Source organism: Stenella coeruleoalba, assembly GCF_951394435.1.
Source record: "Stenella coeruleoalba genome assembly, chromosome: 6".
In the NCBI taxonomy this organism is placed as follows: Eukaryota; Metazoa; Chordata; class Mammalia; order Artiodactyla; family Delphinidae; genus Stenella; species Stenella coeruleoalba.
In genome coordinates, this window is record NC_137151.1 from 40,842,057 (window position 1) to 40,984,138 (window position 142,082).

The 142,082-nt window shown below is 36.2% G+C and overlaps 1 protein-coding gene and 1 long non-coding RNA gene across 10 annotated transcripts in view; both read right to left on the reverse strand.

Annotated features, from left to right (window-relative positions):
• Window positions 1–27,355, reverse strand: part of LRP1B (LDL receptor related protein 1B) — a 1,831,517-nt gene extending 1,804,162 nt beyond the window's left edge. The window contains exon 1 of the mRNA XM_079925113.1: window positions 27,307–27,355. The gene's annotated coding sequence lies outside the window, so the exon portion shown is untranslated. The remainder of the gene's footprint in view (window positions 1–27,306) is intronic.
• Window positions 27,356–57,566: 30,211 nt separating this feature from the next.
• Window positions 57,567–121,279, reverse strand: LOC307188246. Of its 9 annotated transcripts, XR_013828861.1 has the most exons (10): window positions 121,097–121,279; window positions 119,591–119,700; window positions 118,963–119,063; window positions 95,972–96,053; window positions 95,119–95,175; window positions 94,799–94,965; window positions 86,998–87,129; window positions 81,184–81,257; window positions 80,838–80,915; window positions 57,572–57,640 (listed from the first exon to the last, which is right to left on the reverse strand). It is a non-coding gene; the product is annotated as an uncharacterized lncRNA (long non-coding RNA). The 9 variants fall into 9 exon arrangements; XR_013828859.1 differs by lacking the exon at window positions 95,972–96,053; XR_013828860.1 differs by lacking the exon at window positions 94,799–94,965.
• Between the last annotated feature and the right edge of the window lie 20,803 nt (window positions 121,280–142,082).

Here is a 142,082-nt window from a genome sequence, read left to right on the forward strand (position 1 = left end):
ATACGTACTTACATTTTCAGATCACAAAACTATTTGTTTTAGAACTATCTTTAAGGTCAGTGTGTCTCCTGTTTTACTTGAAGTACACAATTTGAAATAATTCTAAGAAGGTTTGAAAGCCCATCAAAATTTGTAAGACTCTTGAATAATTTTAAAAAGCTTTACTTGTTCAAGTACTAACAGTCACTCCCACAGAAGATCCATTAGTGAAGATGCCACTGAATGTAGGAAACACCTTCAATTACATCCAACTTAATATGTGATCTGGAGATAAAACATAAACGATTTTTAATTTAAAAAATAAAAGGAAGGGGGCTTCCCTGGTGGCACAGTGGTTGAGAGTCCGCCTGCCAATGCAGGGGACATGGGTTCATGCCCAGGTCCGGGAAGATCCCACATGCTGTGGAACAGCTAGGCCCGAGAGCCATGGCCGCTAAGCCTGCGCATCCGGATCCTGTTGTCCGCAATGGGAGAGGCCACAACAGTGGGAGGCCCGTGTACCATAAAAAAAAAAAAAAAAAAAAAAAAAAAAAATCCATAAAAAAAAGAGTGGCCCCTGCTTGCCACAACTAGAGAAAGCCCTCGCACAGAAACAAAGACTCAACACAGCCAAAAATAAATAAACAAATGTGGGGTTTAAAAATAATAAATAAATAAATAAATAAAAGGAAGGAAGACTATAGCAAACACGTCCCTGACTCAAAGTCTAAGTCAATATTATGGGATTTTCAAATGGAAAATAATAGGGCTGATTATCTGTTTTCCCTCAGCAAACGAGGTTAGATAATATCTTGCAAATAAGAAGCTTATGTTTTTTTAACATCCTTATTGGAGTATAATTGCTTTACATTGTTGTGTTAGTTGCTGCTGTATAAAAAAGTTAATCAACTATACATATACATATATCCCCATATCCCCTTCCTCTTGCGTTTCCCTCCCACCCTCCCTATCCCACCCCTTTAGGGGGTCACAAAGCACCGAGCTGATCTATGTGGCTGCTTCCCATTAGCTATCAGTTTTACATTTGGTAGTGTATATATATCAATGCCACTCTCTCACTTGGTCTCGGCTTACCCTTCCCCCTCCCCGTGTCCTCAACTCCATTCTCTACGACTGCGTCTTTACTCCTGTCCTACCTCTGGGCTCCTCAGAACCATTTTTTTTTTCTTTATTAGACTCCATATACATGTGTTAGCATATGGTATTTGTTTTTCTCTTACTGACTTACTTCACTCTGTATGACAGTCTCTAGGTCCATCCACCTCACTACAAATAACTCAATTTTGTTTCTTTTTATGGCTAATATTCCATTGTATATATGTGCCACATCGTCTCTATCCATTGATCTGTCAATGGACACTTAGGTTGCTTCCATGTCCTGGCTATTGTAAATAGAGCTTCAATGAACATTTTGGTACATGATTCTTTTTGAATTATGTTTTTCTCAGGGTATATGCCCAGTAGTGAGAGTGCTGGGTCGTATGGTAGTTCTATTTTTAGTTTTTTAAGAAACCTCCATACTGTTCTCCATAGTGGCTGTATCAATTTACATTCCCACCAACAGTGCAAGAGGGTTCCCTTTTCTCCTCACCCTCTCCAACATTTATTGTTTGTAGATTTTTTGATTATGGCCATTCTGACCCGTGTGAGGTGATACCTCATTGCAGTTTTGATTTGCATTTCTCTAATGATTAGTGGTGTTGAGCATCCCCTCATGTGTTTGTTGGCAATCTGTATATCTTCTTTGGAGAAATGTCTATTTAGGTCTTCTGCCCATTTTTGGATTGAGTTGTTTTTTTGTTATTGAGCTGCATGAGCTGCTGGTATATTTTGGAGATTAATCCTTTGTCAGTTGCTTCCTTACCAAATATTTTCTCCCACTCTGAGGGTTGTCTTTTCATCTTGTTTATAGTTTCTTTGCTGTGCAAAAGCTTTTAAGTTTCATTAGGTCCCATTTGTTTATTTTTGTTTTTATTTCCATTTCTCTAGGAGGTGGGTCAAAAAGGACCTTGCTGTGATTTATGTCATAGAGTGTTCTGCCTATGTTTTCCTCTAAGAGTTTTATAGCGTCTGGCCTTACATTTAATCCATTTTGAGTTTCTTTTTGTGTATGGTGTTAGGGAGTGCTCTAATTTCATTCTTCTACATGTAGCTGTCAGGTCTTCCCAGCACCACTTATTGAAGAGGCTGTCTTTTCTCCATTGTATACTCTTGTCTCCTTTATCAAAGAAAAGGTGACCATATGTGCATGGGTTTATCTCTTGGCTTTCTATCCTGTTCCATTGATCTATATTTTTGTTTTTGTACCAGTACCATACTGTCTTGATTACTGTAGCTTTGTAGTTAAGTCTGAAAACAGGGAGCCTGATGCCTCCAGCTCCGTTTTTCTTTAACAAGATTGCTTTGGGGGCTTCCCTGGTGGCGCAGTGGTTGAGAGTCTGCCTGCTGATGCAGGGGACATGGGTTCGTGCCCCAGTCCGGGAAGATCCCACATGCCACAGAGCAGCTAGGCCTGTGAGCCGTAGCCGCTGAGCCTGTGCGTCCAGAGCCTGTGCTCTACAGCGGGAGAGGCCACAACAGTGAGAGGCCCGCATACTGCAAAAAATAAAAATAAAAAAATAATAAAGCTTGTGTTTCCTTATTTATTAAAAAAAAAAAAAAGATTGCTTTGGCTATTCGGGGTCTTTTGTGTTTCCATACAAATTGTGAAAATTTTTGTTCTAGTTCTGTGAAAAATGCCATTGATGTTTGATAGGGATTGCACTGAATCTGTAGATTGCTTTGGGTAGTAGAGTCATGTTCACAATGTTGATTCTTTCAATACAAGAACATGGAATATCTCTCCATCTGTTTGTATCATCTTTAATTTCTTTCACCAGTATCTTATAGTTTTCTGAGCACAGGTCTTTTACCTCATTAGGTAGGATTATTCTTGGTATTTTATTCTTTTTGTTGCAATGGTAAATGGGAGTGTTTCCTTAATTTCTCTTTCAGATTTTTCATCATTAGTGTATAGGAATGCAAGAGATTTCTGTGCATTAATTTTGTATCCTGCTACTTTACCAAATTCATTGATTAGCTCTAGTAGTTTTCTGAGGCATCTTTAGGATTCTCTATGTATAGTATCATGTCATCTGCAAACAGTGAGTTTTACTTCTTTTCCGATTTGGATCCTTTATCTTTTATTCTTCTCCGATTGCTGTGGCTAGGACTTCAAAAACTATGTTGAATAACAGTGGTGAGAATGGGCAACCTTGTCTTATTCCTGATCTTAGTGGAAATGGTTTCAGTTTTTCACCATTGAGAATGATGTTGGCTGTGGGTTTGTCATATGTGGCCTTTATTATGTTGAGGTAAGTTCCCTCTATGCCTACTTTCTGGAGAGTTTTTATCATAAATGGGTGTTGAATTTTGTCGAAAGATTTTTCTGCATCTGTTGAGATGATCATATGGTTTTTCTCCTTCAGTTTGTTAATATGGTGTATCACATTGATTGATTTGCATATATTGAAGAATCCTTCCATTCCTGGGATAAACCCCACTTGGTCATGGTATATGATCCTTTTAATGTGCTGCTGGATTCTGTTTCCTAGTATTTTTTGAGGATTTCTGCATCTATGTTTGTTGATGATATCGGTCTGAAGTTTGTTTTTGTAACATCTTTGGTTTTGGTATCAGGGTGATGGTGGCCTCGTACAATGAGTTTGGGAGTGTTCTACCCTCTGCTATGTTTTGGAAGAGTTCGAGAAGGATCGCTGTTAGCTCTTTTCTAAATGTTTGATAGAATTCACCTGTGAAGCCATCTGGTCCTGGGCTTTTTTTTGATGCAAAATTTTAAATCACAGTCTCATTTTCCATGCTTGTGATTGGTCTGTTTATATTTGCTATTTCTTCCTGGTTCAGTCTCAGAAGGTTGTGCTTTTCTAAGAATTTGTCCATTTCTTCCAGGCTGTCCATTTTATTGGCATATAGTTTCTTGTAGTATTCTCTCATGATCCTTTGTACTTCTGCAGTGTCAGTTGTTACTTCTCCTTTTTCATTTCTAATTCTATTGAGTCTTCTCCCTTTTTTATTGATGAGTCTGGCTAATGGTTTATCAATTTTGTTTATCTTCTCAAAGAACCATTTTTTGTTTTATTGATATTTGCTATTTTTCCCTTCATTTCTTTTTCATTTATTTCTGATCTAATCTTTATGATTTCTTTCCTTCTGCTAACTTTGGGATTTCTTTCTTCTTCTTTCTCTAATCGCTTTAGGTGTAAGGTTAGGTTGTTTATTTGAGATGTTTCTTGTTTCTTGAGGTAGGATTGTATTGCTCTAAACTTCCTTCTTAGAACTGCTTTTGCTGCATCCCATAGGTTTTGGGTTGTCGTGTTTTGTCATTTGTTTCTAGATATGTTTTGATTTCCTCTTTGATTTCTTCAGTGATCTCTTGGTTATTTAGTAGCGTATTGTTTAGCCTCCATGTGTTTGTATTTTTTACAATTTTTTTACTGTAATTGATATCCAGTCTCATGGCATTGTGGTCGGAAAGGATACTTGATATGATTTCAATTTTCTTATATTTACCAAGGCTTGATTTGTGACCCAAGATGTGCTCTATCCTGGAGAATGTTCCATGAGCACTTGAGAAGAAAGTGTATCCTGTTGTTTTTGGATGGAATGTATTATAAATGTCATTTAAGACCATCTTTTTTAATGTATCACTTAAAGCTTGTGTTTCCTTATTTATTTTCATTTTGGATGCTCTGTCCATTGGTGAAAGTGGGGTGTTAAAACCCCCTACTATGATTGTGCTACTGTCGATTTCCCCTTTTATGGCTGTTAGCATTTGCCTTATGTGTTGAGTTGCTCCTATGTTGGGTGCATAAATATTTACAAATGTTATATCTTCTTCCTGGATTGATCCCTTGATCATTATGTAATGTCCTCTTTGTCTCTTGTAGTAGTCTTTATTTTAAAGTCTATTTTGTCTGATATGAGAATTGCTACTCCAGCTCCTTTTGATTTCCATTTGCATGGAATATCTTTTTCCATCTTCTCACTTTCAGTCTGTAGGTGTCCCTAGGTCTGAAGTGGGTGTCCTCTAGACAGCATATATACGGGTCTTGTTTTTGTATCTGTTCAGCCAGTCTATGTCTTTTGGTTGGAGCATTTAATCCATTTACATTTAAGGTAATTATTGATATGTATGTTCCTATTACCATTTTCTTAATTCTTTTTGGTTTGTTATTGTAGATCTCTTACTACTCTTGTGTTTCCTACCTAGATAAGATCCTTTAGCATTTCTTGTAAAGCTGGTTTGGTGCTGCTGAATTCTCTTAACTTTTGCTTGTCTGTAAAGGTTTTAACTTCTCCCTCGAATCTGAATGAGATCCTTGCTGGGTAGAGTAATCTTTGTTGTAGGTTTTTCCCTTTCGTCACTTTAAATATGTCCTGCCACTCCCATTTGGCTTGCAGGGCTTGCAGAGTTTCTGCTGAAAGATCAGCTATTAACCTTATGGTGATTCCCTTGTATGCTATTTGTTGCTTTTCCCTTGCTGCTTTTAATATTTTTTCTTCGTATTTAATTTTTGATACTTTGATTAGTATGTGTCTTGGCATGTCTCTCCTTGGGTTTATGCTGTATGGGACTCTCTTAGCTTCCTGGACTTGATTGACTATTTCCTTTCACATACTAGGTAAGTTTTCAACTATAATCTCTTCAAATATTTTCTCAGTCCCTTTCTTTTTCTCTTCTTTTCTGCGACCCCTATTATTCGAGTGTTGGTGTGTTTAATGTTGTCCCAGAGGTCTCTGAAACTGTCCTCAATTCTTTTCATTCTTTTTTTCTTTATTCTGTTCTGCAGTAGTTATTTCCACTATTTTATCTTCCAGGTCACCTACCTGTTCTTTTGCCTCTGTTATTCTGCTATTGATCCCTTCTAGAGAATTTTTAATTTCATTTATTGTGTTGTTCATCATTTTTTGTTTGATCTTTAGTTCTTCTTGGTCCTTGTTAAACGTTTCTTGTATTTTCTCCATTCTATTTCCAAGATTTTGGATCATCTTTACTATCATTACTCTGAATTGTTTTTCAGGTAGACTGCTTATTTCCTGTTCATTTATTTGGTCTGGTGGGTTTTTACTTTGCTCCTTCATCTGCTGTCTATTTCTCTGTCTTCTCATTTTCCTTAACTTACTGGGTTTGGAGTCTCCTTTTCGCAGTCTGCAGGTTCGTACTTCCCATTGTTTTTGGTGTCTTCCCCCAGTGGGTAAGGTTGGTTCAATGGCTTGTTTAGGCTTCCTGGTGGAGAGGACTGGTACCTGTCTTCTGGTGGATGAGCCTGGATCTTGTATTTCTCGTGGGTAGGACCGTGTCTGTTGGTGTGTTTTGGGGTGTCTATGAACTTAGTATGATTTTTGGCATCCTCTCTGCTAATGAGTGGGGTTGTATTCCTGTCTTGCTAGTTGTTTGGCGGGGGTGTCCAGCACTGGAGCTTGCTGGTCGTTGAGTGGAGCTGGGTCTTAGCATTGAGACAGAGATCTCTGGGAGAGGTCTCACTGATTGATATTATGTGGGGCTGGGAGGTCTCTGGTGGTCCAATGTCCTGAACTCTGCTCTCCCACCTCAGAGGCTCAGGCCTGACACCTGGCCAGAGCACCAAGACTCTGTCAGCCACATGGCTGCGCTGTGTTCCATCACTTCTTTCTGACACATGTCTTGAACGTTCACCATGCAATTCATGATGAATTCGGGGTGGAAGCAGTCATTATTCAGTTGGAATTCTTCACACTGGTAGCATTGGATTTGCAACGCAAAGCCTTGAGTACTCCCGGAATGCCACCATACTACATTTGCCTTCTTGGCTGCCGAGCCCTAAAGCTTATTTTTAACACAAATCCAGATACAGAGTGCACACAACTCATTCTTCACAGGAATAATCAGAAAGTTGCCTGTTGAAGGTCAAGTCTGTCACCCTGTGTAGATAATATCTCAGAAGTATCGCTCATTTCTAAAATAAATGTTTCAACCAATGATCAAGTTAAGTAGCCAAATAAACATTTCTGTATTTATAGCCATCATTGCAATCTTCTATTAAATGCATACTGATGTCTGTATCTTGTATTTATATAGCATCTATCATCTGAAGATCTGAAAATACTTGCTGTCTCTTATCTAACTTGGCCTCACAAATGCTTTGATTACAAGCATTTTACAGTTAGAAAAATAAAATGCACAGAAAGGGGCAGCTATTGCCTAGTAATCTTACAACAAGAAAATGGGAGATCCAGGCTTGCATTACAGTTAGCTCTCTGAGCACCACCCAGTCCACATCTGCAAATAACCCTGCAACATGTACATATAAAAAAAGTGCCATTGAAAAGAGTTTCACATATAAATTTTCCAAATAAGTTTAAATCACAATACGGGTTATGTCTTAATCCAGATGGCAGTTTTGCTTTATTATATCAATATAATAATACTGAGTTCACAGGTTGCCATGAAGTCAGCCCTTTTGTCTCCTCTCAAAATGTGACCACATAATCTTATATAAAGAAAAAACGTTAAAGAATAATTTCATTTAAATGGTTTCTGTTTTTCCCTTACATTTATCTGATGTATATTATTTTTGAAAAAGTCTGAGGTATATTTAAGTACTATGAATATTTAGCAAAATCATCCTATCAGAAATTTGAGTTGTTAATCAATCAAAACTACTCCTATTTTTAGAAAAATTATAAGTCAAGCTTCTCTTAAAGACATGATCTAAAAGAGCTTCCCAACTGACCCGATCTTCATTGTTACCAAGCAATACAAAAGAATGTGTAATAGTAGAATAGACTATGACTGTCAGTTGACTCCATTTGACTTTGACAACTGAGAATGTTTGTGGAAAAGTCACGATAGCCCTTTGCCACCAATTTAATCTCATTTTGGCCACTCAGCAGAATACAACCATTCAAAGAGTGAAAGTGATAGCAAGGAGTATTTCAGAATCATGATGTCAGTGGGGATGTATCACCAGTAACTGCACTTAGTTACCAATTTATCACCAGGCTGTATCAGTGACACAATGGGCATACTGCCCAGCATGGCTGGCTATTCTAGAATGAAACTAGCTCCTACTTGTGGAGGAAAGGTGTGATTCAACTGTTTCCAGCAGTGTCATTTACTTAGAATTTTTAAATATCTAGGTTTTTGTTTCTCATCACGTAAACACCCCATTTAAGCTACATGTTTTCCCTTACGTTTCTAAGGCTAACATCTTAATTATGCCCATATATTAATAAACTCTACTTTTCTTATTTATCTTTAAAAATATCCCCTTTGCTCTGTAAAGTGGTTAGACACAAGGAGTTTGGTAATAACTAGCCAGGCAACCTCACACTTACTTCCCTGGACCTTAGATTTCTCATTGATAAAATGATCCTCCATTTTACTTCTAACCTCCTTTTGCCTGAAAGGAGGCAAAAGGAAGCTAGAAGTTCTGTGATCTCTTTAGTTCTGTGATCTGACTCTCTGCCCTGCCCTTCTGTCCACCCATGGCACATACAAGAATATTTTCATTCTCAGTTTTTTCTATTCTAGGAATAAACTGAATCTGTGAATAGACCACTGGTCCTCATTCTCAGAGTAGCCAAGCAATATATACCTTTGGACACAAAGATAGTAAAAATCTTCTTTTGCTCTCAACCAACTTCCTCCACTACTGTGTTTCTGATAATGAATCTTTATCCTTCAATCTCATTTACAAATATGAATTTAATACACATACTATATAAAAAGCAATGGGCTGGATCCTGAGAGGGATTAAAGACAATGAAGTATAAAATATGTGTTTAAAACATATTTCCTGCTTTCAAGAATTTTACAACCTACTTGGGAAAATGAGGGAGAATAATTAGTGTTCCGCATCCTCATCAGCACTTGATAGTATCCAATTTTTAAACTGGAAGAAAATTCAATAGGTAAAAAAATGGCATCTATTATAGCTTCTATTCACATTTATCTGATTATTAAGAGGCTGAACTCATCATTCTGTTTATGGGCACATAAAAAAACCTCTATTTATTTTGAGGTTTTTAATATTTTTCTATCATTGATCATATAATACTTATTTTAGTACTTTTATGTTATCACAAAGTTGGGGTAGTCTCTCATGGTGGATGTACTCATAGGGTATTGCAAGTGCAGTGAATCATCTTCCCTTGCAATTAGCTGTACAGTCAACATTGTTAAGGTGTGAAAAAGTTCTCTCATAGATCCTTTGGCTTGAACATTAAACGCATTAATATTATATTTCAGTGCTACTTAAAATGCCGGTCCCCAACAAGATCAGTAACTAGTGCCAGTATGTAAATCAAGTCACTGCTTTCTTCATCAGGAATGTCTTTCTATTAAAAAAAAAGTCAGCTCAACTAAATATTGTGCTTCATTCTATATCTGATTTATTTTTCGGCTCAAGTACTTTATCTCACTTCAGACCCGTAACTAACAGTTTGAGAACTGGCAGCCAGTCCATGGGCCAAACTTTGCATAGTACGTTGTACAGGCTTCTGCATTTTATATGCATATTTCATGTCCTATAATAGATATCTGTGTATATATGTATGTATGCACATATATATATAAAATATGTGCATAGATGTATACATCATATGCTTATATATGTCTACATTGTTAATTTTATGATTCCAAATATAAATGACTGGGAAGAAATAAAAGCTGTTTCACTTGCTTTGTATGACAGCTAATATTCCTCCACATACCCTAAAAGCTTTAGACATAATGGGCATTTAATAGTTGCATTTGTGGATACACAATTTAATGACAATAATTATAATGACAGATAGATTTGAGTTAATTCTGAAGATTTTTAAGGTTCAGCAAATAACCAGCAGTATTTATTTAGTGCTTATGAGATGTTCAGTGCTGTGATATGTACCATGGATAGTCAAATATGATGCCTGCCCTGGATGCAAGGAGTTAGATATGTAAAAAAATCAGTGCAATAATGTGTTGCATGTACCCAGAAATATTGATTTATAGTAAACACTAGGGGTTTAGAAAAAAAAGATTGCTACTAGACAGGGGAATTGGAGAGGATGAAGAAAATCTTCCTAGAAGCAAAGACTCTTGAATCTATTGACTCCAGTTATATTTCTTGATGAAGTTTACTTCCTTAGCCATGGTAATATTGTAACTTCTACCTAAAAAATGTATCCCAGGTTTTTTATACATTGTACTATTAGCAGTAAAGAGAAGACTGCTTTCTGGGGATATTTACCTGTCTCTTGGATGCACTGTAGAGTGTGTTATCCTCCTAATAACAAATAACTAAAGTAGGTATCATAGACCCTAACTGGAACATATGCTCTAATTTGTACCCACAAAGAAGTTTTCAAATTAAATAATGAAAATTCAAAATCCAGCAGGATATAAGAATAAATTGATCCTAAACTATTTTAATCCTCTAAGTGTTCTTGTTTTGTATCTGTTCACCTACTAAGTAGCTCACTGGTATTCAAAGGAAGCCATCTGTATTTGCTCCTTTTGTTTTTCTGTCTATATAATAGGACTGGTCTTGAGGTTTTATCTTATCATGTCACTGAAGAATAATGAAGTACAATGTTCACATATATCTTCACAAACATGGAGAGCTCTATAATGCTGAATAATAATTTTATACCTTTGAACATGTTTTTTGTTCCTTTCCCTATGATTGTCTGTTTCTTTCCAGTTCCTCTTCTGACTGCTGGAATATCAGTGTTTTTAATCTCTAATCAATTTCACTCTTCTTTCTGTCACTGTTGTGAAGTACAAGTAAAATTCTTCAGTACATTTTACCTTTTATTCCTAACCCCTCCCCAAAATATTGATTACAGCAGCCACCTTATTCAAAATGGTTCTTTTGGGAGAAACCTAATAAAATGCTAAGCCCATTCCAGGCTTGCAGACATATCATGTTTACTTCAGGTAAACAACTCTATTTAACCAGAAAATCCAAAGCTTTATAACAGAAGCACTACTTTCACAGAAAAGTTGTTCCTAACATTTTAGCCTTGAAGGAAAACTTCTGGTACTTTGGAAACTGAATTTCGAAATAGAAGTAGGTCAAAGTGGAAATTTTAGGTCTGTGATCTGAAATGTCACATTCTAATAGATAATACCAGGACCTCAAGGGCATTGCTAAACGTTTGCTCTCCGATAATGAAAAGAAATTATATTTATGCTCTAAAGCTTTTTTGTTCATAATTTATTTTGAAATGTTTTAAAAGTTGTTTTCTATGGTTAGAAGCATGTATCTTTAGTTGAGGCAGGCTATATAAAAATTTTTTGAGGGTAACCCAAAATACTGAATTTAAATGTATACCATATTTGAAAAAAAATTAAAAGTTGGATTATTTTGGAGTAAATTTTCTCTTAAAATAACATTAGTGTGAAAAATTATTCTCCTTGGTTTAAAAAGTTAATCATAACAATAATTCAGTTTTAGAAAGGTTTCAGACATTGTTGATTACTTTTTCCAAATATAAATTATAGATGTATTACTATTACTGTGAAATATTCTTATATTTAACTTTTTTAAATAGTTGGTTTAATTAAAAAAATTTGAAAACTTGAACACTTCACATTTTACTTTTTAGCTCTTAACCTAAAGCCTGGGCATTTTAGGACAGACAATGCAATCAAACAACTTTGTAATCAGGATATCTTCATGATTTCTTTCAATTCAAATCGATTAAATTTCAATAAATTTATTCTAGAAATATATATATATATATATATATATATATGCCTGAGATAAATTTATGAGGATATGGATATATAGTATTTTATAATAGGAGAAACTTAGAAATATTCTATTATTCATCAAAAGGGAAATGGTTAAATATAAAATGAAAAAAGCAAGTTGTAGGACATTATAATATCATTTTGTTAAACTTATCATTTATAAAATTTTATAGCTATATGTACCTGGAAGATTAGATAACAAACTGTTATCAGAAAACATCTTAGTGCAACAGGATGGGCAGCGCGAAGGTAAGAAATTTTCATTATATCTGAAATGATTTTTGCAAAGTTTCGATTTTACTCTGCTTTTGTGTTGCAATACTTTTGGAATAAAAATAAAATAAAATAACCCCAATAAATATCATTTAAAATGTTCACAAAGGGGGCAGTCATGGGGCTAGCAGCCAGCCATGTATATGTAGGCTCAAGGTGGTGGCCCATAGGATGTCAGAGGGCTGCAGCCAGGAGATCAATTTGAAGATGGAAAACAAATAAACACCAGAAATCAAGGCTAGGTGCTGGGTCAAGTCTTGGCAAGCTGTCAAAACTGACAAGTAATTGCCTGAGATGAGGTTAGAAGTCAAAACATACAGACATCCCGGAGTCTGGAAGAACAGTGCTACTAAATGCGAATGCGAGCAACGCTGTGGTCAAATTTAGTAAATAGCCAGAGTACTCATACCCCATAAATCAAGGTGAAGCAACTCACCTACTGATTACGAACCATGGGACCTAGAATGGCAAAGAAAATCAATGATTACAACATTCAGGCAAAAAATTGGGAGGGCAATATAAGAGAAACGAAGATAAACAGTTTGGGAAAATAGGGTCAAGGAAAAGAAATATGCACTCCATTTAGCAAACAAGTAGACCAGGGATATCAACAAGGGGTGAAGTCTTTATCTTCCACAAAGTCTTCTCTGTGCCTCCTAGTGAAGCATAATGAATCCAGGGGTGCGGTTAGCCTAGGATATCAAATGAAAACGGGTTTGTAAAATAGGGTGAGTGGGTCAGTAGTTAAAATGACAGAAATGGAGAGTGTCAAATTCTACACAAAAATAGGATTTTCACATTCTTATTTTCAGTACAGTAATTTGGGAGGACTAGATATTTTTAAAGTACCCTGTTTGTGGGCAACTTTTATTGTGCTCTCCCACTGCAGCTACCTAAAAATAGTTCTACATGTCTCATATTTAGTTTGCAGAGAATTTTTTGTATGAGTGCCTTCCTTCTATTTATTCCTAGGGCATAATTTTCCTTTCTTGTGCTTTCACAAGCCACTTCCCCATCTTAAGAAGGTCATTTAAATTTTCAAGTTTATTCTAAGGACAGTTACCCCTCCCAACTTGATGTTATCCATGAACTTAACGAATAAGAGCTCCACTTAATCATCCCAGTCACTGACAGAGATACAGTAATGGACCCAGGACAGATACTAAAGCATCACTCAATATCTACTTCCATCCTTTGGGGCAGCATGGAGCGATTAATAACTACTCTTTCAGTGTGACCTTCCAAACAGTTGCACACCCATGCTCTAATAGTAGGATCTCAACTCTGCTTTCCTGCTCCCTAATTAATATCTCACAAGACTGAATTGAAAGCCTGACTGAAGTAAAGATCTTATATCTATTGCTTTCCTCTTAACCACAGGGTCTGTCACTCTGTCACAGAGGGAATTAGATTAGTCTGATCTGATTTGTTTTTCATAAAGACATAGTTTTTGAACCCCTCCCAGAGCTTCTATGTTTGCAAATTGAAAATTGGTCAATAAAAAGAACATATAGCAGGCTTTGTGTTTCAAATATTTGTACTCTGGATACAGAGGTCCCTTAGCCAACAGAAGAATTAAGTGCATTGTAACTTTTATTTTCAAGTACCAACATCAATGGACAGACATTCATTTGCTCACCATTTTCCTTGACTTTTCACACAAAACATAAAATAAGCTTCAGTGTTCATTTATTTGCTATTTTATTCCTCTCAGACATCTCACACAGATGTGTATAGAGGCTTAAGATATATCTCCAAATCTGAAAATTGGTCAAAAACTCTAAAACATGCCTTAAAGAAGTAAGGAAATGATTTTAAAACACACACACACACACACACACACACACACACAAAGAAGTACAAAAGAAGTAGTTAACTGGGGTAATTCTTTCTGATTAGACTTGAAATAGATATCAGTATCTGATGTAGAGAAAAATGAAACAGAGAAGGTTAAGGAGTGAAAGGTTGTTATCTAAATAGAGTTGATATAAAGGCTTCCCTGAGCAAAAAAACTGAAAGAGACGAGGGATCAAGCCATGTTGTTATCTGAGGAAGAGTATTTTCAGGCAAAGGAACAGCAAAAACTAGATTAAATTTTTTTTTAACTTAATGAAATTGACCTGGTTATGGTGGTCTCAAATACTGAGCTATTGAGAAGGAAAAGATAGAGTCACTGTATATATATAGATATCAGTGCATTTTAAAATGAAAATACTATTTTGATCACTTAGAGTATATCACAAGTATTTGCATTAAAACTTGCCCTGCAATGGATTTATATATATATAATGGTAATCCTTTATAGGTGAAAATTATTTTATTGAAGAAATATTATTTTTCAGAGGGTTTTTAATAGAATTTACACATCAGAAAAGCAACTCCATGAACAGTATTTTCCTAATTAGTTATATTTTAAGAGGTTATGGGCAAGAAATATTTTCCCTGTATGTGGGCACATACACACATGCATACCTACATCCAAAACACACATACAGCATACATACACACTCCTATACCACAACAGTGATGGAATATTACAGCTAACAATTAAATTCAATGTTAGTTCATTCACCTTTCATAATCTTAAAATATATATGAAATAGCCAAGTAAGTAATTCGAAATAATTATGCTTTATATATTGGAAGAAAGGGAACGTATCTGTCTTATTTAGAACAGCTTAAATTTTGAGGCTTAATGAACTGAAAAATCACTCAACATGATTGCCAAATGCATGCTATCCTTTTCCACCTACTCTAATTTCTTCCTCAGAATTAAGCATACAAAGTTACCATTGGCACTGGTACAAAAGAAAATCTATAACATAAGGGCACTTTTCAAGGTGTGTCAATTTTAAAGGCTTAAAAACAGTGCAATTTTATGGAAAGTGAATAGTCGTATCCTTTTCACAATTTCAATGTCTGATTGAATCAACTCAAACATTCAATCAATCATATTGCAGGTAAGGCCAAGTACACCATGACTAAATTGTCAGATTAACCTTCCGTGGCTGTAACTGGCATAATGTATTATCCAGATTGTATGAAATACATTGAAATAAAGTGTGCGTTTTGGAATCTAGAAAAAGATGACTGAGATAATGTTGTCCTAGGTCACAAGGGGAACGGGGTCAGATCATCCTATGATAGGTCTGTAATTGATCAAGGAGATAGAAATAATGACCTCCAGCTAACATGGTGTGCTAGGGTGAAGAAAACAACGTGTTAGGGCATGCCAGGTTGTGTTAGTCATAGAAAGGCTTGTTATCACTATAAATTACAGACACAAAGGAAAGTGCTTAATAATAGCGAGGTGATGCTTGATTACTCAAGTGATAACTAGAGAAAATGTCACTGCTAAATTAATATCATTCTTTTTCCTGAGTAAGAAAGAATGTATATGAGTTATAAATTTATCAAAGTTTAGGCAAATTTGCAAAAAGGGAACTGTATCAGAAAGCAAAGTTGTTCTACGGAAAATTTTAGATGTTTTAAGATTGATGTTTTTCTAGACGGCTCTTTTTCTAAACAAACCTTCAGATGGACCTATCTATATATAATTACCAATGTCATAGTTGGGAAGAACGTACATGTGAGTTAGTTAGTGACACAGAATTGAAGGACTAAATTTTCAAGTGTCGTAAGTGTTACCATAAGCCAAAACTAGACTAGCCAAACTAGTCAGACTTTGGTACCATTTTTCACATCATACTTCTTTAAAAATCCCCAGGGTAGTAAGCATTATTATAATTTGGATATCTACTCCTACCATTTTGAAATCTTAGACAAAAAAAAAAAAAAAATTTACCTGAATCCACCTCTCTGTGATTGAATAGGCTGACAATGATTGCCTATAAAATTTTATTTCTGTAAGAACTATCAACGATTAGTGTCATTTTTACAGGAAACTTATGTGAATGACAATATGTTTCTCCTTACTCCACAAAGTCAGGCCATGGATAAAAAAATACAAATGGTGTTCCTGAGAAATAAGAACATTTTACATCACATTAACCACTTATAATTGATAGGCTAATACTACTTATCAAATAATGGATATGTGAACCAAGAAAGTCTGCATGCCACAACTAAGAAGTCTGCATACTGCAACTAAAAAAAAAAAAACAACAAAAGATCCTGTAGGCCGCAACTAACACCCAGCACAAAATAAATAAATAAATATTAAAAAAAATAATAAAGGATATGTGATATGTTGAAGGCAGAGAAAAAATAGCTACTGAGGACATGATAAGAGCCTTTCATCTTTACTAGTAGGTCAGTGGTATTTTTGGAGAACAAGGAGACGTTAAAATATTATTTTTTTATACATAATCTTTCTTATGGTATATCATTTCTATTTCCTGGACATAAATTCTTATTAGCTTGAAACACATAATCTTATCATTCACCTTAATGCTCCAGACATTATATACGTTTCAGTTAAAGTTATTTTTTCTTTTGGGAAACTTTCTCTTGGGTGATGGAAGTTACAGAATTAATCTCCATATATCAAGCTATAAGGAATATTCACATGTTTATTCAACTGATACAAGTATTGTGTACTGATCACTCATATAATATAAGCAGGCTTGCCATAAGTAGCTAAATTTTCTAAAATGATGATAAACACTTCAACATTTTCTGGACAAAACAAAAGTCTTCCCTTGATTGCACTGTAGTTTTAGTCCTAGAAAATTCAGTCTATCGCAAAGCTGTGAAAAGGAAAATTCAGTGTCTGTGTTCTAGATGCAGAGATTATAAACACATTTTTAATCAACTTAAAGTTCAGCTCCATAAAGAAGAGCTGTGTAATACACAGAATTAGTTTTCATTGTGAGAGACTGTTTCCTAAAAAACAGATCTTAGAGCATCCCTCTTCCCTCCCACTAAAATCCCTCTAATTACTGTAGCAACAAAAAAATGTCCCCTTAAATTTCTTAAATGCTCCCTAATGGAAGTAACAAGCTGTTTTAAACCATGAACTAGGTCCAGATCCCTCAGGTACAGCCTTGAAACAGGCTTTACAGAATATAGCAATGCTCTGGGTCCACAGGTCATAATTTTCATGAACCACAAACTATAATCTATCATTTCCTCTTTAAAAAATTGTTTTATATACTTTGCATAAAACCAGTTTATGCACACACACATTTGGTATTATATAACCAGTTTGTTAGTTATATAATATATAACCTCAGTTGTCTCTAAGGTAACGTATCCCAGGTGTTTCAGGAGAAAGAGATATCTCTGGCGTCTGGGTATCTTCTTTAATTACCAGAACCTTTCTTTTCTTTAATTGCTGTAAGACCTAACAACAATGCTTGGTTTGATCAGACTGAGAGTTCTGGGACCAGGGGAGGAGGGATCATCAGTTGGAAGTTAGTCTCTATAAACCAGACTGTCCTAGAAACAGCTGGAAAATACAGTGCTTACAATGAGGCCTCATGGCTGAAGGGAAGGCTAGTCAAAGACTCTGGGTGGGTACTTTAGTGTTAGTTCAGGTGCTGCAGGTAACCAACTCTTGAAGTTTGTGCAAGGTCACTTCATCTTAAGCACCTCAGTTTCCCTATCTGTAATAAGAGGGGAGAGGTTAATGATCTTTACTGCCCTTTCTAGTTCTAAAATTAGAGACTTTCAGGGATCTGTCAGGAGAATACTCTAGTGTTATCGCTTCACAACTAGCAGGAATGCCAGAGCCCAGCAGAGGCTCCCAGCAGTTAGAGGAAACAGTAAATGGTTAGTCATTTCCTTTGTTTATGATGCTGAAACTGCTCAGCCCAGTTGTACCTAGGACTCACAGAATGCCAGGGGTCAGAACAGGTCAGGCAACCACTCCACACTCCAGACCTACAAGTAAGACATCCCAAAAGAGGTGGTTAAAAAGATACATGGTCTCTCACCCCCAAAATAAAATTAGGTTGGTAATGTTTTAAGATCTCTTCATTTGTTCCTATCGTATCTCTTTTACGTGCTTTAATAAGGTAGATTTAGTTGAGTCACCAGTACTCCCTGATCACTTAACTGTAAACCAGCCAACCAACTAACCAATCTACCAAACATTAAATCAATTACCTGTGAGACAGAATGATTATGTGCTTCTACAAGAACAAATGTAAAGTCATGGAATTACTGACTATTAGATTTTTTTTTTTTTTTTTTTTTTTGCGGTATGCGGGCCTCTCACTGTCGTGGCCTCTCCCGCTGTGGAGCACAGGCTCCGGATGCGCAGGCTCAGCAGCCATGGCTCACAGGCCCAGCTGCTCCGCAGCATGTGGGATCTTCTCGGACGGGGGCACGAACCCACGAACCCACGTCCCCTGCATTGGCAGGCGGACTCTCAACCACTGCGCCACTGGGGAAGCCCTGACTATTAGATCTCGATAAGCTCTTCCAATCATCACATAGACAATTAAATATCAAAACATGTTTTAACACTAAGAATTCTTTTCACTTCTTTTAATTACATTTTCCTGTTAGTGACAGATTGTTCGGTTTACTAAAAAAGCTGTAATCTTGAAATTTATTTTATTAGTTTTATATTATCATTCAAAGGCCCACTGAACTGCTAAACAGAGCTGGTTATGAGTCCATCCTCTAAATTCCCATATCACCTGAGGACTATTTCTGCTAAAGTCCTGATGACACAGTTTACAATTGTCAATTTACTTGTCTGTTTATCCACACAACTCTATAAGCTATTCGATCAAAGGAGCTCTGTTTTACTAGTTTCTATATCCTTAGCACTTAGAAAATTTGGCCATATTTGCTCAATAAAAAGACAGTTAAAAATAAAATGATTTGAGGTTAGTACACAAAATTACTATAATTCAATTTAAAGCAAACAATTACTATTTTGGTAAATATGTGCACCCTTATTTTTATACTTACGTGGTTCTGTCAGACTTAAAGCCCTTAAATTATGTTGTGCATGAGTATCACCCATGGAGCTTAATAAAAATGCATATTTCTAGTTCCTGCTAAGGTAGCTGGACTTAGTAAGACTGGAAGATGGCTCAGAAAGCATGTTAGTTTATGAATCTATCATCCACCCTTTGAAAAGTACCATATTAGACTTTGTAATATTTTGAAGTTGCTTGTAGAAATCTCATTGCTACCAACGGGTAACAGAATATGCCACCCCAAGGTGTGCCTCTTTGGCATAAGAATTATGCTTGAATCCCAAGAGTGATTCCTGTTTCTAGGTCTAAACTCTGAATGTTATGGCATTTGATAGTGGTAATTTCAGAAATTTAGTTCTTCAAAACTTATTTCCTGAGCATGTGTATCTTCTGATAGCTTGTGTTAAATATGTTTGGATCTTAAGCATAAATGTCACTCTCCACCCAATAAAGGCTATGGTCAGCATAAGTAGAAACAAATTCCTTATTTTTCTTTACAATTCATTATCTTTTAGCTTATTTTTATATGTCGGTCATGCTGTGGGAAACAAATATGTTCATTATCAATAACACATAAAGCCTTTTTAATAGAAGGAATTTATATTTCTTCTGCCTTACATTTTTTCTTTTCTATTACTTGCCCTCCTGCTTATGTGTTTGCATTTCAGTAGACATGTTTAGGGTTACTGTAAACAGATATCTCACCAATAATGACAATGGCAGCCTTGAAATTCTGGGACTCTTCTAGTAATTCTTCTTGAAGCAGTATCTTAGTTCTTTTTTTTGTTGAATATCTTCATGTTATACTATTAAGTCCAAGGACCTACTCATTTTTTATGGCTTTGACTAAAGAATAGACAGTTAGGTATTTGGAAAAAGTTCTATATTACTGAGTCATGGCAAATATTACTATTCATCCAAGCAATGCAAATTATACCAACCATAGGGACTGACTTCCATTTTTACAAGTTTTTAAGAGGTCTGACTTGCTTTTCAATTACTAACAAATAGTATTCTCAAGGATCTGAAAACTGCTAACATCTTTAAAAATTTTTTAATATAGAACTCAGGAAATAAGCAAATGGTCGAGAATTACATTTCTTAGAATTAGATAAAGAGTATAACTTAGTACAGTGTTTTGTAAAATAAATTTCTCCCAGCAGAATCATTCTTCCAGCAATGCCTTTGAAGAAAATTATATATATATATATACACACACACACACACACACACACACACACACACACATATGAATGAATGTGAGAGACTTACAGTAATGGTAAGTATATTCTTAAAACTGAAATAATGACAAATATATTAGTTTATATTTTAATTAAAATTTCATCTTCATTTAGGAACACTTTTAGGTCAGGTCTTATTTATTAGCTGCTGGAACGTGAGTTCAGAAAATGTGAGTATTGTAAGGTATTTCAATGAGGGTTGCCATTGAATTAACATTTTATAAGAGTAATTATTTTTCTTTCCATGAAAGATTACTGCAAAAATGAAAAAGAAGAAACATACATCTCAGATAAATTAAGGCCAATGACTGAAAAAATATTTTTCCTTGCATCCTAATATTTAACTCTAAAGCTGTCTTGAACATTTAAAGAGTAATTTTCTCCAAAATAGAAACAGCAAGAAACTAAGATCTAATTCAAGGAATAAGACAGTTAATCAAAACCCAGAAGAATAAGGTTATACTGACAAACTATAGAAATCCTTGAAAATCCAAAGTGTTCCAGCCTAAACCACTATTCCCATTTCAGTTTTATATTGTCAGGCCCACATAAAGTGAGATTAAATCAATTGTGCATCACCTGTGTAGTTCATTCAAAAAAGTTCTAGCAGAAAGTATAGATTACCATTTGCTCTATCAATGTGTAATAAAAATAAAATAAAACTATTTTTGGATTGCAGTTGTTTGTAGCTTGCTGTTACATATTGTTTATAATGATATTTCATAGGCTAATTTAATGATTAAACTATGACTACTTTCCAGTACTACTTTTGGGAGTACTGTTTTTAATATTACTAGACATTTTTTCCTCCTGCTCTCTAAATGTCTTAAGATACTATTGACCTATTATTATTTGCTATACTAAATTTATTTTCCCAACACAGTATTATTAGAGGATTATACATTGGATTCAAGGACTGACTTTATGTAGAATTATAGGGACTGGTTTCATGTGATGGACTGTTCCGTAGGGATTACTTTGCATAATATGATTTTTTTTTGGTTTTGCTTCATTTTGTAAATTGTGGGCATGGAAACATGTACAAATTAAAAGTGAAGACCAGGAGGGTATTTTAATGAGTGCCTGAACTGAGTATCAATACACTTAGGACACAGGCATTTGAGACAAGGAGTTGTTACTTTACTGGATGTACTGATGGATAACTTCATTTTATTCAAGGACAATCTCAGGACACTATAAGTGACATATAGTGGTAAATACATGTTTATTAACTTCTCCAATTCCTGATATAGCCTATTCCCTTTTCTTCTTTGTATTATCCATAGCATATAATAATCTGATCATCTGGCACACTATTTTAGTGTTTTCCGATTGATTTTGTTGATTTGTTGATTCTGATTATTTTGTTGGTTGTTGATTGCCTAATTGATTACAACTAGAATTGTAGTTCTATGAGGACAAGGACTTTTGTTCCTTTTGACCGTTGTATCTCCAGAACCTTGTAAAGAGTGTGTCTTACAGAAAGTGCTCAGTAAGAATTTGTAGTTACTTATTGAGCTAATAGTGTTAATATAAATAAATATAATCTGGGAAAGCAAGTTTTTAAAATCTGCTTTAGAAATTGACTCGTCTTTATTATAGATATATAAAACTCTAACAGAGGAGTTGGCAAACTGTTTCTGTAAGGGATAATAAATACAGTTTTTTCGAGCCACATAATGTCTGTCACAACTATTCAAGTGTGCACTTATACAGTGTGAAAGCAGCCATGGACAATATATAAACAAATCCATGTGACTGTGTTCTTATAAAATTGTATTTACACAAAGAGGTGGCAGACCCAATTTGGCCAACAGGAGATAGTTTTTCAGTACCTACTGGAATCAATCAGTTAATAAGCCAGACAACATTTTATTTCTATTTTTGGACACCAAGAGGGGAATATTACATTCTTTTTTGGATGGTTCTGAGCACTGGTTTGAAGTTTTTGACTTTTTTCTAGTGACACGGAAGCCCCATTTAATATGCACAGGAAGTAAAAAGCAATCGCACATAATCAAACTATTGCCATCACACACTATGTGACAAAATTTTTTCTAAACAAAGTTCAAAGTCACTTGAAGAATGCAGTTATTTATAAACTTACTAAAAATGACAGTGTAAACTGCTTTTATTGAACATGGCATGAATAGAAGATTGCATATGATAAGCATTGCACAGAAAAATCACATTTGTGCTATTTTGAAATTTAGGACAAGCAAAATAAAGATGTCAGCGCAGCTCTTTTAAAATATTTTAGTTTTTGTGGGATTTATATTATCTGTCCTATCCAAAGTACAACCCCTCAAAATCAACAACGAAAACAAAGCAAAACCTTGACTAAACATGCCTTTGAACCTTCACACTGAAACTCTTTTTCTGTCTTCATTGTTCCCAACCTTCTTGAAAACATAAACTACATTTAAAGTCTCTATTTCCTTAACCTTTCCACAGATTATAATCTGAGCCATGGAAATCACTCGTTTTAAAGTCACTATATCCTTCTCAAAGCCAAATACAACAATTTTCATCTTCTTTTGCCTTGCTGACCACTGTCCAATGTCTTCTCAACACTCCTTTTTGGTGCAATTCCCTTTGTTTTGTAGTAATAGGAAACATTATTGTGTCTCATTATTCTTCACTAAACAACGATGCAGAGTATTAGGATTCCTTTTCTATTAATTAGAATCACTTGGTAGCAAATTAAACCCCATTTCCTTCAATTACTACTCTTTATCCATTCCCATCTGCATGCCTTCAGAAAATCTGGTTTGCTCAGGATTACAGTTTTTTAGTGAAAGAGCTGAGGCTCACACCTAAAACTCTGGATTCTGACTCCAGTCTACTATGCCAAGCTTCCTCTACATAGAAGCAACATTTATCCCTCTGTTCAACGATTTGCTGATCCAGCAAGCATCTGAATATTGCTTATGTATTAGGTACTAATAAATACGAAGCCCAATGCATTATCCTTCTTTGTGGCACTTTCTCGTATGGACAAAAGCAATCTTAAACAGGTCACAGCTACATAATATGAGATTTACACCTAAGCACTGAAGAAATGTTAATGGAGGAAGAATATACACATGTGGTGCACATAATTAGGGAAGTTGGAGAGCATAACTTTGGAGTGAATTCATCAAGGAAGCAATGAAAAGAACAACAAATCATTTCAAGGAGGGAAATAGCATTCCGGCTAAAGCTGGAGTACATAGGATACTCAAAAAGGAGATGGGTCTAGTGACAATAGTGACAAATATGTTCAGAAGTGTGGTTATTAGGCATGGCGGAGAGGATGGTAGTGGTGGTATTGATGGTTACAGTAAATGTTCATGGGAATTCTAAAATGAGGATGGTTCTGTGCTATCCGGACATTCTTTGCTATTTCAATCTTCTACTTTCAAGCTTTTGACAATGATTTTAACATCTGTCCTTTTGTATATGTTAAAACTTCTTTGTTCATGGTTATCTATGTGTCTTGCCTTCCCTGCTCAACTAAATAATTATAAAGGCAGGAGTTCTCATTCTTTCTGTTTCCCTTAGAGAATGTGTATAATCCAGTCCTTCATAGTAGAAACTGTACAAATGTTTCCTGAATTGAGGAATCTCCTATTCAACTTCATTAGTACAAACATCTTAACCCCTTGCCCATCACTTATGTATAATTCACTAATACCCAATCAAGTTCATTCCACTTCTCTCTTTTAACTTCCCCAACCTAGAAGTAGATGCCATGGCAAATCTGTCATTTACCATTAAGAATAACCTTTATGTACTAGGGTCCATGAGGATATAATACTATATCACACAGTACGCATAAAGACCTTGTGTTCCGATTTTAAAACATCTGGAAAATATGACAAGTTACACTAGAATAGAAGTGAATGGCATTGCTATTTTGCACCACTGATTGAAAGCCATTATTCATCAATTTTATTCAATCTGCTGAACTTCTGTGAAGCTCTTTAACAGAAGCATCACTGTGATGTGAGAAGAAGAGTAAGGCTATTATCTTAACAAAGCTTTTGTAGTTGTCCTCAATGCACAAACCTTGAATTTTTATCTTCATTAACTTAGGGGCATGAAATGTAGGCTTTCTTTGTCTTCAAAGACTCTGACTTTGAGATTCAGTACACACCCAATAATCATTAGAACATGATCATGACTCTTGAGTAATGCTTTTGAAGAGCTGCCATTAAAGAGGCTTTTTATCTCTGGTCCACACAGCACAACACAAGATGAGTTGATGCTGGTGGTAATTATCAAGTGAACTTAGTCATTGTAGAAAGTCAAGCTGGGAAATTTACATTCGAATAACCTTTGTTACTTTTGTGACTGTGGCTGCCTAAGAATATAAATACTTGATTTTACCCAATTAATTGTAAAGAAAATATTTTCTTTCAAAGTAAACTTCTAAGGCCGTTTTGATAGAAATCAAAATAATACTTCTCAGAGGGACACAGACTGACAAGGAGCATAAGGAAACCTATATTTAGATGTGGGTTGTAGTTATAAAACTGGGTGGCTCATCAAATCGGGCACTTAAAAGTAGTACATTAGTACATTAATACATCTCATTTTGTGTATTTTCTACTACAAGTTAAATAAAACAAAAAAGTAAAATAGAAGAGAAGGCATCATGATATCAACTGTTATTTTTGAAACTCTACTATGTAAGGTAATATTCGGAGTTATAGAGGTGGAAAGGAGTCATTGACTTCTAAGAGTTTATAAGCTAGAATATAAACATTCAAAGCTTTGGATGCCCACTAAGATTTTAAGTATATCAGAAATACATGGATTCATACATTTGCAATATTTGAAGGTTTAAAGTTTTATGTAAAAGTCTCATGTTGATTAGATATGAACTTTTGTTTTGTCAGTAAACACTTGACTATATTCACCTATCTGAGATAATAACTTATACTTGGATGTACAAAAACTAAGGTCATCTGTGGAGTATAAGTAAATGCTTTAGCCATGTACTTCTTATTCTTTCAGTGATATCCTTGTTAGAATCATTAACAGCAAACTTTTATTTAGATCTGTATGAAAGAGATGACAATTAAGCACAGTTTCATTTTCCTGTCTTTAACTTAAAACAGGATCACACACCTTCTATCCATGGTTGTTTTCTATTGGGTACAACATGTTTAGTTAAAAAAAATAAAGCAAAACAAAAAATTCCAAGACACAGCAAAGTTACTTTATGTTTTTTAGGTATCTATTTATATTATTTACATATCCCTTTTTCCTTAGTTGTAGCTTACTTCCACCTCTGTGAAGAATTATGTATTTCTTTTTTTTATAAACACTTTAACATTGACTGTATAACACTACTCAGTCTTTTCTGACCTTCCTTATTTATGCATATCTTGCTTTTACCTATCAATTGTGAGCTCTGTGAAAGACATAATCACTTCTTTATACTCTCAAAAGAGTGTAGTACACCTTAAATTCAATAACCAGTTGGAACCTATTTGTCTCAAAGTCAGGTGCTTGGAGTTAATACTTATGTTAACACGTTTAAAGTAGGATTCTCTCATGGTTATTCCTCTAGGCATGTGGAAAGAGAAATAACAGCTATCATATAGCTGAGCTGGTAAGTACCAGTGCTAACCTCTGGTCTATAGGCTCCTTTGTTCCCAGGGCCTGACAAGGAAGGTGAGGTTATTCATATACTTTTGCCTTTCTGCCAATCCCTCAAAGTGGTTGTTCAAACCCTACCTTTTCCTGCAAGCTACTTCTTTCTCATCCACCCTCACCAGAATCTCAGCAAGTGACTTTACTTCCTACATCATAGGATAAAAAAGCCACTGGACATGAGTGCTTTAATCTCTTCTTCTACATTTAAATGTATTTCCACCCAAATCCAGCCTTAACCTTTCCACCTCTACCTATGGAAAAAGACCCCTCCTTCTATCAAAGCTAATCTCTCTGTCCTCTGTCTTTTTCTGAGACCCTCCTCCCATAGTTATCTATTCCTTTCAAAATCTTCAATATCCCTTCCCCTCCATTTATAAGCATGGCATGCCCCACCCTAAAACATAAAATTGCTCCTAGGTTAGCCTTCTCTATATAACTTACCACCTCCGCTTCTACAAAAAGTAGTCTAAACAAGGGTCCAACAAATTTTCTCTTCAAGTGTAGAGTAAATATTTTAGCCTTTGCAGGCTATAGTTGCCACACCTCCTCAACTCAGTAGTTGTAGCCTGATTGTTTTTTCCTGTCCTCTCCTCTTGTTCTCCACTGCCACCTAAACCCAACCATTTACTTTATCTACCCTGACTATTGCAATAATTTCCCTGATTCCTTTATCTCTCTGCAGAGGCTTCTCAGTGTCCAGTATCTCCCCCTTCGGTTTTTACTTTTTAACATGGCCAGTGATATTTTTGCAAATTGTAAACATTATGTAAATCCATGCTTAGAATTAGTGAATGGATTATCCTTGAGAATAAAAGACCAACTCAACTCAGAGAGAGAGAGAAGGGGTAACACCCTGATCTTATCCCTGCCCATTTATTTCGTCTCCTTTCCAGATATTCTGGACTTCCTGCAACTCTCCAAAAGTCTTTTAAATTACTCCTGTATGCTTTCTTACTTCCATATGCATTTAACTGGGCTGTCTCTTCTTTCCACAGTGCCCTTGTCTACCCATCTTCATCTTTCAGTTCTCTACGAAGGGTTGTGGAAACATTTAGCTTTCTGTGTTAGGATGTTTCCTTAGGACCTGGACATCACTGATCACCTTGTTTTATACGGCTTCCAGGGCAGTGTCTTGAATATATGAATTCGAAGACATACAGCAACACTGATATAAACCATGCTCTCTCTGTTGGATAATGTTTAGCAAGGCATAGCCCCAACCCTCCCAAAGCTGCAAGTCATCTGGAATTGCCAGTGGCTGCTTTGGCTCCTCCCTCATTTCCTAACCCCACAGGAATCAATGACTTTCACTTTCATGGCCTCAAGAGGCCACTGCCCCACAAAAAGCAGTAGACACCTTCTTACCTGTTACTCTAAATCTCTTCTCTTCTTCACATGAGTTGCTCCACCAATACTACCATTTTGAGAAACATTCAGAAAAAAAAAGTGTCAAGTACTTCCAAGCACTCACTCTCCATGCAGTTCCATGGTGACAGTAGGGAGGATCTTCGGGTTTCTCCAGCTCATCCAGAATCTAGACAAAAAGTGAAATGTTAGTATCTCCTTCTACAGCTTCTTCCAGTTTTAACTAGCAACTCTTTTGGGAGTCCCTTCCTGGAATGTAGCCTGAGGTCTACTCTATAATTCTGAAACAGCAACAAAAAAAGCCCCAGTTCATATTCTAATACACCTTAAGTGCTATCTTTAAGCCAATTTCACACCTACCGCACTGACTGCCTTAGCCTGGACCCATTTATTATAATAAATATTAGGAATCGTCACTTGAATTCCCAACAGTCACCTAAGTCCCAATAAATATGACTAGATCCACATAGATTATCAAACCAAAAATCTAGTGTCATCTTCAAATTCTTCCTCTATTTTACCTATCACTTCATTCTCCCCAATCACCAAGTCCTGTCCTGAGCTCTTAAATACATCTCAACTCCACTCGCTGCCAAACCCCAATTCAAACAATTTCTCACCTGGATTATTGTAATTACCCACTAACTGGTCTCTCCAGTGACAATTTTATACCTCTTTAATCTGTTCTCCATACTACAGAAAGAATAACCTTTGCAAAAAGCACATTGGCCTATGCCATTCTCCTCCAACATTTACATATGTTTTATTGGGACCATTCTCATTTGGCCCTGCTTATTTCTCAACAATATCCCCTTATCTTTGTTCTACTTTCTGCCCTTATATTTGCATTTCCTCAGAACCAGGGTTTTAACACTCCCTGTAGACTTCTAGGTGCCTCTTTCCTGACTGCCTCAAGGCAGGGTCTTTGCATAAACTATTTACTCTACTTAGAATAGTCCTGCTTCCTTTTCTTCAGCCCACCTCCTCTCCCTCAAGGACCACATCCTACTCTTTCACCTCACAAGCTTTCCCTGAACTACCAAGATTGTTATGTACACCTCTTATATGTTCTTATATGTTCTTCAATTTCCCTTGTCACCTATATTGTAAACATCTGCTCATTGTCTGTATACCTCTATGGACATTAATTAAGTTCCATGAGGACAAATGTTATGACTTGTTCTTAATTATATATGCAGGGACTATTACATAGTAGCTGATTAGTATATGTATGAGATAAATGAATAAAGGAATGAATAACTTCAGTGTTAGTGATGAGAAATCAGAAAGGGATATGAGAGATAAAACAACATCATAAATATTTCCAGAAGAAGCTATCTTCAAACTACCTTTTCTCCTACCTGGTACAATAAAAGATGATGTAGATTGAGTTAATAGACATGAACTATATAGTGACTACTGGACTCCGTATAGAATTTATAAATATAGTTCAAGGCTTTTGTGGATCAAAATGCATTGTTTCACAGTTTAACCCATTTCATTAAAAAATCTTATACATTGTTTTGAGAACCATCTTCATTATTTTCCCAATTTTCCTTTTGGATTTCTCAATAGTTGTTTGAATTTTTCTATGAACTATTGAATAGAGGAAGGATGGGTGGGAAGGTTAAAAATACAAAGGAATCTTCCTAGAATGGAAAAAGGATATGATAAGGAAATGGAAAAGATTCACAAAGAAGTGGAGAATCCAGAATTTGTGTACTGCCGTGACTCAGTTGAAATGTTTAATGTCAAAACCAAAAAACTGGTATTGATATAGTTTTTTATTTTGCAGTACAATTATTTGAACATCATCACAGTACATAAAAGAAAATTAGAAAATAAGGCAGTACAGGCTCTTCATTTGTTGAGTAATTTTAAGGTAAGAACAACAAAGCAGATATGCGCTAATATAAACTTATTTAAATACCAAGAAAGTCAATTAAATGTTGCTTACTTTTTAAAAGTTTATTAAAAATGTTAATCCTAGTAACCCCCTTTCAGTGTCTCTGAATTTGCTTTCGGCCAATAAATGTGCAAGTATAAAATGAAGGTATAGATTCCCTCTGTTTGCTACAGACAAAGTTTTATATATATGTACATATACACACTCATATAAAAAGCCTTTACTGTTTAGTTTCAAGGAATATGCTACTTACATTTTTCCTACTTGTAAAATATTTATAATATATCTACCTTCATTTTTTTATAGTCTCGAAATATTTGAAAACAAGTATTCCACATTCCACTTTGCTTTTCTACCCAGGTCTTCCTTTTTGTTTTCAACTCACTTTCTCCATATCCCTGAAAGCAACGTGCTCAAGAAATCACACAGATAGAAAAGTGCTTGTCATCTATAGGTATGATTAGCTGACTAAAAAAGTTACCAGTCACTGGTTAAGACTCCAAAATAGAAGAAAATAATTCATTGGTATAGAAAAGCTCTCAGAAGATCTGTATTTTCTCTCCATCTCATCTAATGTTTTAGCATGAAATGGCAATGAGAATAGTAGAAGGGAAAAAAATGTAGTCTAGGGTGACAGGATATTCAGTATGCTGTACATTAGGAAGTCTGCTTCAGAGACTGGCTTTCATGATGTTGAGGAAGGCGTATATAATTAGAGTCCCATGAGCATCCAAAAATACCAAACCCATGGCAATAGGCACATATTACGTCTAACCAGGTATCCAAGGAATTAGTAGACAGGAGAAAATAGTACTGATTTACTTAGTTTAAGCCCTTACTAACTATCTCTAAGAGAATTTTTTCATTTGTTAGAATGGTAAAATGCAGATTTAGATAATTCCTTCCTAGAGTCATAGATAAGTTTTCATGTTTCATACACCTGTAAAAGGGAATATGTCATAGCATGAGAAGATGGAGGAATGACTGCTTAGAGAGGCTTCAGAGGGAAGAAAATGGCTCTCTGGCAAGTAAAAGGAAAAGCATTGAAATAGATGGTAAAGATAAAAATAGGAAATCAAACATGAACAATAATTCACATAATAGAAAAAAACTCTTTGCGTGCAGTTAGGGGATAGGGGTTTTTCTCAGTAGCGTATAACTGAAGTTTCAGAATAACCTAAGAAACCAAGCACATGGCTGTGAATGTGATACAAAGGATCCTCTACGCACACAACCAACTCCTAGAAAGGTAATCCAGACAGCCAAATCTCTCATGCTCCAATGGAAATAAGTGAATTCTAGGTATTGGAATGAAGGTGGCAATTCAAGCATAGACTTACTGTTAATTAACTTCATATTCAGATTTTGTTTATGGAGGGTTTGTCCATATTTTAGGACATGTCATGTATACTGGGAGAAACAGACTATCTTAGGGAAAAATATCCTGTTCTTTTCTGTGGGATATCTGTAACCATCCCTGTTGATTATAGAAGTTAGTTTATTTCTCAAAACAGCATGATCTGTAAAAAGCAGTTGGAAGAAGATTCCAAGAAATTCTAGTTTGCTATAGACAATCCATCATGCCTTGGGTGAGCCTTCAGATGAGTTCTCTGTCTACATTTTACCTTCTGGGCAGGAGCCAGAGTTTATGCTACATCGCCTCCATACTACATAGGACATATATTAATCTCTGTCGTGGTTAAGTTTAATCCCTCATTTGCTAGACTTGAGTTGAAGCAGAGGCTGCAAATCCCTCTCCCTGGACAGAGGACTTGATGGGGATTGCAACAGAGATTTCTCCAAAAATACCTCTTCACAGTATCTCTTGCACCTTACATTTGAACTGGCTGAGGGGCACACCAATTGTGGTACTAATTTTTGTCATTTCCTTGGTAAATTCTGTAATTTGGTCGAACGTCACACTTTGATAAGCACCATCTCTTTTGTGTTTGATGAAATTTCAATAGTAATTTGTAATAAAACAGTTTGGCTGTGTATAGAATTACTAGATTTAAAAGAATAATCCTTGAGAATTACTAATATCCTTCAGTATATTCTTGAGAATTAATAATTCTTGAGAAATTTGAAGTGACTGTTTCTTTCCTTTTTATCAAACTTCCAATCTTGCCGTTAGGCTCTTCACACATTCCAGGGCCAGTGTAATTGTTATTTTTATTTACCTTTCTTTATATTTCTCTTCCTATAAGTTTTTAAACTTATCACCTTAGTGATAATATTTTTTAATATTTTTATATATTATATTATTTATATATTATATATTTTAAATATATATTATATTTATATATTTTTAAACTAAATGCTGAATTTCTTGGTATGTGTAATATTTCTTTTCATTACTTTCGATTCTGGGAAATTTAATTATGAAATTGTATTTATCATTTTCTACCTTACATTTGCTTTTCTTTTTTGGAAAGACTACTAATTGAATGTTAAGACTTAAAGATCAATGCTCTAATTTTCTTTTCTATTTTCTTTTTTGTTTGTTTAGAGTTTATTTTGATGTCAAATTTAGATGCAATGACATGCACAAATCTTAAGTGTACATTTGCTGAATTTTGACAAATGCAAAAAAAAAATCCATCTGTATAACTCATACTCCTTCGGTCACCTCAGAAACTTCCCTCATGCCTCTTTCTTTCAATCTCCACCCTACATGTTCCTGTCTTTTTGTTTCAATTTCTAGATTATTTCTTCAAACATATCTTACCATCTTTGAAGCTTAGAAGTTTGTTTTCATTTTTTTTTAATTTCAAAATACTTTCTTGTTTTCTGAATATTCTTTTTTTTAATGGATTCACATTGTTTTTCTTTATGAATATTAAGTTATTTGACTTTTTTGTTCTCTGCATTTTCTGTTTTCTAAAAAAACTCTTGTTTTTGTTTATTAGTTCTGAGTATTGTTTTTCACATTAAAGGCTTTTCTCAAATGTCAGATGACTACTGGATGTTCACTCATATTTGACAGTGAGACACTTAAAAATGTATTTAGAAATCCCATCCATTGGGTGGAGTTTATACTTTAGTGTTTTTCCCTGTAGGTTGTCTGGGCTTTTTGTTGGAGAAAATTCAAATCATAATATCATCAATCTCCAAAATTCTACCAGAGGGCCAGTATGGAATATGCCTGACTTTAATTATCTGGGAGCCAAGATGAGAAAAAGTGATGAGAATCTCACTTACTGAAGAATATAGATTTTTAACGTAATATTCCTCTTTTTAGCATTATTCCTAAATTTCCTTTGTACCTAATATCTCTAATTCTTGGGCAACTTCTGGTCACTTTTTTCATAGAGTAATCCTCTCATATCTTGTCTGACTTTGCCAGGGTGGAAGGGGATCTAGTACACTTTAACTGCATATTTGAAGATTTTCAAACAATCCTTTTTCAACCACATTCCACACCGCTGCCTTCTTCTAACATAATTTATGAATGTCCCTGGGTTCTTCAGCCCAAAATGTCTTGCTTCTCTTTAACTTCCTGCTATGCAACATAGAAAGTTTCAGCTTTCTATATATTGTTATTTACTACTCCTTCATTTACCTTGCAACATTTATTGATTTATTTTTATTTATTTATTTATTTTTGCAACATTTATTTTTATCCTCCATTAGCAGTTACCATCTTTCCTATTCTTCTTCTCCTTGAATGTACATCATTTCTCCCTCTAATCTGATGTCTGAGAGGGAATTTAGTGGAGGAGAGAGGAAGTGGATCAAGGATTATTGTGCGTTCTCAATTCACCGTATGCATCTAGGAGAACCCATCTGTATTTGTTTTCCTGGGCTGCCATAACAAAACATCACAAAGCGGGTGGCATAAGAAACATAAATGTATTTTCTCACAGTTCTGAAGGCTAGAAGTCCAAGACTAAGGTGTCATCAGGGTTGGTTTCTTCTGAGGCCTCACTCCTTGGCTTGCACAGGACTGTCTTCCCCTCCCTGTGTCTTTACATGATCTTCCTTTGTGCGTGTCTGTGTCCTAATATTCTCTTCTTTTAACTTGTATTGGATTAGGGCCAACCCTAATGACATCATTTCACCTTAATTCCTCTTTAAAGATACTATCTCCAAATACAATCACATTCTGAGGGATTGGGGGCCAGGACTTCAATCTGTGAATTTTGGGGAACAAAATTCAGCCCATAACACCATCCATGGTAGAATTAAGGATGTTCCCAAAACTGAAGCCAAGAGAATTTTACCAGGATGTGTAAGCCTTTTGGCAGCAGTACCAATACACAAAAGGGAATAGGAAGGTCAGTATAGGCAGGTTGGACAGAGCTGCAGAAAAAGTATGATCCAGGGGGCTAGACTGTTTATGAGCAATCTTATGCATGTTTAAGGCACAGCACTAAAAATTCTTGAAGACAAAAAATTAGAGCCAGAGAGATCTGAGTGCAAATAACCAAGGATCATAAGCAAAAATATAGCATTACACTACCAATAGATGTGAATAGAGAATGCCCAAAAGGACTCATTTACAGATTTATAACAATGATCACTATCAGCACTGAAGAACAAGGTTAGACCAGGAGGACTGGATTTTGTCATGGAGGATTTGTTATAGAGCTGCTTACATTTACCACAACCAACAAGACCAAGTCTACAAGACAATTTTCTAGAGACTGTAAAGTTTAGAAGGGCATGGAAGAATATCAGTAACACTAAGTCGTTGATGTTATAAAACCCTGGTTGTATCAGGCTTGCAATGGTGGCCCTCTAAATAGATTTGGGTTAAGGGGTAACATACTGAATCTTCTTAAGTATACTATGCCACTGTAGTCCTAACTTTTGTTAGAATATTTTTTCTGTCTTGGCTTCTCTCCAACTGGTGAATCATATCATTGTTTATCCCAGGAAAACAAATGTTCCATGTCTGTGGTAAGTCATAATCTATTTCTATAGCAGCATCAGCTCCATATGCCTTCCAGTCATTAAAATGATGCTTAGCCAATGCAGTCTAAACTGTAATTGTATTATTCTATTTTTCTAAAATAAGGACTAACAATACAGAATATGCACCTTTTATTTGCTACCATCTGCAATCCCTTACCTCACGTTAGGAAAAAAATGAAAGGCTTATTAAAAGGGACTAAAGGACCTAATGGCTGTGAGACACTTGTGTGAGTATCACAGTGGACAAGTAAATGTAGTGAAAGCTGCCAAAATTCAGAGTTACAATTACTTATGAAAATTTTGATTGTCTGGCTATGAATAAGCCTGTGAAATTTGCACAAGGTGTTTTTGGACACATAGTTCTGGCCCTTCCATTAATCAGAAGAATGCCCAAGTCTAACTATTGACTGGTGACATGCTTTCCTCTCTTGGAGGATCTCAGGAGAATGGCACTATAAAGAAAGAAAGCCAAATTCACAAAATCTGGAGCTTGGAGAAAACATGAAATGAGAATACAATCCTTACTGAGTATTAAAAGTCAATCCTTGGGCTTCCCTGGTGGCGCAGTGGTTGAGAGTCCACCTGCCGATGCAGGGGACGCGGATTCGTGCCCCGGTCCAGGAAGATCCCACATGCCGCGGAGCAGCTAGGCCCGTGAGCCATGGCCGCTGAGCCTGTGCGTCCGGAGCCTGTGCTCTGCAACGGGAGAGGCCACAACAGGGAGAGGTCCACGTACCGCAAAAAAAAAAAAAAAAAAAAAAAGTCAATCCTTGTGCTAAAAATGAAATATATGTCTCCTACATAAGCAAAATAAGACTTAGATTTAGCTTTTTCACACATTTGCCATTAATTACACTTTTAAGTGATATATATGCTCTGAGATCTTAGTCACACAATTCAAATTTAGAAATTGATACTAATCAAGATTAAATCAATTCTGGTGATTTTTTTATGAGTATGTTTGTGCACGCTTCATAACTTTAAACAATATAAATAATTTTCTTATGCATCCTCAAGTAATATTCCAAATGAATATATATTTGAAGTGTTCAAGCTCTCTTGTCCACATAAAAACGCATGTAGTAAATTATAAACGCTTCCCAAAATTTATATTAAATGGAAAGTCATAATGAGTTAAACAGTAGATTTCAGTAGTGGGATATAACTCTCATTCAAAACTTAAAGTGATATTGAAAGGTTGTGGGTTTTTTACCTTTTTTATACATTTTTTTTTTCTCAAGAACATTATAGTTTCCCTTGTTTCCTGAATATTCATTGACATTTGTGGAACAGGATATACAACTTGCTGTGTGCTGTCAATCAAAATCTCTTAGCTATGTATTATTGTTCTAAAGTGTTTATTGATATTAAACAAGTTACTATATGTAGATAGATACTCTTTTATCTAAAAATGGATGAAAGCAAGATATTTTAAATGAGACTTTGAATTTAAAACTGCTTCAGGCTACTAGAATAGCCTGAGAAAATCACCTAGAAAGCATTTTTAAACTAGGAGCAAAGATTCGATCGCTCAAAGGACAGGGAGGCACTTCACCTCATCAATTCTCAAATGCAAAGCAAAATTTTAAAATTTGTCTTCTGTAGTCTTTATATTATGACTCTTCTTTCATGACACTATTTTGGCAGTTACAAAACAATGGTTTGAAAATTTAGCAAGCAGACAGCTCGCTACAATCCCTGAAGTCTGGGCTCTACCCCAAACATACAGAATTGAAATCAATAGTGTGTTGGGGAGCAGGAGAGGGAGAGGCAGCAAGCTTCACTACGTTTAACTAAGCAGCTCTGAAGCATCCCACAGTTTAAGCACCATTGTTTAGACACTCTGGTCTTTACCGTTTTTCCTTTACCAAACTTGGTATCCAGGGATCACCCTAGGATCCCTGATCACTCACTGCCTTCTAGAATGCAGTTACTTTGCCTCCTGTGCAATTGGTATTTACTCCTGGTACTTCATCCCTTAAATTCAACATCATGAGTTGCCTCCAATCAACAATTACCTAATTCTTTAAACTCATAAACTAGAGGACCTTCCCAGTTCTGACTAGCTTCCCAGTGTCTTAAAAGAATAATTTTCTGCCCATGGAATAACCCAATGCAGTGATTAACTGGTGGGCAATTCAGACTAGAAGGCACAGGACAGATGTTTTATTTTAAGCTATCAAATAATACATTCTAGGTCTCTCAGGACAGAACACTTCATTTCAAGCTCTACAACACAAGCCAATATTTATTCTCCCTATTTTAGCTCAATCTTATTTCAGACAACCCAGACTCTGTCTTAGTTTTAAAGAACCACCCTCAAAATAAAATAGGAATTCCTCGGTAGGAATTTATAGAATTTAATAGGCTTTATAAGACAATCGGGTTTATAAAATGAGGGCAATTATTCACCTACCTCATGACATTTTAGGGGCTAAAATGAATTAATATAAACTTAGCATCTAGACATGGTCACATTTTATGTATTAAACAGGTTCTCCACTGAAGAAATTCTCAGTGATTTTTAATATGCTAATGTGCATTGTGATTAAGTGGGGTGCGGGGTATGCATCATTTCCTAAATGATTCTGAGCAGATTGAAGAATTTTTCTTACCTATTTGGAGAAACACTCTGGAAAAGGCCCCACATGAATCTTCTGTCTTGCATAGATGCTACCTGCTCCAGGTAGTCCAGAAAACACTGCTCTGTGAAATAAAAACTAAAATAATAAACTTAAGGTGAAGGAAGAACACAGTTTGCTTAGGTCTCTTGTCTGGATTTCAGTCATCTGTGGAGATTCCAAACTTTAACTGTTATAGCGTAAATTGGGTGGTCAGATAGCATTTAGACAGTGTCGGTTTGGAGAATATGACTTTTCAATATTTATTGGCCACAGTATTTCAGTATTAAACCTTCTGTGAAACAGAGAGAATCTTGTCACCCTGTCACCCTCATGAAAATACCTGAAGGTAGTTCAAATCATTTTCTGCTGATCCTCATTTAACAGTAATCTGATGGCTGCCAATTTAATTTATCTGGAATGCTATGCTGTGAATACTGGTTCAGTTTATCAAACTTTTGATCCTCTTTTAGAGGACACTTGATTGGAATGTATTTTTCTGCCTTCTTGAAGTTAGGAATGGTCAAATGACTTATCTTGGCGAATGATATGTGAGCAGAAGTTACGTGTGAATCTGGACCAGAACTTCAAGAAATAATGCATAGAATGCCATGTCCCTTCCTCCTGCCATAGACGAGCAACCTTAAAGATAGTGCAGGCTCTGCAGGTCTGTTTCCCTGAATGTGAAGGACAAATAGACCTGAAATGGTTACGTCACTGAAATTTTTAGCTTACTTTTTACTACAGCATAACCGAGCATAACCTGACTGATACATTTTGATACTGGGAAAAAAATGTTCTTAAAAGTGGCTAAAAGGGCTTCCCTGGTGGCGCCGTGGTTGAGAGTCTGCCTGCCGATGCAGGGGACACGGGTTTGTGCCCCGATCTGGGAAGATCCCACATGCTGTGGAGCGGCTAGGCCCGTGAGCCATGGCCGCTGAGCCTGCGCGTCCAGAGCCTGTGCTCCGCAACGGGAGAGGCCACAACAGTGAGAGGCCCACGTACCGCCAAAAAAAAAAAAAGTGGCTAAAATGTTTATTGTCCTAAGATTGTATTATTCACCTATCCATTAGGTGAAATGATAAATCAGTTTCCTGAACTTCCAAGCTAAGAACTAGACTGTGAAATTAGTTAAAATTCTTGCAATTTACAGAAGTCTGAGTAGCAAGACTCAGACTTTACATCAGTTTCTCCTCTTTATTTATTATCTTAGTCAGTGTATTCCATTTTTAGAATATTTTACATATAGCCATTTTAAAATTAGACATTCATTTAACAGATATTACTTTTCCAGAATTTTGTTCCTGAGTCCCTTTCCACTCTTAAAAATTATGGAACACACCAAAGAGCTTTATATGTGAGTTATTGCTGCAAATAATACTGTATTCAAAATGAAAACTGAGAGCATTAATTAATATTTTATTTGGAGATAATTGTAAATTCACATGTAAGAAACAATGCAAAAAGATCTGTGTACCCTTTCTCTATCTTTCTCTAGTGGTAACAACTTGCAAAACTATAGTACAATATTACACACAGGATATGCATATTAATGGTCAAGATATAGAAAATTTCCATCAGCACAAGGATCCCTCATTACCCTTTTATGGCTACACCTACCTCTCATCCACTGCCACCTCCTCGTTAATCCCTGGAAACCATTAACCTGTTCTCTATTTTGTAACTGTGACACTTCAAGGATGTTATATAAATGTAGTTATACAGTATGCAATCTTTGATGACTGGATTTCTTCACTCAGCATTTCATTCAGATTGTGGTATGTATCAAGAGTTCTTTTTTGTCTTGTTTTTGTTTTATTGCTGAGTTATATGAATGTGCCAGAGTTTATTTAACCATTCACTCACTGAAGGACACCTGTGTTTTTTCCATTATTGGTCTATTGTGAATAAAGCAGCTATGAACATTCAGATTTAGATTTTCGTGTAAATGTAAGTTTTCATTTCTCTGCAATAAATGCCCAGGAGTACAAATGTTGGGTCATGTGGTAATTGCATTATTTCGTTTTTTTATTTTTTTAAAGAAATTGCTACACTGTTTTCTAGAGTGACTAAAAATGTTTACATTCTTTCTAGCAACATGTGAATGATCTGGTTTCTCTGAACCTTCTCCAACATTTGATATCGTTATTCTTTTTTATTTTAGTCATGCTGATAGGTGTGCAGTGATACTTCACTGTGTTTCTAATTCCCATTTCTCCTAGTGGCTAATGATACTGAATATCTTTTTATGTGTTTACTTGCCGTCTGAATCTCTTCTTCAGTGAAATATTTCTTCACGATTTTTTTCCATTTTCTAATTGGATTATTTGTTTTTATTACTCTTGAGTTTTCAGAGTTCTTCATATACTCGAGATACAATTCTCTGTCAGATATGCAGTTTGAAATATTTATTTCCAGTCTGTATCTTGTCTGATCTTCCTATTAATGAGGTCTTCTGCAGAGCAAAAGCTTTTAATTTTGATAAGGTCAAATGTACCATTCTTTCCTTCTATTAATTGTGCCTTTGATGTTTTCTGCCCACCCCTGAGGTCTCTCCCTCTTTTATTTATTTATTTATTTTTTTGGTTTTTCAGACTCACTAATTTTCATTTTCCTATCTTCAAGTTTACTGATTCTTTCTTCTACCAGCTCAAATCTCCCTTTGAGTCCCTTTAGTGTGGTTTTTCATTGCAGTTATTTTATTTTTCAACTCAATGATTTCCTTTGGGTTTCTTTTTTAGGCTTTTTACCTCTTTATTGATATATCCATTTTGTTCATATGTTGTTTTCCTGACTTTATCAACATTTTTATTTCTTTAAGCATTTAAGACAGTTGTTTTAAATTCCTTGCCTACTAGATATTCCATCAGGTCTTTTTCAGGGGCAGTTTCTGTTGATTTTTATCCTTTTCCATTGAATGGGCCATTTTTCCTGTTTCAGTGTAGGTCTTACAATGTTTTAGCTGAAAACTGAACATTCAAATCTAATAGTGTAGCAATTCTGGAAATCAGATTCTCCTCCTCCACAATGGTTTGATACTTTTTTTTTTTTTTTTTGATTGCTATAGCTACCTCTGTATGGAGAATCAGGCTGAGGTGTAAACTTAAGGTCTTCTCAGGTAATTTTCTAATTTCTCCTGTATATGTATTTTTTTTAATATATATACATTTATTTATTTATTTATTTTTGGCTGCGTTGGGTCTTCGTTGCTGTGCATGGGCTTTCTCTAGTTGCGGTGAGCAGGGGCTACTCTTCATGTCGGTGCACGGGCTTCTCATTACGGTGGCTTCTCTTGTTGTGGAGCACGGGCTCTAGGTGTGCAGGCTTCAGTAGTTGTGGCACATGGGCTCAGTAGTTGTGGCTTGCAGGCTCTAGAGCACAGGCTCGGTAGTTGTGGCACACAGGCTTAGTTGCTCCGCGGCATGTGGGATCTTCCCGGACGAGGGCTTGAACCATGTCCCCTGCATTAGCAGGAGGATTCTTAACCACTGCGCCACCAGGGAAGTCTCTACGCATTTGTTTTTGATGTCTTAGTTTTTAATATCTGGCTCCACAAGTAGAATAAGAAAAATTAAGAGGAGGGAGAGTGTGCCAACTCTTAAATCCCCTGGAAGTCAATTCAGCTAGAGGAGGTGGGTCTTGTAATAACCAGGTAAAGTGTAGCAACAATGGGGTAAGGTGTAACAACACTGACTGCCACATCTTGTCTGCATCTCCATTATGAGAAGCAGAATTCAGCAAGCAGAGCACAGATTCCCAATATTTGGAGGACAGAATCTTTTTTGTTCACATTGGCTCTCTTAAGCTGTGTGCAAACTGCTCCTGGAATGCACACACAGTTGCTATGTGTGCCATGGGACTGTCGGTAGCATTTGGGTAGCTGCTACTATGCTGAGACCTGAAATTGGATGAAATTAACTACAGTTTACCATCCAATCCTTTCTTGGAAAGTTGAAAACCTATAGACTCCACAGTTCCAAAGTAGTTATGTCAGATAGATTCTACCAGAGCAATTGTTGTCTAGATCAGGAGACAGATTCCTGGTACTTTCTACTCTGCTCTCTTCCCAGAATCCTCTTCCCTGTTGCACATTTTTTTTTTTTTTTTTGCGGTACGCGGGCCTCTCATCGCCGTGGCCTCTCCCGTTGTGGAGCACAGGCTCCGGACGCACAGGCTCAGCGGCCATGGCTCACGGGCCCAGCCGCTCCGCGGCATGTGGGATCCTCCCGGACCAGGGCACGAACCCGTGTCCCCTGCATCGGCAGGCGGACTCTCAACCACTGCGCCACCACGGAAGCCCTGCACTTATTTTTAAACTCATTTTTATTTTGATTAGATCAAGCACTGTCATAACATTTGTGAATAACCTGTTTTACAGCATGTCCTACAAAGAATTGGTTACAATTTATTTATTCACATATTGTCACCCTGCAAAACTGCCACCTTCTTCATTGTTGTGATCTTAGCTAATTTATCTTCATAATACCAGCATCTGTCATGAGGTATATGCCAGAAAAAAGGTTGTTGATCTGATTTTAACGGAAATTAAGAAAGGATGTTTATCATTTACTGCATGACCAACTGCTCACGTTCTAAAATCATAATCTTAAGAAAAAAAATACGTCTGAACTTGTGAGAAAAAGGATTTTATGTGGAAAAAAGGACATATTTTTTTTTTTTTTGCTGTACGTGGGCCTCTCACTGTTGTGGCCTCTCCCGTTGTGGAGCACAGGCTCCGGACGCACAGGCCCAGCAGCCATGGCTCACGGGCCCAGCCGCTCCGCGGCACGTGGGATCTTCCCGGACCGGGGCACGAACCCGTGTCCCCTGCATCGGCAGGCGGACTCTCAACCACTGCGCCACCAGGGAAGCCCCAGGACATATTCTTTAGAGTAATTAATTTGGCCAGTCTAATTGATCTGCTTTATCTGAATATCTTATATACTTTCAATTTCCTGCATCATTCTTTGAGCTCAAGTCTTATGCCCCATCATTGACTATCTTTTCAACGCACTTATGCAGATTAGTAAATAAATTCTTTATGGGAAAAAGAAAGATGAAGGTAAATTACACCAAAATAAAATAAAGAGCTGCACAAGAAAGGCCGCAAAAATCTAAGGCAAAGGTGGATAATTATACTAAAATTTCTCAGCCTGTTCAGAAAATGTGGACCAATAAGCAGATGTTACCACTACCAGAGAGAAGGAGAATCTATGCCTGGAGGCAAACCAAATGTGCCACATTTGAGGCCTTTGTGGCAGGGCATCCACCCAAGTGTGCAGGCACATACAATCCTTTACTCTGGTGATGCCCAGTCTGTGCTGGTAGTTGACATCAATATTGGCAATCCTCCTGGCCCAGCTTTGGAAGCAAAACCCAGATGAATCTCTGTCATACTATGTGGAAAATAAGCTAAGACATCTTCTAAATTATAGTTGATCTACTTTAACTTGAGAAATATAAGCAATGTCAGCTAACTTATAAATTCTAATTACTAATATCTGTCAAAAATTTGTGTGAAGGAAACAGGAATAGGAATTGTAATAGGAAAGGGGGCTTATATTTATTGAAACCAAATAAGAAAAATAGGTATTAGAACTTTAAAAATGTTTGCCAAGGCTTGTTTAGGCTCTAGGATGCCACCTTACTGGGTTTATTACTCAACTGAAGAGCTCATGCTTGAGGTAAGATGCTTATTCATCTGCTGCACCTTAATTTGCTTTTCTCTTAATTGAGCCCAGCATGAGGTAAGACTTTACAAGCAATGTATACACTGCCCCTTTTTAACCTTGACTTTCACAATATCTATTCCCCTGGAATCAGTTTTCCTGACCCTACTGGTTGAGCAGGTTGGGGTGAGGAGGAGTAGCAAGAATAAGGAATAAAATAAGCCAGTGCTCTAGAAAAAACAAAAACAACAACAACAAAAATGAGTCAGACAGAACTTCTTAAGTGAACCTCTTTCCCTTCTTAGCTTGGCAAGTTGCAATACACTGAAAAGGTGGCAAATTTCAGTAGATAGTGCTTGCAATTCCCATTAAAAAAGAGCAAGGCCACTTCTGTTGGGAGCAGGCATTCCTTCAAATTTCTAAAATAATACCTGGTATTAATGCTGGTACAACACAAGACAGTCCTAATAGTAACACACTTCTGGGTTGGATTGTATTTTAGGCTGAACCATGTTACACAAAGTTTGAACAGAATTTGAATTGAGTGCCAATGCTTATTTTGTTACTGTTATAGTTCTATTGAGCTAGAACTGTGATTTAGGGGGAAAAAGGCTTTTCTCTTACAGCCCATAAAAATTATAAACAAATATTTATAATATATTTTTTAATGTAAGCCCGCTTCTCTTTCATTTAACTTTTGTTTGTTTCCTACGTTTGTAAAGTTCAATGTCAAAAGTCTCAGGTAATAACCTCTCAATTTCTGAAAAGCCAATCCAAGCCTCTGAGTTGTTTAAAGATAACTGCCATACCTTTTAGTATGAAGACAGCTGATGAAAATTTTAAAATAATGGAATATTAATCATTCATTATAATGTGTGATTTCTTATCAAAGTTGATAGAAAAATGTGGATTGCACTTTGAGAATTGGGAAGAAGTAGTGAGAAATCTTTTGCTTTGTGCTATTTGATTTAGAAATCAATAAATGCTAAGAACAATTCTGAGAAAGAGTGGGATTTTAATAAATGTAAATATGGTTAAATCTGAAAATATGAGGAAAAAATGTCATGATTTATGTTATTTTTCTTCTCATGGATAATTGAAAGTGAGACTACAACTCATTATTACATTTATTACAGTTTTTAAAGAAGAAGTACTTAAATAAACCCTTAATTTGTGAAATAAAAATAGATGAGGTATGACAGTTCAGCCTGTCTTTTCAATTGGTAGAGTCACACACACATGAATTTTTTTTAACACAAAATTACATGACTGATTCTTTCTGACCACTTCATTATTTAGTGATGGTAGCCCTAGCTTTAGAACTAAAATCAACCCATTTAATGAAATGCTTACTTCAACACCAAAGCGATTATTACACATGTAACAGTTTGGAAATACTGCTTTACACTTGGAAAATGCCCAGCACTGGTGAATCAATTTTCTATCTGCTTTGTAAAAACAACTTCTTCTTTATTGCTTTTTGGAAACAGAATTGAAGCAATACTTCACAAAAGCCATTAAACAGAACTTGTGACACAAAATATAAGACTTCTAACCAAACTACATCATTTCTCAATTTCTTTTGAACACCTAATGGCATAATGAAAAATGATATGTTCTCATTCTCAGGTATGATATCTGATAGCCTCAAATTTAAAAGTTGATTTGTAAGATGAGACGATGGTACAGTTGAACAGTCAACCTTATAAACAGTCTTTTGCTGAGTAACCCAAAATTTTAACTGGTCAAATAAAGTATTTCCAGCATTTAGTGCTGGAAAATATGGAAGATTATCTATAATTAGAATAACTAACACAAAGATGATTCTTATATAGCAGCAACACATTAAATATTTAACCACAGGGAAAGAAAACAATTTCAAACTGGTGAATAAAGGGAAAATTCTTTGGGGAGTACTTTAAGGTTTCCTTTTTTTAATAGTTCCTTTGGAACATAGATGGCAATTTCATACTGTTAATATTGCAAAAGTTATAGCAGGGAAGAAAAAGAACAGTGTCTTTGATTTTATACCATTTTCTAGAAGAGCAACATAGATATTGGGAAAGTATGGGTTTGTTAAAAATAAATTAGTCCTGTTACTTTGTCTAATATTTACTGTGATTGAAAGAAATATGTTTCAACCAGAAAGAGGTATATTATGTTTAAATTACATTTTATCACATATTGTGTTTTCTAAAACCTTGCAAAAATAATCAAGATTGTGATGAGTTCTTTCATTGCCACTGGAGAAGGCAGAAAGATTCCAAATAAATCAGCTGTGTGGGACTGTGGAGCATATTAAGCACAGGCATGTTGCAAGAATTAGAATTAGTGTCAGTCTTATTTAAAAGCTTCCTTGTTCATCTTTGCAACTCTAGATTGTTGGCCAAGATTAAATCATGAATTTTCTCAACACTCCTATGAAGTCGTTAAAGGAGAAGTAAAGAAAGAATGACAAAAAGGTAGGGGACTTTAATTGTACTGTTGTATTAATATGTATTTAAATTAAAGGAAAAAATAAATATTATACAAATGAAATTTTTTTCCTGTGATAACCAACAGGATAAAGGCCACCTCCAGACCAAAAGATTTGGTCTAAATAAGTATAAATTAAAAAAAAAATCCATCACTACTTGGACAGGAATTTTTTTTTTCTAAGTAGGGGGACATAGAGACCCATAATTTAATACCAAGTAGGATATAAAATAATGATTTTTTAAAAACTCTATCAGTTTGTGTCTGACTAGAAAAATGACTTCAATAATTTGCAACAAGTCAATGTAATGCAGAGAACTGGTTATACTGAACTTAAACACTGAACAGATGACCTTGAGAAAACCCATTAATCAAAACAGAAAGACATGGCCACTACAAGGCTGGAGGGAAAATGGAAGTAGGCAATATTACCAGTGCTCAGAAGTAAGAGTCATCCAACAAAAGCTCAGACCCAGGCCAGTCTGTCCATGAGAAAGGAAGCAATGGAATCACAGAGTCCTTGTCCCCCCAAGCAGAGAAAGAGGGGTGCAATATCTTGGCATCTTCCTTCTTCCCACCTTCTAACCTCCTGCCAAAGCCTCCCATACTCAGCCAGAAATCAGCTATTACAAGAGCAGTCTTTAGGATTCAGCCCACTTTTAAAATAGAACAGTGGTGTGTAAGAATGTGAGGGAATCTGAAGGTAAATGTAGACTCAACTGGCATTATCTCTCCATGACACACTATCAAGATGAACTATGTCAGTGATGTTTAACAGCTTGAAACTATGTTACCATAGGGAAAAGATGCCATAAATTCTACCTCTCCATACGGGTAAATAAAGATCTCAATAAAGGTAAATACATGGACAATTGCGGAAGCTAATATTACAACAATAGTGTTAACTCACTTTTTGTTTTCTACATGATTTAAGAAACTAATAACATTTTAAAAAGAGAAAACAATTATTAGTATAAAACGTAATATTGCTGTGATTTTAGTTTTTAAGTACAAGTCCTGTTTTCTACACAATTTAAGGGGCTAATGCATTTAAAATAATTATTAGTTTACATTTTGGAGCACACATATATAAATATGCAATTTTGTGAGATCAACAATGAAAAGGGGTAAGGATGGAGCTGCTCTTTTAGTTTGTTTTATGTTCAGTTTGTACGTTACTAAAGTTAAGCTGGTATAAATTCAAATTAGAATGTTATAACTTCAGGATGTTAATTAAATGTAATTTACATGGTAACCACAAAGAAAATAGCTATAGAATGTATACCACAGGAAATGAGAAAGAAATATAAATATTTCACTACAAAAAAATCAACTAAACACAAAAGAAGATAGTAATTAAAAGAATGAGGGGGGAAAGCTATAAGGCTTATCAAATAGCACAATGACAGAAGTAAGTTCTTCCTTACCAATAATTATTTTAATTAATTAATTAGGCTGCACCAAGTCTTAGTTGCAGCATGCAGGGTCTTAGTTGCAGCATGCGGGATCTGGTTCACTGACCAGGGATCGAACCCAGGCCCCCTGCATTGAGAGCGTGGCATCTTAACCACTGGACCACCAGGGAAGTCTCTCAATAATTATTTTAAATGTAAATGGATTAAGCTCGCCAATCAAAAGACAGAGATTAGCAGAATGGATAAAATCACATGCTCCAACTCTATGCTATCTACAAGTGACTCCTTTGAGACCGAAAGACACAAAAAGATTGAAAATGAAAGGATAGAGGAAGATATTCCCTCCAAATAATAACTAAAAGAGAGCAGGGGTAGCTATACTAATATTCAACAAGTAGACTTTAAATCAAAAAAGGTTACATGAGACAAAGAAAGACCTTATATATTGATAAAAGTTTCAATACAGCAAGAAGATATAACAACCATAAACACTTAATACAGTAACGACAGATGAACATCATACTCCATGGGGAAAGACTGAAAGCTTTTCATCTAAGATCAGGAATAGGCAAGGATGTTTGCTTCCACCTCTTCTATTCAGCATGGTACTTGAAATTCTAGCTAGACAAATTAGGCAAGAAAAAAGAAATAAAAGGAATCCAATTGGAAATGAAAATATAAAATTATCTCTGCAGACGATATGATACTATATTTAGAAAACCCTAAGAATTTGATTTAAAATGTTAGATCTAATACATGAATTTAGCAAAGTAGCAGAATACAAAGTGAACACACAAAAATTGTTGCATTTCTATACGTAAAAACGATAAACAATTTGGAAAGCAAATTGCAAAAACAATCCCATTTAGAATATAATCAAAAAGAATAAAATACTTAGGAATTAACTTAACCAAAGAGGTGAAAGTTGTAAAATAAAAATAACAAAATTTTACTGAAAGAAATTAAAGAAGACATAAATAAATGGAAAAACAAAGCATGTTTATGGATTAGAAGACAATATTGTTAAAGCATTCATACTATCTAAAGCAAACTACAAATTCAATGAAATGTCTTTCAAAACACCAAAGATTTTTTTTTTGCAGAAATAGAAAACCCATCCAAAAATTCATATGGAATCTCAATGGGAACTGAATAACCAAAATAATCTTGATAAAAAGAATGTAACTGAAAGACTCATGCTTCCTTGATTTCAAAATTTACTTCAAGGCTACAGTAATCAAAACAGTGGTACTGGCATAAAGCAGATATATAGAGCAACTGAATATTATAGAAAGCCACAAATAACCCCCTATATATATGGTCAAATGATTTTTGACAGGGGTGTTCAAACCATTCAATGGAAAAAGGATAGTCTTTTCAACAAGCGGTGCTGGGAAAATTGGATATCCACATGCAAATGAATGAATTTGGACTCTTATCTAATGCATATACAAGAATTAACTCAAAATGGATCAAGGTCCTAAATGTCAGACTTAAGACAATAAAACTCTTAGAAGAAAACATAGGACCAAAGCTTCATGACTCTGGAATTCACAGAGATTTACTGTATTTGACACCAAGGTACAGGCAACAAAAGTAAAAAAAAAGACCAAATGGACTTCATAATTTTTTTTAAAAATTTGTGCATCAGAAGACACTCTCAGCAGAATAAAGAGGCAATCCACAGAATGGGAGAAAAAATTTAGAAATCTTATATCTGATAAGGGACTAATATCCAGAATATATAATGAACTCCTAAAACTCAACAACAACAAATAAACAAACAAAAATGGCAAAGGTCTTCAATAGTAATTTATCTAAACAAGATATGTAAATGACCAACAAACACATGAAAAATGCTCAACATCACTAATCATTAGGGAAATGGAAATCAAAACTACAATGAAATACCACCTCACACCTATTAGGATGACTATTATTAAAACAAAACAAAAGTGTGGGTGAGGATATGGAGAAATTAGAACCCTGTTCACTATTGGTGGGAATGTAAAATGGCACAGCTACTGTGCAAAATAATATGACAGCTTCTCAAAGAATTAAAAATAGAATTACCATATTATCCATAATGGAGGGGAGGGGAAGTTTCACTTCTGGGCATATACTCAAAATAATTGAAAGCAGGACCCCAAAGAGATGTTTTTACACCCATGTGATTAGCAGCATTATTAACAATAGCCAAAAAGTGTAAGCAATTCAAGTATCTATCAACTGATGAATGGAAAAACAAAATATGGTATATACATACAATGGAATATTATTCAACCTTAAAAAGGAAAGTAATTCTGCAATATGCTACAGCATGTATGAAGATTGAGGACATTATGCTAAGTGAAATAAGCTAGCCATAAAAAGACCAATACTGTATAATTCTACTTAGATAAGGTACTTAGAGTAGTCAAAATCATAAAGACTGAAAGTATAATGGTGGTTTCTAGGGGCTGGGGAGAAAAAAAGAATGAGGAGTCACTGTTTAATGGATATAGAGTTTCAGTTTTACAAGATAAAGAGATATGATGGTTGCACAACAATGTGAATGTATTTAATAGCACTGAACTGAACACTTGAAAATGGTTTAAATGGTATATGTTATGTTTTGTGTATTTGACTACAAAAAAGAAAAAAGCACAATGAGATTTCACTACACACTCACTCTAATGACTGTAATAAAAAAAGACAGAAAAATATCAAGTGTTAGTGAGGATGTGGAGACACACTAATCCTCACATATTGCTGATGGGAATATAAAATGGCCTCAACCCTGTGGAAAACAGTTGGACAATTTCTTTTTAACTTTTTAGTTAAACATAATCTTGCTGTATGACCCAAAATCAATCCTAGGTGTCAAACCAAGAGAAACCAAAAAATATGTCCACATAAAGACGTGTACACAAATATTCATAGAAGCTAATAATAATAGCTTAAAACTAAAGCTGTGAACAATCCAAATACTCAAGTGACAAAAATTACAAAACATGGTCTATATTAGCAACATACCACCATTGGCAATTAAACTGGAACATTTCTCCAGAGAAGACATATAAGGCCAACAGATACATAAAAGATGCTCACGTCAGTCATCATCAGGGAAATGCAAATGGAAACCACAATGAGATATCATCTCATACCTCTTAGGGTGCCTATTATCCCAAAAGGCAAGTGTTGGTGAAGATGTGAAGAAATCAGAACACTCGCACACAGTTTTGGGAATGCCAAATGATGCAAATGTTATGGAAAATAATATGGAAGTTCTCCCCCAAAATGAAAAATAGAACTTACAATATGGCTCAGCAATTGCACTTACAGGTATTCATCCAAAAGTATTGAAATTATAATTTCAAAGAGATTCTCGTGTTCCTTGCAGCCCTATTCGCAATAACCAAAACATGGAAACAACCTAAGTGTCCATCAATGGATGAATGAATGAAGAAAATGTTGTATCCACACACAGTGGAACATTTTTTCTGTCTTAGAGAAGAAGGAAATCCTGCAGTATGTGACAACATGGATGAAATGTCGAGAACATCATGCTAGGAACGTTAAGTCAGTCACAGAAGGACAGATACTGCAAGATGCCGCTTATATGAAGTATTTAATGCAGTCAAACTCATAGAAGCAAAGAGCAGAATGGTGGCTGCCAGATGCTGGGGGTAGGGACAAATGGAGCGTTGCTAATCTACAGGTATAAAGTTTTAGTTATACAAGAAGATTAACCTCTAGAAATCTGCTAGACAACGCTCTAGCTATAGTTAAAATTATATTCTACACTTAAAATCTGTTAAAAAGGTAGATCTCATGTTTTGTTTGCTTACCACAATAATAAAAATAAAAATTTTTAAAAAGGAGCAAAATACTGATACATGCTAGTATTACTTTCCTGTTCATGATATAACACATTACTGCAAATTCAGTGGCTTAAAACAACAGAAATTTACTATCTTACAGTTTACGGAGGTGAGAAATCTGAAATGGGTCTCACTGGGTTAAAATTCACAGTATTGACATTCCTTTCTGAAGGCTCTTAGGGGAGAATCTGTTTTCTTGCCTCTTCCAGCATCTAGAGATGGCTCACATCCCTTGCCTTGTGATCCCTTTCCATATTCAAAGCCAGCCATGGCCAGTGAAATCTTTTTCACATCTCATCACTCTGACTCTTGTGATTAACCTTGAAGCCATTAGATAATCCAGGATAATCTCTTTGTTTTGAGGATAGTTGATCAGTAAGCTTAATTCCACCTGCTACCTTAACTCTCCTTTACCATATAATATAAAATATCCACAGGTTCTGGGGATTAGGATATGGACATCTTTGTGAGGCAATTATTCTGTCTACCACAATGCTACAACATGAATAGACCTGAAGAGTATCATGCTAAGTGAAAGAAACCATACACAGAAGACTAGTTATTGTACTATATCATTTATATGAAATATCTAGCAAAGGCAAATTTGTAGAGGCTAAAAGCAGACCACTGGTTTCCTAAGGATATGAGTATGAGATGAGATGAACCACAAATGGGTATGAGGAAACATTTTTAAGTTATGAAAATGTTCTAAAACTGTACAATTCTATTAATTTACCAAAACAACTTGTCGAGCAATTGTTATATTTTGTGGTTTGTAATTTATACCTCAATTGAGTTGTTAAAAAATAGAGGTACATGTCGAAGAGGGCAGAAGTTTGTTTTGAAGGAATAAATAATAGACCTTACCTATAAGATAGCCTATTTAAATAGGCCTTCCTTATAAGAAAGTTAGAGATGTGAAGAAAACAATGTAGATTAGGAGTCAAATATATCTCAAAGTATAGTTCCAATATTAAATATAAAATAAGGCTCATTGTTATTCATAAATCTATATATTTGGTCATTTATGAATGTTGAAAGGAAGATTTTCTTATTGAACCATAATGAAAGAATAATCTCTTGCCCTAGCTCTGAAAAGTAAATCATTTAACAAAGCAAGAAAGGTTGCTTGGGAATACATTTTGCCAAAGATTTCCACTTCTGGAAAATAACAATGACATTTAATCTTTGCATATTTATATTGAAATTTCTTTCAAGTATTTTAAGGAATCTGCTTCTGAAATTCTTCAATATGGAATAACAAGGAGTAGGCAAATGGGAAATCGTGGACATAGTCATCAGACTAAACAGATGAATATAACGTAAGGAAATGTCTTTATTCATACATAGTTTACTGTACTTAGTATCATGTACGACAAATCCCAATTTACTTTTCTGTAACCTAAATTAATTTTTAAAAGTCACTTCTATGCTACATTTTCTCTCTCTTTTTTTTTTTTTAGTGTATGTATGGGGGCATGTGCTGCTACCATCCTTTCAACAAAACACAAATCCCTAGAGAATTTCTTTAGCCCTCTGTAATTTACAACCATCCAAAGAACTCCAAAGTTGCAGTCCTCTATTCTAAGAGGATACTCCAGTCATGGCCACTGGCAGTTCTCCAAGCCAGCTAGGCTAGCACAGAGCAGAAGGCTAGCTCTCCAAGGACCTGAAAACTCTCTTTAAGAACTGTGTGTGTTGGCTGCACAGTCATTATCTGGAGGGTTCAGATACAGCTCATGCAGTCCCCCTGAGATCTCACTCCCAGTCATTATTTACAGGACTCAAATACATCCCACAGGCAAGGCAGTCAATGCACCAGTAATTCAACAGCTAACAGAGGGAATCTGGCCATGATCTGTGGACAGTCACTACTTTAAATTTTCCTTCTTTTTTTCCATAACATTTAGGAATCTCTGTGACAAAATGCATACTCTTACTATATGTATAACATAAAACATATATATGTACAATATCTCAATATAGCAAGAAGGTAATATTTTGAAATTTCAACTATATCATCAATGTGTGCTTACCAAGTCATGTCTTTGTTCTCTTACCGGAGAACATTTACCTTTGAAAGGGACGTGTGGTAGCAATAGTTAATCATTTGGAGGAGTATATAAAGTGCAATAATGAATTTATCCGTACTTATTTCAAACTGGCTCAGTTTCAAATTGAACTAGAAATAAACAACAGAAAGATTTCTTTTGGTCTCTTTCTCTGTTTTATTTTAAACTAGTTAGGGAAATGGGTTTTATATTTTCATAAACACAGCTAGCATTTTCTACTTTTTATAGAAACCCGTAAGATTGAGGAACTCATTTGTTCTTACACTATTAAAATACAAAAATAAATAAATAAAATTATTCAAACTCATAGCTAATTTCAAAATGATTGCACACTGAATGCCAAAATAAGGAGATAACTCTTCACATAAAAAGGCTAATCATGGTTAATTGTTTTCTTATTCCTTTTGATGATAATAGCCATTATAAACTCATTTGAAGTATGTAGATGTAATATGCAATTACCATAAGACTCAGCATTCCGAAACTCAAACCAGAAGACTAAGACAGCATTGAGCACTGTTTATTGGTGAGGCTGCCAACCGGTTTCATTTTCAAAGAAAAAATAAGTGTGTAGCTGTAGTCCAATCTTTTTTACATGCATGTATTTTCTCTTTATGTGTGCTGATATAATGACTATATCTAAATCAACCTGATTACTGTTGCACAAAGCAGTAGGTGGCTGTCACTATTGTCTGGAAATTTCTGAAGAAGTGTACTCAATTCACAAAGTATTTAATTCCAGATCTTTTTTTTTTTTTTTCTAGTAGGTGAAAACTGTGATCTCCTGGACATTATAAAATGTACACTGTCTTCTCAAGCTCAAGCTCAGGAGACTTGTACATCAAACTTCTAGTAGGAATATGTGCTTGGCTCTTTATACAAGAAGTTGAGAATTCTTCTGTATAAGATATAAAATGAAGTTATAGAGTTAACTTTTGACCTTCATCTAGGTTGGTCCCAAAAATAGAGCTCGTCTTAACACATTTGATCTATAGATTTTGTAGCCTTTAAAATTATATTGGAAAGATAAGTGATTGTAGAATTCTGTGAAAGGGAGTGTCAACTCTCCTGCAGAATAGTCATCTTCTCATTAAGGCTTTTCTTAGAAATAACAAGATAGGTCTATGCCACTGTTGTGTTATGTTTGAAGGACATGATATTCAAACCTACTCCCTCTCTCCTTTGTCACTCTTTCTAGGCAGCCTGGACTCCTTGGCCAGTCATTTCAGTGATCCTCTTAGCACACAAAATTTTCTATACAGAAAATGTGCTGTAGTCTCCCTTTTAACCCCATAGTTTCCATTGACCTAATTTCCTCCAAAACTTCTCTTTTCTCATTCACCACCAAACTTCTTGAAATGGTTATCTTCAACTATCCCCTCAATGAAAATTAATCCCAGTCTCTTCCCACTTTAACATGTATTTCAGTCGTCTCCTGGAAAACACTATCTCAAGTTGTACAAACCCAGGTTTGTATAACAAAGACTCTCATTTGTAGATTTATTCTGCTAGTTTTAGATCTGATATTTGTTGGTTCACAACCTTGAGAGTTCTCTGGATGAAATTGGAAACTGGCCCCAGGGAGAGACTGAAGAAAGAGACAGAGCACTCCAAATTGGTAGGTGGCAGGTTTAATAAGCAAGGGAACTTATGTACTAAGCTTGTCTTGGGTGATCTCAAGACAAGCAGATCTCTCTACCTGCACACCAGAATCTTAAAAGTTTATACAGAGACCTTAATGGGATTCAGTCATGTATTCAGTCCAGAGTGCCTCAACAACACATTACTCACTCAAGGCTGTGTCCTTGAAAGATATCTTAATGTGGGAAGGGTAGACAAAACACACATTCCAAGGACAGGGCAGGGGGTGAGGAGCCTCTGGTTATCCTTGCAGGTCAACTGGTGGTTACATTCCCTCAACCACCTCCTCCAACGATACTCTTTTTACTTTGCAAACACAGACCATAGTCATTGTAGCAACAAGCATCTGCCCTCAAGAATAGTGCAACTTCAGATAGCTGTGGCTTTTGTGGCATCATCAATAAATGGAAAGAGAAATTTTATGTTTACCATGTTAGTCTGTACACTACTTGCCCTAGCTTGATCAAGGAAATAAAGCTATGGAGGACTGTATGGCTTTCTAAATTTCACTGAGGTCCAATAATGTATGACATAGTCCACAGCCTCCTCTTGTTGACAAACCAAGCTTTTGCTGGTTGTATTCCTTTAAGGATGGCTCCCAATTCATCCTATAACATATGTTTATTCAAATTATGCCTTCATACCAGCTCAATAGTTCTACAATATTTTGAGTCTGATAGAGGTTTACCTATGACAGGGATCATTAAACATTTTCTGTAAAGGGTTAGATAGTAAATATTTTAGACTTTGTGGGTCATATGGTCACAGTAGCAACTTAACTCTGCCACTGTAACAAGGGAGTAGCTGTAGACAATATGTAAATGGATGGAATGGCTGTATTTTAATAAATACAATGGGTGTTGGGTCAGATTTGATCAGTGGGCTATAGTTTACAGACCTCTGGCCTAAGAGAAGCTACTGTAATGATACTTTAACTCCGAAATTTCTGCCTCATCTGAGCGTTACAATTAATTAAATTTCCTGTGATGATTGTCAGTTTATTTCTTTGACTTTTTTTCTAATAAGTCAAGATGGCTTATTTATGTATTTACTTCAAATAGGTATTGTTCATTTAGCCATTAAGCCTTATTTTATTTTTAAAGTTTATATAACAAATTAATATTATAAATCAGTCATCAACAAGAACTTCTCTGATCCAAAATCCTTATACTGTTAAGTATCATTAGGCCACTCTCCACCTCTTCTCTGACTTAAATATGAGGACTTTTTAATAGAAGTCTCAGTTAAAAAGTCAAAAAATAAGCCTTTTATCTTAAACAGTTTGCAACGTGTATTTTGGTAGGTTTCAGTATGAAAGTGTCTAGAGCCCTAATGGAAGGTAGGGCCAAAGGTCAGCAGAGCAGTCTGGTTAAAGAAATAGGGTAAATTGTTTGCATGCTAAAACGAGTAGGAAGGGACAGGGCAGGTATATATCCCAGGTAGGCACTGATAATGAACTTTGTCTTTCCTATCATTTTCTCTAGAATTGTAATCAGCAGCATAAGGTGAATTCATCAAAAAAAAAAAAAAATCAAATGAAAGTCACATGGCAAAGAAGGGTCAAAACAATTTTTCATCTAAGAAGTTTCCCTGCCTTTAAATAACACAACTCTAGGGTAGACATAGAGAAGATCATAGGAAAACTTTCATGCTTATAAGCATAATTTGCAAAATTTGCTTCACCTAAACCCCAAGCAAATCACTGAAGGTTCACAGGTAAGAAATGAGACCCATGGGAGACCATGAACAGCTTAACACTTACAGTTTATATGGTCAAATTCATTCCATTTATAAGAATAATAAAGTAGAAGTGCTGTATTTTGATAATGACTTAATAACATTGAAAATGTAAAACTGTGAATTGTATAATACAGCAAGTTAAGAATGAAATGAAAATATTCAGTAGAGGGTGTGGTTATTTAGGTCATGTTCTTTTTTGGATCAAAGATGATGATTCTCACATGACTTACCAACAGCTTTTCTAAACTCATAAATAATCAAAACAGGCAATTAGAATTGGTAAGATTATCACACTTGAAAATGATTTAAAAAATCCACATTAGTTTTATAGTAGAAATAGAAACATGTTCATGAGATAGTCTGATGAAATGATCAGCAAATTTCAAGGCATATATGGACTTCTTTGGGTGTAAGTAAATTGGTAGAAGGTGTAAAGCCTTACTTCTAATAAAATTGGGAAGAAAATTTCCAGCCATGAAAAAAATGACAAATACAAATATCACATCGATAAAGTTACAATATGGTAAAGTATATTAGTTTTGTTACAAGTGACAGAAATCCTATTTTAAAGGCAAAAAGAAGCATTTCTATATTCAGGGAATCCAATAAAGTATAAACAACAACAACATCAAACTTTTTGTAGAATAAAAAGAAATGCAACTGGACTTCAGGGTAAATTGGAAAGGAGGGTCCTCAAAACTGCCAGGTCATTGTCTTTCTGTGATGGCTGCATTGTTTCAACACATGTATGTTTTCTCTATATTGAAGGGTTAACATAGAATTTTCACAATCTACCCAACATTTATTCTTTTTTTTCCTTGTTAACAATCCCAGTTTGATGAAGTATATGTTCTCTTTTGCATGGCCATGAACATCAGGAGAAACTGCTCTATTCTTAGCCTTAGAAAATTAATCCTGATTGGCCTTAAGCCAACTATGTTGGTATTAATTCCCTTGACAGTGATTAGTTTAGACAATGTGATAAAAATTGGCTGGGTGGTTCTAAAAAGTTTTCCTTGTCTTTAAAATTAAACACAATGGAGGAAATGATTTCTTTCTGTTTCTGAATAGCATAGTTTCTGAGTAAGATGCACTGAACTGGTACAACCATTTTATGGCAAGCCCAAAGCTGCAGGCAACCTCAAGGGTAATAGAATGGAAACAATTGTGAAAAGATCATTGAGTTGCTGCGTTAACATACCTTAGAGCTGCACTGTGTTACAACAGTGAATTTTATTGTTATTTAAATCCTTTGAGTTTAATTTTCTACTATTATCAGCGGAAAACTTCCTAAATAATATTGGGAAAAACACTGCCACTGATAGATGTTGATATAATTTTTGTTAGTGGAGAAACACTAAATGACAGAATATTTAGTGTCAAGTTCAAAAGTCCTGGGGTAGGACTCCAGTTAATCTAGATGAAAAATCCTGGGCCAATCCTTTGTGGTTTTCTTGAGTAGAATCAAGTGAGAACACAGTATTCTTTAGGGGAACCAAATATGTGGAGCTGGGAGAAAAGCAATTCCAAGAAGAGAGACAATATTTCTAGATGAAGAGAAGGAAAAATTTCTACTCTACAAGGTGAAAGCAGTAATGTGTGTTTAATAGAAAGGCAATGTGTTCAGAAAGCAAGACTATTATACAGTAAAAGTGAGAGGCATAAGTGTTAGGTGTAAGTGTTAACTTGTAAACACAATGGATTAAATTAATGGATTTTGGACAAAACTGTAGAGAGTGTATAGACTTCATGGAGAATGAAAATTAACTAGAAAACAACCACACAAATAAGGGAGAAAAGCCCATATTAGTTATTTTATGGATGAAGTTTGAAAGTTTCTTTCAAGTTGGACTACTCATTACCCAAGTAATTAAACTTCCGCATTACACTAATGATATTATTTTTTAAGCACAAATTAAATAAACAATAATTAGAGGAGGAACTACAGGATTCTCAACAGTCCCTCTTTGGGAAAGAGCTAAGGTGAAGTTTTCAAGGGCTGTGTACCTCAGAGAAAGGATCATGTTATGAAGGTAAATAATTTGAACTTACTGTAAAGGGTGATCCTGTGTTTAGGAGAGAGCTTCTTAGTCTGCTGAGCTGCTCCTTCTCTTCTGGTCTCTGTGAAGACAATTATGTATTGAATTATGACCCTCATAAAAGACATGTTGAAGCTCTAACCCAGTAACTCAGAATATGACCTTATTTGGAAATAGGGTATTTAAAATAAGTTAAATGAGGTCATTAGGGTGGGCCCTAATTCAATATGAATGGTGTTCTTATAAAAAGGGGAAATTTGGACACAGAAACAGACAAGCATACAAGGGAGAATGCCATGTGAACATGAAGATGGAAATTGGCATAAAGCATCTAAAGCCAAGGAACATCAAAGATGGTCAGCAAACCACGATGAGCTACAAGAGAGACATGGAACAGATTCTCCCTCACAGTCATCAGAAGAAACCGACACTGCCAACACCTGGATTTTGAATTTCTAGCCTCTAGAACTGTGAGTCAATAAAGTTCTGTTATTTCAACCACCCGGTTTGTGGTACTTCGTTACTGAAGCCCTAGCAATCTAATACATGTATTTCCATATGAGTGTTATCTTGCCAGTTCTATTCATTAACATCACTGCCTGGAAGGATCTGTGGATTGGGAAAAGGCTGATGCTCACTCTGCCTGTACTATTATGGCTTTGATTGGAGACTGCTCTGCCTGTCCTTTACCTCATGGGTATAACAGGAAGTCAACATACTTTTGATTTTAATTTTAGTTCTTACTAGCTCTTTGACACTGAGTAAATTCTTTAAAATTCTGGATATTGGTTTTCCTAGTTATAAATTATAAACTAGAAGGATAAAAAGATTCTTAATGTAGTGGGCATGTCATGTCAATCTGGGTCACTTTTTAAAAAAACACATGGCTTGGGCCTCTGCTCTCATGAATGTAAGTCAATAGTTGGAAACTAGATAGTCATATTTTAAAAGGATCTAGAGTTAAATCTAATGGCAACCCTTCAATGATGACCAGGGAATTGAATATCAAAAACTGCTATGAGCTTTGATTTCATTCATTCTATAATTATGGTACTGTGGCTACTATGTCATGAATAATACATGCAGTAGTAAGAGCCAAAATAGCTCAAAAATATCACTGCTTGGGAATTCCCTGGTGCTCCAGTGGTTAGGACCCTGTGCTTTCACTGCTAAGAGCCTGGGTTCAATCCCTGGTCAGGGAACTAAGATCCCACAAGCTGCATGGTGCGGCCAAAAAAAAAAAAAAAAAAATCACTGCACGTATCTACAATAAATATTTAAATAAATGGGAATTGTAAGCAGCCCTCTACAGAGAAGCATAGATTTGGTATAATGACCTAGAAAGCTATATTTTCAGTTTGTAGCAGTAGCTAAAATTCATAATCCTTCTATTTCATAATATTTTTCTTTCCTAATCTACTAGAAAGAAGATGTTTGTTATTCTGTGACAGTGACCATTTAATGTGGCATTGGTATTATCTTCTAATTATCCAAATTTCTTTTGTACAGTTATATATTAAAAGCAGCAAGTTTGGACCTCCCTGGTGGCACAAAGGTTAAGAATCCACCTGCCAATGCAGAGAACATGGGTTCAAGCCCTGGTCTGGGAAGATCCCACATGCTGTGGAGCAACTAAGCCCGTGTGCCACAACTACTGAAGCCCACGCGCCTAGAGCCTGTGCTCCGCAACAAGGGAAGTCACTGCAATGAGGGGCCCACACACCACAATAAAGAGTAGCCCCTGCTTGCTGCAACTAGAGAAAGTCTGCACACAGCAACAAAGACCCAGTGCAGCCAAAAATAAAAATAAATAAAATATAAATAAAATTTTTTTAAAAAGCAGCAAGTTTACAAAACTCTTAGCTTGACAAATATCTTATAAATTCTTTCTTTAAATGCTAAGGGCTACAAAATATAATTTAGTACCTATGAGCTTCTAGGAGCTATTTACCACTTTAACAATTAACAAGCCATACAATAACATTTAAAAAGTCATAAAAATTTACATCTATAAGTGATTTTACTTAATAGGTTAGCAATATGCATTCTGAGCAATAGAAGGGGAACAGCACTAATAAAATGTATACTGAACTCAGTAAAAGTAATTTATGCAACTAGTGCTCAATTGATGATGAGGGCAAGTTATAGGTTGGTTATACGTCATGGTTTCATCTGTCCCTAACAAATGATTCTTGCCACACTGCCTCCTGTAATTAGGAGTGACACTGCTTGGAGGCAAAGGCATGCACAGAGTGGCCTTTCAAAATTCCTTTGAGAGGACCGTGATAAATTTCAAAGCAACATCTAGTAAATGGTAGAGTAAGACACAGATCTGAGAGTTGAAACCATTTCAGATTGAAGTAATCAGGGCATAGTCCTTTCTTAAAAAAATACTTTGCATATCTTCTCAAAATATAAGATGAGCAAATCAACAATTATTTAGTGACAACAGTACAGAGAAAAACAAAATCCTTGAATAAATAACTTAGTGAGAATAAAATAAATCAGTCCTGCACAATTTACATCTCTCTTGCCTCTTTGAAATTAGATGTACCCTGGTACCCTGGTAAGTCATGGAAAAGCAGAACAATATTTAACTGCAAATTTCTAGTAAACAAATTCCACTTCCAGTGTGTGAGAATTTTGAGTCATTTTTTGTGGGAACTGATTAGCAAAAGAAAAAATAGAATCTGAAATGGGAAATGGAAATAGAGCAGATGGCAATAAATCAGTGTAGATTTTAATAATAAAAGTTTAGGGAAGAAGACAAAAGATAAGAGAAAAATATTCTCAAGTTTTACTGTGCTGTCTCGTGCTGAAAGAAAGAGAACTAGGAAGACAAATAAACAATGGAGTCATCTCACAATCAAAAAGGCATTAAATCCTGAGTGAAGAACCAGAATCAGGGGAAAAAGCTTTTTAGAATGTTTATTATCTACAGTAAGATACATTTCTAAGTGTCTCCTTGACATAGTAGTGGATTGAGTATCAGACATAAACTATTGAGGTTTGGTGAATTAAAAAAAAAACCTAATAAAATAATTATTGTTAATTTAAGATGTAAAAATTGCCCTAATATTGTCTTTATTTGTTGATATATTATTTTATTCTAGCATAGACAACACACATTGTTAATGGCCTTTATATGTTTACTCTCAGCTTGAGTCCCCACAGTTTTTTCTTCCTATAGAAATATTTCATCAACTAAATAGAAATAGTTCTCTTGTATTATCTGATGATGATAAAAGTAATCAATGTTTTGTGTAAAACACTCAGAAATAAACTGTAACTCTCATATATTGCTGATGGGAATGCAAAATGGAACATCTACTCTGAAAAGAGTTTTGAAGTTTTTTATTTAAAGTTAAATATACACTTACCATAAGATCCAGACATTCTGCTCCTAGGTACTTACCCAAGAGAAATAAAATACTCTCCTACAAAATAATCTGTAAATGACTGTATATAGCAGCTTTATTTATAATAACCTCAAACTGGAAACAACCCAATGTCCATCCACTATTGAAAGAGTAAACAAGTTGTGTTACAGCCATACAATGAAATATTATTCAGCAATAAAAGGCAATAAACTAATTAACCATGTGAAAATATAACTAAATCTCAAAAACATTGTGCTAAGTGAAAGCAAATGAATATAAAAGGCTACATTTGCTATGATTCCATTTCTGTGACATTCAGGAAAAGACAATATGTAAGTGGGATCATATTCTATATTCTACTTTGTAATTTTTTAAATTAAAATTATATTATATAGTTATATATAAAATTATATAGTGCACATCTATAATAATAAAACCAAAAGCACTTTGATGGCATAGTATTTTATAGGTGTATCATAATTTATTTATTTAAATAATCTATTAACATATTCAATTTGATTGTAAGTTTTCTGACCATGAATGAATATTCTCATAAATACACCATCTATATGAACCATATACAATTGTCTGATAATTTTCTTAATACAAATTCCTGCACATTAACTTTCAGATTATAGATCTAGACACATTTAAATGTTTGATAGAATATGCCAAATTGTTCTTTACAAAAATTGTACAAAATACACTTCCACCAACAATATCTGAAGCTACTAATTTCTATTCCTCCCTCAGAGCACATTGGTTATTATCATTCAGAACATCTTTTAAAAGAGTAAGTTCTGCAACCAATAATTCTACATTTATGAACAAAATCTATTTGTGGAAAAGCCCTTAACATAATGTCTAAGGAGCTCACTATTTAATAAAAAGTAACACTATTCATTTTACATCTGGAATCCAATGTTTAATATTTTTTAAAAAAGGTTTTCCTATGCTTTTTATGGATAGATTTAAATATTTAAATTGTTGAAAATCTTTCCTTCATGTTCTGAGCCAGTTATTCTTCAGATTCACTTTCTAGCTCCTTGGTATTGACCTCCATGAAGTTCCTCATTTGGGCTACTTTCCTCTCTGGTTTCTAGATGGGATTGAATAATGGTAGACCCAATTGTCCTAAGAGCAGAAGAGGGAGGTCAGGGTAGTTGTTCCCTCAATGCTTTTACTGCCAGCTCCTCGTTTGAACACTAGATACTTTCCCCAACCATCAGCACTGCTTCTTTAGGGTGGCTTCTCTCCCAGGGCTATAGCTTTTGCTGGATTCTGGCCACACCATCCTCTTCAGGCATAGTGGTGTTAACAAATATTAATCATAGTTAGTCTCTGGGGCTTTGCCATTCTTCTTGGGTCTCTTAACCCTGTCCACATGTCTATGAAAAGTCTTTTTATTAAAATTATCTTCATTTACTGATTTGGTTGTTTTATGGGACTCTAAGTGATACAGGGCTAAAACACAGGGTGATAAGATATCCAGCACTTAAATAATTAATTCTATGCTAGGCCATAAACACACAGGAGAGTGCTTAGTCAAAGAACTTAGATCAACAGGATATTTTTTTTTCCACAGCTACAGTCCTTGGAGTTATTTATGCAATGGTAAGCATACAAACAGAATGGGAAAAATTAGATAGGAACTAAATCTAATAGAATTACACGAAATTGGATACAATGAAGATTAGGGAAGAATAAAGAAAAATTATGTAGTGTGATTATATTGTGATAAAAATTCTTAATAAAGCGTGCTCTCTTCGTAAAGTTACCAGATTTAGCAAATAAAAATACAGGATGCCCAGTTGTATTTAAATTTTGGATAAGCAATGAATTATTTTTAGTATGTTTATCTGAAAACCAAATTTAACTGAGCATTATATATTTCGTCTGGCAACCCTATCCTTGCATACAATTCATTAACACAGTCTATCATTTGACAAAATCTCTTGTGATTTATCTACTGCATAATCAGCAACCTGTGAATGACCAAGTGACAGATGAAATCAAGTAGATCAAGAACTAGTGTCTAGGAGGCAAGTATCCAGATGAAACAGTGGGACAGAGTAAGTCCCCTAAGCAAAATATTACAATCAGAGTTATCTATTGTTTGATGGAGAGAGAGAGAGAGAGAGATTGTGCATATAAGGGCCACTAATATGAATTCTGATGAGAAGTGCAGTGAGGGGTTTTTTTGTTTTGTTTTGAGTTTTTTTGGTACAAACTTTAATGAACAAGGAAAAAAAAAAAGTTTGATAGTTAAGTACCTGACCTGACATCTGTGTCAGGCAAACCAGGCCATGAAAACTATGTCTGAGACTATAAATATGAAATAAAAAATCTAGACCAGTCAAGAATATGGGCACAGGGCTTCCCTGGTGACGCAGTGGTTGAGAGTCCGCCTGCTGATGCAGGGGACACGGGTTCTCACAACAGTGAGAGGCCCGCGTACCGCAAAAAAAAAAAAAGAATATGGGCACAAAAAGAAGTATTTGTAAATATGTAAGAAACAAGCAAAAATGTGCAATGAAAGGAATATTTCCCTGAGAGTAAGGACAGCTGATTTTTTCCCCAGCCTGGCCTTGATGAAGCCTTGGTCGTTCCAGGATCCATTATTTTAGCTACAAAAGGAATATTTAGTTATATATTTAGTTACACAAATATTATATAAAACTATATACATATTGCAGCCCTAAAAACCTGTGCTTTATAATCCAAGATTTTAATTGGAGCCCAAGAGAACAATGGGAAAAGTTTATCCATACAATAAAACCATGCTATTGTATCAGAATCAAGTATAAGAGAGCAGGTTCCAAAAATACTAAATCAGATAGACATCAGATGTTGATTACTGGAATAGAGCTCTTGGATGTCCGCTTTTTGCTTCTTTTCTGAGGGCTCTTCCCAGTGTGGGCAGACAACCAAGGGAAGGTTTTGCTTCTCTGTGGAACAAGACAGACTTCTAAAACTGCCCCAGGTTGGTAATTATCTGATTTATATCTTATCACAAGTAGAGAGATAAGCCAGACGAAGGAATTTTATTAATTTAACCATATGGAAGAGAAAAATCGGAAACACTAACATACAATTTAGTTGTTAAAATATTAAAAAAAACTCTTACAATGAAAAATTCTGGAGAGGGCTAGAAGCATTGTCTGATTAGTAGAAAATGAAAAAGAAGATGTCTCCATTCTCTGTGCCCTTGTTCCTCATATGCCATTATGATTTGAATGAGACTTGAAAAAGGGTAAAAAGGAGGCTTGAATTATACCCGAAATAGCTGGGAAATGTGGGTAAAGAAAATATGAGCAAATGTCCCAGTATATTGCAAGAACAGTTCCAATACGATGAAAGTGAAATAAAGCCATCACAAAATGAACCCCATTTTCTTTACACAAATAACCAAAGGAATTATTTGACTTATTCCATTTTTAAAAAAGGGGGAAAGGTAAGTAGAGATGCAGAATGTGGCAATGACAAAAAGGAAGATGGAACTGTAACAGCATGTTGAATGAAACCTTCTATTAAGGGGCCAAGAAAAAAATACATACTATATTCCAAAGTGACATGTCATACTGTGATGAAAAATTTTAAAGAAATTATTTCTAAACTGTTAAACCTTCTACCAAAACCAATAATGCAAAAGGATCAGGAGTAGGAAATAGGGTCAGGGAAGGATTTTTAAATGAATTTTTGGGAAGGAGGTTTCTATGAATCTCATCTTCCTCAAGAATGAAGAGTGGGGAATCCTGACTTTTATCAATAGCTCAAGAAAGCAAATTCTTAAACAAACAAACAAACAAACAAACGACTCTGAGACCTTAGTATGTCTCCTGTAGAGTTTGGGGTAGCCAGTGGATAGGTATTTGTTTTATATCAAAATCTAAAAGATAAGAGATTGAATGAAAAAATTTGTGGCTGCTGAGAAAAGGACTACATTTTTGAAAGTATCGAACTTTAAAAATAGTAAGTTGATAGACCGTACAAGTGGTTTCCACAGTCCAGATTTCAGTTACAACCAGAGAGATAAATTATGGGTTTATCTTACATCCTATCAAAGAAGGACGATTTAAAATAGGTTAATTAAAAGATGACAGAGGGGCTTCCCTGGTGGCGCAGTGGTTGAGAGTCCGCCTGCCGATGCAGGGGACACGAGTTCGTGCCCCGGTCCGGGAGGATCCCACACGCCGCGGAGTGGCTGGGCCCGTGAGCCATGGCCGCTGAGCCTGCGTGTCCGGAGCCTATGCTACAGCAAAAAAAAAAGATGACAGAAAAATCCTGGAGCTATTGCTAGAGGTCCAAGGACTACATAAAGAGGTGTAAACTATAAATCAAAAGAGAAAGCATCACCGTCATCAAGAGAACCAAGGGTAAGAGATCCCATGAAATACAGGTTGGAGTCTGTGAAGAAAACTTATAACAACCCACAAAAGTGGGATTAAGCTTTAAATAGCTGATACATACAGAAAAAGGATAAAGTAGCTCATGACAGTATCAGAAAAGTAAAAACTTTCATATGGCTATTTCTTCCTTTACCTCTTTGTCCTACAAGTATGAAAAGAAATTTCATTTTAAATGTAGAAAGATAAAGAAGGGTCAATATCTCTGAAGAAAGAGGAGATAGATAACTTAACCCCACTTCTAGACTCTAGACTTCCCATGTACAGCAAGAATAAACATGGGAGAGGAGTAGTACATCTTCAGTATAAAATCAAATTCAAATTTTGAAGTAACAGAGTTTCCCATTTATTGCTGAATTGAGACTGTTTGGAAACTTCAAATACGATTTTATTTTTAAATCTTAGAGTGGCCATAAATGTCATGGAGCCCACCCCAGTTTTCATCCTGGCTGTTCAGAGTACATTTCAAAGAACAATGGGATAAACAAAATAGAGTTGCTTTATATTGCTACATCTCATAAGTCATCTTAATCAAAGTACTAGTTACATTAGCTTTAAAATAAAATTACTTCTGAATAAGAAATCAAATTAGTATTTTTATAGTATGTTTGTTTCAGTTTGGATCTTGGTATCTCTCGAGATAACACACTCAAGGGTTAATTGAAAAAAGTTTAATGGAGAGATTATTTAGACTTCTGGTTTCTGGTTCTACATATAAGGAGTTTGGAAGTGTGCACTCTGTCCTAAAAAAAAGCAAAAAGTTGTTCACTAAAAAGTTAACAACTCTTCTTGGATTCATAAGAGAGGAGAGGACACAGGACAAACCACAGTTCCCGATGTTGGAGAGGCAGACAGGCAAATACAGGGAAGGGTGCTTTCCGTGAGCAGAGATCACAGGCAGAAACTGCTGTGGGTTGTGCTGGGTTAGGAAGACCTGCACTGTAATTGATAAATTGCTGGAGACTCAGTGTACACAAGTCTGGGAGTTAAAAACTCCAGGGCTACCCAGTCATGGGGGACCCTGCAATGTTGTGAGATTTACCTCCAGGAGCTCAACCAAGTGCCCATAATAAATAAAGGAGAAAAATCCCCTTGAGCTTGTGTCAGAGAAAGTGAAAAAGGAACCATTTTGAAATACGCTATAGCACTCTGTTTTTCTTAGTAAGGCTTGCCCTCAAGGGAAACTAGTTAAACAGAGGCTAATATACTGGGGGTATTACTAGAGCCTAACTAACCAGGGGAAGAGAAATACCCAGCTCCAGCTTGCTCTATCCTTCCATGTGGGAGAAGGGAAATAGCCAATTCCAGCCCACTCTAGCCATCTTATCCATACTAAGTGGGGAGAAAAAAAATGAATAACGTATGTGAAGTTCACAGTCCAGAGGTACAGGCTCACTAAAAGACTGACCTAAATCATAGGACTGTTGAATGCTTCCCCTCCCTCTACACCTCACCAGCACATTACATAAAATGTGTAATAATATATGTGTATATAATATAGATCTATTTACAGCAGTTGTTTTTACTGAGTCTATTATGTCCAGCTATCAAGAAAAATATTGAAAGGCAAAAAACAAAATGTGAAGATACAGAGCAAGTATCAAAACCAGACATAATAGGGATGTTGGAGTTATCAGACCATGAATTTTTAAAAACTATGATTATTATGATAAAGGGCTCTAATGGATAAAGTAGATGGCATATAAGAACAGATGGGCAACGTAAGTGGAAATTCTAAGGAAGAACCAAAAACAAATTTTAGAGGTAAAAAGCACTGTAACAAAAACGAAGAATGCCCTTGACGGGCTTACTACTAGACAGGGAAGGCTAAGGAGAGAATCTCTGAGCTAGATGATATATCAATAGAATCCTTAATAACCAAAAGGCAAAGAGAGCAAAAACAAACAAAAGAACAGAATATCAAAAGACTCTGGGATAATGACAAAAGGTGGAACATAAGTGGAATGGGAATACCAGTAGTAGAAGAATAAGAGAAGGGAACAGACGAAATATTTGAAATAACAATGACTGATAATTTCTGCAAATTAATGTTAATGTAAACTCATTTTAATTAATTATTAATGTAAATTAATGTTAATTCCTCCAAATTAAACATATATCCAGGAAGTTCAATGAATACCAAGCAGAATAAATGCCCCAAATTTTTCACCTAGGTATATTATCTTCAAACTACAGAAAATCAGAAAAAGAAAAAATCCTGAAAGAAACCAGGGACTGGGGTGGGGAGAATCTTACCTGTAGAAGAACAAAGATAAGAATTATACCTGACTTCTCCTCAGAAACCAAGATACATTTGATTACTGGAAGAAAGAAACACCAACATAAAATATGTACCCAGTGAGATTATCTTTCGAAAATGAAGGGGAAACTTCTTTCTTCCCTCTTCCCTTTTCTAAGTGGCCCCAGCATCCTGCCACCCCCACCTCCTTTAGTAGCACTTCTGAACGCTTCAGGGAGGAAGACTCCAGGAATCTGTCCAGGGAGAGCCGTGTGGCTGACAGGGTCTTGGTGCTCCAGCCGGGTGTCAGAACTGTGCCTCTGAGGTGGGAGAGCAGAGTTCAGGACATTGGTCCACCACAGATCTCCCAGCTCCACATAATATCAAACAGCTAAAGCTCTCCCAGAGATCTCTGTCTCAACGTTAAGACCCAGCTCCACTCAACGACCAGCAAGCTACAGTGCTGGACACCCTATGCCAAACAACTAGCAAGATAGGAACACAACCTCACCCATTAGCAGAGGGGCTGCCTAAAATCATAATAAGTCCACAGACACCCCAAAACACACCACCAGATGTGGACCTGCCCACCAGAAAGACAAGATCCAGCCTCATCCACCAGAACACAGGCACTAGTCCCCTCCACCAGGAAGCCTACACAACCCACTGAACCAACCTTAGTCACTGGAGGCAGACACCAAAAACAATGGGAACTACAAACCTGCAGCCTGCGAAAAGGAGACCCCACACAGTAAGATAAGCAAAATGAGAAGACAGAAAAACACACAGCAGATGAAGGAGCAAGGTGAAAACCCACCAGACCTAACAAATGAAGAGGAAACAGGCAATCTACCTGAAAAAGAATTCAGAGTAATGATAGTAAAGATGACCCAAAATATTGGAAATAGAATGGAGAAAATATAAGAAATGTTTAACAAGGACCTAGAAGAACTAAAGATCAAACAAACAATGATGAACAACACAATAAATGAAATTAAAAATTCTCTAGAGGAATCAATAGCAGAATAACTGAGGCAGAAAAACAGATAAGTGACCTGGAAGATAAAATAGTGGAAACAACTACTGCAAAGCAGAATAAAGACAAAGAATGAAAAGAATTGAGGACAGTCTCAGAGACCTCTGGGACAACATTAAAAACACCAACATTCGAATTATAAGGGTCCCAGAAAAGAAGAGAAAAAGAAAGGGACTGAGAAAATATTTCAAGAGATTATAGTTGAAAAATTCCCTAATATGGTAAAGGAAATAGTCAATCAAGTCCAGGAAGTGCGGAGAGTCCCATGCAGGATAAATCCAAGGAGAAACACACCAAGACACATATGAACCAAACTATCAAAATTAAATACAAAGCAAAAATATTAAAAGCAGCAAGGGAAAAGCAACAAATAACATACAAGGGAATCACCATAAGGTTAACAGCTGATCTTTTAGCAAAACACTGCAAGCCAGCAGGGAATGGCAGGACATACTTAAAGTGATGAAAGGGAAAAAACTATAACCAAGATTACTCTACCCAGCAAGGATCTCATTCAGGTTCGATGGAGAAATTAAAACCTTTACAGACAAGCAAAAGCTAAGAGAATTCAGCACTACCGAACCAACTTTACAACAAATGCTAAAGGAACTTCTCTAGGCAGGAAACACAAGAGAAAGAAAAGACAGACAATAACAAACCCAGTACAATTAAGAAAATGGTAATAGGAACATACATATCGATAATTACCTTAAATGTAAATGGATTAAATGTGCCAACCAAAAGAAACAGACTGGCTGAATGGATACAAAAACAAGACCCGTATATATGCTGTCTACCAGAGACCCACTTCAGACCTAGGGACACATACAGACTGAAAGTGAGGGGATGGAAAAAGATATTCCATGCAAATGGAAATCAAAAGAAAGCTGGAGCAGCAATTCTCATAACAGACAAAATAGACTTTAAAATAAAGACTACTACAAGAGACAAAGAAGGATACTACATAATAATCAAGGGATCAATCCAAGAAAAAGATATAACAATTGTAAATATTTATGCCCCCAACATAGGAGCACCTCAATACATAAGGCTAATGCTAACAGTCATAAAAGGGGAAATTGACAGTAACACAATCATAGTAGGGGGTTTTAACACCCTAATTTCACCAATGGACAGAGCATCCAAAACGAAAATAAATAAGGAAACACAAGCTTTAAATGCTACAATGAACAAGATGGACTTAACTGATATTTATAGGACATTCCATCCAAAAACAACAGAATACACTTTCTTCTCAAGTGCTCATAGAAGATTCTCCGAGATAGATCATATCTTGGGTCACAAATCAAGCCTTGGTAAATTTAAGAAAATCAAAATCATACCAAGTATCTTTTCTGACCACAACGCTTTGAGACTAGATATCAATTACAGGAAACAATCTGTAAAAAATAGAAACACATGGAGGCTAAACAATACGACACTAAATAACCAAGAGATCACTGAAGCAGTCAAAGAGGAAATCAAAAAATACCTAGAAACAAATGACAGTGAAAACACAATGACCCAAAACCTATGGGATGCAGCAAAAGCAGTTCTAAGAGGGAAGCTTAGAGCAATACAATCCTACCACAAGAAACAAGAAACATCTCAAATAAACAACTTTACCTTACACCTAAAGCAATTAGAGAAAGAAGAACAAACAAAACCCAAAGTTAGCAGAAGGAAAAGAAATCATAAAGATCAGATCAGAAATAAATGAAAAAGAAATGAAGGAAACAATAGCAAAGATCAATAAAATTAAAAGCTGGTTCTTTGAGAAGATAAACATCATTGATAAACCATTAGCCAGACTCATCAAGAAAAAATGGAGAAGACTCAAATCAATAGAATTAGAAATGAAAAAGGAGAAGTAACAACTGACACAGCAGAAGTACAAAGGATCATGAGAGAGTACTACAAGCAACTCTATGCCAATAATATGGACAACCTGGAAGAAATGGACAAGTTCTTAGAAAAGCACAACCTTCCGAGACTGAACCAGGAAGAAACAGAAAATATAAACAGACCAATAACAAGCACTGAAATTGAAACTGTGATTAAAAATCTTCCAACATACAATGGAGAAAAGACAGCTTCTTCAATAAGTGGTGCTGGGAAAAGTGGACAGCTACATGGAAAAGAATGATATTAGAACACTCCCTAACACCATACACAAAAATAAACTGAAAATAGATTAAAGACCTAAATGTAAGGCCAGACACCATAAAACTCTTAGAGGAAAACATAGGCAGAACACTCTATGACATAAATCACAGCAAGATCCTTTTTGACCCACCTCCTAGAGAAATGGAAATAAAAACAAAAATAAACAAATGGGACCTAATGAAACTTCGAAGCTTTTGCACAGCAAAGGAAACCATAAACAAGACGAAAAGACAACCCTCAGAATGGGAGAAAATATTTGCAAATGAAGCAACTGACAAAGGATTAATCTCTAAAATTTATAAGCAGCTCATGCAGCTCAATATTAAAAAAACTAACAACCCAATCCAAAAATGGGCAGAAGACCTAAATAGACATTTCTCCAAAGAAGATATACAGATTGCCAACAAACACATGAAAGGATGCTCAACATCACTAATCATTAGAGAAATGCAAATCAAAACTACAATGAGGTATCACCCCACACCAGTCAGAATGGCCATCATCAAAAAATCTACAAACAATCAATGCTGGAGAGGGTGTGGAGAAAAGAGAACCCTCTTGTACTGTTGGTGCGAAAGTAAATTGATACAGCCACTATGGAGAACAGTATGGAGGTTCCTTAAAAAACTAAAAGTAGGGGCTTCCCTGGTGGCGCAGTGTTTGAGAGTCCACCTGCCGATGCAGGGGACACGGGTTCATGCCCCATTCCAGGAAGATCCCACATGCCGTGGAGCGGCTGGGCCCGTGAGCCATGGCCACTGAACCTGCGTGTCCGGAGCCTGTGCTCCACAATGGGAGAGGCCACAACAGTGAGAGGCCCATGTAACACAAAAACAAACAAACAAACAAACGAAAAACTAAACATAGAAGTACCATATGACCCAGCAATCCCACTACTGAGCATATACCCTGAAAAAAACATAATTCAAAAAGAGTCATGTACCACAATGTTCACTGCAGCAGTACTTACAATAGCCAGGACATGGAACCAACCTAAGTGTCCAATGACAGATGAATGGATAAAGAAGCTGTGGCACATATATACAATGGAATATTACTCAGCCATAAAGATATGAAATTGGGTTATCTGTAGTGAGGTGGATGGAACTACACTGTCATACAGAGTGAAGTAAGTCAGAAAGAGAAAAACAAATACCGTATGCTAACACATGTATATGGAATTAAAAAAAAAACACAACAAAACAGGTTCTGAAGAACCTAGGGGCAGGACAGGAATAAAGATGCAGAAGTACAGAATGGACTTAAGGACATGGGGTGGGGGATGGGTAAGCTGAGACGAAGTGAGAGAGTGGCATGGACATATATACACTACCAAATGTAAAATAGATAGCTAGTGGGAAGCACAGGGAGATCTGTTTGGTGCTTTGTGACCACCTAGAGGGTGGGATAGGGAGGGTGGGAGGGAAACACAAGAGGGAGGGGATATGGGGATATATGTATATGTATAGCTGATTCACTTTGTTATACAGCAGAAACTAATACAACATTGTAAAGCAATTTTACTCCAATAAAGATTGTCTTTAAAAAAGTGAAGGGGAAATAAAGGCTCTCAGATAAACAGAAATTTGTTGCCAGCACTCCTGTCTTGCAAAAATGTGAAAGGAAGTTCTTCAGCGAGTAAGAAAATAAAATAGGTCAGAAACTCAGCTCTTCATAAAGAAAGGAAGAGCATAAAACTAAGTGAAAAATATTTCTTTTCTTTTTCTTTTATCTAGCAGGTAACCGTTTACTAAAAATCAAAACAGTAACAAGGTATCAGGTGTAATTTATGGGTAAGTGAGAAAATGACAGTAATATTATAAGGGATGGGAGGGTTTGGGAATACTCTCTTATGAAGTAGGAACACTACCTATGAAGCATATAAGGTTATTTAAAAAGAAACTTACATTAGTTGTAAATATATGTTGCAAACTGAAAGATAATCAGTGAAGTATTTTAAACAGAAGTACAATTGATATACTAAGAGAGGAGAGAAATTGGAATTATACAAAATGTTACATTAAAACCAGGGAAGGCAGAAAAAGAATGGAAGATAAAAAGAAAGGAAAAGAAAAAAACAGAGCAAGGGCAAAATATAGAAAATAGTTATAAAGCATATTCTGACTCAAAGACCTGTACATGAATGCTCATAGCAATTTTAGTCATAATGGTCAAAAACTGAAAACAACCAAAATGTCCTTCAATAGGAGAATGGAAAACAAGGTCATATATTCATAAAATAGGATACTACTCAGCAGTAAAAAGGGATAGACTGCTAATACATGCAAAAACATGGATGAATCTGAAAAACATTATTTTGAGATTGACACAAAATAATTCATACTGTATGGTTCCAATTTATATGAAAGCTAGTAAAACTAATCTATACTATTAAAAAACTTTAAAGTAGTTGGCTTCTTGGATGATTGTCTAGAAAGCAGCATGCAATTACTTCTGTAAGAATAATATGTCTTGATGGTGATGCATTACATGGGAATATGTAGATATTAAAACTTATGGAGGGCTTCCCTGGTGGCACAGTGGTTGAGAGTCTGCCTGCCGATGCAGGGGACACGGGTTCGTGCCCCGGTCCGGGAAGATCCCACATGCCGCGGAGGGGCTAGGCCCGTGAGCCATGGCCACTGAGCCTGCGCGTCCGGAGCCTGTGCTCCACAACGGGAGAGGCCACAACAGTGAGAGGCCCGCGTACCGCAAAAAAAAAACTTATGGAATAGTACACTTAATATTTATGTAATATACTTATGTAAATTTACCTCAAGGGAGAAAATGGAACTGGAAACAAATATTGAAATCTAGTTAGCAGGTGTCTTCGAAAAGAGTTTTATTGGCTCATTGGATTGAAAATACCTTCAGTAGAATTTATTTTAGGGAAGGTTTGATACAGAGTAAATACAATGCTATGAGTAACCTGATTTCTGTCTTTACACAGCAACATTCTCCAGTATTACCTCTTTGTTCTCAGTTTTCTTGGGGCGGTCCACTGGCAATACCAGGTTTCCCTTTTTTTGGTACCAAAGTGAATACATTATCTTGAGACCTTATACTTTTATGCCACTCTAGCTAGAAGAAAAGGGAAAAGGATAAGAGACACTTCTGTTTCATGAAAGACCCAGGAAATATTATTTGCATCTCTTTGGGTCCCATCTGTTATGCCTACCTTTGGATGTAGGAATAGGGTCAAAAACATTAAATAAAGAAAAATAAGTAAGGGTAGGGAAGACCCACAAAGAAAATCTAAGTTCTAATATCAGAAGAGTGGGAGTGAGTCTTCACAGGAGAAATGTTCCTGTTAAAAGAAATTAATTTATTGCTTTTCACCCTAAACTCAGAACATTGGTTTTAAATTTTAACAAGTCTAGCATTTTAATCAGCATTTGAATGTTACTAAGATGTAACTTAAAATTCAAGTTACATTGTGACTTAATTAGGTAGTAAATGTTGGACTCATGTTAAAGACTTACAAAGTAGGTGGGTAGAAAATAAGAAACTATTAAATTATCTTAATTGCTCTATATGTTGGCAATGGATTAATAATATGATGATTATCAGGTCAGGTCAGAATTGTTTTTCATTTTCCAAAGTAGGTACAATATAATCCTTAAGATAATTGGGAGAGATTAAATCAGATCAAAGTTAAAATGAATTTCTGAGTGTAAAAATCTGTAATATTTATGAATTGATTTCACTGTGAGAGTTATGAAACCAGTGCAGAATCCTGTCATTTTGGCATCATAATTTTCCCTCCTATATATTCAAGTTACATCTACATAATCAAATTATATTGTGATCAAATAACTCCAGGTCCAGAAAATTTGATTTAAAAAAATTTTGCAGTAACTTCCATCATCATAAGCAGTATATCCTTACTACTTTTCCTGGGAAGTTAAGAAGAATATTGAAATAATTATTTATTATGATGTCAGAGAAGACCTTTGAAATAGCAAATACCAGTTAGAATTTTCTACGACAGGATTTTGATTTCTTTGTATTCCATACCATAATGAAAGATCATACAATGTCTAAATCAAATGATAAGCTTAAAAAGTAGAAGTAGAGGCAAAGAGGTTGGAACAGTTTACTGGCTAGCAGAATAGAGGTATAGTTTCATGAATCAGAAACTAAGTTGTTTAAAAATAAAGGACATCAAAATTTCCTTCATAAAGGAAGAGGAACCACAAGACCATAATCAACTGTTTTATAATATGACGCTAATTTCCTGGTTAATTTTCAAGTCAAGCAATTAGTTTTTAAAAACACACTAAATGGTCTCAAAATGACTATAAATTATTTGCAATTTCCTGTCATCAGCTATTCTAATAAAAGCTGAATATAACTCAATATTCTGTAGAAAAAAATTGATGTCACTTAACTGTTAAACTCCATTCAGCCTTCTGTACTGTTTGAGTTCCTCAGTGGAAGAATATAGAAATGGCAGCATAAATTACCTTTGCACCTTCTTTCAAGCTCTCCTGACTCTGCATTTATATTATTTGTTACGATTTTGAAATTAGTTTTTATAACTTGAGAGCACTATAGTCTAGACATTTCAGAGCATGATTCTAAAGTAGGGTTAGTTGCCTTGAAGTCTCAACGCTATCAGTTACTACCTATGATGTCAGTTTTCCCACCATGAAATGGAATAATAGTAAGACCAAACTCAGAGGGTTTTCCATAGTGCCTGCACCAATTTACATTAGGATGGGAGAGTCTCTTAATCCCTTCAGACTTCTATAACAAAGTACTACAGACTGGGTTGCTTATAAACAACAGAAATCTATTTCTCACAGTTTTGGAGGCTGAAAGCCCAAGATCATGGTTGTTTGTTGGCCTCTACTGGGTTGCAGAAGGAGCTAGAGGGTTCTGTAGGATTTCTTTTATAAGAGTACTAGTCCCATTCAGGAGGCACCGCCCTCCTGACCTACTCTCTCCCAAAGCCCTATGTACTAATATAATCAACTTTGGAGGTTTGAATTTCACCATATGAATCTTGGGAGGACACAAACATTCAGACAATAGCAGAAAGCTCTACAAGTTTCTGACAGACAACATGGAATTCAAAGAGGAATTTTTGATTACTGTAACAACCTTAAGAAATAAAGAAAGTGACACTAAGTCTTAGATACATCAGTTGCTAGATAAAGATTAACAGGAGACCACAGCTACTCCTGGGCTGTGAAAGTGAATGAACCAATTGTATTGCCTCCCCAAGTTTTTTAAGCTACAACAATCTGGGTCAGATTTTCAACTACTAGCAACAAAATGGATTCACATAGAGACACTTTCACAAATAAGTGTTTTAATGTTTTATAGCTCATTTTTGTCTGTTCTATTAGGGACATTTTTAACCACAAAAATTTCAATGTTCTGGAATTTGATGTTTAATTGAACTGTTCATTGTTGGGAATGAATGTTTTCATGCAGGATGTTTAACAGTTTTGTTATAATACCCCAGATGAAAAGATAGAATGTTAGAAGTGGTAGGAGTTGTATGAATAATTCTATTCAAAACATTCTTTATACTGCTTAGGGAGGTGGTCTCAGGAAAATTAAGTGAATTATGCGGGATCCCTCAGCAACTGAATCAGTGCATTTTTAACCCTGAATCAGTGTGCAGGCCCTCCTCCAAGCTGCAAACCTGTGTTCATAAACTAGATCCCATTACCACGTATTCTCTGTTAAAAATGCTTGTCCAATGGTGTCCTAATACTTCCTTAGAACATACGATCAGCGGCATTATTTCTCTTTTTAAAAAATAGCAAATTTTAGGGCTTCCCTGGTGGTGCAGTTGTTGAGAGTCCGCCTGCCGATGCAGGGGACACAGGTTCGTGTCCCAGTCCGGGAGTATCCCACATGCCGCGGAGCGGCTGGGCCCCTGAGCCATGGCCGCTGAGCCTGTGCGTCCGGAGCCTGTGCTCCGCAATGGGAGAGGCCACAACAGTGAGAGGCCCACGTACCGCAAAAAAATAGCAAATTTTATTTTCCTGTTACAACTGGCCTATTCTTTAAATCTTCATAGCTACATTATCAAAAAGGTTTCATTGTTGAACTTTAAAAGTGAGGATATTACACATCAGAGAGTATAAACAAGTTACCTAAGGTCATACATTTAATAAGTTGTAAAATATGAAATTTATATCATGTTTGTTTGCTTACAGAGCCTCTGCCCCGACTGCATGATATTTAGCTATATTTATGGTATAAAATTTAGAAATATATCTGTAGAGTTATATTTACAGCACCTTTAACATTAATACATCAAGTATTTTCAAGGAGGATAATTGGCTTTGGTGAGGAATGTGCATAAGTTGGTGTTATTTTTGAATGTTAATCCTCTTTTTAAAAAATGAAACCTGCTTTGATTTTATGTTAAACATTGGTAGCAAATATCCCCTACAACTTTGATCTGACAATATAATCCTAATTATGCCCAAGAAAACCTAGGATGTTCAAAGGTGTGAAAATTGGAATCTTAAATGGCAGCTCAAAAAGTTCAAAAATAGTCAACAACAAAAAAGAAAGAAACAAAAAGATTCCTTACAAAGTTACAAAGTTACAAAGTTCCTAACAAAACTGCTCAAACCCTGACTTGGCCTCCCCTTCTTATTGGCTTGGACACACTGCAGATTAAACTATTTGTGAGGCTCACTGAGCCTGGGCTGAACTAATACCTCCACTAGTTCACACAGTTCTGCTTTCAAGTAATCTTGTCAGGGAAGCTGACAGCTTCAGTGATGCTACTTTATAGACCCCTTGGCAAAAATAGGATGCTGAAAATCTACCCATAAAAAACCAAACCCACAGAAGTCTGCTGTCCTTTGGTCAAAGAATATAAAATGCACTTGATCTCATGTTGTTTGAGATGCGGCTGTGCGTATAAACTCTTCAGAGACAGTAAATTAGATGCCACAGGAAATGAAGAAAAAGGACCAGCTATTCCAGCTCAAAGCTTCATGCAAAAAAAAAAAGACATGCTGATACTCAAAATCTTCCTCCTAAACAGATTGGTTACATCTTTTATAACACTTCACTTACTTAACAACCTTGTTGAACACTGGTCTGTTTGACTTAGATACAATTAATAAGAAAAAGAAGAAAAATAAAATACTACCACCCAAGTTATATACAAATTGCTGCCACATTTCCTAATATTGGATTGATTTTCAGAAAACAATATTGCAATATGTGTGTGTGTGTATGTGTGTGTGTATAGAAACTATGACATTCATCCCGGTTGAAAAGGATAATTATTACTACCATGTATATTGGTTGTTTCTGACCTTTTTTCATCTAGTGCTCATGCTGCCCAACTTGTATTTGGTGGAATCTTACTCTTTACACATTTTAAGTTATTAATCACAATTCAAATCTAGCACTGGGTTATTCATGCACATTGTTGAAAGCTGATTACAGCATTGTAATGGCAGATACTATTAGTACTGTAACATCAGTACCACCATCTTCCATTCTATTTTTTCACAAGTAAATTAAAATAGTGTTTAATTATGATATTTTTCAGTATTCATTTCTGGTTTAATAAGGTTTCCTGACAGATAACCACACTGATTATGTGTGCATGATAAATGTTTAATAGCAGAAAATGAACTCAGTTATAAGCACATTCAGTTTTTTTTATCTTTTCAATAGAAAACAAATGCATATTTTTTTCTTATTGCTTTCCTCTTTTGTATTATTTATGTATGGGGACAAAAATATGTGAGATTGCTTGGTAATATCCTCTTTTTTATAGAAAGAGAAAAAATAGATATTAGTACATTCATTTAGATACTGTAATGTACATGGTTATTCTTTGTGTACAAATTGTTACTGTTATTTCCAAATGCAAAGAAATTCCTGTAGATCCCTTCCAAACTTCTAGCATAAAATTGGTGTGCCAGGAGGCAGCCATGCTTATGCAGCATTAAGTGTGGTTGAACTCTAGCCCAGGTTTCATCTGGAAACATGAATGAACCCTGGTGATTATCAAGCTAGCAGTAAGCCTCTTCCCAGTACAGTCTCCTGACAAAAGTAGGTGAAAGGTATGTGAACAGCAATTAATCACTCTTCTACTTACTTGTCCTGAACAGAATTTAATTAAATACAGTTCATACCTCTATGTCTACTTTTATCATGTTTTCAGAGGTTCCAAACTGCTTGAGTTGGCAACTTGCCAAGGAGGAAAATTATGCTGGGGGTAAAAAAGCAAATGTCTCATTAAAATTGAGACAGGGCTTCCCTGGGGGCGCAGTGGTTCAGAGTCCGCCTGCCAATGCGGGGGACACGGGTTCGTGCCCCGGTCCGGGAAGATCCCACATGCCGCGGAGGGGCTAGGCCCGTGAGCCATGGCCGCTGAGCCTGCGCGTCTGAAGCCTGTGCTCCGCAACGGGAGAGGCCACAACAGTGAGAGGCCCACGTACCACAAAAAAAAAAAAAAAAAAAAAAATGGAGACAAAGGATCAGTGGAAGGAACAATAGGCCAAGTAAGTACACTAATATCTTAACAATGACCAAGCTCAGAACCCTTTAAATGGCCTCTCTTTGTAGAAATACAGTGGTGGAATCTCCTCAAAATATTAATATTGTCTTTATAATGAATTTTAAAGGAAATTATGCAACCTAATATCTTGAAAGCAGCATATAAGGCCATCTTAAGAAGGTAAAGAAAAATAATTATTGGGTACAAGAAGTTTGATTTTACATACTATTTGAGGGAAAGATACCATAGTTCTTAATCAATATCACTCCAATAAATATATGTCACTAAAACTGCTAGGTCTTTTTCTTGTTAAGTCTTATATTGAGATAATGATAATGGCCTTGGATTAATAAACTTTCTCCCAATAAAATAACTGAATTGTTTTTAATACATGAATTTGAAAAAATTTAAAGAGTTTTTTATTTTGATGTTTCCAATATCTTCCATGAATAAGCCACGTCTATTATTTTCAGATTCAATGGCTGTAAAAGAGAATTTAGAAAAGTGAGATAACACACATTCCTATATAATCATGTTATCCATTTTCACCATGAATCACTCCTCCTGACAACCTTTTTCTTATTGGAAAAGTCTAAGGTTATGCCGTAGGCATTCTAAATACCTTCGGTCTAAATACATTCAAATGTCTTTGGAATTGTTATTTAATTTGTTTAATTCAATATGTATTCATTGAGCAAGAACTTTTTCTTCAATGCTGTGTTGGCTTCTAGAGGAGATGCAAAGAATATATACAGCTTTTGTTCTTAAAAGGGGAACATTTAATGTTAGGAAAGTCCATAAAACAAGTACATAGTACATAAAGCACATAAATGAAAAGAGGAATTCAGAAAAGGAGAAGCTTAATATGGTGTAAATTTTTTAAAGAAGAAGAAGAGACAGAGACTATCAAACCTTACGGATGGGAGCAATCATAAACTATACTATTTGTGAACAGAATCAGGTTAATCATTTATAGCAAATGTGTTTTTGAGAAATGCTTGGCGTTCTGCAGCACAAGACTCTGATGGAATGTAACCCAAGCATCCATTTCTACCTAACCTTCTTTTCATCAATGTTCACCTTCCGCAGACATATGACAGAAAGCAGACATTTTTGATCTCAGACTATTTTTTAGCATGATGTTCTTCTCCATCTCATTCAGCTCTGCCATGTAACCCTATACTCACTTTCCTGGAATAGCTGAACACAACCATCTACATATTACCTGTGCTTTTTCAGTGGGACATATGGAGTGGACTATCGTTTCTCTTTATTCATTTTCACATTTGTCCCACAATACCACTCCAAAGGTTTTACCTGTATATTTGAATTTCTTTTAGATATTTATATTCCCATGATGTAATTCTGTATAATTTCTCCAAATTTTCAGTAAATTTGTACCATAAATATGACTTTTTCTATGTCCACAGAAACTTAACTAAGACATTCAGCTATCTGTAAGGGGGTCCCATTGTGGGTACCCTTGCTGTTGGATTCCTTATTCTCTTTCTCAAGGTACCACCTTCTCCCAATCTCCACCATGAGTATTGTCACCTACCTTTCAACAATTCAGAGCATTCATCCACATAACAGATTTGAATTTTTAGTCTGGAAAAATTAATTCCCCAGTATGCATCTGTATGTGAGATAGGAAGAGAGAAGGAAAGGTTCGGGAGAGAACCACGGAAATGAAGAAGGGAGAGCTTTAGCATGATACTGAGTAGTTTCTGTTGATCTCCTTAGTTACCCAGATAGGGTCTGTTTCAATTTCTCTGTCATTCTGAATGGTAGGGATATCAGGAACATTTGCTTTTTTCAGTCATTCAATGCAGACTCTTGAACCAATTGTGTGTGTGTGTGCACACATACACGTACATGCACTCTCCTAAAGAAAAAATACTCACTCTCAAAAATACTGCCGTCCAAGCTGTGAAAAAGGAGCAAATGTTCTTTGTCTCTTAGTTTTCTAGGCATTTATCTGCAATAGAGAAATTATTATTTTTATGCAGAAAATATACACATTAGCTCTTTGATCTTCTTTTTTTAAATTAGGCTATTTTTATTTGAGTTCGGGAAGACTGAGATCTTTGCTTCCATTTACAAGAATATCCAACTTCATGTTTCAGTCCTTTTCTCCAATAGGTCTTAAATTTTGGACATTTTTTTCTTCCAAATTTTATCCTATGTTCTTTTGAATGAAGCTCTTTTGATTATTCGGGAAAAGACATCCATGGTTTAGTTGCCTACCTGGTATCCATTTGTTCATCATCTTCTCTCTCGCTAAAAGAACCTTCTTTTTTTTTTTTTTTTTTAGAGTGACCATGTGTGGAAATCTGCAGGTGCTACATCTTGATTGATTTCCCATTCCCTTACCTTTTCCTTTAGTTACAGGCAGTTCCGGCCAGTGAAATCTAAATGAAATGCCACTGTAATTATTTCTGGAAACATTTGATTTCCTGATAAGTGGGACATATACGGCTGAGATCCTCCTTCCTGCTCTGGTATGTCCAACAAAATTCCAGAAAAACTTACTGATCACCCTACATTGTGAAAGAATACCCCTTTGAGAGATTCTTGGGAGTGTCTCATAAAGGGGAGGTTAGAGGAGGATATTTTTAGGGTTTTAGGGCCTGAAATGGCAGAGTATATGACATGATAGTTTTGTAACAGATGAACATAATGAGGTGAGGGTCTTGAAGCAGGCCTTGATAAGCAAAGAGTCAGTGCCCACAGTTAGCTTATCAAGGAACAAGTAATTTCTGAAACAAATAGTTAACTTATTTTCTTCCTAGTCCCAATGTTATTTAGCATAGAAATGGGAATTGACTAGCACAAAAAAAAGGAAAGCATACTTATTCTCAGAATTGTTTAGCATAAAGATAGGAACACATGTTGACTGAGCACCCACTACCGTAATGATATAATGTCTGTAGCTCCATTGGAATAAAACACACAAGGGAAGGGCCACTAGAATATCAGAGACAGCTGCCCCAAAATGTTCTGCCACTGAACTAATGACAGCATCTTTCTGTCTCTGTTCTTGTTATGTGAAAAAGAGAAACCTTAATTTATTTAAGCCACTAATTAGGGTTTTCTATTACTCATAGTTGAATATATTCCTAACTAATATTACATGTAAGACTAAGCATATGACTTTTTAAAATAGTGAGAATGTTATTTATTATTATTTTAAATGACCTTTTAAAAACAACTGATTTTTTTCAATCACATCTTGAATATTTTCATGATAAAATATGTAGAAAGACTTAAAAATCTCAAATACATGGCATCTCTCCTTCATTATTCAGACTCTTTGCAATGTAATTAAACCAGTGTGAATTTAATGCTTCACTGCAGGAAAAGAAAATGGACACCCTGAATCAGTACATTTAAGGAGTGTTGAAATAATTTCAGAAAGATAGGGTTTGTTTTAAGGTTAAGGTTCATTTATAGACTACCTATAGTTCTGCTTTCACATTTTCACATTCAGTCAGGTTCACTGCTTACTTTATGTTAAATAAGCATTAGGTTGTTTGGCTAAATATGCCAGGAACTATAGGGAATATAATATTAGTATGTTTAAGAGTAAGTTTCTCCAAGGAAGAAACCATACACTGTTTCTAGTTGTGTCCCTATAAACGAGCAGAAAGATTAGGACATTGTAGAATGCTAGCAAATACATATTTGTTGGTTGAATTAATAAACATGAATAAGTGAATGAGAAAAAGGAAGACCAAGTCACATATTTATCCTTAACCTATCCTTGCCAGAATGAAGGAATTCTCATAATGGGTCATTAGTGACCCTTCATTCCTGCAGAGCTAATCTACCATGATGGTACAGGGTTTGGTTAGAAGATGTTTCTCTGGTATGTAAATGTTTCTCCTCCTTTCTTAGGAGGCCCTGTTCTCTGGGAGGCATGAGTTATCTCAGGCTTGAGCTCAGGGCTGGCTGCATGGACATGTATTTAACCAGTGCAGTCTGCACCAGGGCCCCACATTCAGAAGGGTGCCTTGTTGTTTGCGGTTTAATGCTTTGTGGTCATTGTCTTGACATTTTGTTTTCTTAATTTCATCTTTGAATTTGGGTTTTGTAAGTAAAGTCTGATTGGATGATGGAGCCAGGGGACTTGGAGCCTCAGTTCACATGTGGTCCTGTACCCCACTGTCTCCATACTTCCCTGGAACAAATTCTTGGCTACCTGCTACCCAGCTCCTTAAGAGGAGAGCTGAGCCTTGAGCCTTCCCTGAAGAAGAAATTCTGCTTGTGGACAGCAGTCTCATCCCATGCACCAGAGGTCCTAGCCTGTACTCCCTGATGGCCTGCCCTATAGATTTCAGACTTGCTTTCCTAGTTCTCACAATCACATGATATACATTTCTTAAAACATAGCTCCTAACTGATTCTGTTTCTCTGGTTGAACTCCAATTGACACAGCACATTAAACTATGATATAAGCAGTATGACCAGAATCAAGGGAATGAAAAGGAAAATTCAGCTAAAGAATTCATTTTAGAGCAATACTAACCATGGACATTTATCATTTGTTTTAAAAATTAAAAATGCTTTTAAACCTTGAAAAACTCCTAATTAATATGTCTTGGCTTTATTTTCTCTACCAAGTAAATCTGTGCTTTAATTTCTTCAATTAAAGTACACGCATCAGGTTGAGAAGACTGTGAAAATTCTCACTTGCCACAAACCTCCTACTTTGCCAGTCAAAATATTTTGTGGTGTCTCTACCGCCAAAAAATTACACATACAGTAATTTATTTATTCAAATATACAGTAATCTATTATACAGTGATCTATTATGTATAATCTACTTGAATAAATAGATTGCTGTATGTGTAATTTGTAATTTTGTAAGTTGGAAGTCTTGTGAATTAGTTACAAATCACAATGTAAAATTTCATCTGTCTAAATCACCTAAGAAAAAGAGTGGGTTAATAAAAATGATAAGCATATGCTGGAGAAACATCTAAGTTTGAAAACTAATCTCAGGTAATAAGTACAAATGAGTACAAATTTGTCAGATGTACAGAGAAGAAGAGAGGAGTGACTAGACAAATCATGAGAGACAGAAATCCTACCCTAGGCAGAACCCTCCTACACTGTTGGTGGGAATGCAAATTGGTGCAGTCACTATGGAGAACAGTATAGAGGGTTCCTCAAAAAACTAAAAATAGAGTTAACATATGTTCCAGCAATCCCACTTCTGGGCATATATCCTTTGAAAAGATACATGCACCCCAACGTTCATAGCAACACTATTTACAATAACCAAGACAGGGAAGCAACCTAAATGTCCATCGACAGATGAATGGATAAAGAAGATGTGGTATATATATATATACACTGGAATACTACTCAGCCATAAGAAAGAATGAAATAATGCCATTTGCAGCAACATGGATGGACTTAGAGATTATCATATTAAGTGAAGTAAGTCAGACAGAGAAAGACAAATATCATGTGATATCACTTATATGTGGAATCTAAAAAAATGAAACAAATGAACTTATATATTGATACAAAACAGAAGTAGACCCAAACATAGAAAACCAACTTATGTTTACCAAAGGGGAAAGGGGTGGTGGAGGGATAAATTAGGACTTTGAGATTAACATATACACACTATTATATATAAAATAGATAACCAACAAGACCTACTGTATAGCACAGGGAACTATATTCAACATCTTGTAATAATGTATAATGGAAAGAATCTCTAAAATATTTATATATATATATATATATATATATATACACACACACACACACACATCACTGAATCACTTTGCTGAACACCTGAAACTAACACAACATTGTAAATCAACTATACTTCAATTAAAATGTTTTAAAAAATCCTACCTTAGGTAGATACTGAAATTTGGAACTGAGAGTCATAAGTTCTAGTTTTTACATGAGTCACACAGACATTAGCAAGTAAAACCTTCTGATAAGCCTTTTCAAGACCATACTATCAAGGACAGTCATACATTTATGTAGTCAACTCTATTCATCTAAACAAAAATGCTGACATCTAGAAACTCTCCCACCTAGAAGATCAGTCGTTCTTTTCCAAATATCAGGCACAGCCTGGCTTCTCTTTCTCCACCCATTTTAATCTCCCTTCTCTTCCCAAAGTCAGAAAGAATAGAAGAAAGAGATGGAGATAGTGAAAAATAAATGTCAAAGTTTGTTTTCAGTTCTTTTAGCAAGTGCTTCATAACAAAAATACCTTTCAATGTGAAGAGTTAATACACCTTGATTATGACTATAAAATTCTAACTTAATTCTGCAACGTCACAAATTCAAACACATTTAAGAAAACTTGCAGTAAACTAAATGAATGAAGAAGGTTAGAAATTCAAAATTTCTGGAAAATTCCAATTTAGTATCATTTCACATACAGCCTATCTTCAATCTTCTGGAATGTCTATTAGACATATGTGAGACTTCTTTATTTTATCTTATTTTTTAAAAAATTTAACCTAACTTTTATATTTTTCATCTATTTCTTTCTGAGTGATGCTTTCAGGTTTATTTCTTCAGTGCTTCCTTTCATTTTTCTAATTTTTTCTTCAATGTCTCATCTGCAGATTAATTATCCATTTGACTTTCATATTTTAACAATCACTTTTTTTGTTGAAAGTTCTAATTTTGTTCTTTTTTTATACCTTTCTGGAACTTTTTAGTACCATAGTTTTTCTAACTTCTGCCTACCATTCCTCTTGATCCTCATTTTCTGCCACCCCTACTATGGTTTCTCTCACTCAGTCTTCCTCAGCCATAAAGGCTTTCTTATTGTTTTCAGTTACCATTTCAGGGCCTCCGTATTTGTGATTCCCTCTGCCTGGAACACTCTTCCTCCAGCTACTCATCTGACTTGCTCACATTTCTCCTTCACGTTCAAGTATCCCTTTCTCATTAAAGCCTTCCCTGATCTTCAATGTAAAATTGGAACCACACTCTTTCACAGTATTCTTGATCTACCTTCCTTGCTTTATTTTAATTCATAGCATATTTCACCATGAAACTTATTTTACTTACTTTGTTTACATCTGTCTCTCACAATTAAAAAATAAATTCCATAAAGGCAGTGATAAGGGTAGTGGTGGTGGGTGATGGTGGTTAATTTTTGTATTCCCAGTAACTGGAAAAATGCAGAATGTCTGATGTAAATGGTCTTCAATAAATGTTATGCTAGGTAAAATCAATAAGTGTTGTTGAATGATTATTTCCTTTTTATTTCTTTTTAATTCTTTTAAACATAATTGATAATCTAGTTTGATAATTCTATTATATGAAATTCTTAAAGGTCCAATGCTATAGTTTATGTTTTAAGCTAAATAATATTTGGTAGATTGTAACTATGTATTGTGGACTTTTGGAGGCCTTGTTGTTGGGTTTTTTAAAATTATTATTATCGTAATTGAATTTGGAAAGCTCCATATTCACTGCGGCTGAGGTTTTCTTCTCTGCAATAATCTTTCAAGGTCTGAGTTGAGGATCTTTTCAGAGGGGTTTTGCTATTGATCCAAGAGTGCCATCAGCCTTTGATCACTTGTTATGCTAATTTCTTAGCTTGCTAAGAGATTACTGGAGTTTAAAGTACAAGCCCAGAACCAGGGAAGCTATAGGCCTATTGTTTGAAATTCTCAGGTAAATTTGTTTTCCTTGAAATTTTAGGCAGAAACACACAAGAATCTTACCTCCTCTGTATAATCTCCTTTGCCAGTGGGAAGACTGCTTCTATGCCATTCTTTTACTGATGGTCAAGCGTTTCCTTTAGTAGGGGTCACTTTGTTTCTTGCCTCTTGTGTATTCAAGGCCTTGTCTTTTACCTGTGAGTGGATATGATATTTTTAGATAATTTATTCAACATTTAATTGATTCTTTAGGAGAAATTTTGATCATCTATTCAACCATATTGTCACACCCAACTGTCTGAAATTACATCTGTATTAGATTCCTAGGGCTGTCATCATAAAGTACCACAAACTGGGCAGTCTAAGACTTCAGAAATACATTCTCTCATAGCTCGAGATGTTAGAAGTCGAAAATCAATGTGTTGGCAGTGACATGCACCCTCCAAATCCTCTAGGGGAAGATTCATCCTTGCCTCTTCCACCTTCTGGTGGCTCCATGAGTTCCCTGGCTTGTGGCTGCCTAACTCCAATTTCTGTCTCCATCTTCTTCTCCATGTGTTCTCCATCTCTTCACATGGCATCCTTTTTATAAGGACACCAGTCATATTGGGTTAGGGGTCCACTTACTCCAGTATGGTATCACCTCAACTAATTACATCTGCAATGACCCCCCTATTTCCAAATAAGGTCACATTCTAAAGTGCCCAGGATTAGGACTTCAACAAATCTTTTTTAGGGGAAACAATTCAATCCGTAACACCATCAAAGAAAGCAGATGCCATTTAGCCCTCAACTATTGTTTTCATGTTAATATATGTGTCCAGTGTTGCAAGACATTTTGTGTTTCAAGAGAACCCAGAGATTCTGCTTTACATTTAAAATATCCTGATTTTAAATGCTGACTACCAAAACTTTAAAACTTTGGCCAATCAAATCACAACCGCTGGCTAGGTTTCGTTTATAGGTTACTGATTTTCAACCTTTGCAACAATGTGACACAGATGATCACTTATCCAGTGGTTACTATGAATCAAAATAGAGTATTTTAAATATATTCAAGGACTCCAAGAAACTCAAAAGGTGTTCAGTACGGGCAACATGTGTCATAAGGTCCAAAACTAAAATGTATGTCCCTTTACTCATAAAATAGCTCCTCAAGCCATGACTTGGAATTTATTCCTCATTATTTTATACATATATCTAAGAAATTGGCCAGGTTTTCCTGCTCAGAGTAGATCTAAATTAGATTCAGTTTCTGAGAAATTTGACGGTTGTTGCTAGAGGAAAGTGCGAGGATAAAAATGAGAAGTGACAGCTCTGAAAGGAAGAGACAGGAAAAAAGATTTCAAAAGCAGATATAAGAATTCCCCAAATCATAGCAGTCTGACATCATTTGGTGCAGTTTGGAACCTGGAGGGTATCGCTATTATAACCTCCTGCAATAACTCATATTCTAAACATCCACCTTGAACATTAAAAGAAGTGTTAGTTATAGTTTATGGAAGTGAGCAAGACAAAAAAATATTCAGAAAGATTTCCAGCATTCAGGGAGATATTCAATCAGTATGCCTCAGGACAGCTGAATGGGTTGCTAAAAACATCAAACTACTTCAATGTCAGTTATGTGGCTGCTGCCCTGTACACCACCACCCCGCCCCACAGATGATGCCAGACTGCCCCACAATTCAGCAACTATAGGAATGATGGCTGGCAGAACTCGGGCTAAAGTGTTTACTGTTCCAGGACTTTGGGAACTATGTGTTCGGGTTTCCGTACTATTGCTAAATATGTTGTACATTACTCCTGCCGGTGCAAATATTTACCAAAGAAAATTTCTTCACCTTAATCTATAATAAATATGACTTTTGGAAAGAAAAAGAGTGTCAGAGATCAAATCAATCTATGAACAAATGGCATACTCTCTGAGCAGAGGACGTGGTCACTGAGGAAATGACTTGCTACCTCATCTGACACCACTAAGTATTCACAATAAGTCATTAGCTACCCTTAATCTGATTTCAAACTCATGGAATCAAACTTCTGATTATAAACTGACTACTCTAACATTTTACCTACAAGAAGAATGAACTGGCCAAAAGACAGAATTCCTTAGTCCCCTTGGAAATTATAATTTAGTTGTAAATTAATAAACTTTGGTATTATATATCTTTCCCCATGAGCTTAGTTAATTTGAGCAAGTCCTGACTGTTTCTTAGTAACGTGAGAATTACAAGGATTTGACAAATCAGATTTCCAAATCTGGGGTAAGTTCACCAAGTTAATAAGATCCCGTAGGGACCTTGGAAGTTGGTCACCATGTTGTCCCAGGAAACGTCCTCTGTGATTAAACTAAACTACACAGGTTTAATTCTTTGTTCCTATTAGAAATTTCTACATGAAGACTTGGTATAATTGGAAAGAACTTCCTAATGTAGTATATCTTTAAGCAGTATCTAAGTTAAATTCAGTGATTACAAATTTGTTGTCAGTAATCATGAACAAATATTGACTAATATGCACTGCATCAATAGATTTTTTAATGTCAAATTTTCTAGGAATTTAAACAAAAAACTCAAAATATGCAAAAACCATTTCATATGCTATTGATGATCTGGACAAGAGAGATTAACATAACCTACATATATAAATATTAATATATAGTAAGTACATAATTTTATATTAATATAAATATATAAGTGTACTCAGATCTTCTTGAGTGTGTCCCCACCTTAAGGAATATATTTCTAGAGTTAAGTCAAAGAGCTAATTATGCATTATTGCACATTATATAACAGCATTATACAAGTCAATTAGAACTGACAATAAAACAACTTCCATGAAAGATCATCTGAATTGCCTTTATTTCTCTTTTAAAATCACTGAAGCAAAATCACATTCCATTTCAAATGTTCTGAAAATCTCTACAGCCTATCAAGCCTTCCCCACAGCATTATTAGTCTCTTCCCAGGTTTTAGCAAAGGAACATTTGTTTGCTTCTGTAATTCCTGAGAGGTCACTGAAATTTCAAATAGCATTATTTTCCAGGTAAGAAAATAAGAAAATGCACTTTATAAATCTCTTAAAGACAGATCAAGGACTTCAACTTTTAATTAGAATGCCATAGCTTATTTAAAAGAATTAATAAAACTAATAAAATAATTTCTCTAAAATATCCTATGTTCAACAGAAAAATTAAAAATGCAAGAAAAAATCTTGAGCCTCTTCTTTTTGAGGTATAATTTTCTAATTCCACAGCTACATGACCTTTCAATAATTGTTTCAAGAAAGATTTCTATCATATTGCTTTGCCTTAATTTCTGATTCGGTCAGTAAATCTTTGTTCCCATCTCTGTGAAGCTTTCTTAGGTCACCAGCACAATGAAGGCAAAGGGGATTCAGTATTGATGAATCCTTTACTCTAAACCTAAAGGATAAACATTGTAAACTTGTTTCTTCTTTAATATAACAGTAACATAACTGTGACTAAAAGATGGGTGTATTTTACCATCTAAAAACTGAAGCACTTTTTATATATTTCAAAACGGTCCTCACCAAAATTTGGCTGAAAAATGTGACTTGGTGCAGAAACCTTATTTTTAATGGATAATTGCTATAACATCATTTTGGTAAAAGCTGGTTACAAATGGTTGGAGAAAAGAAGTTTACCATGTGCCAGGAGCTACACTAGGCTCTTCAGCTCTATTGTTTATTTTTACAACTAGCCTATGAAAAAAGCATTTATTATTAATCCACTTTATAGATGAGTGAACCAGGGCTCAAGTAATTTAACTTGCCTGAGTTTTCAGAGCAAAGTATGTGGCAGGGATGAGATTTTAATTTAGTTCAAAAAAACAATATATTGCATATTAAACACTCTGTAATAATGTTCCTAATCCTAATAATGGACTATCTCATTAATTATTGCCAAATATTACCTTGAAAGATGATAATTCTATTAATAGAAACTAGTAATTATTTGATAATTCATATAGGCCAAACCCTCTAAGTCTGGTCTTACTGAAACCCTCTGAGTTTGGTCTTACTATTATCCCATTTTACGGTGGGAAAACTGACATCACAGGTAGTAACTGGTAGAGTTGAGACTTCAAGGCAAGTAGCCCTACTTTACAATCATGCTCCAAAATGTCTAGACTATAGTACTATCAAGTTATAAAAACTAATTTCAAATTTAATGAGCATATTTCAAACAGAAATTTTGGTGAGAATGATAAAATATTTATTTAGTGATTTTAGAGCAAACTTTACATTGTACCTCAAGGTCACTATTTCTAGCATTGCAGTGAACAAAATCATCATGGGAATGCCAAAGGTGGACATAGGCCAACAGGTCTGTCAATTTGGATTACATGTTCTTTTTAAAAAAATTTAACTGAGTTATAATTGACATACAACATTATATTAGTTTCAGGTACAAAACCGAGTTATTTGTTATGTTTATGGATTATGAAATGATCACCACAAGAAGTCTATTTATCATGTCACCATACAGATTTATTACAATATTATTGACTACATTCCCCATGCTGTACATTATACCTTCAAGACTATTTACTTTACAGCTGAAAGCTTTTACCACTTAATCCCCTTTACCTATTTCACCTATCCCTCCCACACCTTCCTCTTTGGCAACCACCCATTTGTTCTATGTATCTATGAAGCTATTTGCTTTGTTTTGTTTTTAGTTTCACATATCTGTGGCATCATATGGTAATCTTTTTCACTGTCTGACTTATTTCACTTAGGATAGTACCCTCTATGTCTATCCATCTTGTCACAAATGTCAATATTTCATTGCTTTTTATGGCTGAGTAATATTCCATTGTGTGTGTGTGTGTGTGTGTGTGTGTCTATCTCACATCTTCTTTAACCATTCTCATCTGCTGAAAGACACTTAGGGTGCTTTCTTTACCTTGGCTATTGTATATAGTGCTGCAGTGAATACAGGGGTACATGTATCTTTGAATAAATTCCCAGAAGTTGAATTGCTGGATCATATCGTAGTTCGAGTTTTAGTTTTTTTAGGAATCTCCATACTGTTTTCCATAATGACTGTACTAATTTACATTCCCAACAACAGGGCACAAGGATTCCCTTTCCTCCACATCCTTGCCAACACTTGTTTTTTGTCTTTTTGCTAATAGTCATTCTGACAGGTGTGAGGGGCTATCTCATTGTGGTTTGGATTTGCATTTCTCTGATGATTAGTATACTGACCATCTTTTCATGTGCCTGCTGGCCATCTGTATGTTTTCTTTGGGAAAAAAATGTCTATTCAGGTCCTCTGTCCATTTTTAAATTAGATTGTTTGTGTTTTTTTCCTTATTGAGTTGTATGAGTTCTTTGTATATTTTGTATATCAACCTATTATCAGATATATGGCAAATACATTCTCTCATTCAGAAGGTTACCTTTTCGTTTTGTTGATGGTTTCCTTCACTGTGCCAAAACATTTTAGTTTGATGTACTCCCATTTGTTTACTTTTGTTTTTGTTTCACTTGCTTAAGGAGACACAGCCTCAGTTTCATTCTTTTTCATGTAGTGTCCAGTTTTTCCAATACCATTTACTGAAGAGACTATCTTTTCCCCATTGTAGATTCTTGCCTCATTTGTGGTAGATTAATTGAAAAACAGAAGATGGGTTTATCTTAGTGATTTGAGATTAGATAAGCATGAGTTTATCTGGGTCCTCTATTCTGTTCCTTTGATCTATGTGTCTGTTTTTATGCCAATACCATACTGGTTTGATTACTATAGCTTTTTAGTACAGTTTGAAATCAGGGAGTGTGATACCTCCAGCTTTGATCTTATTTCTCAAGATTGCTTTGGCTATTCGGGATCTTTTGTGGTTCCACAAAATTTTAGGACCATTTGTTCTATATTAGTGAAAATTTCATTGAAATTTTGATGGAGATTGCATTGGATCTATAGATTGCTTTGGGTAGTATGACGATTAGAACCATATAGATTGTTTCAATTTGTGAGCACAGTGTATCTTTCCATTTATTTGTGGCATCTTCAATTTCTTTCAATGTCTTATAGCTTTCTGAGTACACCTTTTTCACCTCCTTGGTTAAACTTATACCTAGGTATTTTATTCTTTTTGATGCGATCATAAATGGGATTGTTTCTTCATTTCTCTTTCTGATAGTTTGTTGTTAGTGTATAGAAATACAACAGATTTCTGTATATTAATTTTGTATCCTGCAACTTCACTGAATTCATTTATTAGTTCTAATAGCATTTTTTGGTGGCATCTTTGGGGTTTTTCTATATATAGTATCATGTCATCTGCAAATAATGACAATTTTACTATTTTTCTTTTCTAATTTGTATGCTTTTCAACTTCTTTTTTTGCCTAAGTGCTACAGCTAGGACTTCCAATACCATGTTAAATAAGAGTGCACATTCATGTCTTGTTCCTGATTTTAGAGGACAAGCTTTCAGCTTTCCATCAGTGAGTATGATGTTAGCTGTGGGTTCTTCATATATGGCCTTTATTATGTTGAGGTGTATTCCCTCTATACCCACTTTGTTGAGAGTTTTAAAAATTTTGTCAAAAGTTTTTCCTGCATCTATTGAGATAATAATGTGATTTTATCCTTTGTTTTGTTAATGTTGCATACCACGTTGATTGATGTGTGAATGTTAAGCCATCCTTGCATCCCTGGAATGAACCCTACTTTATCATGGTGTATGATTCTTTTAATGTATTGTTGAATTCAGTTTTCTAATACTTTGCTGAAGATTTCTGCAGCTATGTTTATCAGGAATATTGGCTTGAAATTTTCTTTCTTTCTTTTCTTTTTCTTTGTAGTCTCTTTGCCTGGTTTTGGTTTCAGTGGTCTCATAAAATAAGTTTGGAAGTGTTCCTTCCTCTTTACTTTTTTGGAATAATTTGAGATGGATTGGTGTTAACTTCTATTTAAATCTTTGGTAGAATTCACCTGTGAAGCCATCTGGACCTGGATTTTGTTTGTTGGTACATATTATTTTTCAATTAGTTTCCTTGAAAACAAACTCCTGTGGCAAGCTTGCTTATTATTTCTCTCATGTAACAGAATATATGAAATATACCTTGCTTTTCAAGATATATAGTCTCTTAATTTTAGATTAATCAAATTGGATTTAAACTCCTTAACAGTGTTGTGGAATGTCCAAAGTGTCTGAGTGATTTGGGGGGGTGGCAGAGGGAGTAGTGGAAGGACAATGTGGCATATTCAAGCGTATTTCACATTTCATGAGTACCCATAGTTTTGTGTTTCCTTGGATATGCTGTGATTTTTTTTTTTTCTTTTCATGTAGATGTGTAACTAGGGATACAAGAAACCACGGCAACACTGTCTTACTCAAAGAAAAGAAGTTGAATATAGTAATCCCTCAATATCCAAGATAAACCAATCCTACGGTGAGGTGTAAGCTGGGCCTTTCTTTCTATTATATGTCATTATCTCCATTACAGTGGTTTTGGCTGAATATATACCTCAGAAACATTTACAAAATTTAGAAAGTTTTAGAAGTTGTTTACAGAGGCCCATCTAATCTCAAATCACTGAGATAAATTAGAATTCATGTGATTTATGTAATGGAGAAGGTACTAAGCCATCAGAGATGATTATTACTTGTAAAATCTCACCTGGAGTAAATACAATATCACACTGTAAAATCAATTTTGCAAGAAAAATGTTACCAATTTCACAAAAGGGCAAAAACATCACCATTCTTTTCACAGACTGTAACAATGTCCTCCTTTATGAAAATTGCTTTTTTATTAGAGGACAATTACTGTGTGTTGAAATAAGAAAATATAGATGGTGGAAGACATTACAGGCAAACCACACCCACCTATCTATCTGTCCTCTTCTGATTCTTAATCATGAACTGTGTGGAGAGGGTGGTCCTAGGCCGCAGTTCAAAGGAGATGAAGTTTGTCTTATCTCCTCTCTTGCTTTCCTTTTCTTTGCCTTTTTGTTTGTATACTCTGCTACAGCTGTGGCCAGATAGTAAGCATTCTATATTTGAAGTTAAGAATGAATCACAAACATATTTTATTCTCACAAAGTAATTTGGTTTTGCATATGTATTTTTAAAACTATTTGATTTGGTATCACTTATACTCATTACTTTTTAAAATTAAGTAACATTTAAAATTTTTTTATAGTTACCTTCAATTTAAAGCAAGAGATGTCTCTTTTTCATATATGGAAGTGACATAAGGTTTTCTGTATAAATAAAATAAATATATTAAGGTCATAAAAATGGAGGTGGTACATGGACGTGGTTAAACTCAATGTACTATGAGCATGTATAAAAAAAGACAGGACTTGACAGTCTCAAAAGTCCCTTGCATTTTCATAGTCTGGGGATTTTAGAATAGGGACATAACATAGGTTGGGGAACAATGGAACACAGTCCCCACACTTCGATTCCTTGGGTTAAATGATAAGACCTTTTCTCAGCTTTATTCTCTTGTAATGAAAATAATGATGAATTAAATCAGCAGTTCTTTTTTTTTTTTTAACTCACATCACTCTGTTATTGGTCAAATCAGTCATACAATCAACTGGGTCATTCCATCATTGGATGACTTGAATAATATATATATATTTTTTATACAGCAAGTTCTTATTAGTCATCAATTTTATACACATCAGTGTATACATGTCAATCCCAATCTCCCAGTTCATCCCACCACCACCCCCACCCCCCACTTTCCCCCCTTGTTGTCCATACGTTTGTTCTCTACATCTGTGTCTCAATTTCTGCCCTGCAAACCAGTTCATCTGTACCATTTTTCTAGGCTCCACATATATGCGTTAATATACGATATTTGTTTTTCTCTTTCTGACTGCTTCCCTCTGTATGACCGTCTCTAGATCCATCCACGTCTCAACAAATGACCCAATTTAAGTCAGTGGTTCTTAAAGTTCAATTTTAGAACCAACAGCCTCAGCAACACCTGGGAGCTGGTTAGAAACGCAAATTCTCAGGTGCTACCTGGCAATTCTGAGATCCTACCTGGATTTGCTGAATCAGAGCTCTGGGGGTGGAGCCCAGCAATCAATGTTATAACAAGCCCTGTAGGTGATTCTCACACCTGCTGAAGTTTGAAAATCATTCAGTTAGGGAACCACATATGTAACAGAAATGACCTCGAATTTTACTGGAAAATTAGTCTTGTACTATTAACTCTAGTAAAAGTAATCTTGAAAATGATCTTAGCCTAATGGATGACAATAAATGCTTAGAAAAAGAGAATTAGAAGATTATGCTTAGAAATGAGTTCCTATAGCAAGAGGAAATCTTACCAAGTAAGAGTTAATTGTACCAATCACATTCAAATACTTTTTACCATTTTTTGTTGGAGGAAGCATCTACATGCAAAACTAACATAAATAAAAAGCAAATTACTTCTTTCAGTGCAATAAAAATCTGGAGTCAATCTCTAAATGTTACAGACCAAGCCGTGGTACCTGTAGTGATGCCTGGGAAGCTGGTCCTCTTCTCTGAGAGCCTCCTTACATAGCCCGCTGATGAGGCAGCTGGCTGACCCACAGGCACTGCTCATTAGAACAGGAATTTACACCTAAGCTGACTCAATTAGATGTTTTCGGCACAGACTTGAAATTGACACAGATACTTTGTACTTGTAGAAGAATTAAGAGGTCATGAAAGTTGAGGTTGAGGTGGTCATGTGTACTCAAAAGCATAAAATGAAGGACTTTCAGAGAAAGAAGAATAAATGAAGTGAATACACAGATACTAAAGTATCTGGCTGTGGAGTGGTGTGGAATATGCGAAAGAGATAGGAAGAGAGAACGGATAACAGATATTGCTTATGTCCCTAACGGCTTTTAATTCCTGTTGCATTTCCTCTTCTTAGGTTTCCTGTGATAACTCAATATTCATACAATAAATTGCCAGGTTTGTTTTGTTTTGTTTTTTGGATAGTGAGGCTAAAATAACTTTCTGTTACTTGAAACATGATTCTTAATTAAAATTCCTACTCATCAATGAATATCAACATTCATTTAAAATATGAATATAATTTTCTTATTAGCTACTGACTGAAAGCAATGGCTAGGATTCGGTGTTTGAATTCCAAATCTCCTCCCACAGAAACACAGCCCAGATATTACCAGCATGGCCACTAGTAGGAATAGTCATTTTCTTGGTCCCTGGAAGAAAACTTTTACAGCATGAAGAATAGAAAATGTTGCGCTGTGTGACAGTTAAATTGATTTCCCTTTATTAACTGAAGGGAAAGGAACATAAGAATTTAAATTTATAGACCAACCAACAAAAACTGAGATGTAGATTAATCAAAGTGAAAAAGCAAAGGCAATCATTCAGAGGGTGCACGCAATACAGCAAGGCTGAGAAAAGTCTGAAGGGCAGACACTGGAGCAGGCAGCAATGAAACTGAGGACCAGTGTCCTGTGGAGGCCTCTGCACACAAGTTCCAGAGGGAAGATTAAGGATCGATGCAGCTCAAGTACAAAGCAGGCACTGGGCCAAACACTGTTAAAACACAAAACATGTTCTAGGACAAGCCTGAGGGCAATAAAGAGGCAGGCAGAACATAACATTGGGCCCCTCTGAGGTCCTCTTTACCTTAAGTAAGTGATTGTACATCTGGTGCTGAAGTTCCCATGACAATTATAAGAGTGGAGAATTGAGAAAGGCATTTGGGAAGAGGAAGGAGAAGCTGAACCTTTTTTTTTTTTAGCTCCCATTAGGTGATTATACACATGTTCCCTCCTCATGTTCCCTAGATGAACATGGAGAAATAATAGTTTGAACTCTGAGGACCCGTTTAAGTACTGTTAAGGAAGGACCCAACTGTTCAGTAGGTGAATTCTTCCCAATAAAATAAAATAACTCCAGTAAGTTTACTTGTATTGGTTTGGAGAAATTATTAAATCACTGAAAATTTGTGGTTATCTCTATAGAGTTTATTTACCTCTGCCCCAATCCTCCTCACTCTTAGCATTCGGGAGAATGAATAAAAGCAACATTCTCATGTTCAGATGGCAACACTGATTAAATAGTTTTAACATATTCATTAAGTGCACCATCATTGTATCTCAACCACAGAACCCTTAGGATTACCATTATAGATTAGCAAAACTGTAAATAATTAATATCTTTTGTTTCAAGTGACCCTTGAAAAGAGGAAAATATGAGTTCAAGCCTGAAAGGTCCCCTGCTGCATCACTTCTACTACAAAGCTAAGAGAAGGAAAATTGAAAATTTTTAATCATTTTCACATCAAATGATGCAGCCTTCAGAAAGTGAACTGAGTTAATGATGGGGCTTCAGAGAAAGCCCAGATATACCTAAAAAGTTCCTTTTGTCCGCAAGTGTTCCACTGCTTAACCAATATCTAAAAATCCCTCCCAAGGCTATTCTAGGTTACCATGACTCAGGGATGACAGTGTGGTTTCTGAGATGTAGGTGAGCCCCCACTCACAGGTTTTAGTCAGTGACCTGTGGGAACAGCTAGCAGAAGCTGAAGACACTCAAGATTCAAATGTGTGCATGTCACATGTTTGTCAGCTCCTCTGAATTTTACACGCCTAACAAGATAGGCTCATACCCTAAGCAGACAAAATTCTCTAGCAGCTCTTAGGCAGAACTGTCAGCTCCTCTCTGTTTCTTCTCTTCTCTCTCCCTGCCTTTTTTTTTTTTTTTTTTTGTGCGGGCCTCTCACTTCTGTGGCCTCTCCCATTGCGGAGCACAGGCTCTGGACGCGCAGGCTCAGTGGCCGTGGCTCACAGGCCTAGCCGCTCCGCGGCATGTGGGATCTTCCCGGACCGGGGCACGAACCCGTGTCCCCTGCATCGGCAGGCGGACTCTCAATCACTGCGCCACCAAGGAAGCCCTCTCCCTGCCTTTGATGATCATTTTAAACTCAGTTCACCTCAACAAAATACGGGCATGAGCATTAGGCTAGCTGTCCAGCCACTGAATCTTCCTAGAGAAATTCAGCTTCCTCAGTGGTGGAAGAGATGAAAACCTCAAAAGGCAGTACAGTGTAGCCCAAAGGAAATTACAATCTTATTGATAAATCAACCGGAAATTTTGGTTTTGCTGACAATGTGGCAATTTCTACTCAGAGACTTTAACATCATAACAATTATCACTTCACTATTTCTCTTTCTAAATAGGCAATTTCATGCATAGTATGATAACGTGTACTCTAATATCTTATATTTTTTTATGGTTTTGCTTGAACTAAAAGCTATAACATTTGATTATTTTGACATATTAACTCTTAACTTGGGAAATTATAACCAAGCAGATTCTTATATGATATCCTATGGGTTTTTCATTCTCATCTTGTTGGAGTCAGTAGAGCGAGAAGTTTAGGGAGATCTATTTTAACAATTGCTCTGAGATGAACAATGTACCTTTGAAAGGCAAAGGAATGGAAGTCAGAACACTAAAAAGAGAAAAATTTTATTTTTCTGAATCAAAAAAGAAACCCTCACTTTATGTAATTACCGTACATAGCCCTCCTCCCCCACTTACCTACGGGAGATATATTCCAAGATCTCCAGTGGATGCCTGAGACCTCAGATGGTACCAAACTTTATATTTACTATGTTTTTCCTATACATTCATACCTATGATTAAGTTTAATTTATAAAGTAGGCACAATAAGAGAATATCCTAATTGTCAGCATCACTACTCTTGCACTTTGAGGTCATTATTAAGGAAAATAAGAATTACTTGAACACAATCACTGCTATAGGCAGCAGTAGATCTGATAACCAAGATAGCTACTAAGTGACTTACGGGCGAGTTATGAAGGACAAGGAGATGATTCCCGTCCCAGGTGGGCTGGATTGGGAGGGCTCGAGATGTCATCACGTGATTCAAAACAGCATGCAATTTAAAATTGATAAGTTGTTTAGTTCTTAAATTTTGTATTTAATATTTTCTGACCACAGTTGACTGTGGGTAACTGAAATCAGGTTAAGTGAAACCACGAATAAGGAGGGGCACCTGTAGTGATGAACACGGTGACAAACTCAGTTTTAGGAGTGGTCATGTTAGAATCTAGTTGATATTAGGTATGTCTATATATACTGCCACACCAAAGTCTTTATTTAGTTAGTTATTTGTTTACTTATTATATTTCTACTTTTATTGTAAAAATTATTTTATTTTGATATGTTTTTCAAAAAATTTAGAATTACAAAGAAGTTGCAAAAGAATTCTGATATACCCTTCACCCAGCTTCTCCCTTTTAACATCTTCAAAAACCAAAGAATATGTGTTGAAACCAAGAAATTAATCTTGATTCAGTATTTAAAGTCAAGAACTCAGATTTCACCAGTGTTGTTTTTCCAATAATGTCTTTTTGTGTGTGTGTATGTGTGATCTAGGATTCATTTCAGAATCCCACATTCTATTTAGTTCCCATGTCTCTTCTGTGACAATTACTGTTTTTTCTCATCTTTCATGATCTTGATATTTTTCAGGAGTATCAGCTAATTATTTTTGTAGAATATCCCTCAATCTGGGTTTTTCTGACATTTTATCATGCTTAAATTTAATTTCTGCATTAAATGTAGGTTATGTGGAAGGACACTGAAGAGATGATGTGCCCTACTCAGGACATCACATTCAGTGTCACATGACATTCATATATAATACTGATGGTGTTACTCTGGATCATTTGCTTAAGAGAGTGTCTGCCAGAATCTTCCTGTAAAGTTACTATCTATTCCTTTGTAATTACTAAATTCTTTGAGAGATACTTTGAGACTCTGCACATATTTCACTCCCCTTAAGTTTTCACCCTTTAATTTTAATACCCATTGGTGAAACTTAACTGCTGCAAAATCACTATGGTATTATAATGGTCATTTTCTATTTTGCATATTTCTTCTACATGTATTAATTGGAATTCTTCAGTAAAGAACAGCTCTTGCTTTTCCTTTACACCTTCTTTCATCCTGCTTTCCTTCTTTCCTTCCTTTCTCTCTCCCCCCCTTTCCTTCCTTCCTTCTTTCCTCCTTCCTTCCTTCCCTTCTTCACTCATTTCATTAATTTATTACGAATATTGATTTTATTCTTTGGGTTATAATCAATACTATCATTATTTGTTTTGTTGACCTAATTGCTCCAACTTTGGAGCCATCATTTTGTTTGCTTGTTTTTTTGCATTTCCTTACTTTCTGGCACCCCAAGATTCTCCAGGTTTTTCTTGTATTTTATCCTGCTCCAGACCTGGAATCAACCTGTTCTTTAAAGAACTCTGGTTCCTTTTATATTTACAAATTAATATCCAGATATGAAGTGTGTTTATTGCTACTGGGTCAAAAGTTTCATGATAGAGTTTTAATAAAAACTGTGCTGGCTGAAAATCATTCCTAAAATATCTAGAACTTTTGACAAAATTTCTGACATGTCAAGAGATTCTAATCCAGCACTTTCTCATCTAGTATTAATAGATGCTATACTTTTGGTAGAGGGTTCCATTTTCTAATATCATATTGCACTCAGAGATTCGCAATATATATTACTGAAGAATTGTGCCAAGACTTCAATGTAATATAATATTGTAAATAATATTGTTTGCCTTTGTTATCTTTTATTGACATCCAAAGTCATGTGGCTTCAAAATACTTTTTTCCCCACAGTATATCTACCAACATCCAGTAGGAGAGTCACTGTCAGCTGAACACCAAATCAGGAAACATCATGTTAACTAAAAATCCTCTCTTCTAAATGTTATCACTAGATAGTGAGTAACAGGATTTCAGTTACCTTGTCTTTTGCTCTCCATGTTAATAACCTAGGCAAGAGAGCAAGGCTTATCACCCCTTAAGTCACTGAAAACTAACAATGGAATTGTCCATATTATCTTCTAGTTTTCTTATGCATTCCTCCACAAACCACAATATAACACACATTCACACACACTTTCTTTTTTCCTTCCTTCCTTCCTCTCTCCCTTCCTTTTTTTTTTCTGGCTTAGATGAAACACATTGCCCTTTTTTCTGACACGCATAATATAATGCTGGCTGAAGAACTGCAGTTTTCCAATATCAGCAAAAACACTATTACTGAAGCCAATCTATTAAAAAGAGTAAGAATGACCTCTTTTATATTCTAATGTGTTCTTGCGCTGGCTATTGTATTCATGTAGCATTGGTCCCTCATTCTCCTCTTGTCACTCTTGCATGTAGAATGGTTTTGCAGGATTCTGGTCTTTTGTGGCTTACTCATGCATGCCTGAGTATTGCCGTTTTACATTTCTCTTCTTTTGTCAAATTAGATTCTTGACTTTGTATCTAAGATAGTGTAGTTACCTATCCAGAAATCAGTGCTTTTCATATTACCTAGTTTATTTATTGAACAAGAGGTTACTGAAGAATAATGATTGTGATATAATTTTATTGCAACAAAATCTACTCACTATGAAGTGTGGATCATGTTAAAGCACTATCAGCAAAATTAGGTAATCAAAGCAGCAAAAAACAAACAAAGCAAGCAAACTATCTCTTACAAATGGATCTAGAACTATCATTATGCAAAAAAAACAACAACAAAACCAGAACAAAACTCTTCCATGGTAATAGACCTAGAGTTCATATACTACATTACTTGCAGTAACCAGCACCTACTAAGTACCCACTGTGTTAAGCAATATACTTTATAATGGGATACAATCTTGAAAACAATATAGCTCCAGCCCTCAAAGATTATATTCAAGTGATGAGACTATAATGTAAGCCCAATTTCGACATAGTGTAAATAATATGTTACCAGAAATTTGGGGAGGCACAGGAAAGGATCATTTACTACATAATAATTTAGTTTATTAATATCAGCTATGGCCATAACAAAATACTATAGGTTGGATGGCTTAAACAACAGAAATTTATGTCTCTCAAATCTGGAAGTTCCCGATCAAAGTCCAGCAGGGTTTGGTTTCTGGGGAGAGCTTTCTTCCTAACTCTCAGATAGCTGCCTTCTTGCTGTGTGTTCACATGACCTCTTCTTTCTTTGCATATGGAGATAGAGCTCTCTTATGTCTCTTCTTATAAGAACACTTATTGGATTAGGCCCCCAACCTTATGACTGCATTTCACCTTAGTTACTTCCTTATGAGCCCTATTTCTAAATCAAGTCACAATGGAGTTAAAGCTTCCTTTGGAAGAACATGTTTAGTCCATTACACTCAAAGTTCTTGAAAATTTTATTTTACTTAAGAAAAAAATTAAAAGTAATTATGTATGATATTAAACAAAAAAACTATAAATAGAAAAGAAAAAAATAACTTTTATTTCTGAAAATATATTCATCACTCATGCTAATAAAAGATTTAACTCATTTAGCAATTATAAATTGTAAATTATAAATTGTAAAGCACCTTCACTTTTTTGTTTTGTTTTGTTTTGTTTTGTTCTACCAATATGTTGGAGGCTCCTGGGACAATATAACTACATTTAATTTTCAGATGAAAAACAGATAGTGTTATTTGTCTAAAATTATACTGTGTATTGATAGTAAAACTCATAAGAGTTAAATTACAACAAAAGTCTTCTGGCTCCATTCTGTGATATTTCTGTACGACCAAGAAAGCTAAGGTATAGAAAATATTTAAAAAAGAGGGACCTTCAAGATGGCGGAGAAGTAAGATGTGGACATCACCTTCCTCCCTACAAATACATCAAAAATGCATCTACATGTGGAACAAGTCCTACAGAACACCTACTGAACGCTGGGAGAAGACCTCAGACTTCCCAAAAGGCAAGAAAATCCCCACGTACCTGGGTAGGGCAAAAGAAAAAAGAAAAAACAGAGACAAAAGAATAGGGATGGGACCTGCACCTCTGGGAGGGAGCTGTGAAGGAGGAGAAGTTTCCACACACTAGGAAGCCCCTTCACTGGCAGAGATGGGGAGGGGGGGAAAGCTTCGGAACTGCGGAGGAGAGCACAGCAAAAGGGGTGCAGAGGGCAAAGCGGAGAGATTCCCACACAGAGGATCAGTGCCGGCCAGCACTCAACAGCCTGAGAGGCTTGTCTGCTCACCTGCCGGGACAGGTGGGGGCTGGGAGCTGAGGCTCCGGCTTCGGAGGTCAGACCCCAGGGAGAGGACTGGGGGTGGCTGCATGAACACGGCCTGAGGGGGCTAGTGTGCAACAGCTAGCCGGGAGGGAGTCCGGGAAAAGTCTGGACATGCCTAAGAGGCAAGAGACCATTGTTTCGGGCCGTGCAAGGAGAGGTGATTCCTTCCCTGTCTGCGCGCAGAAGGCAGAGCACGGCCTAAACGAGCTCCAGAGATGGGCATGAACCGCGGCTATCAGCTCGGACCCCAGAGAGAGGCATGAAACGCTAACGCTGCTGCTGCAGCCACCAAGAATCCTGTGTGCAAGCACAGGTCACTATCCAAACCCCTCCGTGAGCCTGTGCAGCCCACCACTGCCAGGGTCCCATGACCCAGGGACAAGTTCCCCAGGAGAACACACTGTGCGCCTCAGGCTGTTGCAATGTCATATTGGCCTCTGCTGCCGCAGGCTCGCCCTGCATTCCAATTATAACTACCGTACCACTCCCTCCCCCTGGCCTGAATGATCAAGAGCCCCCTAATCAGCCACTGCTTTAACCCCATCCTGGCTGGGTGGGAACAGATGCCTGAGGGCGACCTACACGCAGAGGCAGGGCCAAAACCAAAGCTGAACCCCAGGAGCTCTGCAAACAAAGAAGAGAAAGGGAAATCTCTCCCAGCAGCCTCAGGAGCAGTGGATTAAATCTCCACAATCAATTTGATGTACCTGCACCTGTGGAATACCTGAATAGACAACGAATCATCCCAACACTGAGAGGGTGGACTTTGGGAGAAACTGTAGACTTGGGGTTTGCCATCTGTGACTGATTTGTTTCTGATTTTTATGTTTATCTAAGTTTAGTTTTTAGTGCTTGTTATCATCAGTGGATTTGTTTCTTGGTTTGGTTGCTCTCTCTTTTTTTTTATTATTATAATTTTTTTATTGTTTTATTTTAATACTTAAAAAACCTTATTATTCATTTTTTATTTATTTTCTTTCTTTTTTTCTCTCTTTTCTTCTGAGCCGTGTGGCTGACAGGGTCTTGGTGCTCCAGCCTGGGGTCAGGCCTAAGCCTCTGAGGTGGGAGAGCCGAGTTCAAGACACTAGACCAAAGACCTCCTGGCCCCACATAATATCAATTGGCGAGAGCTCCCCCAGAGATGTCCGTCTCAACGCTAAGACCCAGCTCCACCCAATGGCCAGCAAGTTCCAGTGCTAGACGTGCCATAACAAACAGCTAGCAAGACAGGAACACAACTCCACCCATTAGCAGAGAGGTTGCTGAAAATCATACTAAGTTCACAGACACGTCAAAACACACCACCAGACGCGGACCTGCCCAACAGAAAGACAAGATCCAGCCTCATCTACCAGAACACAGGCATCAGTCCCCTCCACCAGAAAGCCTATACAAGCCATTGAACCACTCACCCACTGGGGAGAGACACCATAAACAACAGGACCTATGAACCTGCAGCCTGTGAAAAGGAGACCCAAACACAGTAAGTTAAACAAAATGAGAAGATGGAGAAATATGCAGCACATGAAGGAGCAAGGTAAAAAGCCACCAGACCAAACAAATGAAGAGGAAATAGGCAGTCTACCTGAAAAGGAATTCAGAATAATGACCATAAAGATGATCCATAATCTTGGAAATAAAATGGAGAAAATACAAGAAACATTGAACAAGGACCTAGAAGAACTAAAGAGCAAACAAACCATGTTGAACAACAGAATAAATGAAATTAAAAATTCTCTAGAGGGAATCAGTAGCAGAATAACAGAGGCAGAAGAATGCATAAGTGACCTGGAAGATAAAACAGTGGAAATAACTGCCCCAGAGCAGAATAAAGAAAAAAGAATGAAAAGAATTGAAGACGATCTCAGAGACCTCTGCAACAATACTAAATGCACCAACATTTGAATTATAGGGGTCCCAGGAGACAAGAGAAAAAAAAGGGTCTGAGAAAATATTTGAAGAAGTTATAGTTGAAATCTTCCCTAACATGGGAAAGGAAACAGTCAATCAAGTCCAGGAAGTGCAGAGAGTCCCATACAGGATAAATCCAAGGAGAAACACACCAAGACACATATTAATCAAACTATCAAAAATTAAATACAGGGCTTCCCTGGTGGCACAGTGGTTGAGAGTCCGCATGCCGATGCAGGGGACATGGGTTTGTGCCCTGGTCCGGGAGGATCCCACATGCCGCAGAGCAGCCGGGCCTGTGAGCCATGGCCGCCGAGCCTGCGCGTCCAGAGCCTGTGCTCTGCAATGGGACAGGCCACAACAGTGAGAGGCCCGCGTACCGCCAAAAAAAAAAAAAAAAAAAAAATTAAATACAAAGAAAAAATATTAAAAGTAGCAAGGGAAAAACAACAGATAACATACAAGCGAATCCCCATAAGGTTAACAGCTGAACTTTCAGCAGAAACTCTGCAAGCCTGATGGGAGTGGCAGGACATATTTAAAGTGATGAAAGGGAAAAGCCTACAACCAAGATGACTCTACCCAGCAAGGATCTCATTCAGATTCGATAGAGAAATTAAAACCTTTACAGACAATCAAAAGTTAAGAGAATTCCACACCACCAAAACAGCTTTACAACAAATGCTAAAGGAACTTCTCTAGGCAGGAAACACAAGAGAAGGAAAAGACCTACAAAAACAAACCTGAAACAATTAAGAAAATGGTAATAGGAAAATATATATCAATAATTACCTTAAATGTAAATGGATTAAATGCTCCAACCAAAAGACACAGACTGGCTGAATGGATACAAAAAGAAGACCCATATATACGCTGTCTACAAGAGACGCACTTCAGACCTAGGGACACATACAGACTGAAAGTGAGGGGATGGAAAAAGATATTCCATGCAAACGGAAATCAAAAGAAAGCTGGAGCAGCAATTCTCATCTCATATCAGACAAAATAGACTTTAAAATAAAGACTACTACACGAGACAATGAAGCACACTACATAATGATCAAGCGATCAATCCAATAAAAAGATATAATAGTTGTAAATATTAATGCACCCAACATAGGAGCACCTCAATACATAAGGCAAATGCTAACAGCCATAAGTGGGGAAATCGACAGTAACACAATCATAGTAGGGGACTTTAACACCCTAATTTCACCAATGGACAGAGCATCCAAAACGAAAATAAATGAGGAAACACAGGCTTTAAATGACACATTAAACAAAATGGACTTAATTCATATTTATAAGACATTCCATCCAAAAACAACAGAATACACTTTCTTCTCAAGTACTCAGGGAACATTCTCCAAGATAGATCATATATTGGGTCACAAATCAAGCCTTGGTAAATTTAAGAAAATTGAAATTGTATCAAGTATCTTTTCTGACCATAACGTTATGAGACTAGATATCAATTACAGGCATATCAAGTATCTTTTCTGACCATAACGCTATGAGACTAGGTTTCAATTACAGGAAAAAAACTGTAAAAAAATACAAACACATGGAGGCTAAACAACACACTACTAAATAGCCAAGAGACCACTGAAGAAATCAAAGAGAAAATCAAAAAATACCTAAAAACAAATGACAATGAAAACATGATGACCCAAAACCTATGGGATGCAGCAAAAGCAGTTCTAAGAGAGTAGTTTATAGCAATACAATCCTACCTCAAGAAACAAGAAACATCTCAAATAAACAACTTTACCTTACACCTAAAGCAATTAGAGAAAGAAGAACAAAAAAAACCCCAAAGTTAGCTGAAGGAAAGAAATCATAAAGATCAGATCAGAAATAAATGAAAAGGAAATGAAGGAAACAATAGCAAAAATCATTAAAACTAAAAGCTGGTTCTTTGAGAAGATAAACAAAATCGATCAACCTTTAGCCAGACTCATCCAGAAAGAAAGGGAGAAGACTCAAATCAACAGAATTAGAAATGAAAAGGAGAAGTAACAACTGACACTGCAGAAATACAAAGGACCATGAGAGACTACTACAAGAAAATGGACAACCTGGAAGAAATGGACAAGTTCTTAGAAAAGCACAACCTTCCGAGACTGAACCAGGAAGAAACAGAAAATATAAACAGACCAATAACAAGCACTGAAATTGAAACTGTGATTAAAAATCTTCCAACATACAATGGAGAAAAGACAGCTTCTTCAATAAGTGGTGCTGGGAAAACTGGACAGCTACATGGAAAAGAATGAAATTAGAACACTCCCTAACACCATACACAAAAATAAACTCAAAATGGATTAAAGACCTAGATGTCAGGCCAGACACTATAAAACTCTTAGAGGAAAACACAGGCAGAACACTTTATGACATAAATCACAGCAAGATCTTTTTTGACCCACCTCCTAGAGAAATGGAAATAAAAACAAAAGTAAACAAATGGGACCTAATGAAACTTCAAAGCTTTTGCACAGCAAAGGAAACCATAAACAAGATGAAAAGACAACCCTCAGAATGGGAGAAAATATTTGCAAACAAAGCAAATGACAAAGGATTAATCCCCAAAATATACAAGTAGCTCATGCAGCTCAATATCAAGAAAACAAACAACTCAATCCAAAAATGGGCTGAATTCTAAAAAGACATTTCTCCAAAGAAGGTATACAGTTTGCCAACAAACACATGAAGGGATGCTCAACATCACTAATCATTAGAGAAATGCCAATCAAAACTACAATGAGGGCTTCCCTGGTGGTGCAGTGGTTGAGAGTCCGCCTGCCGATGAAGGGGACATGGGTTCGTGCCCTGGTCCAGGAAGATCCCACATGCCGCGGAGCGGCTGGGCCCATGAGCCATGGCCGCTGAGCCTGCGCGTCCGGAGCCTGTGCTCCGCAACGGAAGAGGCCACGGCAGTGAGAAGCCCGTGTACTGCAAAAACAAACAAACAAACAAACAAACAAAAAACTACAATGATATATCATCTCACACTGGTCAGAATGGCCATCATCAAAAAGTCTACAAACAATAAATGCTGGAGAGGGTGTGGAGAAAAGGGAATCCTCTTGCACTGCTCGTAGGAATGTAAATTGATAGAGCCACTATGGAGAACAGTATGGAGGTTCCTTAAAAAACTAAAACTAGAACTATCATATGACCCAGCAATCCCACTACTGGGCATATACCCTGAGAAAAACATAATTCAAAAAGAACCATGTACCACAATGTTCATTGCAGCACTATTTACAATAGCCAGGACATGGGAGCAACCTAAGTGTCCATCAACAGATGAATGGATAAAGAAGAAGCAGTACATATATACAATGAATATTACTCAGCCATAAAAAGAAACGAAATTCGTTATTTGTAGTGAGGTGGATGGACCTAGTGTCTGTCATACAGAGTGAAGTAAGTCAGAAAGAGAAAAACAAATACTGTATGCTAACACATATATATGGAATCTAAAAGAAACAACAAAAACAACAAAAATAAAACCTAGGGGAAGGACAGGAATAAAGATGCAGAAGGAAGGAACCTAAGGGAAGGACAGGAATAAAGATGCAGACATAGAGAATGGACTTGAGGCCACGGGGAGGGGAAGTGTAAGCTGGGACGAAGTGAGAGAGTAGCATTGACATATATACACTACCAAATGTAAAATAGATAGCTAGTGGGAAGCAGCTGCATAGCACAGGGAGATCAGCTCAGTGCTTTGTGACCACCCAGCAGGGTGGGATAGGCAGGTTGGGAGGGATACGCTAGAGGGAGGGGATATGGGGATATATGTATACATATAGCTGATTCACTTTGTTATACAGCTGAAACTAACACAACATTGTAAAGCAATTATACTCCAATATAAATTTAAAAAATATTTAAAATAGAAATAACACAAAATACATTTATATTTTTTCTCGATGGTGCAATGCCTTCTCTCAAAAAATAATTGCCCTTTACAAAGACTGTTACCATTAGATAGATGGCCAAAATGCATTCTGGGAAATATACAAATGGAAATAAGGACAAGTCAGGAATAGGTAGGACTTCAAAAGCATGTGGCTATCAAAGGCTTGATTCAGTTTGTTACAGGTGGTCAACATAGCCCAGTTCAGTGGATGTAGCACAGTAGGTGAAAAGGGAAGAGTACTCAAGGTCAATGTCAAATTTCTGGATCTAATCAGGTTGGGACAGGACCTTAGCAGAATATCGAAGACAGGTGGTTCAGGCTCAAGGCGAGAGAATAGTAAGTGAAGACAGGTGGTCCACGCTCAAAGAGAGAGAATAGCAAGTGTGAGGCAGGATACTAGGATCTAGACCAAGTAATTTTCCGAGCATAGGCAGCCTACTATTAGGAAAAACTAAAAATCAGTCCACTTGTACTAAAAGGATAAAACAATGTGGATGGAAAATGCAGTTCAGGGGATACACAGATGACCAGAGATCTCAGTCGGTACCTGAGCCTGGCCTTCTTCTTTCCTCACACTGTACTGCATTTGTATGTGACCTTATTCTCATTCATGAATTTAAATAAATAATATCTACATACCAGAAATATTTATTACTCCACATTAGCCTTTACTAGCTACACGCCCTATGCCCAACTACCTCTTTGATATCTCCCCTAGAGTATTCCACAGGCATCCTAAACTTAACACCCCAAACAGAACTCTTCACCTTCCCTTTCTTTTCTCAACCAGATCCTTTGCTCAGTAAGTGACCACTTCATCAAATAGTTGCCCCAATAATAATAATTACAGGTAAAATTATTGGGCATTTAATGTTTTTGAGGTGTTATTTTAAGTGTTTAATGTTCATCAACTGTTAGAACTGACCAGAAACCCCCATAATCCTATATTTATAATCCTATAAATAGGAATAGGAACAGTGTTTCCACGTATTAATTCCTTTGTAATTTCTCTGGAAATGTAAGTGTTTTTCCAAATCCTATATCCCTAGAAAAACCAGGCAAGAAATCAGGAAACTGTTATAATATTTTAATAATCCTGTAAGAATTAAAACCTAACAAGAAACATAGAATAGTGCAGGGTAATCCACTAGTGTCACAGAGAAAAGAAGAACTGGGTGCACTGTCACTCAGTGTTGAAGCCTAAGGCTGGACATTTCTAGGAAAAAGGTCTGGTCACAATCTAACCACTCAGTCTTGCTTATAGCCATAATTGCTGTGTTATAAGTATGTCTTCATGAACCTGTCTGCTGTTAATGGTAAGTCAATCTTATAAAAAAATTAATAAGTCTCCAGGCACTGTACCTTTTCTACAAATTGTATTGTATTAGTAAGAAATAAGTTTTAGAAGCAAAGTAAGTCCTAAATTTTATAATTTTGAAATGTTATTCTGTGTAGCGCTATTTGCCTTGCTACAAGGACCATGTTATTTTAATATTATCTATGATTATTCACCGGTGATTTTCTGTGTGAATATTTGCTTTAGCCTATAGTTATTTGTAAATACCTTAACAGAAGAGATTCAAGGAGAAGCAGATGTGCATATTGTTGGACAGTACTCTGATATGAAATCAAAACAGATTTAAAATCTGAGTTAACAAAATCAATATTGATTTTAACAGTAAATCAAAATCAGATCAAGCAGAAAAATATATTCATAGTTAAAAAATAAAATGAATTTATATGTAGCATCATGTACCCTAACACTCAATGTGAAGATAATAGTAGTGCTTGCATGGTCTAAGAATTACAACATTTAAATATTAATATTAAATAATTTAAATATTAAATAATATTAAGTATTTATTTATCACTGTTTAACTTTTAAAATTATTATTATTTGGCATTTTGTTTTAATAACTCCTTCTTTTATGAAATATATATATCGGACAGAGATCAACTTGGATGTTATTGGAATATATAATGTCTCAATATATTGGTTTATTTTAGTAATTATGTTTTTGTTTTTGTTCTGTTTTTTTGGCCACGGCACACGGCTTGAGGGATCTCAGTTCCCCGATCAGGGATTGAACCCTGGCCATGGCAGTGAAAGCCCAGAATCCTAACCACTAGGACACCAGGGAACTCCCCTCTTTAAAAACTCTGAAATTCCTGCATGTTAACATCTTAAAAGGATTTGAAAACACTACCTGTTCTCATGTTAAACAATTGTGGAATTGGCATTGTTTCCCATACATGTGCTAAACGATATTGATAAAAAAACAGCAAAAACTAGCTGATTGTCCCTGAAAGATAAGACTGTGAATTAACTCTCATAGTTCACCCCTCAAGAGCAACGTAAAGAATTACTCCACATTGCTATGCCCATCAATCGAAAGCCACTGTCATACTCTGCCCAATCCCAACCGCTCTAGCGACTTGCAAGGTCCACCTTAAAATCACTCAATTCATGCCCTAAAATGATATAAATATCTCATGCTTCTTTTGAGGAGATACTAAGACTCTGTCAAGGTGATCTCCATTTAGTAAATCTACTAAACTAAGTTTTACTAGATCAAAATATTTTTTTCTGCTGGTCTTTTGGAGATCAACAGTTGACTACTATATATTTGTTTAGACATTAAGAAAGAAATAGCATTTTCCTCATTCTATAGATGAATATATCGAGGTCTAGAGAGGTTAAATAACTTCCTCCTGTCTCACAGGTAGTAAGTGGAAGGTCCAGAATCCTGTAACATTTCCTTCTCCCTACCACAATCTTTTTCTCAAACTATAACTCAATTTCACCCATTTGTTTCTGTAACTCTTTGATTCACATTATTGTCATCTTATACTTGAACTAGTGCAATTGTCTATGACCCGATCTTACTTCAGATTTGTCCCTTTTGAAATCATTCTCCAGACAACAGCCAGAATGTCAGAATAATCTTTGAATTTGCAAATTAGATCATGGCCTCCACTACCTAAAACCCTTTTAGTGGTGTCCTACTGAATATACAAATAAAAAGAAAAAAAAAAGCAATTTAAAATCTAAATTCTTAGCAAGGTGCCCAAACCCTGCTTTAGCTGACATCTGTTACTTCTCCAGGCTTATACCTTACTAATCTTTCATAATCTTCTTTGCTTCCAACATAGTGCCTTTCTTCCATTTCCTCAAATATATGGCTGCTCTTTCTTATTCCAGGGTTTTGTACGAGATGGTTCTTCTGCTCAGAATCCCCTTACCTCCCACACTCTTTTAAGTAACTCATATCTCATCCCTTTAGGTATCTGCTTAAAGAATTCCATAGAAATTATTCCCACTCCCTCACCAATCTAAATCAGGGATCCTTGTTATATGCCCATCAAAACCTACACCTTTTCTTTATAACATGTATTACAACTCGTAATTCTATCTTTATTTTAGTGACTATTTCACCCATAAATTTCCTCCATAATACTATCAACTCCACTAAGTCTGGTGCTAAGATTTTTCCTCATCGCTTTATTTTCAGTATCTAATATAATACTGGTACCTAAAAGAAGTGCAGTCACTGCTATTTAAAGTGATATAATGAATGAATGGAAAATTATAACACACAAGAAACAGATTCCAGGTATACAAAAATGCTGCCTTCATTTTTAAAGGTTGAAGGTTAAGGCTGCAACTCCTGAGTGGAAATTCAGTGCTTGTGTCAGTCAACTTTGGTTGGGCTAGATAATCATATAGGGATCTTGGGGGGAAAAAATCCATTTGTCCAGGTACTACCCAAAGAGATGCATTATTTTGGAGAGAGGCCCGGGCATCAAGACTTTTAAAAAACTTCCTAGTTAAGTCTAATGTGTAGTTAAGATTGAGAAGCACAGGAAGGAGCTGGGAAAACTAGATATTCTCCAGAATCATGAATATTGGTTATGACAGAATAGCATGTTGCATCTTGAAAGGTCTTAGTACTAATCAAGAGAACATTTAAAATATAAGGGCAAGTTAGACATACAGATGGCCAATAGGCACATGAAAAGATGTTCACCATTGTTAATTCTTAGAGAAATGCAAACCAAAACTACAGTGAGGTACCACCTCACACTGGTCAGAATGGTCATCATTAAAAGTCTACAAATGACAAATGCTGGAGAGGGTGTGGAGAAAAGGGAACCCTCCTACACTGTTGGTGGGAATCTAAATTGGTGCAGTCATTATAGAGAACAGTATGAATATTCCTCAAAAAATTAAAAATAGAGTTGCCATATGATCCTGACATCCCAATCCTGGGCATATATCTGGACAAAACTATAATTCAAAAAGATACATGCACCTCTATGTTCATAGCAGCACTATTTGCAATAGCCAAGACATGGAAACAACCTAAACCTCCATCGACAGATGATCGGATAAAGATGATGTGTGTGTGTACACACACACACACACACACACACACACACATATATATACAATGGAATACTACTCAGCAATAAAAAAGAATGAAACTGCCATTTGCAGCAACACAGATGGTCCTACAGATTATCATACTAAGTGAAGTAAGTCAGAAAGAGAAAGACAAATACCATATGACATCACTTATGTGTGGAATATAAAAAATATGACACAAATAAACTTATCTATGGAACAAAAACAGACTCACAGATATAGAGAACAGACTTGTGGTTGCCAAGGGGGAAGGGGTTTGGGGGAGGGATGGAGTGGGAGTTTGGGATTAGCAGATGCAAACTATTATATATAGAATGGATAAACAACAAGGTCCTACTGTATAGCACAGGGAACTATACTCAGTATCCCGTAATAAGCCATAATGCAAAAGGATATGGAAAAGAATGTATGTATGTTTAACTGAATCACTTTGCTGTACAGCAGAAATTGACATTGTAAATCAACTATACTTCAATAATAAAATACAATAAAATACAAGGGCAAGTTATATGTAAACTACATTTCACTTGGAATCTCTAGTCCTCATTACATGGCTACCAAATTGGCTCAAACCCCCAGTTTCATGGCTTATTAAATCCAGAGCTTGACTATCATTATTGTACACCTGCGACCTTCCTCCGATGCCTCATCTTCCTACACTTTCGTCCATGCCTATCGTTTAAATTTTGTTCCACAAGATGTAGTATAAGCTTTTTGCTTTCACCAGATACAATACAAATAAGAAAAAAAGCAACAAAAAACCCCCAAAATATCCAAGCCAGGCATTTTATAAGTTTAACTTATCTGATGATTTTGAGTGTCACAAAACTATGAAGTTATGCACTGCCAACATTTCATCCCTGAAACAATTCTTCCTCCTTTACTCCTGACAATTGATACCTCCGGCCAAAAGCAGTTCCATGAGAGCCTACATCAAATCTTTATGCCAACTTCCATATTATTCTGTTATTACTGCTAAAATTCTAGTATGTATAATTTTTTCTCTGCCATCCCTGTTAGGAATTTGATCTTCAGTCGTCAAGTCATTACTGAGTAATCCCAGCCCTCTCAGCATGTTTCTGGTTAAAACTACCCTGTTAGATCTCATTCCCTTATAGAAGCTGAAGCACCTCCCTTTCTACTTCCTACCAAAGTTGCTTGACTAACAGCCACAGTTTGGAGCCAGATGGTGGGAAGAGAGTGGCCTTAGCCCTCTGTTTTCCCTTAAGAGTTATGCTGTTCTCATAGCAGCCAATTGTTCTCACTGGCCTCATTTTTTGGCATATGGTGGTATACTACCTTGCTTTTTGAATTCCTATGAAAGTGTCTTGAGTCTTTATATTTAAACATAAAACTTTTCTTTCTCCTATTAATGTTAACTCATCTTCATGTGCACAACAGTCCACAAAATAAAAACAGTTGTCTCTCAACCTCTTCTTTTTCCCATTCCAAAGTTGCCTTAATTTATAGAGCATAAAGTTTGGTCTTAATATGTTCATGGCAAATGTCTTCTATGGCTCCTCTGGGTTTGACAGTCTCTCTACAGCTGCTGTTGGGAACTGGAGAATCTGCGTTGCCTTGCACCCAGAGCTGCCACCATGTGTTCTCTTTCAGAGCCCAATATGATATGAGGCTGGCAAAAATCATTCTTTGTATAATTTGGTGATACACAATAGATTGGTATACTTATGTGGAATTATTTGCTGGAACTGTAGTCCAGTCTTAGAAGAGGACTACAATATAAAGAGAACAAAGTTTAAAATTCAAGCTAATTTTTACTTTTTTTTTCACTACATAAGAGAAGACATTTCAAGGCCAGAGTTTGCACTAGGGATTTTGTCCATAGTTTCCTTGCCTCTTTCCTGCCTTCCAGAGTGTGCATTTACTCATATCTAGTTTACATGTAAATCTCTAGTTGAAATTATTGCAGAAGGAAACAATGCACAAGTTGAAGGCTAAGTTGAAAAAGGAAAGGATGACTTTGGTAAGTGATCTATAGCAGAGAGACAAAAATGAAATTTGAATTTAAACTTTATTATGGATATGTCACAGAAGAGGTGATATATATGCTTAAGTGGTTGGTGATCAAATTCTATGCTCTGGTCTTAAGGTGATGGTGGCAAGAAGGCAGCTGACACCTGGGAAAAGAATGTTTTAGTGAATATGATCAAGGGAAAATAGACCCTGCTCAGACCAGTACTGATACAAGGCCTCCAAAAGACATCCATTCAGTCCAGAGGAAATATCTTTGCCAAAGATATCAAGTCCTTCTTGTAAGAAGTTTACAAGTATTTAGGCAAAACTACTAGAATGCCACCCCTATTGTCAAGAGGTTTATATGTTTATATAGGTTTATAAAAACAGATGGCCTTAAATTTCTGCAGTTAACAGAAAACAAAATAATTACACAAAGAACATGGGAAAAGTATTATGAATTAAAAGGTATATAGTGAAAAAAAAAAAAGGTAGATAAGTAGGGCTCTTATGCAGGGATTGCACAGACTGGAAATAGGTTATAAGTTAGGTAATAAGTGACAAAAGCAGAGTTTCTCTGATCTCAGCAAGATGTTAGTGTGACTAATTTAATCTTTTCAGATTGACCTCTGTTGCCATAACCTAAATGGTTATGCTGGGATCCATTTTGGTCAGTTAAATGAGAAAGCCAAAGTCATCCCATCAACTGTGTCAAGATGGAGAAATATAATTAGATAAGGTTTATTATAAATATACTTGGAGAGAAATTTGAGAACAAGAAAATATTTTGGGCACAGAGGCTGTAATTTGAATAAATCAACAAAAGAAGGTACAGTGGATCACCTTTGGAGTATTTATTCTACTCAGGGTGATTCTCATTTGACCTCAGATACCAAATGGGGGAACCCCAAATCATGTTTGCATTTTTTGAGCACTTGATCACATTAATTTGGCCAAGAGTTGGAAATCTGAGTAAAACAAGAAAATTGGTGTTCATTTTCAAGAAAACTGAACTTAGTACAAAAAATATCTGTCCCTTTATGTTGTTTCTTTAGTGACGTAAAAACGTGGTACCGTTGCATGACCATTTTCTGCTTGTCAGGTGGGCTGAATAGCAGAAAAAGTTCACCGATAAAGAGTGAGCCAGAATCATAGAAAGCAGTGGAGATGAGAGATTAGTACTAATCCAAGTGCCTGACACCTATGCATTTTGAGGATTCATTCTTCTGGTAACCGACCGCTTTCCTTCCTTTGTTTCCTGAAGAACAACTAAGTTTACTTCTTGCAACAAAAAGTCCTAACATAGATGAAGCAAATGAATTAGATGCTTAAAGGGGGTAGGCCAGGAATAAGTAGAAAAAAGTGCATAATACATTCCAAGCTATATTTATTTCTCATTTACTTGCAAAATGACTCTTTCTTAAAATGCCACAGCAGTGTGGTTCTACCTTTATAACTATATTGGATATACGAAAATACTGGATTGAGGAAATCAAAGCCCTCTCTCACTATATATAGATAGATATGGCAAAGACACATTTTACTTAGCATTTCAGCCTCCGTAGTGTGATACAATTAGACTTTGCAAACAACCGCAAATAAATGATTTGGCAAGGAATACACATTCTCATGTGTTTGACGATTAGCCTCAGAATCAGCTCTGGCTCCCGTCCTCCTCATCTACTGCTCTATTAGTATGATCACTGTATGGAGTTTCTGAAGACTAAAACCTTTTGACTGTTTCTCTTTGCAGCAGATTACCTCTTGCTGTACTTTTAGTACTCTCTCTTGCTTGCACCAACAAACAGTGTGCAGAACATCAAATAGATGGTTTACAGGCACTCAGTGATGAACAAACTCTCTAATCAGGATGAAGAGTAAAAATTTCACAGAAGTCATAGGAAAAGCTTCGGCTATGGAATTTAACAGACTTGGATTCGATGTTTACCAGCAATGTGACACTGTGGGAGTTTATGTAACCTTTCTGATCCTCAGCTTTCCCATCTGTAAGTGGGGATAATAATGTTCATATGATAGGGCTGTTAGGATTATAATGAGTTGGCATGTGTTAAGTATAGGACAGGAACTCTGTCACATCAGACACAAGTACAATGAATACTATTATTGCTCGTTAGAGGGAAATCCCCTAAACCCTGATTCTGAACTTAGCCACGTGATTGATGAGTCAAATCCACTTGTATTCCTTATGTATGCAGAAGCTTTCAAACGTTATTTCCAGCTACAGAGCTCCACTCAGGTAATAACTCAGCTAAAGAGACTTTTTTCTCTTGAATGAATTATGCTTCTGCTGTGCTAAATTTTCTCAAGGCAGTCAACCATAAAAATTATATTATGTATTTCTCTTGTGTAACTTGTGTGAAAGTAGAGTTTGTCAAAACTGGCTGCTCAGCATTTAATGAGACCCTCCACTGCATTTGATCCAGAGGTCAAGCTGTATGTAAAAGAGGGTAAACAGGAAGGTCGCAGAGGGAAGTTAAAAGTAACAAAATAAGGCAATAAATAATAAGGGGAGACTTTTTAAAAATTTAAAATGAAGAAATTAGTGGAGAAAGTCAACAAATTGTCACCACCGTATTTTATAAATGAAAGGTGAATTTGCTTTTGCGTGCCAAGACCTAAAATTAGGGACCTTCATTTTCATTGAAGACCTTAATACTCACTGCTGAAATATGAAGCAGATGTCTCCCTGACCTCTACCTAATTGAACAGCAATGTCAGAGGGAGGTGAGTCATCAATCTCCAGGTTGTCTTAGAGAAGGTCCTGAGGATTTTCAAGAAATGATTCCATTATATATAGACTGTGAAAGAAGATTATAAAAATTGGGAAAAAATACTATAGCATCCCTGCCTTTTATAAATCTAGATTTAGAGCCTATGGGTTTCACTATTGAAAACAGAAGGAAGTTATGCTCCTTGTCACTAATCTATTGCAATGTTAAATGTTATAACCTAACATTTATTAAAAGGTAATTCAAGATTCTGAGCTCATTTTATTTTCCAGCCACCTTGCTTTGGGGGCCAAATGCTTATCCACAGTCCCTCCAATGCTTGCTCTGAGATAGAGCTGTGATGCATACCAGAATGTTTCTGAGTGGGTTGCTGCCTCCTGCAATCACTGTAACTCGTAAATACGAGTAGCACAGAACATGCTGCACTGCACTGGGATGACCATCTGCTTGTCTACCTCACCTACAATGAGAAATTATGCCTCTCAGTGCTTCTTGTGTCCTGAGCACCCAGAACCATCTTCAGTCCTACTCTTTAGCACATTAACCAACCATCACCCACCTGGGTTGTTGCAACAGACTCCCGAAGCGTTGTCTCACCCTCTGCACACCAATCTTTATAATCAGCAATAAATGGTGTCACTTTTTTGCACACATTTCTCTAATGGTTACCTGTTGTTTGGAGAAAACAAAATTAAACCTTGCACTGAACATTCATATAAGTTTGTTAATAAGAATAATAAGAATGTTCAGAGAAAACAAAATCAAACCTTGCACTGAACATTCATATAAGTTTGTTAATAAGAATGATATTATATTCCAATTTTTGCGTTTCTTTTAACTACATTCCAGTAATGTGAGGCCTATACCCCTCACTGTGAGTATCTCTCACAGTTTTGGAGCACATACTGGTTTGTTGAATAACTAATAGCACAATAGTAGATCAATGACAATGTAAAATCCATGGGATAGCTTGGGACTATAGCCCTGAAGCAGTGTTCTTCAGCATGGCCAAAGAATCACCATGTCCACCTTACTTGTTAAAACCAAGTTCCTAATCCCCAGCTCATAATCAAGCCCAAAATAAAGGTCTCTGTGAGGTACCATGATATTGCCAACTTTAACATGCTCCATGGTGACGTTCATGCTCCATTCAGTCTGAGAACCACAGCCTCATGCCATAAGATAAATATTCAGTGTGAGAGGCAGTTTGCAGGAGTGGAAGCCTATGATGTTGAACTTCAGTAGCACCTAAAGTCCCTACATGTAGTATTCTGAAGGCTAGTAAGAAACATTGAAATGCTTTATGAAACCTTTGTCCCAGTTATATATGATCTGTGTACTGAGTGGCATTGTAAAATTCATTTCTTACTTTGGGTTGTAGTAAAAAATACTTGAAATCCCTTGCTCTAGTGAAATAAGAAAGATAAAACAATATAATAGTAATATCTGCATACAGGTATTTATTTATAACAACCTGATTTTAATATCTATATGCAGATATTTATGCATGCTTCTGAAAAGGGTGAACACAGAAAAATTCAGATGGGTCAATACGCAGCTACATCTCTTTTGCACTAAGTCAAGACCTGGGGAGTCGTACACATGCTCCCAATGCTGAATCACATGAAGCTGTGGACCAAGGTCATGTCCCACATAAATTAGATCTCTCAGTGTGTACTATTTCCCAACTGCTAAATCTTTAGCTTCAACAAATCAAGGTGGAGTAGTAGGGTGACCAACCTCATTTTCCCAGGATTTCCCCTATTACAGCACTGAAATTCTTGTGTCCTGGAAACCTCCTTAGTTCTAAGTTCTTAGTTCTAAGGCAAACCAGGATGGTTGATCCCCTTATGTGTTGTGCAGCATATTTTCTAAGCTACTTATCTTTTATTCAAACAAATTTTTACTTAAAATTACAACATAAGTCAGTTGCACACAAAGTTGCTTTGCTCTAAATGAGAGATGCTAAAGCTTTGCCCAATCAACCCAACCTCATCATTTCTAGCTCTTTCCAAGGACTCTATGAGGCCTTGTGATTGCATCATAGCCTTCCTGCCTTGCTTACCTTATTCATTAGATTTCATTGAATATGATAATTTCTCTGATCTTTGATTTCCTCAGCTGGAGTATGGAAATAATATTTTTTGTAGGTTGGTCATTATATCCAAATTTCTCCCACTTCGGGCCAATTTGATTTCCAGACTTCTTATACAACAGTATGCATCACAGACTGAAATTCCTTTAGTGCTTTTCTATGGAAAGAAATTACAAAGGACAATCACACCTGCTGAGTCACTTGCCTTGCATGGACAGATTTATACAATAGTATTTAAAGACTGAAATTTAAGTAGCAAATGTAATAGAATTAAAATGTCAAAAACAATCGTAGTAGATGCCTGAATTTTAATGTGTGGATGCTGCAAAGTCACCAACAGAAAGATCAGCGATCTCTGTATCATACAATTATGGAAATTAAAGATTATTGGCCAAGCAAACTTTGGGGCAAATCATAGACTAGTAAAGTGCCCTATATCACTCATAAGGTTGAGCATTCGTGGTTCTGGTGTTGATATGTGTTTGTTACGCCTCAGGGTTGGGCTCCCATGGGGCAAATTGTCATTTTACTTCTACTACTCCTTCAAAAATGAATCTATTTTTAGTTGGTATCACAAACTTACACTTTGAAATATCATTGGAAATAAAGATTTAGCAATAAGTTTAAATGCAAGAAAAATTCCAGGGACTTCCCTGGTGGTCCAGTGGTTAAGAATCCACCCCCAATGCAGGGGACGCAAGTTCGATCCCTGGTTGGGGAACTAAGATTCCACATGCTGCAGGGCAACTAAGTCTGCCCGCCACAACTACTGAGCCCGTGGGTGCTACAGCCTGCGTGCCACAACTAGAGAGAAGCCTGCAGACCGCAGTGAAGAGCCCGAGTGCTACAACTAAGACCCGACGCAGCCAAATACATAAATAAATATTAAAAGAAAGAGAGAAAAATTCCAAATTCTTAGTGATCACAAGTTTAAAAAAAATTCTTAAATTAACTGTAATGGTCATAATTCCAGAGTATACACCATTAGCTTTCCATAAATAAATATCATTTTATTAACCTCAATGTTGTATATAAGTCCATATCAAGCTTATGTTCTCCCCAAATTCTTTTTACACACATGAAGATTTGTTTCAGATTAACGTGTTTTAAAACAATCTTCTCAGAAATCTATAATACAGAAGGGTGGTTTGTCTTGACTCTTCAAGGTGGAATGCGAGAATTGTGAGGAAAATATTCACCATGGGATTAGAAACCATTTCAATCACCCTCTTCTCAGGAACATCTGGCTGAAGCTCAGACACTTTAGGCTTACTTTTAAAATGGGAATTGATTCCTGGAGAGAAACCAACTCCATCCACAATAAAATCCAGTGCTTTGTGGATGAATTCAATTAGTCTCCTTGAATACAAGGAGAAAAAGATAAACTCGTGGTTATGTATAAGGTCCTACAGTCTCATAGTTTTGCCTACTGCAATCAAATGGCTTAATAGCCTTCCCAATTAAATAAACTGTCAGCTGCAGGAATATGCTAGAGCTTGTTTAAAACCGTTCCCAGTGATGTAATCTTGGATCAGATAAATGTTACTTACGGGTGTTCTAGTTGTGTGGCACTTGTAATTCATGCATGCCTATGTATCATCTTTCAACTCTATTCTCAATGTTTAATCTGAAAATGACTTTCTGCAGCTCTCCAGTATTCCATCAGGATCTGGACAAAGAACCGTTAATCTGTGTCAATTTGCAGACAGTCACCTGTGTTACTTTGCTCCCTGCTTTCTCTCTCTGCTAATAGTTGCTTAGACAGTGAGTCCTACAGTAATGAGATTTTCCTAGACAACCTGTGTTGCTGGCAAGTCTCAAGGGGTGAGGGGTAGGGAGGAGAGTACAATATTTTGGGTCTTCAGTGTAGGTCACCCTGATGAATTTCAAAAAGTGATCTCACAAAAGCAAAACTTAATTAAGAATTAACGGCCATTCACTTTGTCTTTTTCTTTAAAAAAATTACATCTGGGCTTAGAAATGAGAGCAGCTAGCCACTTCCTTGAAAAAGAATAAGGATCTGTACAGGACTGAGTAAATTGTCATGGTGGTAGGGTATACTAAAGGGAATATAATAGCGTTAGTGGAGAAAGCAAACATGTAGGCAGGGTGATAAATGAGTGGTTTTTACAGTGAATCACATTTGGCTTTTGACACTGACCAAAATTCATTCTTCAAATAGGTCAAGTTTTATTCATCAGTTACCTCCTCCTTTCCTTTTCATAGGCCTCCCTGAGGCCTCCTGTGCAACCTCCCGCACCACACACACACACACACACACACATACACACACACACACACATACACACACACACACACACACACACACACACACACACACACACACTTCCATACACAAGGGACACACAGGATGACTTGAGATCAAATAACAGCACATAGAATGAAGACTAAAAACCACACAGCTGTCTTGATTTATTAGAAAAAATATTTTACGTATAATTTTAGAGCTTCTCTTTTGTTTTTTTTTAACATCTTTATTGGAGTATAATTGCTTTACAACGGTGTGTTAGTTTCTGCTTTATAACAAAGTGAATCAGCTATACATATACATATGTCCCCATATCTCTTCCCTCTTGTGTCTCCCTCCTTCCCACCCCTCTAGGTGGTCACAAAGCACCGAGCTGATCTCCCTGTGCTATGCAGCTGCTTCCCACTAGCTATCGGTTTTACATTTGGTAGTGGATATATGTCCATGCCACTCTCTCACTTTGTCCCAGCTTCCCCTTCCCCTTCCCCGTATCCTCAAGTCCATTCTCTAGTAGGTCTGTGTCTTTATTCCCGTCCTGCCCCTAGGTTCTTCAGAACCCTTTTAAATTTTTTTTTTAGATTCCATATATTGTGTTAAAATACGGTATTTGTTTTTCTCTTTCTGAACTACTTCACTCTGTATGACTGACTCTAGGTCCATCCACCTCACTACAAATAACTCCATTTCATTTCTTTTTATGGCTGAGTAATATTCCATTGTATATATGTGCCACATCTTCTTTAGCCATTCATCTGTCGATGGACACTTAGGTTGCTTCCATGTCCTGGCTACTGTAAAGAGAGCTGTAATGAACATTGTGGTACATGACTCTTTTTGAATTATGGTTTTCTCAGGGTATACGCCCAGTAGTGGGACTGCTGGGTCATATGGTAGTTCTATTTTAGTTTTTTAAGGAACCTCCATACTGTTCTCCATAGTGGCTGTATCAATTTACATTCCCACCAACAGTGCAAGAGGGTTCCCTTTTCTCCACGCCCTCTCCAGCATTTATTGTTTGTAGATTTTTTGATGATGGCCATTCTGACTGGTGTAAGATGATACATCATTGTAGTTTTGATTTGCATTTCTCTAATGATTAATGTGCATTCTTTCATATGTTTGTTGGCAATCTGTATATCTTCTTTGGAGAAATGTCTATTTAGGTCTTCTGCCCATTTATGGATAGGGCTGTTTGTTTTTTTGATACTGAGCTGCATGAGCTGCTTGTAAATTTTGGAGATTAATCCTTTGTCAGTTTCTTCCTTGCAAATACTTTCTCCCGTTCTGAGGGTTGTCTTTGCGTCCTCTCTATGGTTTCCTTTGCTGTGCAAAAGCTTTTAAGTTTCATTAGGTCCCATTTGTTTATTTTTGTTTTTATTTCCATTTCTCTAGGAGGTGGTCAAAAAGGATCTTGCTGTGCTTTATGTCATAAAGTGACATAAAGTGTTCTGCCTATGTTTTCCTCTAAGAGTTTTATAGTGTCCACTTTTCCCAGCACCATTTACTGAAGAGGCTGTCTTTTCTCCATTGTATATTCTTGCTTCCTTTACGAAAAATAAGGTGACCATATGTACGTGGGTTTATCTCTGGGCTTTCCATCCTGTTCCATTGATCTATATTTCTGTTTTTGCAACTGTCTTGATTACTGTAGCTTTGTAATAAAGTCTGAAGTCAGGGAGCCTGATTCCTCCGACTCCATTTTTCTTTCTCAAGATTGCTTTGGCTATTTGGGGTCTTTTGTGTTTCCATACAAATTGTGAAATTTTTGTTCTAGTTCTGTGAAAAATGCCATTGGTAGTTTGATAGGGATTGCACTGAATCTGTAGATTGCTTTGGATAGTAGAGTCATTTTCAGTCTTGGTTCTTCCAATCCAAGAACATGGTATATCTCACCAACTATTTCTATCATCTTTAATTTCTTTCATCAGTATCTTATAGTTTTCTGCATATAGGTGTTTTGTCTCCTTAGGTAGGTTTATTCCTAGGTATGTTATTCTTTTTGTTGCAATGGTAAATGGGAGTGTTTCCTTAATTTCTCTTTCAAAGTTTTCATCATTAGTGTATAGGAATGCAAGATTTCTGTGCATTAGTTTTGTATCCTGCTACTTTACCAAATTCATTGATTAGCTCCAGTGGTTCTCTGGTAGCATCTTTACGATTTGCTATGTATAGTATCATGCCATCTGCAAACAGTGACAGCTTTATTTCTTTTCCAATTTGGATTCCTTTTATTTCTTTTTCTTCTCTGATTGCTTTGGCTAAAACTTCCAAAACTATGTTGAATAATAGTGGTGACAGTGGACAACCTTGTCTTGTTCCTGATCTTAGTGGAAATGGTTTCAATTTTTCACCACTGAGGATGATGTTGCCTGTGGGTTTGTCATATGTGGCCTTTATTATGTTGAGGAAAGTTCCCTCTATGTCTACTTTCTGGAGGATTTTTATCATAAATGGGTGTTGAATTTTGTCGAAAGATTTTTCTGCATCTATTGAGATGATCATATGTTTTTTCTCCTTCAATCTGTTAATATGGTGTATCACATTGATTGATTTCCATATACTGAAGAATCCTTGCATCCCTGGGATAAACCCGACTTCATCATGGTGTATGGTCCTTTTAATGTGCTGCTGGATTTTGTTTGCTAGTATTTTGTTGAGGATTTTTGCATCTATGTTCGTCGGTGATATTGGTCTGTAGTTTTCTTTTTTGTAACATCTTTGTCTGGTTTTGGTATCATGGTGGTGGTGGCCTCATAGAGTGAGTTGGGGAGTGCTCCTCTCTCTGCTATATTTTGGAAGATTTTGAGAAGGATCAGTGTTAACTCTTTTCTAAATGTTTGATAGAATTCGCTTGTGAAGCCATCTGTTCCTGGGCTTTTGATTGTTGGAAGATTTTTAATCACAGTCTCAATTTCAGCGCTTGTGATTGGTCAGCTTGTATTTTCTATTTCTTCCTGGTTCAGTCCCAGAAGGTTGTGCTTTTCTAAGGATTTGTCCATTTCTTCCAGGTTGTCCATTTTATTGGCATATCTTTGCTTGTAGTAATCTCTCATGATCCTTTATATTTCTGCAGTGTCAGCTGTAACTTCTCCTTTTTCATTTCTAATTCTATTGAGTCTTCTCCCTTTTTTTCTTGATGAGTCTGGACAATGGTTTATCAATTTTGTTTATCTTCTCAAAGAACCAGCATTTAATTTTATTGATCTTTGCTATTGTTTCCTTCATTTCTTTTTTCATTTATTTCTGAACTGATCTTTATGATTTCTTTCCTTCTGCTATCTTTGCTTTTTCTTTGTTCTTCTTTCTCTAATTGCTTTAGGTGTAAGGTTAGGTTGTTTATTTGAGATGTTTCTTGTTTCTTGAGGTAGGATTGTACTGCTCTAAACTTCCCTCTTAGAACTGCTTTTGCTGCATCCCATAGGTTTGGGTCATCATGTTTTCATTGTCCTTTGTTTCCAGGTATTTTTTGATTTCCTCTTTGATTTCTTCAGTGATCTCTTGGTTATTAAGTAGTGTATTGTTTAGCCTCCATGTGTTTGTATTTTTTACAGATATTTTCCTGTAATTGATATCTAGGCTCATAGCGTGGTGGTCAGAAAAGATACTTGATACGAGTTCAATTTTCTTAAATTTATGAAGGCTTGATTTGTGAACCAAGATATGATCTATCCTGGAGAATGTTCCATGAGGACTTGAGCAGAAAGTGTATTGTGTTGCTTTTGGATGGAATGTCCTATAAATATCAATTAAGTCCATCTTGTTTAATGTAGCATTTAAAGCTTCTGTTTCCTTATTTATTTTCATTTTGGATGATTTGTCCATTGGTGAAATTGGGGTGTTAAGGTTCCCTACTATGATTATGTCACTGTCGATTTCCCCTTTATGGCTGTTAGCATTTGGATTATGTACTGAGGTGCTCCTATGTTGGGTGCATAAATATTTACAATTGTTATATCTTCTTCTTGGATTGATCCCTTGATCATTATGTAGTGTCCTGTTTTCTCTTGTAATAATCTTTGTTTTAAAGTCTATTTTGTCTGACATAAGACTTGCTATTCCAGCTTTCTTTTGATTTCCATTTGCATGGAATATCTTTTTCCATCCCCTTATTTTCAGTCTGTATGTGTCCCTATGTCTGAAGTGGGTCTCTTGTAGACAGGCTATCTATGGGTCTTGTTTTTGTATCCATTCAGCCAGTCTATATCTTCTGGTGGGAGCATTTAGTGCATTTACATTTAAGGTTATTATCGATATGTATGTTCCTATTACCCTTTTCGTAATTGTATTGGGTTTGTTACCGTAGGTCTTTTCCTTCTTGTGTGTTTCCTGCCTAGAAAAGTTCCTTTAGCATTTGTTGTAAAGCTGGCTCGGTGGTGCTGAATTCTCTTAGCTTTTGCTTGTCTGTAAACGTTTTAATTTCTTTGTCAAATCTGAATGAGATCCTTGCTGAGTAGAGTAATCTTGGTTGCAGATTTTTCCTTTCATCACTTTAAATATGTCCTGTCACTCCCTTCGTGTTTGCAGAGTTTCTGCTGAAAGTTCAGCTGTTAACCTTATGGGGATTTGCTTGTATGTTATCTTTTGTTTTTCCCTTGCTGCTTTTAATATTTTTTATTTGTATTTAATTTTTGATGGTTTGATTAATATGTTTCTTGGCATGTTTCTCCTTGGATTTTTCCTGTATGGGACTCTCTGTGTCTCCTGGACTTGATTAACTATTTCCTTTCTAATATTAGGGAAGTTTTCAACTATAATCTCTTCAAATATCTTCTCAGTCCCTTTCTTTTTCTCCTTCTAGGACCCCTACAATTCGAATGTTGGTGTGCTTAATGTTGTCCCAGAGGTCTCTGAGACTGTCCTCAATTCTTTTCATTCTTTTTTCTTTATTCTGCTCTGCAGTAGTTATTTCCACTATTTTATTTTCCAGGTCACTTATCCGTTCTTCTGCCTCAGTTATTCTGCTACTGGTTCCTTCTAGAGAATTTTTAATTTCATTCATTGTGTTGTTCATCATTGTTTGTTTGCTCTTTAGCTCTTCTAGGTCCTTGTTCAATGTTTCTTGTATTTTCTCCATTCTATTTCCAAGATTTTGGATCATCTTTATGGTCATTACTCTGAATTCTTTTTCAGGTAGACTGCCTATTTCTTCTTCATTTGTTTGGTCTGCTGGCTTTTTACCTTGCTCCTTCATGTGCTGCATATTTCTGCATCTTCTCATTTTGCTTCACTTACTGTGTTTGGGGTCTCCTTTTCATAGGCTGCAGGTTAGTAGTTCATTGTTTTTGGTGTCTGCCCCCAATGGCTAAGGTTGGTTCAGTGGGTTGTGTAGGCTTCCTGGTGAAGTGGACTAGTGCCTGTGTTCTGGTGGATGAGGCTGAATCTTGTCTTTATGTTGGGCAGGTCCACGTCTATTGGTGTGTTTTGGGGTGTCTGTGACCTTATTATGATTTTAGGCAGCCTCTCTGCTAATGGGTGGGGTTGTGTTCCTGTCTTGCTAGTTGTTTGCCATAGAGTGTCCAGCACTGTAGCTTGCTGGTCATTGAGTCGAGCAGGGTGTTGGTGTTGAGATGGAGATCTCTGGGAGATTTTCATCGTTTGATATTATGTTGAGCTGGGACATCTCTGGTGGAACAATGTCCTGAACTCCAGTCTCCCACCTCAGAAGCACAGGCCTGACACACGGCTACAACACCAAGACCCTGTCATCCACACAGCTCAGAATAAAAGGGAGAAAAAAAGAAAGGAAAAAGAAAAAGAAAAATAAAATAAATCAAAGTTATTAAAATAAAAAATTTAAGAAGTAAAAAAAAAAAAAAAAAGAATAGAGTAACCAAACTAATAAACAAATCCACCAATGATAACAAGTGCTAAAAACTATACTTAAAAAAAAAAAAGGGGGGGGCAGACAGAACCGTAGGACAAATGGTAAAAGCAAAGCTATACAGAGAAAATCACACACAGAAGCATACATACACACTCACAAAAAGAGAAAAAGGAAAAAACATATATATATCGCTGCTCCCAAAGTCTACCTCCTCAATTTGGGATGATTCGTTGTCTATTCAGTTATTCCACAGATGTAGGGTACATCAAGTTGATTGTAGAGATTTAATCCGCTGTTCCTGAGGCAGCTGGGAGAGATTTCCCTTTCTCTTCTTTGTTCGCACAGCTCCCAGGGTTCAGCTTTGGATTTGGACCTGCCTCTGCGTGTAGGTCGCCTGAGGGCACCTGTTCCCGTCCACATAGGACGGGGTTAAAGAAGCCGCTGATTCGGGGGTTCTGGCTCACTCAGGGCGGGGGGAGGGAGGGGTACAGATGCAGGACGAGGCTGCAGCGGCAGAGGCCGGCGTGACGTTGCACCAGCCTGAGGCGTGCCATGCGTTCTCCCAGGGAAGTTGTCCCTGGATCATGGGACCCTGGCAGTGGCAGGCTGCACAGGCTTCTGGGAGGGGCAGTGTGGACAGTGACCTGTGCTCGCACACAGGCTTCTTGGTGGCTGCAGCAGCAGCCTTAGCGTCTTGTGCCCGTCTCTGGGGTCCACGCTGATAGCCGCGGCTCACACCCGTCTCTGGAGCTCCTTTAAGCGGTGCTCTTAATCCCCTCTCCTCGTACACCAGGAAACAAAGAGGCAAGAAAAAGTTTCTTGCGTCTTCGGCAGCTCCAGACTTTTTCCCGGACTCCCTCCCAGCTAGCCGTGGTGCACTAACCCCCTGCAGGCTGTGTTCACGCCACCAACCCCAGTCCTCTCCCTGCGCTCCGACGGAAGCCCGAGCCTCAGCTCCCAGACCCACTCGCCCCGGCGGGTGAGCAGACAAGCCTCTCGGGCTGGTGAGTGCTGGTCTGCATGGATCCTCTGTGCGGGAATTTCTCCACTTTGCCCTCTGCACCCCTGTTGCTGTGCTCTCCTCCGCGGCTCCGAAGCTTCCCCCCTCCGCCACCCACAGTCTCTGCCCGTGAAGGGGCTTTCTAGTGTGTGGAAACTTTTCCTCCTTCACGGCTCCCTCCCACTGGTGCAGGTCCTGTCCCTAATCTTTTGTCTCTGTTTTTTCTTTTTTCTTTTGCCCTGCCCAGTTACAAGTGCGGAGTTTCTTGCCTTTTGGGAGGTCTGAGGTCTTCTGCCAGCGTTCAGTAGGTGTTCTGTAGGATGTGTTCCACACGTAGATGTATTTCTGATGTATTTGTGGGGAGGAAGGTGATCTCCGCGTCTTACTCTTCCGCCATCTTGAAGCTCTTCCTATAGCTTCTCTTTAATTCTCATAGTATTCAAGAGAACACTATATTGTCTTGAAAGTAAAAAAAAAAAAAAAAAAGGAAATGCAATCTACATTTTATTCTAAGTACCTTATTTTATGCACACATTTGCGTGTTCTGTTGTAATACTGGCTTCTCATTCATAGGACCTTCAAAGTTTCACCTTCAGAATCACTAGCCCAAGACAAATTTGCACAGCAAGAAGTGATAGTTGCTGTGTGACTCAAGTGGAAAAATATACATTATTTCTTTCTAATCTGCTGAAGCACATTTGACTTGATTCCCATGTCGATTTTCATTCTGACAAGATAGATGGGAAGGGAAAGCACAATTGTATAGATTTGCACAGTTATTCCCATTTTCAAGGCATGAGTGAAGAAATCTTTCCTGGTTGATGACTTAAAGTGTCCTGTCACTCTGTTCTTAGGTATGAAAGTATTTGGAAATCAGGATGCTGTAATATGCCACAGCAATATCCATTAACTCACTGGGCTGAGCAGTACTTTGAAGTGTTAAGGGCAAAGAATTCTAATTCAACTGCCACAGATTTGTTACAAACACCAATGAGTCAAGGCACACTAACACTGGGGGGTTAATTTTAAAAACTACCTTCAGGCTCAGGAGGAGAAGAGCTCTTATCATAGGAGGGATGGATTTGTCCAGATCCCTTGCCACTCTCTTCACTAACTGCAGCCAAAGCATGTGCTGACAAGCAAGCTGCTGTTAGAACTGAGAGAGAAGACTGGGACTGGGAAAGATTTTTTCCTTTATGAAGTCACATTTCTTATGTCTTGATGTCTTATGTGATACGATTATTCAGTTATCAGGGAAACTCTGACAACCAAAAGAATGGAGTGGAGTTTTTAAAACTATTTTTTACAAATCCTCCCTTTATTCAGGCTAAGAAATATAAAATTACCTTTAAAAAGCCTACAGACTATGATCCAGTGTATTTTGAAACAAAACTTAAAAAAATCAAGAGTAAAGTTTTACATTTGGGAAGAAACATCCCATTATTTTTTTGTGAATTCAAAATCTACATTTCTTGGGTGACGGATACTGCATAATTAGTGGATTTTATTCTCCACAATGTCTAACTTCACTGTCGGACTTTTAACATTGTCATGTGTCATAGATTTGGGATCACAGGACTCACTTAGATCTTTTATCTAATAACCACAGACTACAGCTATAAATCTTACTGGCCATCTTTATATACACTATTGGTGAAAAAAGTGGAGGGAAAGAGGATGACTGGCTATGTGAAAATCTGTCATGACTTTAAAAGTCACTTCCAAATTATCAGTCTCAAACTGGAATTGATCCAACACACTTTATTTACACTCTTATTATGAATAAGAAACTATAGTAAAACTTATGGAGGACTCAAATAATTGATAAGACACTATGCTTACCATCATAAAGTTGACAAAGTTGTAGGAAGCAACTTGATTAGACTTGATTCTATAGGCAACAGGTTGTCATTAAAGACTTGGTACCTGCAGGCATGATTTCATAAGGTAGATAGACTTTGTTTGCCATGAAATGGGTGCCTTTGGAAGCATGTTAACTCTCATTAATGGCCCACTGGGGCGATATGTGAAGTGCCAAACATTTTTAGGCTGCATAACAAGATTCCTGGATGAGTAGACAAGTACTGAAGTTACACTCAAGTACTTTTGGAATAAGTTATTCATTGGAGTTTTTAAAAGTAATTTTAGCTCTTGTGCAATAATCACATGAAATATTTTTGGATCAGTTTTCATTTGGAAACCACCCACTTGGTTAATTGTAGATAAGAGGGTGAAAAGCCTCAACAACTTATTGAAAATGTCAGCTATTTTCATCTATATCCCTGTGGGTTAATATGAAAATGTTTATCAAGATTTTTATTGGTACTTTTTCAGTCATGACTTTCATATTTATTGTTTTAGGAGCAGGTGTGTTTTAGGAGCAGGTGTTATATTATTGCATATACTCCAAGATTTATTTGTGAATATTCTCCATAGATTCACAGTATAAAATAATTAGAGGGAATAATAATAAGAAATCCTCTGGACTTGGTGTCAAAAAGATCATGTGCTGGTGGTAGGACTTATAAGTTATCAGCCATGTGACTTGGACAAGTCTCAGATTCTTTGGGCTTTATTTTCTTCACCTGTCAACTAGAAATGATAATATATAATGCCACTTCTCAAACTTAATATAAGGTCAAATTAAATGCTGAATGTCGGAGTACTTTGTAAAATGCAAAAACATATGCAAATATCAGTCATTATATTATGATACTCTTTGACTATTTCAATATGCTATATTTCCCATGTTTGGGATCAAGAGAGGTGAATAATTCATATTTGTAAGTTTCACCATGCCAAACTCCTTTTAACTGTACTTCCCACCAGTTTGTCATTTATGTTATAAAAGAGGCATGGAAAAACTATGAATTTTACTCTGAACACTTTTTTCTCTGTATTGATTTCCAAATAAAGGTGTAAAATAACAAAAGGAGTAAAATCCTGGGAAAAGATGTGAAATTAAAGGATTGATTCATCCAAGAAATGAATCATGGAGGCTTCTTTCCATCAAACTGACTACAATATCTTTCTCTTTACCCTCCAGTTCAAAATATAGCATTCTTTCATAACTCATAAACATTCCCTAATGATGTTCTCAAATGAGAGAAAGGATTATAAATGAGGTAGTGCATATGACCCATGAAAAGAATTGAAGAGCTCTTTAAAAAATGTACTTCTAAAGAAATGTATTCCAGAATCAGGCAGTCAGAAGTTCAAACCCAGTGATTAGCAAGGAAAGCCAGAGGTGAAAAATAGATTTGTAAAACCTCATGGTTTTGGTGAAATTTTTTCAACTGAATAAATGATTAAAATGGCTCAATGAAAATCACACACAAAAGGGTGAAATATAATGACCATCTGATCTGTTAAGAGGAAAAAGCTTTTAAACTAATCAATCTTTTCCACAACAATTTATGTCATAGCCTTTTAAGATGATCCCATCTTAAATGGGGCAGTGACAAAGAAATATATATCTAATATACTTGCTCAATGGATAGATTTTCAGTACTCTAAGAAAATGCATTTGAGAGCTTTCATTTTTAAAGGAGACTACACATTAGATTTTTGTGGATGATCTGATGCTTAGTTTTATCCTTGTTATCGCTAAGGGTTAGAAAAGTAGGAAATTGAGACCAAGACTTTTTTTTGTCAGGCTTGATGGGCAATCATGTAGCAATCATTTAACCTCCATGTGCTTCATTGTTGGCATCTCTCAAAGGAGTAACACTAATGTGTGTCACACTAATGCTTGCCATCCATCTACTTCATGGCTACATTATAAGGGTTAACTAATACGGCTGATAAGCACTTTGCAAATTCAAAGCACAAAGTAGAAGTGCTAAGTAAGCTAAACAGAAAAGAAAAGACCTACCTTATGGTCGACTGATTTGAATTTTCAATGATTATGGATCTCGGGAACACTTTCTTCCACTCATTCAAAAAAGTAAAGCCATTTTGGTATTTTTTTAAAACTCACTTTGAAGACATAAGGAATAAACACTGTGTGAATCATTTCTTATATGAAAAAATGTTTCATGTTATTCAGGTTTCAAGATATACTACAGTTGTGCATCACTTTTTTATACAGGAATTATAAGGTGTTTTTTTATTCCTCTGTTGTGATATTATCTTGTGGTAGAATATGTCATAATGACAGAAGAATAAAGTACTCTAATTGGTCAGAAAACCTGGAGAGCAAAGGACAAGTTTCCCTTGGCTTCTGAGGAAAAAATATCTCAAACATGGGAAAGAAAGATAAGCTCTAAGGAAGAGAGCAGTTTCTTTCGTCTTGGTTTAATATTCAGTCCTAGTCATACCTACTTCAGCTGTCAGAGAGGAGACTAATTAGTGCCAGTGTGATGGGAGTTTTTGTGATGCCAACTTTTGTCTTTTAAGAACTGGATTAAACTCAAAATCATTTCCCACACTTCGCAAAATGAAATGCTTTGACTATGTCTCAGCAAAGTGACAGATGAAATCATTTCCATCAGACTTTGACATTAACGTTACAACTAGACATGAACAGTGAAGTGCAAAGCAGGGTAATTATCTAAGGTAATACAGACCAATCACACTTTGCTGTATTGGTCTGCCTGGGCTACCATAACAAGATACTAAAAACTGGATGGTTTAAACAACAGGCATTTACTTTCTCACATTTTGGAGGTTAGAAGTCCGTGATCAAGGTGAAGGCAAATTCAGTTCCAGATGAGAACTCTCTTACTCATTTGTGGGCAGTTGCCTTCTTTCTGTGTCCTCACGTGACCTTTCCTCTGAGCTCATGGACAGAGAGAGAGAGAGAGAGAGAGAGAGCAAGGGAGAGAGGGAGAGAGACAGAGCTCTGCTGTCTCTTTTCTTACAAACAGTTCTATCTGACTAGCCCCCTCTCCCCCATGCTCTCAGTTAGCCTCAGGTACCTCCATGAAGTCCCTATCTCCAAATACACTCACATTGGGGTTTGGGGCTTCAAAATACAATTTTGGGGGAAAACAATTCAGTGCATAACGCTATGACACATTAGATAATTTGACGTTCAAATGTTCTTCATTGCTCTAGATACTTTCAGAACTATAATATTCCTGTATGCTTTATAAATGTGTAGACTAAGCATTAAACTAAATTATTCTTCTTGTGTTAATTTCCATATACAATGTTTGTTCTATATGAATAACAATTACATAGTGAGAAACAATATATTAAAGTTAGACTGTCTCCAATCTATAAGCAGTTGTTGAGAGGCAGTAAAAAGGCTCCTCCTTTATCCCTCTCAGGATCAGTCATAGAGCTAGCTGGAAAAACTCAGTAATAAGATTTTAGGAAATTCACTTTTCTCGCTCTGATAAGCAACACATAGTACCTGGTTTTCTTGAAATTCAACCAGAAAGAACATAATTTCAGTCCATAATTATTTCAGTCCATAATTATTTCAGTCCATAATTATGGACTCCTCAGACTAAAATAAAACCTTTTTTTGTTGTTTTTGTTTTTTGCGGTACGTAGGCCTCTCACTGTTGTGGCCTCTCCCGTTGTGGAGCACAGGCTCCGGACGCGCAGGCTCAGCGGCCATGGTTCACGGGCCCAGCCGCTCCGCGGCACGTGGGATCTTCCTGGACCGGGGCACGAACCCATGTCCCCTGCATCGGCAGGCAGACTCTCAACCACTGTGCCACCAGGGAAGCCCCAAAACCTTTTTTTAATGTAAAAAGTACCTCCCTAAAAACCCTGGTATGGAGTTAAATTATGAAAGATGTAATCATACTATCCATTCTCCAGCTTTCCAGACAAAGCAGCATCAAGGGCCTTTGAAGAGGAAATTAAGTTAAGGATCTTGAGATGGGGTCATTCTGTATTAGACTGGTCCCCGAATCCACTGCCAAGTGACTTTATAAGAAGAGGAGGAGACAGAGAGGAAAAGGTCATGTGCAGATGTAGGCAGAGATTGTAGTGATGAAGCCACAAGCCAAGGAACGCATGGAACCACCAGAAACTGGAAGAAGCAGGGGAGAATTCGTCCCTAGAGCCTTCAGAGGGAGTGCAATTCTGCTAAAACCTTGATTTTGGATTCCTGGCTTCTAAACTATGAGACAATAAATTCCTGTTGTTTTAAGCCTCCAAGTGTGTGGCAATTTATTACAGCAGCCCTAGGAAAGTAATATAATCAATAAACTAGATAAATGATTTGGTAATAAATACCATGGACATGAGCCATGGATGAAAGAGTCCAGAGGAGAACTGCATCATTCCTGTACCCAGGAGCCACGCTGGATCAGAGTCCTCATTGGCCAGTTAACTAACTGCACAGGTGTCAAGTGTGTGGGAACTCTGGCTTTTGACAAATGGCCTCCATGAGGAATACCCAGGGGGGGCATGCCCTTGGTCCAGATTTTGAACTTTGCTTCACTGCTCTCTATCACCAGAGTATGGATGTTTAGTAGAAGTGTAATCCCAAAGTGTCCTGTTTGCAATGACCACATACTAAACCAGCTTCTCGGAGCTGCTTCAGTACTTACTACAGCAAAAACCAAGAACAGTCTAAGAGATAAAAGTTAAAAGCATATGTATAAGAAGACAAATGAGCTATGGATAGCTACCAAGAAACTGAAACTTACCAGGGGAAATACTGTACAAACCTGAAAAGTATTGATCCTTTGAGGTATCACGACAGGACAGATGGACTGGAACTTGGCTATATGAGCTCAAGAGTGGCAGAGAAGAAGTATCTTTGAATAAATAAAAACATCACTTTAAGGTCAGTGGTAGGGGCATACCCTGGTTATCCAGACCATCAACTCGCTTGTTCCTACATTCTGTGGCTCTGCTTTAAGACAGTAGTTGGGAGGGATGGGGTATAATCTCAAAGGTAATCTGTTAAAGAGGTCTGAGTATTAGAGAACTTTTGCAAAAAATATGTGCCACATTCACATTTACTAACTCAAAAGAATATTTTTGCCTTTCTTTATGTCCTGGAGACCCATTAAGGAATGACACACATGCAGTTGATTTCCTCCTAAAACTGTCTCTACATCTAGACTCCTAAAAAGCTGACTTCTGTTTAAAACCTATAAAGTTAATCTATTTGTGACCCATGGTTTTTGACTTTGTTTGGTTCTATACAGCTGCTGTTCTGGAGCCTACCGCTCATTTTATGTCTCTTGTATGCCTTCAAAAGGCATAAAAAAGCCGTAGGGCTTGTTTTTGTCCAGAAATTATTTTAAAGTCTATGAAATGTCCATGTTGCAGCTCAGCTGTACTCCCAGCACTGCCCTGAGGATGTAAGGAAAAGAGGCTTCTTTGTCCCCAAACTGATTTCACCCAACTCTTAATAACTTCCACCTGTCTATAATATTTTTATCTTTTTAAAGAAACTTTCAGGTTTGTCTCATTTCATACTCACAAAGGGTCAAGTTACAAGGCCAAATTGTTCTCTACACTGCCAGCTGGCTCTTGAATTTCTGGCTTTGACTTCCCTATGTGCCACTAAATATTGAACACGGAAGTTAAACAGGGACTTCCTGAGACCATATTTCTGTCCCAGGCAATGGCAACTTGCATTCTCCTACAATTTATTCTCCTCCCATGTGAGAAAAGAAACAACTTTTGCTCATCAAGAGAGTCCTAACTTGGACTTAATATGTCAGATAATCAATCTGATCAAGAAACACAAGTAAATATATAATATGACATTGGGAATGATTCTGCTGTGAGGAACACAGCTTGCCAATTTTCCTATTACTCTCTCTTTTCTAGGGAAAGTCGTGTCTGGGATCTTGACTTGCCATTAGGGTGAATAAAGACAGGCATCATGTATCACATTTTCAGGAAGCAGGTTGCTGTTACATCTTGAAACATGCTTGGATGTCCTGGATATCAGAAGACCAACCAGCAGTTCAGAAACTGAAAATTGTTTTGCTGAATAGTTTGAGTGAATGTCTTAAGGTTATAAAGGTAAAATACTGTTAATATTTTTTTATACAGTTCAACCTTTAGAAGTGAAAATATAATGGAAATGAAAGTAGAGACAGCAGTGAAAGTCTGATTTAGCCTTTGCATTGGTGTGTTTTAAGGACTCTTCTGAAAATCTTAAAACTGATATTTTATAATGTTTCAAATGAAATAAAAGATTTTCAAAGTTTTCTTTTTTTCTTAAAATTACAGATATATGTAAAGATAAAACTTAGTATTTCCCAAGAAGTTGTTTTGTCAAGATAACTGAAATATTATTGATTTATATTGGTATAGAAAACTGCAAGAGTCAGAGTAGATGGTACATATTCAAGACCAAGATACAAAATAACTCAAAGATTTAATAGTTAAAAAAATAAATGGCATAGAAATAACCTTATAAACAAAATATAGAAGACAATATTTTTTTCAAAGTCTTATGATACAAATGCTATGAAATCTATCTAATCAAATAGATATGCTTTCTCTACACTGGACACTTACTAGGTAATCTCTCCAAAATGTAATTCCATTTAGGATTAAGAAATAGGCCAGAAATGGGAAAACATCTCTCTTCCAATTCTTGGTGAGAGCATAAATAATGACTTCGGAATGAAATTTAGCAATACACATCAAGAGTTCAAAAAATGTTCATGCCTTGACACCCAGGAATTATCCTTCAAGAAGCTAATCACAAAATAATCCAAAATATAATTAGGAACTGAAAGCCTTCTGAATATCCAACATCAGGGAACCACTTAGCACTTTATAGTACATATGATATAATTATATAATTATATATAATAGAATATTAAAAAGTATGAAAAACATGCTTTGAAACTTCTAATAATATGACCAATGCTTATAACATAATATTTACAAAAATATTAGAAAGTGAAATTGCATGAAACATATGAATTTAGATACAATATTTTCACAATTTATATTTGTGATAATGGAATTAAGAATGACTTTTGGAAACTATTGTTTTTACTTTTATTATTAAAGCTTTCCAATAACTTAATTTGTAAAATACTTTAAAATTGTCTGGAAAAATGAATTTTCATGTAAAGAAATCCTTTGAGAGTTAAACTTACTGAATAGTGAGAGTAAAGACAACTCATTTTAACATACATTAAGTAGACTTTTGAAATATTGCTTTAAATCCTATAGAGAATTGAACTCACCAAGGGGATTCTCTCACAGAGTGAAGCAATGGTTCATAGTGGCCTTTTATTTCATATCTCATGTCTTTCAGAAATGGCAAATATGTCAAAATTTGTGGCTATGCCCCCCCAACAAAGAGTCATTACGTCTGAAGAATAATCTTGCTGTGAATATTCAGGAACCTAGTGCTCGCCACAATGCAGGAAAGAACTGCGTTGACTGTTTTCCATTTGCAGTACTTTCTCAAAAACTGTCCTTAGGCTTTTGAACATGAAGCTTTCACAATACAGGAAAAACTATCTGATCTGATATTCCAAATGGATTATTTCACATTATTAAATGACTCATAGATAAACAAAAGACTCACTAAATTGAGCTAGTTAATATTTCCCTTATTAACTAAGTCAGAAAGTTTCCGGGAAGGAAAATAACTATGTGACTGGAAGAAGGTGAGAAGCCAGGAATTAGAGGACCGAGGCTGAGCTCCTTAGCTGTGATGGTGGAGGGACACCACAACATTTTGATCTAGATTGTCATGTCTTTCCTTGCTAAAGTGCTATCATGGGATACATGTGGCTCACTGTAATGGAGAACAGATTGAATCAGAGCTCTTGCTGGAAATAGTTTCCATATCCAAACAAGGAAACTGGGAAGAAATTACAAAGAAAACCAGCAAGAGTTGGTAAAGAACCTAGAGTTAGTAACAATGGGGAACGATTACAAGCTCTAAACTTGAAGCCAAGAAGAAGGAGTAATTACTTGGGAATCAGAGAATATAGCTATCAGAGAAGGTCACATGATAGGAGATAGAAGCTGTCACCTGCTGTGATCTGTCCAGGAGGATGGGTAATCTAACCTCACTCTTCCCTGCCTCTCATTGACCAAATCCAAGTCCAAAAGAAAGGTAATTTGTTGATACAATCCACAAAGTTTAGCCTCAAGGGCACAGAATAAGATGGAGAAGGGGTGGAGAGTCAATCTGAAAAATGAAAATTATTCAGCACACATATTTTTAGTGATGATATTCTTTTAATTTAATCCTTACCCTCTTTCCTCAGTATAAGTTATAGCTATCGATATGAATAAAAATCAAGTATTTTACCTGGGAAAGAAGGAATAATGAGAACATAGGAAGAGAGGGTAAAAAGTGATGTTGTTGATATTTTATCTATTTTAAGAGTCCTGTGGGCAGGTCTGATCTCTATGGTTGGAAGTAAAAGAGCCAGAATCCGGTGGAATCATTGTTTACAGGGATTTGGTGAGATTTTAGACACAAGCAGAATACCTTCAAGGACCAGGTGACAAAGTGTAGCTGAAAGTTGTGGACCAGGGCCTTCTCAACATCTCTTCTTGGAACCCAGACAGTACATTGGAGGGTTTCATACTCCACATGGATGCTGGGCTTTTCATGGCAAGCTGAGTCAACAGTGAGACTTCACCAGTAGTTTAGACAAGGGGAAGACAAGGCATGGAACGAAGAAAAGGGCAAACAATAATTGATGACTGACTTTGGCAAGAGATACCACTATAAAAGAGCAGCAGCCAAACTGAGTATGTCAGAATAGCAGGAATAGAAGTGACTCAACCGGACTTTTGCAACATGATTGGTTTCTGGAAAAGGTAATTCATTTAAAATAATACTTTAAAAGCATTGATATATGATGGGATATTTGCACAAAATTAATAATTTTAAAAAGTAATTTTAAAAAGTACGTAAATGGAAAAACAATGACAAAGATAAAGGAACTTTATTAATGGTGTGCTAATTATGGATCCCAAGCTATAAACAATTCAAGTTTTGAATGCCAAATATATATTGATAGCCAAATCATTGTATCTTTCATGTGAATGAGGAAAAATTGTCTTATAGGAGGGAAATGGAATCTAGGTTCCATTTTGTAGTTTCATGTATAAGAGCATGTTTGGGAGCATAATTTAGTTTATTGCTTTGTGGGTGTATGTTTTCAAATGTATATATATTGGGGACTAGGAACTAATAGTTTCCTAAAGAATTTAAAAGACAAAACAAATGGGCTAATATGCTATTATAAAAGCAAGTTTATATTTATCATGATGGAAAGTACTTTGAAATCATTTTTTTAAATATTGCTATATATGGATCCTCTAGCCACTTGTGTTACAAATCAAGGAATTATGTTCTTACCACTGAGGCAGTTTTTATACATAGTATACATAGAGATATTCACAAACTATAACTGATCGTTTTTTGTCTTCATTGATCTTGTTTCTCTTTTCCAAGTCTTCAAAAATATCATATACACTGCCAAAGATTCGTTTGGGTGACTGTGTGGGAGGGGGTGGGTAAGTGGTACGTTTTACTCTCATTTAGGTCTGCTGCATTCTTTTTGGCTTATGCAGAGGATGTGTAGTAGCAATACAAAATTATCTTAAAGAACAAATTTTCCTCCATGACATTTAGAAAAAGAGATGAAAAAATTCTGATATTTTAGTAAATTTTGGGATCTTCATAATGTCAAGAACCACTGTACTCAGACAATGGAAAGCAAAATGCTATCAAGGCATCTTGGGCCCTCTGTAAATGTAACCGTCTTTGTCAGTCCCTCTATTTCTCTTCCCTTCTGTTCAAATCTTTAGAGAAACTGAAGGATTGGGAGTCTGTAAAGTAGTTTTTTAATACCTAAAAAGTGATAAAATTTATTTACTAAAATCTAACTTTTCTTTTTCTCAAAGTAGCTGAGTCCCTAAAAGTTTGAGAACAAAATAATTGACT